The sequence below is a fragment of the Podarcis muralis genome, chromosome 12 (genome assembly GCF_964188315.1).
Source record: "Podarcis muralis chromosome 12, rPodMur119.hap1.1, whole genome shotgun sequence".
Classification (NCBI taxonomy): Eukaryota; Metazoa; Chordata; class Lepidosauria; order Squamata; family Lacertidae; genus Podarcis; species Podarcis muralis.
The window spans coordinates 23,283,353-23,423,883 of NC_135666.1; the positions used below are offsets into that span (position 1 = coordinate 23,283,353).

Consider the following 140,531-nt stretch of genomic DNA (forward strand, 5'->3'; position numbering starts at 1 on the left):
ACTTCAGATGTGCTCGGATTTATCTGTTGCAGGAGGCAAATGCCAGGCCAAGGAGAAGATAAATTTGATATGCTTGCAATGCAAAGGCCATTTTGTGAGTAGAATTATAAACGTCTTTTTAGAGGTATTAACTTCCCCCGTGCTTACAAAAGGAAACCAAATATTTTTGCAGTTGGTCTGAGAAATGTTTGATCCAAAACTTATTTTTCACACTGGAATGTTTGAAGCATCCAACATATTTGGCCCATGATGAAAATGTCTGTCTCTGTTGCTCGGCTGCTGTTGTTTTTCTTCCTTTCTACATCATCTGCGCTGTGCACAAACAAGCGAGAGCCGTTCCATTCCACTCATTTTTCTTATGTTCTGTGCTGAGCAAAGGGAGAGTGTTTTCCTTTACATTCCCATTAGCTGCTGCAGCTAAAGACAATTAGGGGGAGCAAACGGAATAGATTAAGAGAAAATTAGCTTGGTTGCAACACTGTTGGAGCCTGTTGGCATAAAACTACATTGTGTTTGACAGTGGGGATGGTGATATTTTTACTGCACTGACACTTTTTGGTCTAAGACTTAAAATTATAACAGAAACAGCTTCTTTGGATGAAATAATTATAGGTACTGTAGTTACTCAGCTGCAGGATTGCAGGAAGCAATGATCATACCTTTAAATCAGGCATAGGCAAACTTGGCCCTCCAGACGTTTGGGACTACAACTCCCATCATCCCTAGCTAACAGGACCAATGGTCAGGGTTGATGGGAGTTGTAGTCCCAAAACATCTGGAGGGCTGAGTTTGCCCATGCCTGCTCTAAATCCATTATGCTACATGGCAGGGTTGGCTAACCTGTGACCCCCCCCCCAGATGCTGCTATACTACAGCTCCCATCATCTCTGACTGTTGACCATGCTGGCTGGAGCTGATGGGATTTATAGTCCAACCACATCTGGAGGGACACTCCTACTCTTTTTGCAACATATGGTATACAAAGAATTGTAAGGCCAGATTTCATCTAATCTTCCCCATCCCTGGAATCCCTTACTTGTAAAATTAATCCTCATCATAACAAACATTGGAAACTTCCTTATCCCAGGTTAGACTGTTTCCTCATCTAGCCCAGTAGTGTCAACTCCGACAGGCAGCAGTTATCTACCTTCACTATGCATTTAAAGCAATGGCGTTTCGCATTAAACCGTCATGGCTTTTCCCAGAGGATCCTGGGAACTGCAGTCTATTTAAGGTGCTGTGAGGAAACCCCTGCTCCCCTCACAGAACTATAATTCCCAGAGTTCCCTGGGAAGAGACATTGATTGGTAAACCACTCTAGGAATTGTAGCTTTGAGAGTCAATAGTTTTGACAATATCTTTAAAGTTGATCAGGAACTCAACAAATGGGCTCATTCTGAACCATAGTTTTCAGCAGGTGGTGCCTCTTACTGAACACACACACATTGCATCTCTGTATTTATTTAAAGGTACATTCTTCCATCTTATCAAATGGCACCTTATCAGCTGTATTCCATGGAGGCAAATTTAAGACTGCTGTATGTATGTAAAATATTTGTATAGCCTTTTGCCTCTGTTGGCTCTGCAAAGATAATGCAGAATACTTCCTCCTTATACATGAGTAACGGAAGTGTTTACACAGGCCAGGCCAGATATATGCAAAAGGAAGACAGGTAAGTTGATAAATTGACTAGAGGGTTGCACAGATGCAATTTAAGCCTTTCTTGTCTTGCACCAATGCATATAATGAAATGAAAAGAGCATAAATAACCCTATCTCCATTGTGTAGATAGAAGGACAAATTTGTCTGAAGGGAGAAGAAGAAGAAAATGCAGAAGCCACTTTAATTAACAAAGGTGAAACATTTGTAATGTGTGTTTTGGCTTTATCTCAAAACGAGTATAGTTGTTTCTCAGAGTTTGCAAGAGGGTGTGAAACCAGCTGTTTCCTGTATGAGGCTTCCTCCAGTATAACTCATCCCTATGGAAGAGAAAAAGGAAGGATTCTCAGGGCTTTATCTTTATTTTACAAGGCAGCTATTTGCTTTAGGCTGTGCAGTAGGGGAACAGGGGCGAGCCTTAGACCAAATGGCGCTGCAGGCAAGGAGGCGTGGCTTCAATCCGCCTACTTTTCTAGTAAGAAAATGTACTTGCACCCCATTTCATGATTTTGATGCACAGTTTGCATGCATGATTTATCCCTGCCATATAAGATGATAAATTTGCATACCTGGATCTATAAATCTGTACTTATTCATGCTATACGAACTGTTTGTACCTGCTTGTTTCAGCTACTGAGTGGACAATTGAGGAGATTACCAGGATCTGTAACAGATGCACCTCCCTCCCTGGTCCAGAAGCCTCCAAGCTTGCAGCCCCAGGGAGTCAAATGGCACTTTGCCTGATTGCAGTGAATGAAGCATGGGCAAACTATTAAGATGTAGCCTGGCTGATTGCAGTATTTTTAGGCTGCTTTGCAGTGTTGCCCCTCCCAAAGCAACACACTGGAGTTTTAAAATGGCACTGGTGACAGAAAGCTGGGGGAGGGCTGATGTTCCCTGGCACTTAGCTGTGTTGCTTCTGCCTAACCTTTAGCTGTGATACTTATTTTAATTTCTCTGCGCAGTTCGTGTATGTATTTTTGTATTTATTAGCTGCCCTAAAATAATTCTAGTCACAATTTAACTAGTCACAATTTTAAAATCCAATAAAATGCAGCATATACAGGAACTATAGGATCAAAAAAAGAGAGACTAGTTTAAAAACAAAGAGCTGAGTGGCACAACTCTGCAGTCTTAAAATAAATTTAAAACAGGAACCAGTATTTTACTCATACCTTTTATGCATTATATTTGAAAGAGCGCCATTGAAAAGTGACAGAAACTACTGTATGGTGAAAAGGGGGAGGGGGGACAATGCACCAAGGCTGGAATAGAGAGGCAACATCTTGCTACTTTTTTGTACCTCACTGAAACTGTAGCACCCTGCTTGTGGTTAACGCTTAGCTGGAATGAAATATTCAACGCAGCAACAGAGAAATTAAAATAATTTATTTGTCAGACAAATAAATGTGAGGCACAGTGGTATATGGTTACCAAGCTCTGGCCTGGCCTCCTGCCATTATGGCCAGCACTTATATTTCCTTAATCCAGCCCCCTATGCTCCTCCTGTGGCTGCATCTGTCCCATCAGCCTGGTTGAAATTCCTATTGGCTGATTGGTATGACCAATCACAAAAATACACTCATTTCCTATTGCCTTTTATGGGAGACAAAGAGCTATATTTCCTTCCATTTATAATTGACAAACAAGTATTAATATATCTTTACATGTGTCTCAACAAGGAATCTTAATTACCAGCTCACCTCCTGCCCTCCTTGCCCTACTGCCTTCTAAAACAAATGGTTAATCTTAAATTTTTATCTTAAACATATGTCAAGGATCTTGAGTTTCACATCAACATTGAAAGATCTACTTCATATGAAGGTTTCTAAACAAATGTCTGACAACCATATATATCAGAACTGCTCGGATGGCGTCTCATTTCTGGCAGGGGGGCTAGGCTCATCTGCCCCCCTGGTCTCCTACAGCAATATGACTCTATGAAATAAGAATTTAACATTTCTTTCTTTCTAGATCCTTTGCATAATTACATTTAAGCCAGCATATTTCATACATTATCATAGATAGCTTTTTAGAAGGATAAACTTCCTAAAAGTAACAAGGAAGGAACAGTTTACAGCCTCAAAGTAAAATAGGAAATAAAAAGCCTCTTCCTCTGTTCATACTCCAGCTAGTTGTTTCGTTTTCCATTAGCTCTTCCTCAAACTCTCTCAGTTTAAGAAAGAAACAGTTTTAAAAGACTTCCCAAAAATGCTTTAAAAAGACTTCCCAAAAAGCCTCTCTTTCTGCCAGCTGGATGCTTCTCCATTTGGTCTTGGCCTTTTAACCTTAGAAAGAAGATCTGGCTCAAGTTTAAGGCACATGGTTTTATTTTACTGTTTACTAACTCTTAATTATGTTGGGTCCGTAACCTTGCTCTTTAACCTGTAATTCCAGCTTTTATGACTTTGAGAATTGTTTTCTGCTATAAATCAAAGGGGGGCCCCTTGTCTTAGGAGAATGGCCAAGGTTTTCTCTATAAACAGCTGGCCTTCTTGCCTGGCATGAAACATTTGAAAATCTAAGCCCATTTAATTTAGGAACCTGATCAAATATAAGCCAATATATGCCTTGATTAAAAATGCAGTCTATATTCAGATGCCACATTCCCCCCTTTCAAGCTCAAGGACCTTGCTACAAAGCGTCCTTGATAGCTTGATCTTAAAACATGAGATGATACATGGCATCATACATAAAACCATTACCACTACTGTCAAGAAAAACAAGCAAGACAATAGTATCCCTTTGAGTCCTGTGACATTAAGTAACCAATTGGTGAGCCATCCCATATCCCATCCTTCCCATGTTTATACTGGGACATGTGCTATATTCTCCATCTTTGTAGCCAACACACGGATTGCCTCACCATTATCAGAAATGTTAAAGCAACAGGCATTCCCTGTCAAGTTCAAGACTCCACATAGACCTCCCTGCTTGGCAAGTACATAATCCATTCCCATTTTCAGCTGCAAAATAGCGGCTCTACTTTCATCCAGCTGTTATGCAATAAGTCTCAAACTCTGGGCCGTTGCATTGGTTACAAGTTCCACTACTGCTTGTAATTGAATTATTCTGTTTAGATTATAAATAGGATCCCGTGCCCCTTGTATGAGCTCACCAGGATTCCAGGAGGCAGGATCATAATAGGCTATAATGCGCTCTGGTGGCCAATCATTAGTACCGCTCCAACTTTGGGTACTTCCTCCTGCTATACGAGAAATATCAGCATTCCTTCGTGTTCGCTTAGCTGAACTAGTGGGCATATCCACATTGGTGGTAATACCCATCCCAGGAAACAAGTCCCACTCCATTTGGAAGGGAGTTTCTTGTATGCCCATTCTCCACATATCCACCACAACCATCGGGTCTGAGGTTTTTGGTACGTGGAGTACAGAAGGCGAAATATCAAAAGAGGCAGAGAGTTCACAGTGCAGTATGTTAGATTGCCTTTCTCTGTCACAGTTATGTTCCATACCACTTTCCATGCATGAATAAAAGGAGGTGCACAGGGCAAGGCATTCCGAGTTCGATAGGTAGTACCGTGTGCCCAGGTATGACTATTCTTAATATAATCCCAAGTATAGTGACAATGAGAAGAGCCTATCATGGTAGAATCAGCTGCATCTGATGATTTATGTACACAGAATTCCCCTTGTACAGGTGTAACTGTAATGGTTTAGTTGAGTTCCATCCGGGGAAATTCTGTATTTCTGTTTGGTGTGGCATTTCGCTTACCATACCAATGGCATCTAATGGTATCGGTAATAAGGGCATACCTCCCTCTGAATCATCTGGCCCAAGAGAGCAAACAAGGCAATTGGTCCTATTTGCAACATTGGCTACCATTTCAGCTAAACCTACCCACATATTGTGGTCATAGCTGAATCCATATTTAGCAAATCTGGTCAGATTCAAGGACCCTTCCCCTTACCAAGGGATCAGGATTAATAATAAAATCATGTTGATGTCTAGCATATGCATTCCTTCCACAAAAGATTACCTTATTGTGATAGCATAAAACTATTAGTCCCAATATAATTCCCCCAGTGACAGAAATGGGGAACCACCAAGACCAAAACATATATCCCAAGGATCCCCAATGTGTAATATCTCTGATAATTGTTCCACAAGGGGGCAGTCAATCAATTGTATAAGAGAATCTTCCCTTTCACAATCGCTGGTTCAGATGCTCCTCAAGCTTCAGGCGTGCGCAGGTCAGCCAGCTTCCAGATTGTGGCTGCAGCAGGCCGGTCGTCTAATGTTGCCCGTGACCTAACCCGTTCCCCGTAGGGCTAGATACAGGGGTTTTTGGAGAGAGTCAGTTTTAAAGGATTAGAGGGGTCACCTTTGCACGTCCAACTGCCTTCGGACTTCTTCAAACGGGAGTGATGAATCCAGGGGGTCACCTCAGCTACCTTCACCGCTGTTGGAGTAGAGAGCAAGACGGTGTAAGGTCCACGCCACTTAGGTGCAAGTGGATCACGTTTTCCACTCTTTCACCCATATGCTATGCCAGCCTGGAGCTGATGAATCGGCTTGGCAATGCTGCACGGCGTGTGCTTGAGGGCCCACCTGTTAAGATAAAAAAAAAAAAAAAACAAACAAACACGGGAGAGAGACAAAAACACGGGAGAGAGATTGCACTTGTCCCTGTGTCACATGGTCTCCTATTTGTTTGAGGTCAGTTGGAATATCCTGAACAAAGGAGGGCGGCCTCCCATACAGGAGCTCAAAAGGTGACAACTTAAGTCTTTTTGTGGGTAACACCGAACACGAAACAGTGTTATGGGTAACACGTCTACCCTCCTGAGACTTTAGACATATTAGTGGGCTTCTGGCATGCCCTGCGGATACCTTGCACAAGCGTCTGGCGGTAGGTGGTAAGCCTGGCCAGGTGAATTGCATTGTTTGGATCCCAATTAGGATCTTCCAAGGGAAAGTTGTCTTGGAGATGACGGTCAATATTATAAATATTTCCCACTCTGGCCTGCTCACGCAAATATATCTGTACCTTTTTAATTACGTCTCTCCTTTCCTCAGTGGTGAAGAGAGTATTCAGGAGCTGGCGACAATCTGTCCAAGTAGGACTATGAGTATTTTACTATTGAAGTCACCAAGTCCATCATAGCCTGAGGTTTTTCTGCGAAAGATGGGGCGTTTTCCAATTCATCAGACTGTAGTTGTGAATGGAATACATTGCAGGGTCGAAGTTCGAGGTGGCCGTGGTCCAGGTTGCCCATTAACCAGCACAGGCTCCTCAAGTGCATCAAATACTCTTCTAAGAGGGGCTACTACGTGACCTTTTTCTTCACTTTGCTCTAGGGGCCTCAAATCATAGGGGATGGTATTTGTCCCAAGGCGTTCTTTTAGCAGCTTAATACGCCTGGCTGTATTGCTTGCTGACCGATTAAGGTCTCCCTGTAACTTCTGTAATAATTCTCTAGGACTTGGATGTACAGGGGTTTGGGGTAGGCAATCAGTTGTTCCACTAAAAGAGACTGTAGATGGAGTTCTACTGGGACTCACAGGTGGAATAACCACTTCTGCTTGGGCTTCATTATAGGACTCCAATGCCTCCTGAAGATATTTATCATAATCTATCAAGGAATCAAGTTCTATGACTCCACCCCCATTATTCATTCCACTTTCTTGCCTTGGGGTTACAACTGGTGGAGGGTTTGAATTTATTTGGCAAGATTCCTTTCCTAGCTTTGGCTTTTACAGCCAATAATTTACATCGTTGGACTTTGCATTCCCTTATCCATGGAGGATTTTTATTTAATGTGCTCAGCCAAGAATCTATATATGAAAATTGTTCTGGGCACCCTCCAGTTTCTTTGGTGATGTTAGACCAAAGTTAGCTTACTAAATTTATATCAAAGGTTCCTTGAGATGGCCATTCAGTATTTTGTTTTGGCCATTCTAGTTCACATAACGTTCTCAAGCGCTCTGGCGTCCTTTTGACTCCATATGCCCCTGAGAAGGCTTTCTTAAAATTATTTCACATACATTCAAGAGGTGTATTTCCCCCTTTGAACCCCCAACTCCCATTGTATGGCCCTGTGAAGTATCCACTCAGTCACTCACACACACACCTTACTGGGAAACGAAGTAGTACTCACTCCACACTTAGGTCAGTTACACATTGTACTTTCTCACACATGCAATGCGCTAGATACTTCAACCACACTCTACCTCCCAATCTTCCCTTTTGCCCTACACCAGATCACCATCTGATGTACCCAGCCACCTAGCGTACTCAGTTCCCCTTTACTGAGACGCAGAAGTTTGATCAGGACTTCTCTTCCTCCCAATTAATTGGAGGGCCAAAACCCTTTAGTGCACTTACCCTTAGCTGGTTCCGTTTCCCCCCGGTCCGTCGCCGCCAGTGAGCAGGGTATCAGACAGACGAGACTTCTGCGTTCCCCTGGAAAAATTTATCCAGTGCGCGCTGGAAAAGCAGTTTAGAGATCCTCTCTCTTGTACCCTGCTCAATAGGGCGAAGGGGCTGCGTTCCAGAAGACCACTTATCCGAGTCACAGGGCACCATAAAATGTAGCACCCTGCTTGTGGTTAACGCTTAGCTGGAATGAAATATTCAACGCAGCAACAGAGAAATTAAAATAATTTATTTGTCAGACAAATAAATGTGAGGCACAGTGGTATATGGTTACCAAGCTCTGGCCTGGCCTCCTGCCATTATGGCCAGCACTTATATTTCCTTAATCCAGCCCCCTATGCTCCTCCTGTGGCTGCATCTGTCCCATCAGCCTGGTTGAAATTCCTATTGGCTGATTGGTATGACCAATCACAAAAATACACTCATTTCCTATTGCCTTTTATGGGAGACAAAGAGCTATATTTCCTTCCATTTATAATTGACAAACAAGTATTAATATATCTTTACATGTGTCTCAACAAGGAATCTTAATTACCAGCTCACCTCCTGCCCTCCTTGCCCTACTGCCTTCTAAAACAAATGGTTAATCTTAAATTTTTATCTTAAACATATGTCAAGGATCTTGAGTTTCACATCAACATTGAAAGATCTACTTCATATGAAGGTTTCTAAACAAATGTCTGACAACCATATATATCAGAACTGCTCGGATGGCGTCTCATTTCTGGCAGGGGGGCTAGGCTCATCTGCCCCCCTGGTCTCCTACAGCAATATGACTCTATGAAATAAGAATTTAACATTTCTTTCTTTCTAGATCCTTTGCATAATTACATTTAAGCCAGCATATTTCATACATTATCATAGATAGCTTTTTAGAAGGATAAACTTCCTAAAAGTAACAAGGAAGGAACAGTTTACAGCCTCAAAGTAAAATAGGAAATAAAAAGCCTCTTCCTCTGTTCATACTCCAGCTAGTTGTTTCGTTTTCCATTAGCTCTTCCTCAAACTCTCTCAGTTTAAGAAAGAAACAGTTTTAAAAGACTTCCCAAAAATGCTTTAAAAAGACTTCCCAAAAAGCCTCTCTTTCTGCCAGCTGGATGCTTCTCCATTTGGTCTTGGCCTTTTAACCTTAGAAAGAAGATCTGGCTCAAGTTTAAGGCACATGGTTTTATTTTACTGTTTACTAACTCTTAATTATGTTGGGTCCGTAACCTTGCTCTTTAACCTGTAATTCCAGCTTTTATGACTTTGAGAATTGTTTTCTGCTATAAATCAAAGGGGGGCCCCTTGTCTTAGGAGAATGGCCAAGGTTTTCTCTATAAACAGCTGGCCTTCTTGCCTGGCATGAAACATTTGAAAATCTAAGCCCATTTAATTTAGGAACCTGATCAAATATAAGCCAATATATGCCTTGATTAAAAATGCAGTCTATATTCAGATGCCACAAAACCTTAAAGGTAAAGGGACCCCTGACCATTAGGTCCAGTTGTGACCGACTCTGGGGTTGCGCGCTCATCTCGCTCTATAGGCCGAGGGAGCTGGCGTTTGTCCTCAGACCGCTTCCGGGTCATGTGGCCAGCATGACTAAGCTGCTTCTGGCGAACCAGAGCAGCACATGGAAACACCGTTTACCTTCTCGCCGGAGCTGTATCTATTTATCTACTTGCACTTTGACGTGCTTTCGAACTGCTAGGTTGGCAGGAGCAAGGACCGAGCAACGGGAGCTCACCCCGTCATGGGGATTCGAACCGCTGACCTGATCGGCAAATCCTAGGCTCTGTGGTTTAACCCACAGCGCCACCCACGTCCCTTTACCTGAAACCTTAGGTGATGAGAAAATGCAGCCCTCCTAATAACACTGCTGAAAGCTTTTAACATGCAAGTTGTTATTCTGTTGGACTCTGTTTTGAACAACCGAAACGCTGCAAACACAGAATGATCCATAGCAGTAGAGAGAATCCCAACATAATGAATTGAAATTTGTAAAATGCTTTGATATTGGCACTGCAGGCATATTAAAAAAATTAAATATATGTTATCGTTTACTTCCTTGGGTGCATTCTTAGGATGGCATTATCAAATATCACACATCAGAATGGTTCTTTTTAACCACTGAGTCTAACTTTCCTACTTGTGTCTGAACAGCTGAACACAATGGAGATTCATGTGCCATAGCTAAGTGGATCTGTTCAAATAATTTGTAATGGATGCACAACAATAATTGGGCAACAAAGGATTTGTCTTTGTGGGTGTTTTTTGTCCATCTAATTCTACTGAATAAAAAGCCCTCTCTAAAATGTAACGGAATAACAAATTGACAGGCTGGAGCAGAATATTACACCACCATCTGTTGTTGGCATTGAGATTGTGGTAAACATCTCAAGTGCAATTCAGAGAGCTCAGCAACAACACACCTGGGATTAAAACTCAAGCTGTGTTTTCCGGCAGTTGGGTTTCATCCACAATCTATATATAGCCCACACTTTTCCTGCCTCCTTACAAAACTTAGTTGTAGTTATCTGCTGGCCAAATTAATTGCCAAATGATCACAAGCACTCCATGGCCACAGTTGGGTAATACATTCATTAAGACCAACCAAAAAGTTATTTAAAAATGGCAAACTTTCAAGTGTTCCAAAACTCTGCCAGGCAATTCCTCCCAGGTGCTGAGATATCAAGTTACACGCTTTGGATTCTGGGATGAAGTTGCAACAGCTGCCACCATATTGGGGTGTGTGTGTGTGAATGGTTGGCTTGCAACTCGGTTCTGTCCTGTCCCATACCTGAAACGAAACACTTTTGTTTAATGTGTGTGGGACAGAGAACAGAAGTAAAACAAACATGGTTCTCCACACACTCCATCCTACCCTCACAACAACCCTGTGAGGTAGGTTAGACTAAGAAATTGTGACCTGTCTGAGGTCACCACGTGAGCTTCCTAGCTGATGTGAGATTTGAACTCTGGTCTCTGGGGTCCGAGCCCGACATTTTGACCACTATGCCACAATGGCTCTTAATTTTAAATTGCTCAGCTGTAGACTTTGGAGGGCAGGAGGGGGTGTTGTGTTTTATATGACCTCCTATGGTTCTCTTGATTGCGCTTATTGGCTTATCTAAGCTGTGCATACACTCCTGTTTGCATCCTGCGTGCTCCCACTGCTGTTTTGGGTAGCAATGTACACATGATATTAGCCACAATCCATATCTATACTGTATCTATCCTGTTCTTTCTTATGAAATACTGTTTTTGATGCATTTCCCCATAAACCAGCTTCAATTCAACTTGAGAAAAAAGGACAACTGAGCTGCATTTTATGCTGGTAACAATGCAGGAGGCAGCAGTTATGAATTACAAGTCTCTGTAGCCACAGCAGGCGCTGTGATTCTCCAGAAGTTTGACTTCACCCCTGAAGGCGCACTCCATTACCTCTCCAGACAGATTGATGTCAACAAATACATTCTATAGGAATAGTTCTTTAACTTCCTGGGAGCTCTTTAAAACATAGATGGGGAACCTGTGTCCCTCCAGGTGTTGCTGGTCTCTATAATTCCCATCAGCTCCAGCCAGCATAGCCAATGGTCAGAGATGATGGAAGTTGTAGTCCAACAACATGGGGAGTGGGGCTCATATTCCCCTTCTCTAATTTAAGAACTTGTAGGTAAATGGATTTGGAATACAGCAGCTTGAACATTTTTCAATCTGACATTAAGTTATAAAACTTAATGCTTGGCCATGTCTATTTTACATTATTCTTCAGAATACCCAGGGGAAGTCTGGGAATCACTTTTTGATTCCCCAAAGGTGGGAATCAGGTGTAGGCTTTTATTTTATTTTTTTAGATTACAAATGTGTTTCTTTTTAAACTAAACAGCTTCATCTTATACCTGTTTACTCCAAAGCAAGTCCCACAGAGTTCCAACTAAATCCCTAGCCAAACTAACCAACACACAATGGGTGTTATTTTCCTCATAGGAGAATTAGTATTAAATTTTCCACATCCGAACAAACAGTGGTGATATTTTCACAGAAAATGGATTGTACACTGGAGACTACTGAGATCTTCCCAGTCTAATTAAGATATATCTGAAAATGAAAAGATAGGGCTTTTTGGACATAATTCTACAAACACTTACTCTCTAGTAAGTTCCTCCTTAGGAAATCTAACAGTCTTGAGACCAGGCTAAATAACAGTAAGCAAAGGGCAGGAATGATTCCAAGCTACTATGGGCCACTCCTTAATTTACACATAAACAAAAAGAAGCTAGCATTCAGCTTCCTATTCAGTTCTGGCACCTGAAGCTGATGTCTCTATGTCCATTGAGTGATATGGAACTGATTCGCTGTAACGATTCTTTGGTTTGCAGTAGCATTGCCTTTCTGTGAATCACCAGCAACACAGCAGTGACTCAGGCCCTGTGCTATTATTGTCAGATGCAGATTAATTAGCTGGAGAGGATCTGGGGTTGTCCCCAGTGCACAAGAAGGTTGGTGTGAAAATAGCAGCTATTATTTATTGGTGTGTGGAAAATCAAATGTCAATTCCCACATGAGGAGGAACATAAAGTATATCGGTGATAAAAATAAATCGAGTAGATGAATCTGACGGGGAGGTAGATTGGAAAGAATAGATTAAGAAACCTATAAGGGGGGAAAGAAGAAAAGGCAGAATGGAAGATGAATCTTAAAAGAAAAAGATAAGATATAAAATGGTAGGTGGAGAGAGAAAATAGAACAGTGATGATAGTGAGCCTTAATGAGGAAAAGTTCTCAATGCCAGTTCAAGACTTGGGATGAAAGGATTTGTCAATTTTGGCTCTCTCGGTTTCTCCTTTTTCCAGTTATAAATTCAGTTATCCACAGTTTGCAGCAATTTGCAATTAAAAAAACCCAAAAACCCTCATGAAAATCCATCACCATTTAGTGCCTATTTCCCTAATAAATACATTTTCAAATGCAGTTTTGACAAATGTACACATTCATGTAAGCAATTTCCTTAATATAATGCATTTGCATATGCTATTTTAACCAATACATTCGTTTTTATGCAAACTTTCCCCTACTATACACATTTTTTAAACATAGGTTGGTTGGTAAACTGCATAACAAATCACAAATCAGTGCAAATTGCATGTTTGATTTGCATACTGTTTCGGAAAGTGCAGAAGTGATAGATTTGGCTTCAAATTAGACCTGAATTGAATTTCTGTCCCATACCTAGTCTTGACCATAGTTGAGGGCTGGGGAATGTTTTGTGGCCCTCCTGATGTCTTTGTACTCAGCCTCCATCAACCCCAGACAGAATGGCCAATGGTCAGGGGATGATGGGAGGACCACAGGTCCCCCATCGTAGAAATGAATTGAGTAGAGTGTGTTTTTTTGTGTGTTGTGGAGGAACTTCAAAACATTTTCCAAACTATCAGAGACAGAAGGTCTTGGGTTGTATCAGGGCTTGCCTGGGAGCTAGCATAGGGGATGAGAGTGCTGAATATATATTGGAGTGGGGGGGGGGGATGGATGACAATCTGGGTCCCCACCCCATCTGCATAGAGCCACAGACAGGCAGGGAGAATTGTGCTGACTGCAATGAATTTATTCAAGTCTTACTTGTTTTCAAGTAATATGTTTAGGATCAGGATGATAGATCCTAAGATGAGGTCAAGTGCACATGAGGCTTTGTGAAATTTCTCCCATAAGTCCCAAGCAGCACATTGTAAAAGGGAGAAGGATGGAAACATGGGTAGCCTTGTGACAAGAAGAGTGTGTTCAAGACAAAAAAAAAAAGTTTTTCCACCCAGTCAGATGTGTACATTACTGAAGGAGCACATCACCTTCAAACTTTAAGTTTAGTTTAGTTTTTAAAATGAGAGATGGGCACAGGAGGCCCATGTTGTGGTTTGCATTGTGTATTTTTGTTTGTTTTAAAATAGGGCATGGCTGAGTGCTCTCATGCTGCGGTTGTACAGCAGAGGAGCACACAGCTTCTAAAAAAATCAAAACATGGAAATAATAACCTAAGATCTAGAAAATGGAGGAGGCACAGGTCCTATTCATCTGGTGCCTAAGGTGATAAATTCCGCAATGCGGCGATTTTATTTGCTTGTTTAAACAATTTGTTGCCACTTAGTTGCAAGTGTCTATTAAGTGGTGCACAAGAAATAAAATACCAAAAAGATAACAATCCCATTAGAATTATAACATAAGACTTCAGTTCAAATGCCTGTCAATCAATCAATCAATAATAAAAAGGAATAAAAATAAGTAATCTTGGGAATGAGGATAGGAGCATTACTCCCCCCCCCCAAAAAAATAAAAAAATAAAAAACACAGTACCAGAAGCACAGTCTTGTAGTAAGAAATTATGCATAACAGTTACCCATGCTGGTACCTATTTCAGATTTTAAATTGATTCTATATATATAATTGTTGGCGATTTTTAAATAGTTTTATATGTAGTTGGCTTTTGTTAAAAAATTGATTTTATATACGCAATTGTTTAACTGTTTTTATAAGAGTTTTTATACAAGTTTTTATTGCTCTTTAAATCACTTTGAGATGCCTCAGAGGATGTGATTAATTAATAACAAAAAATTAGAGACAACATAGCCATTCATCACACACACATGCATGCACCCCCTGTTTAACCACTCTTAACCAGATTAGCATTACAATGCTGAAAACCAGCTACCCTAGTCTTTTAATTTGGAATAAGGAAAGGGGTCCTTACCAAATCCTCTGATTTTTCCATCTGCCAAGGTGAGTTACTTGGATGCAGTAGTGTGGAGACACTTGACTATTTGATCAAGAGTTTGGGGACTGGCTTTACGAGATGATGCTAATGTGGGTATTTTTGTGAAGTGAGTCATTTGTTTTGGCTGATCCTTGCCTCTTTTGTGCTCACAGATTGTGTAACTCTGCATAGCAATTTCCTTGTCATACAGTAGGTGTGAAAGAAGGGAATGAAACACCCTCGGCCTTCCTCTTCTTCTTATTTTTTCCCATGCTGTGTATTCTGTCTCTCATTCCTTCCCATAGTTGCTGTGTCCTGTCAACTCTTATCTTGGCCTCGTTCCTCCGAGACATCACCAGCACCAGCATTATAAATTAAGATTATTATGTTGTTAGAATACTTACACTGCCTTTCATCTCAAAAAGAAATACCAAGCCGGTTCAGAAACAAATAAAAACCAACAGCAACATAGCAAGAATAGAGAGCCAACTGTGCATGGGTCTGTTTCTTCCATGTGTGTGTTTGTGTATTTCTGCAATGTATACTTTGCAGCTGCTAGGAGTGCATCATGCGCCTCACATAACTTCCAGCACTACAAATATGGCTTTCTAGCAATGGAGTAGTAGTAGTAGTAGTAGTAGTAGTAGTAGTAATAATAATAATAATAATAATAATAATAATAATAATAATAATAATTTATTTATACCCCACCCATCTAGCTGGGTTTCCCCAGCCACTCTGGGTGGCTTCCAACAAAACACTAAAATACAATAACCTATTAAACATTAAAAGCTTCCCTAAACAGGGCTGCCTTAAGATGTCTTCTAAAAGTTTGGTAGTTATTTTTTTCTTTGACATCTGATGGGAGGGTGTTCCACAGGGCGGGTGCCACTACCGAGAAGGCCCTCTGCTTGGTTCCCTGTAACTTGGCTTTTCGCAGCGAGGGAACTGCCAGAAGGCCCTCGGCGCTGGACCTCAGTGTCCGGGCAGAACGATGGAGGTGGAGACGCTCCTTCAGGTATACTGGAGTAATGGAGGAGGAACACCATTTGAATGGCAATGTCTATCACCTTGAGGGTGCTAGCCTCCTTAAATATTTGGGGGGGGGGGGAAGGACCTTGGCACCTAGAAGTTGGCTACTATGACAGCCAGCATCTATCAGAAACAGGAAGAATGTGATGCTTCCTGAGCTCAGTTCTCTGAGGCAGGTTGTACATCTTGAACAAAAAATGGTGAGTGGGCTTATTATGCAAATACATACTTCTCTATGCCACCATATAATTCACAAGCCCTTTTTTGCAAGCAATTTGCATGCTTTATTATCATGATATCACAGGTATCTTCAGACACAGATATTATGATTCACCAGTGCGAATTCTCACCTTTTTATTTAAAAAGTATTGTGAGAAACAACACTTAGCAAAGAGGAATGACTACTCCCACAAAGTAGAGAAATAAATATGCTTGATTCCTAAAACAAACAAAAAATATAGCTCCTTATTGTGGATCATTCACTACCAAAGGAAGGAGGGGACTGTCTAAATTACACGTGGAACAATCCTTCAAGAAATTTTCTACCTCTCACCCTCTTTCTTTCTTTCTTTCTTTCTTACTTACTACTGGACAAAGAAAAGCACCTGGAAAGAGTATTCTAGGGAAGTAAGCACTGAGTGTGGGCATTCTTTATGCATGTGCCCCATTTGCACTTCAAAGCAGACACCACCATCCATTTCTTAATGGATCAGGGTAGAACTGCCACCTTCACATCTAAGACCCACCCGCTGAATTCAGATACAACACTAAACTGTGGCTTAACCTTACAAGACCAAGCTTCAGTGAGTCTTGAATGTGCATGTGTTCTCCAGCATGGCTGCAAGGAGGAGATTGGAACCTTCTACTTCTGTTTTAGATAAACCACAGTTTTGAATGTTACCTTAAACTTATACTGTGGTTCCTCTTAACTATGGTTAGTGAAAACAAGCCAGATTCATTACTCATGTTTTGAAGCTGGTTTGTTCGAGCTCACTATAATTAAGATTAGCCACAGTTTGGGGTTAGAACAACATGCTAATCTGTGGTTAATCTAAAACAGGAGTGGAAGCTTGCAATCTCCTTATTGCAGCCCAAATGGAGACGGTGGTGGTGGAGGAGGTATGTGTGAGCCTGAGACTCACTGCAGCTTTCCCCCATAAAGATAAAACACAGCTCCCAGAGTTCACATGTGTATATGTGCGCATAGATGTGGGAGTAAGTCCTTTTTAACTTAATGGGACATGTTTCTTGGTATATACATATATAGGATAATGCCATCACTGTCACCTTCTCAGTGTCATAGGTAGTGTGCATTGCTGTAGGACAAAAGACATCACAGAACTGCCAGTTGCATTGACTCGGCAGTTTCTTCAGCAACAAAAATGTACTTCCTTTGCAGTTTGCAAACCCTGACAGCTGACCTATTACTAGCTTGCAGAGGAAGTGTTGGCAGCAACATCATCTGCAAATGTAGGAAGGGATGGGGTGGGGAAAACCACACAAGAAGTATGCACATGCAAAATAGCAGCAGGGGTTTCCAACACTGTACTTTTACTTGCTGCAGATGCAAGATCCTCATTTCAAAGAGAATTAGGCGCATACATAATATTCTGCTGAAGAATATTCTTGGACACTGACCCATGCAATCCTATGCACACTGATCAGGCCCAAATCTCCTAGTTAGCTTCACCGCCAAACAGGGTTTCAGGCAGGGTCTGTCACATTCAAACTCAAACTTCTGCAAAGGTAGCATAATACTTTCTGAGCCTAAGATGGCACTGTAGAGGTACTAGATTAAAAACAGCCATGTGCTGTCCTTATTTTCTGATTTGTAAACAAATTGGAGGAATTAAAAATGCTGCTCTAGTTTCCATAGACAGTAAAGCACACACATAGGGCTGTGCATGCTGTGCTGACTTAAAATGCGTCTTTTTCTCAATTTGGATTGAAGCTGGTTGAAGAGAAAAAATGCATCAAAATGCAGCATTTCATCAGAAACAGCAGGATAGACATTGATTGTGGCTAATGGAATGTGTACATCGCTTCCCAAACCAGTAGTGGGAATGCACTGGATGTAGCATAAATGGGAGTGTGTACAAAGCCACACACCCGCATCCTAACCATGTTTACTTGAAAGTATGTGCCACTGGTTTCAATGGCATTTACTTCCTAGTAACATGTAGGATATGCAGCCATAGCAGATTTCTAAAATAAGGGAATTTGTAACAAGAAACAATAGTAACTAAAAACAGGCATGGCCTGGAATGCATTAGGTGTGGGAAGAACATCTCTGATGAACAATATAAGGATTCCTCAGGATGAAAAATGCTTTTCTGGCACAAGCCCCAAACTGAGAAGCTGGCGCTGCATTCTCAAGACAAAGAGAAAGAAAACTAGCACCAGCATCAGAGGCCAAGCAAAATCTGAGGCCGGGATGTGGGAGCTCATTTTTAACATGGGAAAGTGCACTGACCTAGCCAAATAAGGAGTTCTTCAGGACGGAATGCAAAGGTGATGCAATGATGAAGACCCTAGCAAGTGTTACTAGTTTCTTATGCTTCTATCCAGTGGGAAGAGCCAAGCAGCATGCAGCCATAACTGTGAACAACCCAGTTAAACAAAGGGCAGCCTCGTTTTGGGGGTCCTTGAGTGCTCTTGTAGGTAACCAATGCACTGATTCAGCCTGCTAGATGTTCACAGACCAAATGTAGTGACTCAGACCATCATGTTGATTGGTATCTCTTCCCACAAGGATGTTGGCGTTGCTAAAAGCCAATCACAGTTGCTCCAAACCTGGGATAAAGTTTCTTCTTCTGTGAGGTGGTGCCTGTTTCAGTTCCTTATCTGGCACTACTGCTGCAGCGGGTGGAGCTTTCTCTATGCACGCTCATTTCCCCCCCCCCCCTTCAAATCTTGATCTAATGTTTCTGTTTGCTTCCTTATATGCTCTTATATGTTCAGTAACCTGAACGGGTGCAAAATGATCTGCACAATGGTTGAGGGCAAGTTTGGTTACATTATGTGCATTTACCTGCTGCTGTCATTGCTGAGCACTGCGGCCATCAGAGATGCAAGATACCCACACATTTCTCTCCATGCAAAGAAAAGTAGCTTGGGGCTGATCTCAGCAGTTCATCTTCCTTCTGCACCCCATTCCTTGTATCAGGTTATGAGATTCTCCATTAACTCCAGTGGGAGTGTCTTTACTTACAACACTGGTTTCACAGATGTAACAGATCACACCATCAACACAGGGTAAGGGTCAAACTACGGTAAATGTGATTTGCACATTTCTCTCCTTGCCAGTCACAAGAAAAATCTCCTTTCTGAAGCTGCTCTTTGCATTTCAAAGGAAGCTCCCACTGGCATGAATACAGTGGTACCTCGGGTTACATACGCTTCAGGTTACATATGCTTCAGGTTACAGACTCTGCTAACCCAGAAATAGTGCTTCAGGTTAAGAACTTTGCTTCAGGATGAGAACAGAAATCGTGCTCTGGCGGCGCGGCGGCAGCAGGAGGCCCCATTAGCTAAAGTGGTCTTCAGGTTAAGAACAGTTTCAGCTTAAGTACGGACCTCCGGAACGAATTAAGTACTGAACCCGAGGTACCACTGTAGAAGCTTCCCTTAAAGCGGGGATGGGGAACTTGTGATCCTCCAGATGTTGTTGGACTCCAACTCCCAAAGCCCCCAGCCAACATGGCTAGTAGTTGGGAATGGTGAGAGAGAGCTGTGGTCCCAACAACATCACAGGTTAGCCACCACTGCCCTAAAATGCAGGCAGCAGTTTCAGAGAGGTGAGATAAAGAGCTAATCTTCCTAGTGGTCTCTGGGCTCAAAAGACCTGTGTGTTAATTGCATCCACGTAATTAACCTCAGAAGGAGTTAGGCCCTGACTCAAGTCAGCATGAGACTTGAACTAAATAAATGTGGCCCTTTCCCCACTACACCCACCTTGCAAAATTTTCCCCTTGCATTGGCGGAATCCCACCAGTGCAGAGAGCATGCTAGCAGCATTTGTGTTGCAACTCTAATATAAATTCATTACAACAGTGTAGCATCTCATTCTGCTGGCGCGGTGAAATTTAGTATCAATGTTATCTTTGCTCTAGCCAACTCTTCTATTAGGCGTAGCAGCTGCCTCAGGGAACTGATTTTGAGTGTCACGAGAGGGCAGTAAAGTGATAGTTATATAATTTATTATTATTGTATTTTTCTTGTCAAGTATCTGTGAGATTTGTTGCATCAGATGCCAAAAAGAACTTGACTGGCCTTGGGTACATGGGAGGCAGGAGGCACCAGTTGCTTCTCTGCCTCTGGCAGCAAAGCCTCAAGGTCCAATTTTGTTCTACCCAGTGTGCAGAACAGGATAGGCTGTAATTCAAAAAGAAGATCCTCCATTTCCATGCAATAAAAACAACTGTTATATGTTAAGGTTTCTCCAGGATAGGGTTGGGTTGCAACTTAATATTTTAAAAGGCATTTTAAGGAGATTTGTTAATGTGTTCACTTACATTACTTACTTACTTATGTACGTACCCACTTGCCCTTCACCCTAAAGTCCCTAAAGTAACATAGGGTTACTAGATATCCCTGGTTCCCAGGGATAGCCCCCGGATTTGCAAATCTGTCACCAGACAAATTCTGTCCCCAGAATGTCCCAAGATTTGCAAATCTGTCCCCAGGAAATGTGGCAGTGGCAGCCTCAGCGGCCTGGCGCCAGCCTGGTAGCGCAGTTGGCTCTGGCTGATTTCAGGAGCTGCTCGCTGCCATGGCGCCCACCATTTTTCCTCACTGGAAGTCCCCATATGATGTCCCAGTGAGGAAAAATGGCGGGCACCATGGCGGTGAGCAGCTCCTGAAGCCAGCCAGAGCCAACTGCACTACCAGGCTGGCTCCAGGCTGCTGAGGCTGCTGCTACCGCCACCACTGTTGAAGGGGAACCGGGGTATAGATCTCCTGCCCCCTTCCCCCTTTGTTTTGACTGTTTGGGGGAGGCTCAGAAGTTGCAGGCGGGCGGACATTGCCCAGTTTTTTAAAAACTCTGCGCATTTATGTTTCACAGGGTGCAAAAGAAGGGCTTTGCACCTTTATGCAATATGCATGTGTGCTTGGGCCCAGGGTCTTTTGCCTCACCATCCCCACTACTGACTCCCTGTTGCTACTCAGCTTCAAAAAAAGAAAAAGAAAAAGAAAAGTGTCCCCGGATTCATTGAAAAAAATCTGGTAAACATATCATAACACAATATTGAAAACAGTTTTCAAACAACTTAAAATTACATTTGTCCAATCTACTTGATGTGATAATCGGGACGAGAAGCAGAAGACCATTTATTCGATCATTTCCCCGGACCCGGACCTATCTCCCATGAAAACAAAATCTCGAAAGCAGTTTACAACAGCAAAAGGTGTCGTCAGAACAATTTAAAAACCGGGAGAACCCACCAACCAACACCAGTTTTCCATTGCTCGTCAGGAGAGACTTTAACCAGTCCCGCCACCTACAATCCAACCAACTTGTCTGAAGTTAGCAGAAGAACGCTCGGAACGAGGCGTCGGGCAAAAGGGGGAAAGGGAGTTGGCGATTAAGGGGGAAAGGCGGCTTCACATTCGGCCGCCGCGCATGCCCAGAAGTGCCGCGCATGCTCCTTAGTAGGCAAGAAGCCTTGGCTCGGCCGCAACCTCGCCTCGCAACTCCGCCGCTGGGACGCGCTCCTCTGTGGGCGGGGCCAAAGGAGTGGGCTGGAGGCAGTGGCGGCGGCGGCCTCCCCCCTGTAGGAGGGTAGAGGGCGTGGCCTGAGGAGGCGGAGGCGGCGCGCGGGGCCATTTCAGCGAGCGGCGGCGGCGCAGGCGGCCCGGCCAGGATGCGCTTGGCAGCGTCTCGCGGCGGTAGCAGCAGCAGCAGCAGCAGCAGCTGCGGCACCACCAGCAGCAGCGCCAGGGACGAGCCCGCCGCTTCCCTCCTGCCGCAACCGCGCTAGCGCCCGCCGCGCAGCCACAGCCGCGCTCCGTCTCTCCTCCCGGCCCTGCCGGTCCCTGCTCCTCCTGTGTCGGCGGCGGGAGCATCGCCGTCCCTCCTTCTCTGCCCTGCTCCTCTCGCGTCTGCTTCCTCGGCGTCTCCCATGGCGGCCCCGGGCAACATCGTGTCCGTTATGGCCAGCAAGACCAAGACCAAGAAGAAGCATTTCGTGGCCCAGAAAGTCAAGCTCTTCCGGGCCAGCGACCCGCTGCTCAGCGTCCTCATGTGGGGGGTCAACCACTCGGTAAGAGCCGGCGCTTCCTGGGGCGGGGGGTGGTTGCTTTGCTGGCCCGGCGGAGGCCCCTTCGTCTCCGCCGCAACCTCCGCCTCCTCCCTCCACCCCTCTCCTCCTTCCTCCTCCTCCTCCTGTCAATGCGGGGCCTCTCTCTGTGCCCCCTCGCTTCCCATACTCCGGATCAGTACCTTCCCCATAGCTCTATCTACCTCCCCATTTAGCAGTTCTGAAAGGGAGCACGTACTTGCAACCCCCACACACACATATGCACACTTTCTCTTTTTAATCCACCTATCTCTCCCACCCGCTTTCTCTGTTTTATAGGGGATTCCTGCCAGTAGCTTCTAGTGAGGAAGGGGACTGGCTAGTGTAGTTAGAAAGGGGGAAAGATGAAATGTCTTCACCTGTGGGGTAGGCTGTGTGCTTCTCTGCCTGTGGGGTAGGAATGTGCCCTTGGGCACTTGAGTTCAGAGGCGTACTGCCCTTGGGGTGGCAAAAGCCATGGGTGTGCCGTACACCCTGCCCTATATTCTTTTCTCTTTGTGCACCTTTCTCTGTCGCATGCACACACAACCTTGTGTATAGGGCTATGGGCATCCCAGTACTTGGTAGCTGCTATCGCTATTTGCTGTGGCGACTAAATGGACCTCAAAGCAATACCGTTCTTATATTCACTGTGCTAGCTGATTGTACTTCTTGCCCTGAAATGGGCTTGGGGGTGGGAATCTGCTAAACAAACGCTACTCTTATTTAAGTGCGTCTTGGGGATGGTTGACAGTTGGGCAGCGTTAGATTAATGGTAGGAGCTGTGTGTGTTTTGCCACTGGGCTAATGGCTTTGCTGCTGTCCAGGTTGGATGCATTTTGCTGAGTAGTGGTAAAAAAATATGTCAGGCTGCAGAAGTGCTGGGATCTGTTATACATGCACAGCAAACCATCTCCCCCCCCCCCAACCCCCAACATAATCGGTATTGTGTAGCTGGGAGGCAGGACGATTAATGATGTCTGAGATAAAACACTCCTACGGTAAGGAAGCAAGAGGCATGCTGCTGCCTTGGAGTACTGCAGTGTTCTGCTTCTCTGTTGGTAGCGGCGCTTCTACCTGTGCCGTGTTGATCTGATCAGATCAAGGAGAACAGAAATGTGAGACTTGGCTACTGGCTTTTGGCAGAGTTGTAGCATATCAGCTTGAATATTGGCAATGATAGGACCTTGTGACTTCAGCCAAATATTATTTATGAGCAAGCTTTGAAAATAACTAGTTCTGATGGCTACGCATGTCTGGTTTCAATGTTGGCTGTTCTAGGATGTACTTTGTAGTAGGACTTAAGATGCTTGAAGCTTGGATTGCACTATGTATAAAAGCCTTTAAACAGGGAAAGGGGTGTTGACTTGTCAAGTAAAAAACATGTGTAATGTCTTACCTTGTTAGGGTTGTGTTCACCTGGTTAAAGTGGTGATACTTCAGTTAGGCAAGTGTGTTCAGAGGAGACCTGCAAGGTTTTCTGTTCAAGGTGCTGCTGCAAACTGCCCTTGAGCTTGGGGAGGGGTGGGGGGAGAGGAGCACAATCTGCACTACGTTCTGTGAACTTCTGATATTTGCCATTTGCTGACTCTCCCTACTTTGCTTGGACAGAAACCTTTGCTGTCTTGTTACTTTCAGTTACTGCAGTTACTTAAAACAAACTGGCCGTGAATTTCTCCCACTGAACTTGTGTGCCTATATTGGCAGCTTTTACCAGAAGCTAAATCAGGCTGCCTTTTGATCTTCAAACCTAGCTACTTCCAAATCCTCTCTGCTGCCTACACACTTCCCCTCTCTTTCTTGAAAAGTGCATTGTTTTGCAAAAGCACTTGTGTTGTTGAGAATTGTTTTGCAAATGCATTGTTGTACATATATGGGCAATATCCACCACTGCACAGGCATTGCCCTTTGCACAAGTGCAGGTTTGTATGCAACTTTAAGATGTTAATGATAACTTTCATAGCTATTCACTCTGTTCTCTTGCAGTGGTGCTATGCTGCTTCTTGAGGTAAGGTTTGTGGTTTGGTGACTAATCATCCTCTTTATCCAGAAACAGCATAATACTATCTTTCTTAGGAAACGTATCTGTGTTAGGGGGAAGTTGGCTAACAAGTATCCTGAGGCAGAGTTACTAGACTTCTCATTTCTCAGACTTATTCTTGGCATCTAGATATATTGGAAGTTGTGCTAAACTGTGTAATGGCTCTCCGTCTTCATATTTCCCCAACAGCAAGTGAAGATCGTTTTAACTAAAGCTTTTCATCCAAGGAAGAGTGATTCTATGTGGAAACTTTGTCTTAAAATATGAAAACCAAGCACAGCATCAGAGCATTGCATGTGGGTATATTTACACAAATGTGTCCATCTTCGGTCGCTGTCCTAGGACTCATCACCCAAGAACCTCTTTTGTATACAAGAAATAATTTCACACTTCTGAGCCACAGACCCTTGGTAGCAATCTAGGCTTGGGCTTGTGGAACTGTGAAAGCCATGCATCACCTGTGGCGACCGCCTTATGATAAATGAGAGAGATGGGTTGTTGACTCTTCAGTTCTCTTTTAACCTCTGATTTGTTTACATCTTCAAGAGATGAAGGCAAGTTCAGGGGTTATCTCAGAATAATTGATAATGTAATCAGACTTGTTTTCTATTGATTGAGGTAGTAAATGCCATGGGTTGATGACTTTGACATTAAAATAATTGTAACAGATTTGTCTTGTAGGATGAGAAGCTGCAGGATATGTTGAACTGTAACTTTTAGTGCAAGGTTTTCACCATGTTTTTTAACTTCAAGTCTTGCAGTGGCAAAATAATTTTTCTAGATGCAGTACTTCTAAATACATAACTTAATAGACTACTTGGAACATGTGTTAACTTAGAAGCAGCCTGATCTGCTAAGAATGGGGCCATAGGGCTAGACTTGTAAAAGATAAGGTAAATTAATTTGAAAAAGGAATTTAAAAGTCATTAATAAAGATTAGCAATCGTTAGGTTGTCTCCCTTATAGCTTTAACTTCTTTTTAAACTCTACCAGACTGAGCAGCTTTTGTAAGATACTAATGTTGAAGTCATACTGAATACATTGAAACCACAAGTGTAGAATTAAAGTGTGAAAAGTGTAAAATCTGAAGAAAAACCAGAGTATGTTTAGAATTAAAGAAATTGCAGAAACATGCTCTTAACTAAACTTGTAGAAGAAAAGAAAATACGGTTTTAAGTACTCTTATTTTGTAAGTGCGTGTCTTGGAATGACGGTTCTTTTTAAATGACCAAAGCATTATAGGCAATGCTGGAAAAATATATTTCAAATTCCTAAGCCAGTTTGAGCTTTTTATATTTTTAGATGCCAACCTTGGGCAAATATGTTATGGCTTGTCTCCCCACCCCTACAGATTCTATACCTTTTGTAGGTATTGTTAGATTCCTGCATCTTTGTCTAGTCTTGGGCATAAGGGAAAGTACTGTATTTTTCGCTCTATAGGACGCACCGGATGATAAAATGCACCTAGTTTGGGGGGAGGAAACAAGAAGAAAAAAATTCTGAACCCCAGAAGCCAGAACAGCAAGAGGAATCTGGCTTCTGGGATAGCCTCTTGCTGTTCTGGCTTCGGGGACAGCCTTTCTAGCCTCAGCCGGGCAGGGGGTGAAGGCACCCCACTGCCCAGCAGAGGCTTTGAGCAGCTAACCCCAAGCTAGAACAGCGAGACAGAGCGCTGCGCAGCGCTTTGTCCCCCTGTTCTGGCTTTGGGCGTAGCCGCGCAGCCTGCATTCGCTCCATAGGATGCACACACATTTTCCCTTACTTTTTAGAAGGGAAAAAGTGCGTCCTATAAAGTGAAAAATATGGTAAATACTAGGAGTTATAGGAATGCATTCGCCATTTGTGTGTGTAGGCTTTGAATAGTACATAACTGTGTTCTGTGTTTGTCTACAGCTTCCTTGGAACCTGTGCAGAGTATCTTGGGTGGAGAGGAGTCCTCTCACTCATCCCATTTGGCACAGAAAATTGCTACTTGGAAAGTGGGTAGAGCAGAGTCTCTTCTGCCTTTGCTAAGAACTGATTGCAACATTTTTATAATCCCCACGATCCTGTTTCATATCATAGTGAACATCTGTGGAATTTCTTGTCTGGGAATGAAAAAGCTTTCTTTGAACAGTGTTTCTAACAAGCAGCTTTCCCCATGAGTAAGGACCTAATAATAATAATAATAATAATAATAATAATAATAATAAACAAAACAGCAACTTCTTAAAAATCTAGTGCTATTGTTGCTAGTTAATGTGTTTTTGCCCTTTTTAATATATATATATTTTACTAGCACTGGTATGATCACATTTTCATGCTATAATCTCTTGGGGGTAGAGCTAACTTTTCTGCTTAGAAATGCTTGACCAAATGGCTTGGAGCAAAAGTAATTTGTAATTTACCCCCCCACACTCCAACACTTGAGCAGTGAGTGCTTAAAATAAGCTTCTGAGCTTTCACCAGCAGCTCCTACTAGCTCATGGAGCACCTAGCCTGATAGATATGCAGATCATGCAAGTGCAGATTGGCGCAAGGCCAAAACAATATTGACTTTCCATTTTGAGCAAGAAGAAGAATTTCAGGGTAAGGATGCTTTCCTCAGAATACAGCTGGGCATTACAAGATAGATAATCTTTTGTTCCAAGCCCATTAATTTCAGATGCTGACAGCATCACTAATAGACTTTTATTTTTAGGAGGCTATGAAAACAGCCTTGGCTTCAAACTTGAATATAAGAATGAAAAAGGTTAGAATTCATTTGTAACATAAGTGTAAGTAGACCTAACTTTTAGGTTGGCTCTTTGCTTTGGTTTGAGGGTTTTATGTGGCCCCAGGTTTGTAATACTGGAGAATGGGGTGGACCTCTCCCAGTAATGCTATGTCTTAAGCCCTTTTAAGGCCTCTTGCCAGCCCCATCTGGGGTTGGGATGGAGAATGGAGCCATCTATAGTGAAATGTTATGTATAATAATAATAATAATTTATTTATACCTCGTCCATCAGGCTGAGTTTCTGCAGCCACTCTGGGTGGCTTCCAACCGAATATTAAAAACAATACAGCATCAGACATTAAAACACAGGGCCGCCTTCAGTTGTCTTTTAAAAGTAAAATAGTTGTTTATTGCCTTGACATCTGCTGGGAGGCCGTTCCACAGGGCAGGCACCACTACCGAGAAGGCCCTCTGCCTGGTTCCCTGTAACTTCACTTCTCGCAGCGAGGGAACCGCCAGAAGGCCCTTGGAGCTGGACCTCAGTGGACTTTTGTGCTCGGAAACGTACTGGGAGCCAATGAAGATCTTTCAGGACCAGTGTTATATGGTCTCGGCGGCCACTCCCATTCACCAGTCTAGCTGCTGCATTCTGGATTAATTGCAGTTTCCAAGTCACCTTCAAAAGTAGCCCCACGTAGAGCGCATTGCAGTAGTCCAAGCGGGAGATAACCAGAGCATTCACCACTCTGGCGAGACAGTCCGCGGGCAGGTAGGGTCTTAGCCTGCGTACCAGATGGAGCTGGTAAACAGCTGCCCTGGACACAGAATTAACCTGCGCCTCCATGGACAGCTGTGAGTCCAAAATGACTCCCAGGCTGCGCACCTGGTCCTTCAGGGGCACAGTTACCCCATTCAGGACCAGGGAGTCCTGCATGTAAAGCATAGACTGTCCCTGCTATTCAAGACCAAGGCCTTAGAGTACTTAGTGCAACTCTGGCACAATGTGACTTACCCGCTGCTCTCCCAGAAAACCCCAGTCAGCCTACGTGTTGACTAACTTTGGGTTTAGCCCTGAAAATGTGAGGACATGCAAGCATCCGACAATCTTCAAAGTGCTCTGACTTAACCGAGTGAGAAAGCTGATCAAGGGTGTGGAACAGCTCCCCTATGAGGAGAGATGGCAGCATTTGGGCATTTTAGTTTAGAGGAAAGGCAATTAAGAAGTGATATGATAGAGGTATATAAAATTATGCCTGGTGTGGAGAAAGTAGATAGGGGAACAGACAAAAAAATAATAATGCAGCACATAGTTAAACTTTGGAATTTGCTCCCACAGGAGGCAGTGATGGCCACCAACTTGGATGGCTTTAAAAGACGATTAGACAAATCCATGAAGGATTAGGCTGTTGTTGGCTATTACCTACCCATAATGGCTATGCTCTGCCTCCATGGTTGAAAGTTATAAGCAAATTGCAGGAAACCACAGGAGGGAAGGCGGCTTTTGCACTCAGATCCTGCTTGCCAGCTTTGCACAGGCATCTGGTTGGCCACTGGGACAACATGATGCAGCTGGGTGAGATGAGCCCCTGGCCTGATCCAGAAGGCTCTTTTTACATTCTTAATGGGGAAAAATACGTCTTTCAGGCCAAACTGTAGGAAGATCTTCTCTCATGCTGTGCCATGTTGGCTAGATTACGGGGCTGTAGATCTGGTTTGCATTCTTCTCAATGGAAATCCAATGTGTAGAACTCCAGGACTGGCTTGTTCTGAATTTCTAAAAGCTATTGCAGTGACTGCCAATATCATAAAAGCTGGGCCATCCAAAACAGGATTGAAATCATTTGATGCATTATGTGGATACATTTAGTAATGCTAACTGTCAGTCATAATAGAACACTGAAGACACAGTTAAGATGTCAGGTATGATATAATAAGTCAATGCATTCTACAATACCTGCCAATTTATTGCCCAATTCACTCAGTTTGCCGAGAGCTCCGAAAGGAGCCCTTGAATCCCTTTCTGCTGCCACTCTGAATAATTTGGTGCTTGCAAACTTGAGTCACTTTGCTGCTAACCCTAACTTGAGATACGAGTTATCAATCCATAGGAGGACTTGTTCTCTTATCCTATGAATGCTAAGTTTTTTTCAGGAGCCTTTGAGAGCTTCTCTCAGAAGCTATTTGAACATTTAAGTATATGATGTCCACTGGCTCACACCTGTCCATATGCCTGACACACTCCCCACAAATGCTAAAATGTTCATAAGGCAGGACTTGCCTTTGGAGAAGCCATGTTGATTCTTTTTCGTTAAGACTAATTCTTGTGTAGGCTTGGCTATACCACAATTCATGTTATCTTTAACATAGTCCCCAATCTACCCGAAACAGATATTAAGCAAATTGACCTGCACCTTCCTGGATTCTGGCCCCCTAATCTTTAAAAACTAGTGTTACATTTGCTGTTTTCCAGCCCTCTGGTACAAAGGCCAATCTTTGGTGAGTGGTAACCACCTGCTTGATTAAGATGGCTTGGCATTACATAAGTGGTCTTCATGTTTGAGGGAAAGCTACAGCACTAAAGGTTACGCATTTTATACTTAGAGCAGATAACATGGTGGAAAAAGTTGAAAGATTGCACTTTAAACATTTAACGCAAACTATTCAAACCAGCAGTTGCTATAGTTACTGTGGTAGCATCTGCAAACCCATAGGACATCTTAAGTAGGCAGATCAGACTATCTCTCTCTTTCTAAAATGTGACTCATTTACAAGAACCAGATCCACTCTTCTTACTAAGTAAAGGAACTTGCAAGATGTGTGACCTTATAGGAGAATAACACAAATTCCCAAAATATTCATGCATGGCAGTGATTCTTTAAATATAGAATGAGTCCAAATGGATACAGGGCATCTTGGAGGGATGGGAGTGCAAAGATAAGATCATGAGCCCTGTGGTGCTTGCCTTCCTACGTTGTCCAACTCCCTAAAAGATAAGAGAGGGTTGTCTATATTGGATCTCTGGGACAACTTTCTTTCTATCTCTATCTTCCAACTTGATAGAGAAAAGGAGCTGTTTGTTCTCTTGTAATGATGCTGCTCTGTATGGCTTTAGATAGTCTTATGCCTTGCTCTTCCTTTAGCGCAGGTGATAATGCCTCATGCCATATATACTTGCAGCTTTAGGATGTACAGTGGTACCTTGGGTTACATACGCTTCAGGTTACATACGCTTCAGGTTACAGACTCCGCTAACCCAGAAATCTTACCTCGGGTTAAGAACTTTGCTTCAGGATGAGAACAGAAATCGTGCAGCGGTGGCGCGGTGGCAGCAGGAGGCCCCATTAGCTAAAGTGATGCTTCAGATTAAGAACAGTTTCAGGTTAAGAATGGACCTCCGGAACGAATTAAGTTCTTAACCCGAGGTAATTGCACCACTGTATTCAAGGTGTTCTGAACTTTCACCTGCAGAGCTGATGGTTAACTTGGCCCCCCTTCCATGTGTATCTTTACTTTTTGCCCTTCCCAACCCAGTATTAGCAGACTTTGAAAAAACACTGAGCTGTTACTGTTGGAGGATGTTTTGTGAGGAGTTTTCTTTGAATACTATATTTTTCCATGTATAAGACACCCCCGTGTATAAGATGACCCCCTTTTTTTAAACCCAAATTAAGAAATTAAGTTGTTTAGCTTTTTGGGGTGGGATGGGGAGGTCACTTCCGCCAATCACTCCCCCGCCTGCCCACCACTGCTGATCGCACACCTCGCTGCCGCCAATTGTCTGCCAGTTCACCGCCACCAGCAGCCCACCCACCCACTTGCCACAGCCGCCAATCACCTGCCCGCCTTGCCACAGCCACCAATCGCCAGCAGGCTATTAATCGCACATCCCTTCTCTGCATTCACTATCCGTGTATAACACGACACCCAATTTTCCCTATTATTTTTTTAGCAAAAAGCATCATCCTATACATGGGAAAATACAGTGGTACCTCAGGTTACATACGCTTCAGGTTACATACGCTTCAGGTTACACACTCCGCTAACCCAGAAATCTTACCTCGGGTTAAGAACTTTGCTTCAGGATGAGAACAGAAATTGGGCTGCGGCAGCAACGGGAGGCCCCATTAGCTAAAGTGGTGCTTCAGGTTAAGAACAGTTTCAGCTTAAGTACGGACCTCCAGAACGAATTAAGTACTTAACCTGAGGTACCACTGTATGGTACTTCTCTTGGGGAAGCCAGTGTGAGGAAATGAAACACTGTATTAGTTACACCAAAGCAGGAAGAGTTGTTTAAGTTGCAAAACCCCAGCTGGGCATAGGGTGAGACAGTAAATCCTAACATAGTTGAAGGCATTGGCAAAAGGGAAGAAGAATCTTGCTGAAGGCTTTTAGTTTGTAAAACTCTGAAATACTGGAAACCTAATATGTAATTTCCACTTCATTGTTCAAACTGTGAGTTCTAGTGCTCATGCAGTCAAAGTGGCACTGCCCAAGCAACAAGGGGAGGTATTAGCAGTCTCGGGAACTTCAAAGTTTACAGAAGTGCATCTTTAGAAAAGCCTTAAGGAGAATGTCCAGAAGAGCCCAGTGCGGACTGAGCATGCTCAGTGAGCATAGAATGTTGACAAACTCCAGTGGGGGTGGGAGAGGATGGAGTGCAGTGGTTGGAATTCTGAATGCCAGTGACGGACTGTGCAGAATTTGGTTGCAGATCTTACTTGCATCTGCTGAAATCCCATGATCTAGAGATTGAATTCATGTATGCAAACCTTATTTTCTATTAAGGTTAGAATAGAATAGCTCGCAGTACTGGAATTAAAAATCAATGGGCATATATGTGTCTGCTAGTTCCTGTAACTTCAGTTGTAAATAGAAATGTAATATTTTCCATGTCACCAACATAGTACATTTGCTAGACAACTGCTACTTCATTAATAGTATCAAGATTCCCATCCCTTTTCGTGGGGTAAAACAGTATCCACATCTGCTTCCTTTGGGGCAACATCAGGCTCGGTTAACACGATTTTCCCTAGTAGGCAGTCCTTTGTCTTTTTGGAATTGCTGTATCTTCTCTGAACCTGTTCAGGGTTTTGTGGCGTTTTCTGGAACTGCAAGTACAACCATCTCAGAAGCAGAGTCTGTATAATAAGCCTCAGGCTGGCTTGATCTGAGCATTCTCTTGGTGGCACTCTTGATACTGTGTGGATACTCCTAAAATCTGTTGATTACAAATAAGACTTTGACACTTGACTTGTATCGAGACGTAAGCTATAGATTTGCCAATATAACCATGTAATGCACCTTGTGATGGCCAAAGAAAATCCAAAGACCACCCCGTCACTGTCAGCGACAGTGGCACCATTGACACACCACAGTAAACCTTTTGTTAGCTGTTTACTATGTATGTGCCTAAAAGGGCTCTTTTCCTCCTCCCCACTCACATTGGGAAGGAAACAAAGCATGATCCCTGGCTTAGCATTTCCACCCGAAATGAGGATTGGGCATTGTTTTGTACCCAACAAACCATGAACTCTAGCCAATGTTTGCTCTTGGCTTACTGATCAGGGTTTGTTGGGTGCAAAACAATCCACTATCTCTGTTTGGGGTGTAAATGCTAAGTCCACGGATCATGTTTTGTTTCCTCCCAGCATAAGCTGAGAGGGGCAAAGATTTTGCCCATGCATTGTAAGACATTGGTTTTCGAGGTACCATGAAGTGCATATGCAACCATTAATTTGTGCATTTGTTATTGTTTAAGCTGAGCTGCAAGTTGTGTTTCTATGCTGATTTTAGTATTGTAAATCTTGTATCACCATTGTTGAGTGGTGATGCTGGAACTGGTGCCAAAGCACATATAAAAAGGTTGTCTTTGTGTTGCCATAGAGCACATCACTCTGGAGTAAGTTAGCTTGGTATTAAAGCATATGGCAAGCCCCCCAACTTAATTCATTTCTTTACAGTTAATACTTTTTTCACTTTATGATTTTCTTTCTGGTTAGAGGTACGCAGTCTTCCATTGCCCCCCACCCCTATTCTATCACTGAATCATCTGCTTTTTCTTGGCAAACTTTCTCAAGACTGTTTACAGTATCATCAGCAGCATAATTATTAGGACTGATGGGCTTGCTAGATAATATGCAATCACTTCCCCAAAATGCTTTTCAGTTGAGCAGATTGAATGCAGACAAGATGAAAGTACTCAATATGCCTTTAAGTTAATTGCACTCTTGAAGACATGGGACCCCTTGTATGCTGGTTTAGTGTTATAGCAATCAGCCCCCATGACTATGAAGCTGGTTCATATGTAAAGCTAAGCCAAACCATGGCTTAGCATGAATGGGCGAGTTCCTGAGGAAACCCCAGTTTATTTCACTTCAGTGCAGCAATGGCAACACAGGAGGAACAAAGCAGCTACAATCTTCTCTTTGCCATTGTCTGGTTTAGCATTACAGGTGCCTTCTAGAAGACAATCTCTTCCCCCAATTATAAGATGACATCACTTGGATTCCAAATCAGAGTGGTCAAAATATGCAAAAACTGCATACAAAATAGGTTCTTAACTTCAAAACTATTAGCGGAGATAGGATCTTACAGGTTGAAGAATCAAGCTTATTTTCCATCCCTTATATTCTACAACTTCGGCATTAAATTTATATTCCCAGAGTGGCTAAGTAGTAAGGCAGTAGGAATCTGAAATGAAAAATGGCTGTCATAATAGCTAATGCTGCTGATTTCTAGCACATGATTGAAGTAGATGCATTAGTATGTAAAATGCCATATGTACACATGCCCTAGCTATCATTAGCTATAGTTGGTGTATGTTGTTAGCCAGGAAATCTGTCTTTTGGCTGCGTTCTCTAATGCGCTGTAGAATGTACTTTTTGGTAATATCTCCCATTAATATGAAAAGTATGAATCTGGCGGTAGTGGTTCTGCAAGAGGGAAAATGTAATACCAAGTTGTGAGAGCAACTCAAGCAAGTCACTTCACTTAACCATTACTTCCTCTTATTATTGCTCTGTTTGTTCAGTCGTGAGTATTTTCACTTTTTAAATACAGTAGCACCTTCCCTCAGTTGCATGTGGCAGGTCTCTTTGCATTTCGCCATAACGGAAGGAACTTAGGAGCTTCTAGGTATTAGTCCACAGAGGCAAGTAATTTATCTTGAAGGAATTAGAAACCTGTGGCCTTCCAGGTGTTGTTGGACCCCAGCTCCACAGTCATCCACAGCCAGGAAGGCCAATGATCAGGGAGGGATAGCAGAAGAGCTGCAGCCTGCTATAAGGTGCTGAGAAGCACTTGAAATGGATATCTATAAAGGAGAACTTGAGTTCTCCTTTTTCCTCAGGAAAAACAAATTCAGTAGCGAGCTCATCTCTTATATGAAAAAGTCTCCATTTGCTGGTTTGGTATGAAAACACCCAGTACTATTTTCCTAGAAAAAGAGGTGCTGGAACTCACCATGAATGCCTCCCTTGTTTTCTTATAATGCCAATTGCACCCACCCGAGAGGGACCGGAACTGAGTTCCAGTGAGTTCCAGCTGAAAGAAAGACCTGAAAATACCTATGTCAAAGTTGGTCCATTAAACATTTAATCTATGTTAAATAGATTCATGAACTTGGTAGATGAATAGATGAATTGATGCTCTTCATGATTTATTTATTTTTAAACTTGGAATTAATTCCCAACTTGTATGCATGCTTTATCTTACGTGGAAGTGGTGGGGGGACGCAGGTGGTGCTGTGGTCTAAACCACTGAACCTCTTTGGTGTGCCAATCCAAAGGTCAGTGGTTCGAATCCGTGTGATGGGGTGAGCTCCTGTCGCTCTGTCCCAGCTTCTGCCAACCTAGAAGTTCGAAAGCATAATATTGTGAGTAGATAACTAGGTACCGCTGGGGCGGGAAGGTAAATGGTGTTTCCGTGTGCTCTGGTTTCTGTCACGGTGTTCCGTTGCGCCAGAAGGGGTTTTGACCATGCTGGCCACATGACGCGGAAAAGCTGTCTGTGGATGAACGCTGGCTCCCTCAGCCTGAAAAGAAAGATGAGCGCCGCACCCCATAGTTGCCTTTGGCTGGACTTAACTGTCCAGGCGTCCTTTACCTTTTACCTTTACCTATGTGGAAGTGATGGGACGCGGGTGGCGCTGTGGGTAAAAGCCTCAGCGCCTAGGGCTTGCCGATCGAAAGGTCGGCAGTTCGAATCCCCGCGGCGGGGTGCGCTCCCGTTGCTCGGTCCCAGCGCCTGCCAACCTAGCAGTTCGAAAGCACCCCCGGGTGCAAGTAGATAAATAGGGACCGCTTACTGGCGGGAAGGTAAACGGCGTTTCCGTGTGCTGCGTTGGCTCGCCAGATGCAGCTTTGTCACGCTGGCCACATGACCCAGAAGTGTCTCCGGACAGCGCTGGCCCCCGGCCTCTTAAGTGAGATGGGCGCACAACCCCAGAGTCTGTCAAGACTGGCCCGTACGGGCAGGGGTACCTTTACCTTTTTATGTGGAAGTGACAGAAAATGCATGATGATTGAAGTTGTCTTTACTAGTGGTTAGAGCTGACCAGCACTGAGAAATCTACTGAATATAAACTCACTCATTTTCATTTGGCAATGCTTTGTGCTCCAGTATACAGCAACAAGTTTAATATCTGAAGCACCGAGTCTTTTGATGAGAGCTATAGAGGAAAGCATACTGCTATTGGTGCTTTCATCTATTTTGTGAGGGGAGAGGGGGAAGCTCTTATTTTTATTGATCCAAGTTTGGTATGATTTCTTTACTTATTCTGCATGTTCTGTATATGTTTTCCTAAACACATGGATGTTTGTCGCAGTTGTTGCTACAAATCCTAAGCATATGCAAAGCTTTGGTTTCAGTTCAAATTCCAGTATTAGTAATTGTTCTGCCTCCTAAGCCATGTTTGAATCGGCCTCTCCAAGCAACATAATTGCCAGCAAACTACCTGTACTCAATTTATGCCTGTCTGATAACCTTATTATGCCATTCTATCTGTCTTGTTTTCTGAGGTGTAGGTTCTTGGAGAGGTTTGATCATGCTTGGCTCATTAGTTCACAGCCGTCAGCATTTGCTATTGCTATCATTTAATTCAAGTGTACTTCAGGGGTCAAGAATATATAAAGACTGTTGAGCCACTCTGCCACACTGAGTTTCTGAAATCATAGTTTTGAGAATCACCTTCACTTTTTCAATCTGAATGTTAAGTTAGGTGATGTACCGTATTTTTCGCCCCATAGGACGCACTTTTTCCCCTCCAAAAATGAAGGGGAAATGTGTGTGCGTCCTATGGGGCGAATGCAGGCTTTCGCTGAAGCCTGGAGAGCGAGAGGGGTCGGGCTCCCACGGCTTGCGGAGAGTTGCCTGTTCTGGGGGCTGGGGTCGGGGGAAGCTCGGGCTTCCCCCGCCCCAGCCCCGCCCCTGGGGGGGAAAAATAAATTTCCCCCCCAAAAAACTAGGTGCGCCTTATGGGACAGTGCGTCCTATAGGGCGAAAAATACGGTACTTAAATGTGGAGTTCTGCAAGTATCCGTTTGTATTTTAATGGTCTACAGATGGCAAACTTTCCAATGCTTATCTTAAAGAGGAAGATAAAATTAAGCAGTTTCCTTTGTGCACTGTTACGGAGATGACAACATTCTCCTCACTCAGTTGGATACTACATGTTTCACTTTTGGTGTTCTTCTCGTTATTCCAGCTTGTGTTGGAGAATTTGATTGTCTGTCTGATTCTTGCCAAAAGGATGTGTATTGATTGCCATCCTTTTTATATAACCCTAAGAACTGTGAGTTGTATGTTCTGCTGATTGCGAAAAATTTGTCACCACAACAGACACCATGGTGTTGGCATATTTACTTTGCAGTCTTCTTCAACAAGTTCTGCAGTGCTACAGCTACATGGGTTAAAGCCTAGTTGCACACAACTACACATTTGTTCTGTAGAGACTTTTATATGTTAAACAAGTCATGTGAACTGGCCTCTACCAAGGCACTGGAAGCACAAATTGCTGTGTGGATTGAATCTCTTTAGTGGAGGGTGTGTCGTTGACAAAAAATGATGTTGTGTGTGCAGTTATTAACCAGCTGTCTTCAACAACTATGAGTGACTGGATGGCTGGAGTACTGTCACAGTGCTAGCAAATGGAGCAGTGCACAAACGGATGCCATTCCTGCTATATATAGGTCTTCAGGGATTTCTCTGTGTACCCGCAAGAAATCTTTCTGGACTGATCTGTGCTCACAACTGAGAAATGGAGTATGGCTCCATAGTCAGTAATGTTGTTTAATGTAAGGGCATTGCGAGCATGAAAACACTGTATTCTCTACGATATATAATTGTTCTAAACTATTTTTGAATGTTCTGTGGATGACTACAGTTGGTATAGTTAGTGTCATCAGCACCAGATGAAGTTTCTGAACAGTCTTCAGAGGCAGCCTCACGTATAACATGTTGCAGTGATCTAACCTCGAGGTTGCCAGAACATAGGTGGCAGAAGTTAGGAAATCCCTGTCCAGTTGGGGTGTTGCTGGGCCCCCAGCCAAAGCTGGTAGAAGGCACTCAGTGCTACTGAGGCCACCTGAACCATAAGTAACATCAGTTGATTGAAAAGCATCCCCAAGCTGTGTATCCGCCCCTTCAGAGGGAGTGTAACCCCATGAAGAGCAGGCAACCTCCCATCCATCTGGTATAGGGAACCACCCACTAACAGTGACTCAGTCTTAACTGGATTGAGTTTCAGTTTATTGGCTCTTATCCAGTCAATTACCGCTGCAAGGCAACTCACTTTCCAGCACATCCTCTGCCACACCTGAGGGCCCTATCCTCAGGAAAGGCTGTGGGGGTTGGAGGCTTGTTTGGAAGAGAGTTGGAGCTGTTGACTCCAATCTTTGAGCTGACCAACTAAAAATTGTAGACCTTTGTTAGCTAGTATGAGCACTATAGGTGAGATCTAGCAATAGATAAGTCTTGAAAGAATATATATATATATTAAGGCTGAACTTCTAGACACATTTTTTGCTGGTTTAGTGGGATTTCCTGATTCCCTCCCCCATTTTTGCCAAGACTGGCAACCGTGGCTGTTCGTAATTAGCAATTTGTTGGGCCATTGATTACATAATACTATTCTACATAAAAGTATGGTACCTGGAATGCATAGAGTTATTTCTTTGATCTGGAAGACCTGGATTCATATCCCATGTCTACTGTGGACTTGGAGTGACCTTCCTGTGGTCAGTGAAGCAGGAATAAAACAAATGTATTGGAAGTAAAATAAGCTTCTTAAATATGAGTAGTCCAAACTTCAAAAGTTGCTTCTTCTAGCTATGTATACTTCAGATGGTATTTGGATCAGTTCCATGAACTCTGAGTAGTAATAGCCTAGTTCTTTGATCTTAACAGCTGTTTGACAAAGGCTTGTCTTGTCAGTGGTGCAGAGTGACCTGATACTCAAATTAGACATGTCGTGTAGGTCAAACAGGATTCATCATTACTTTGGCCTAACTGCATCATACTTCAGACTCAGCTTTGTGTTTATTTAGCTGACAAGAAGATCAAATATCAATCCAGAAAAACAATTTTGTTAACTTCTGTGCATGTTCTCTTTGCAGATTTTGTTTCTGCTGCTCTTTATGTCTTTTTCCCATTTCTGTTAAAGAAGAAGAAAAAAGCCAATAATATTGCAGCTGCCACATCCTCAAGGCACTTAATTCAGATTAGTTGCACTGTATATGTTGGATTGCTTCTGAAATAAGTGGTTTGAGGATTGTAGTCTCTGTTACATTCCCCATGGCACAGACACCATCTGTTCCATTTGCTTCTTGTGGCGGCTTGAGCATAATACATGGATTGCAGCCTTTTTTTCCTTATCTTGAGCTTCTAGTGAAGAATACATTTAGTTACTAGTCCTTGTTCATAGTATACTTTCTTCAACTTGTGAGTGAAAAATCATCTTGGTCTCCTAGCTAGAAAGAATGAAAGGTTTAAAAGGATGTTGACATTCGTGGTAGGAGATGGGACACCATGTAACCTCTTAGTTTCTAAGAGCACTTAAATAAACAACTTTTGTGTTTTTGCTCTTGCATGCTATGGCAGAACCCCAGTGGAACTGCTAATGTGATCCCTGGAGGACTAATAAACATCAAAGCAGGAAATGTTTACTAGATGCTTTAGAAGTATTGCATGTTGAAACTCTTGGTTAAAGGCACATTTGGTCAGTGACGAAGCCTTGGTTTACTGAATTGGAATGACTTAAAAAGTGGGATACTAATATACATACAGGGAATTTTTGAAAAGCCTTCTATCCACTGGAATGGTGGCAGCAGTGGTTACTTGAGCAATATCTTGTTATAAACTAAGGTTATTGTCCATAGAACGGGGGGAAGTCCCATAGTCATAAGAGCTTCTCTCTGCAGGAATGGAGTCTGTGGTTCAACGCCAACCGCTGTGTGCTTGACAACAATTTCTAACTAGGTCTAGTACAAAACCATTGTAATGGCTATTTAGGTTATTTTCACCCTGCCTTGCAACTTAAAAAGAAACCCTCAGGGTAGCTTATGAAACACAGTGTACACAACAGGGATCTGTGCTGCTTTCTTCTCCTGCAAACAGTGAGGGCAGGACCCAGGTGGGTAGTTTGTTCCAGGCAGGCTGACTGCCACTGTGGGAAGCTATAAACCATTGCTTTCCCTTAGCGCCATCACCAGAGGCTGCTTCCTTTCTTCTCCTCTTCACCTCCCCCCTCCCAGCATTCTAGTCCACAGAGACATTTCTGAAGGGGGTGTGTGTGTGTGTCTGAATGGAGATTGCACTGGATTGCTTCCAGTCTTGTAACTCTCTCTAACCATATTAACACAGCTTGGTTAATATAAAGCCAAAGATAGCTAACCTGTGGTCCTCTAGATGGTGTTAGACTATAACTAGACTATAACCCTGGCCCACTGACTGTGCTGGTTAAGGATGATGGGAGCTGGTGTCCCAATGGCATTCAGAGAGCCACAGGCTAACTGCTAATTTAGAATGACATTTACAAGCAAGAGTAAGCCACAGCAAGCATTGAACTTGTACACTTCCATTCTCCCTATCCTCCAGGAAGAGGCGTTTGGAAGCTTCCCTATTAACCATGATAACCATGGTTAACATGAACGTTTGTCTGGAGTGAGATACCACGGGGTCAGGTCTGGACACTAAAGCCAAGCCATGACTTAACTGCTGACCGCATGGCAACAGCAGCAGAAACGAAGCAGCTGTGATTTTTGCCCCAATCGTGTTTCACTCTTCCTCATTCACACTTCGCAGTGGTTTGAATTGTCCAGTGAAACTCAGCAGAATTCATTTCCAAGGTTTTGATCTTCACAAATCATCATCTGAACTGTCACTTATGTCAGTTTAAATTCTGTATTTTAGAGTTATACCCTACATTCACAATTGTATATGGGGTTGAAACACAGATAGCTAAGAGCGTATAAACGATAATAGTTAAAAAGTAATTAAACTACAATAGAAGTAAAACTATGTAAAAACAAATCTGTTGAAATGCAGGCAGTAAAAAAAACAGCACAGCACTATTAAAAGCCCTTTCCTTAAAAGCAGTCAATTCCCCAAAGCCTGCCAGAGCATGACAAATCTTCACTTGCTGGCAAAAGGACAACAAAAAGGAAGCCAGACTAGCCTCTCCATTAACGGAATTCCAAAGTCTGGGAGCAGCCACTGAGAAGGCCCTACCAAATGGGCCTAGAAGAGTGATGGGACTGAGAGAAGGGCCTCACCCAAAGATCTCAGACCCTGTGCAGTTCATAAGGGAGACTATGGCCTTTCAGATAGCCTGGGCCTAAGCCATGTGGAAATGGAATTGCTGACCACAGGATGTAGCAGTGGCCAAGCCATTAGATGGTGGATGGGAGAGACTGGTGGTAGAGGTGTGTGGAAACCTCTGGCTTGTAATGTCTACTGAATGCAGCCTACTGTACAAAGTTTAGAGTTGAATCTGTTGCTGTCCTCACTTTTGCCTCTGGGACACCCACCACTGTCATGTGAAACACACCCAACTGTTGCTTGTGCATGAATTCAACCCTTGGGCTGGAAAATGTTCCCAACCCCTTGTATTGAAAAGCAAAGGCAGTGTGTGTGTGTGTGTGTGCGCGTGTGCGTGTGCGCACGCGCGTGCGTGCGTGTGTGCGCACATGCGCTCTTTTTGGAACCAGACTGTGATTTGCTTGTTTTAAAAACGAGGAGTTACACTTCCCTATGAAGGACAGTCAGATATATAGCTATTATAGATCTGTTAGTTGTCTTGCAGAAACAGCTAGGCCTGCTCTGACTTACGACTTTGAAGTAGAAATAAGATTTCCCTTGCTCAGTGTGCATTCATTTAATACAAAGAGTTTAGGGCAACAATAGATGTTATAGTCTTCCCATCCTAGAAGCTATGTTCTGAATTTTACAAAATAAAAGTTTACTTAACATCTGGACATATGTTATCTAAACATGGAAAAACTTTCCAGACAGTATGCCCAAATTAGATCCTCGAACAGCTGGAGAGAGTGGTTGCATCTGGATGTCTCAAAAGATTTTAGATTGAAGTAAGAACACAGATTTAGCATTTTGGCACACTTCAGATAGCTTGGATTCTAAAAGGGATCCCAAAGCATGTGAACTGTAATTTTTTTGAATACAGTTCACAGAACTTACTTTGTACACTAATAGTTATTATGGTATGTTACAGTTCTTAATTTATCACACATGCAGACTACATTCACCCTTTCCTGACTAATCAAGGTGCTTTTGATGTATCACCCTCAGATGCCGCTGTGGTTCTTGTGGGCAATGGAGACCTGAAAATGTTTACCAGATTGGTTAGTCTGGCCAGGGCTTTTGCACAAATGAAGTTGTCTTAGGCAGAGTTGGGCCACTTGCAAAGCTATTTCTCAGTCCTGCTACCTTAAGATCCTTTTAATTAAAAGCACACAAAGCATTTGCTTTGCCTCTGAACAAAGCATTCTTCCCTAACGTACCGAAATTTACCATTATCATATTCAAGACCATTTCCTTAGGATTTAGGAGGGTCCTATCCCTTATAAAAGTACTCTTTCTGATTTGTGGCAACATAGTACACAGTAACCATTGTTTTTCATGCAAATTGCGCTTCACCAGATAAGACAAAACCATCGTTCTACACTATGGCACAGAATGGTTCAGCTTTGTCTGGCTCCTCCCAGTCTTCAAAGCCAGGCACCAAAAACCTTGAAACAATAGAGTCTTCTTCAGTTTCTGTTGACCATCTCTTTAATTGAAGATGTGATTTTGAGCAAGGCCTGAGAACAAAGGCTTCTCAAAGCTTGCCTCGCTGTGCCTGTCTCCATTGTGTTCAGTTCCAAGCTATCTGTATGCAGTTAGGCAAGCTTTTGTGGCATTCATACCTTCTGTGGCATTCGAGTGAGTCTGCTGGGGGGGAAATGTCAGTTGTGTATGTGATGTAAAATGTCACTTTAGTAGTAAGGAGGAAAAGTTGGAGGTATGCTGAACAGACATAAAGGGATATGAAAAAAGTTTATTCAGAAAAGGGAAATCATTTTTAAGTTTCTTGGGGGGAGGAGTGCTAGATCTCCAAATTGCATCTTGGAGTTACAGAGCTGCAGGAATAACTGTTGTTAACAGTACCTCATTCTGTTTTTAAGCACAACAATTGTAAATTGCCCTGCTTATAAAATTGGTTCTACTGCTATGGATTTGGGAATAAAGGATCTCCTGGGTTAGGAATGTCGACTGGTTTACCATTTTATTTTAAGCATTAATATGCTGCTCAATTATTTGCATTCTAAGCTACATGCATAAAAACAATCCATAAACAATTAACATAACACTACTTTAAAATGCCTGCTGCAAGCCTTAGTTACCTGCACTTGAGCAAGGAGGTTACCTGTCTAATCTCAGCTGGGAGGGAGCTTCATAGACTTGGTCCCACTACTGAAACTATTTTGTTATATCCTGCTCTATTATTGGTTTGCCTCAATGAATCTGCTAATTCAAATTTTCTCCTCCCCTCACATAGATCAATGAACTGAGCCATGTTCAGATCCCTGTTATGTTGATGCCAGATGACTTCAAAGCATATTCCAAGATAAAAGTGGACAATCACCTTTTCAACAAGTAAGTGAAGCTGTTAGTTGTTTTTAGTTTGGTTTATAATATGGATTATGTGATTCAGTCATTTGTAATAAGCTTAGACAGTATAGGCACGACCTACTGCATTTTTTGTCATATGGCATACAGTTTTCTGTAAGTATCTTATGTCGAACTGTGACTACAAACTTACTGGAACATCTGCATGTCAAAAAGTGGTATTTGTTAATGCAGGGGTGGCCAACATGGTGCCCTCCAGATGAAGTCGTCTTAACGCACTGCAGAGGGTGACGGGACTGAAGCGATGGCCCATGGGAACTGCAGCCTCCTTGGCAACAGCGAAGTCAGGAACATAATTACTCTTTCAGTCCTGACATTCTCTGCAGCGCATCAGGACAACAGAACGGAGGAGGGAGGAAAAGATCCTTTCTTGCTCCTTCACATCCTGCTTAAAGGAAGGGAATTCAAGAGCAGAGGAGGTTTAGGCCCGTTTGCCTCTAGAGTTTTATAATGCAAGGCTAGCATAGGTCTCTTCTGGAAGTAAATGGGCAACTGGAGCAGTAGCATAATGTGTGTCTGATGAAATGCCATCAGATGAGGAACTGCACCTTCTGTGAAGAGCAGCCCCCATTACAGTGCAGTACACTAGACTTGTCTCACCAGGCATGAAGGCATGAATGTCTCTTTGCTAGGTCTGAGTCCTGCAAATGAGGTTGGTGCTCTGTCTGAAGTTGCAGGCTCACCGATGGATCCAGGTTCTGCCCCCAGGCTGAGAACCTGCTTAACCAGGGGAAGCTGATGCGGTCAGTGGAAATCCTTTCCCTTCCTGCATATCAGGGCCTGCCAACAGCTACTAATGCAGGCTTGCCTGGATTAATCTTCAAGCAGTTTGCCTGTCACCAGCCATGGTGAGGCACTGGTAAGCACTGGCACCTTAGGACCTTGGTTTCATTAAAGGGGCATGCAAGTCTAGCTAGATGAGCTTAAAGCTATCATAACACTCTAGATTTCCATATGAGCTTACCTGCTGGCCCTGCATGATTCCCTGCAGAGGCTGGAATGGGTGTTTTTGAGAGACTAACAGCAAATATCTCTGGTCTTTTGTGCCCCCAAATAGCAGAAGAATGCACTTTAATTTTGCAGGCGTTCATTAGGTGCACCCTCCTCATTTCCCTCTTATAACCGACAGTACTAGAAGCTGCCAAAAGAGTTAGTGCAGTAAACAGCATCCTAATCACTTAGACTACGGGTAGCGAACTTGCAACCTTGGCATTATCAGCATCATGCAGTAACCAACTGAGCTATCCATGTTGTTAAGCTTCTCTAGCTCTGCACTGTCTGACAGCAGCTCTCCAGATTTTAAAGGAGTTTTTCCTTGTTCCACCAGGAGATACCAGTGATTGGATGTGGCACCACTTTTTTTGGGGGGGGGGGGTATGCAGAGCATGTGTTCTGCCACTGATCTATGAATTCCCACCCCCCACTGCCATTGCAAGTTCAGTTTTTGGCAGCCTTCCTGATGTTTCTGGAATACAACTTCCATGATCCCTGATTATTCGTCATGCTGGCTGGGGCTGATGGGAGTTGGGAGGGCACTGGATTAGTTGAGCTGGAAAAGGCCTTTTCCGGAGACTTTGGATTGCTTATCTCAATCTAAGTAGACAACATTAGGCTAGATGGACCAAATGTTGGGCACTGCTGTGCTAGGTTTTTTTAAAAAAAAAAATTGCACAGGCCTCACTTTATCTAGATAGTTGGACCTTCTAGGGAAATTCTTGGGCAAAAGGCAATGGCAGTGGGGGGTGGGAATTCATAGATCAGTGGCAGAACACATTAAGTTCTTGAGCAAAATATGATGTTCAGTTCAGAGGTTTGTTACAGTTCTGTTTAATGCATTTTTATGTAAATCTACAGTGTTCTGTATTATAGTAACTGTTGCTGTTTTGGAAGGTACTTGGTCTTGTAGGGGAGAAAGCTTACTTCTGCAGATTTATCTTTATAAATTCTTAGCAAGTTTTTCCCCCCTTTCAAATCTTCTGTTTCAGAGAAAATATGCCAAGCCATTTCAAATTCAAAGAATATTGTCCAATGGTTTTTCGTAATCTGCGAGAGAGATTTGCAATTGATGATCAGGATTTTCAGGTAGGCTTTCTACCTTGATAAACAATATTGATGATTTCCAGCTTTACAGGCTGTAAGCAGGAGGGGGAAAGTCTAGACGAAGACCTGATTTGGGATCATTATTTGGTGGTAATTAAGTGCCCCTATTTAATGAACGTGCTCTATTATTGCCTGTGGTTGGGACTGCCTGATCCACACTTGATACTTCTACATTTAAATTGTGTTGCAGCTGCTGTTCCTCCATCAGACCTCTTGCTCATCTTCCCTCCATGCCTGTGGTGATCAGCAGGCCTGACTTTGCCCCACGGCAGGAGGGATAACCTTAGGCAACAGCTGATGGAGGAATGAGGATGAAGACCTGAAGAGCAATATCTACAGTTTCTGTGCCTTGGTGTGTAACCTTAGCAAAACTTTATTAGAGAGATATAAGGAAAGTCCTAACAACACAGTTTTATCATCGGAAGTAGGTACACGGTGTTCATATCATCAGAATTTTTTGTTCCACAAGCTTGTTTAGTGTGGGCTTCCTCAGAAGTATTCTAAAATCCTAAGTGGGTAACAAATGCTCCTTGCCTCATTGTGGAAATGATCTACCTTGCTGACATATTTTACACTTTCAATTTGTTTAACTTTCCTTCCATTTGTTTCCTCTCTGTCATTTAATATGGTCCGTGAACAAATACCTGCAGTGATAAAGACACTGAGAGCTAGTAAAATAAAAATGTATTTAGCTAAATTACAAGGTTAAGCTAAAAAAAACCCAAAACACTAATGTTTAATAAGTGTGATGAAGCAATAAGCTCCTATATGGATACAATAAGCTCCTATATGGATCTGCTTGATTGCCAAGGTCATCTTCAGAGAACCCTCTCAGGGTGCCCACTTTCTGGGGTGAAGGGGGTAGCAACAAGATGAAGGAAGGAGCCACTTCTGACGTCTTGCCCCTGGAACCTCCCTCCCTCCCTCGGAACATCTGCCAGGCTCCCTCTTTATTTTTAGAGGACCATGGAAAACACTTTCCCCCTTAACATTCAAGAGGGTGTGGTCCTTACTGCTGTTTATGCTACTGTGTCATATCCGTTGGTTACTTGTGGGTGGTTGTTTTTTTACTGATAAGTCTTATGCTGTTAGATTGAGAAATCCTTGTGGCTGAGAGGCAGGATACAAATGTGTGGAGAAGGGGTGGCCATTTTGTGAGCTTTTGCCTGGGAGAGTTCCAAATCATATATCAGCAGCAAAACTTGTCAAGGTATTGGTAGAATGACTCCCAAAGGCAGTGTGTCTAGACTCAGCAACACATTATGAGAGAAGGCAGTAGCTGAGGAGTCTTTTCTCATGGTGGCAAGCAGGTGATTTTGGGGAGCATAAGTGGGGGATCACTGGGTTACTTGAATCCTTTAACACTGACCAACTGCTGATATTACGGTAAGGAACTTAACTATCACGTCCGCCATCAGTGATCCTGATGAGTCATCCTTGAAATAACGAAGGGGGTTGATATTTGATGTTTCTCCAATTGCCTGAGAGGTTGGGGTTTTAATTTAAAGTATTGCAAAAAGGGCCTTCAAGCTAAATTTGCCCCGAGGCAACTTGCAAGTGACGTAGACCGAAGGGGGTGGGAATCATGTTTTTAAATATTCTAAATAATCAATGTACATTTTGTCTTAAGAGCTAAGCAATAAGATGTTCCTACACCTTTTCCAACCAGTAGTTCATTACTAGCCCCTCCTGGTTCTATGCAATTGGCATTGCTTTTACAGTGGTACCTCTGGTTACGAACTTAATTCGTTCCAGAGGTCCATTCTTAACCTGAAACTGTTTTTAACCTGAGGTACCACTTTAGCTAATGAGGCCTCCCGCTGCCGCTGCTCCGCCACTGCACGATTTCTGTTCTCATCCTGAGGTAAAGTTCTTAACCCGAGGTACTACTTCCAGGTTGGTGGAGTCTGTAACCTGAAGTGTTTGTAACCCGAGGTACCACTGTATTAATAAGTAATGGCTGTTCCCCTCCTTTGTTGCAAGTTTGCAGTATTAGGAATTTCTGGTTCCAAGTAACATTCAGAGAGGCATTCTCCTCAATAGGGGAAATAACGTTTCATCTGAAAACACCAAGCTAAAATTTTAACAGCTGTAACTTAAATAGAAGCCTTTTCGTCTTGAGAAATGTGTTATTCAGCCAGAAGGGAAACACAAGCACATGCTTGCAACTTCTGCTTTGCACCTCCCCCCCCCCCTCGCCGCTTCTGAAATTACCACTTCCTTCTGTTTCACATTCAGCTGAAGTGCTCTGATAACCACTGCCATTCTGACACACAATATAGTATGGCTATGGTAGCATTGGAGATTGAAAAAGGGAGTGCTTGCAAAGGCGCATGCAAGTCAACTTGCTCCATTCTTCCTTTTTGAAGCACTGAATGTTAACTTTTTCTACATATTAAAATATTTTGAGGTGGGGGGGAGAAGCTGGATTTGTTTCTAGCCCAACAATGTGCACAGATGGCTTCTGTTAAAGCAGCAGAGATGGTTTACAGAGATAGGAAGTAAGATTGTCTGTCTAACCAGGATATAGGCAGCTTCTTTTAACCAGAGCCAGGCTATTTGTCCAGCATTGGCCACTCTAACTGGTCCATAGAAAGCCAGACCATTGGTCCATCTTGGTTAGTGTTTCCTTCAACCTTTTCTGACTCTGGCCCAACTTCTAACCCAAACATGCAATTGGTGACCCATTTCTCAATCTTTTACCATATATTTGCATGGTGTGGTGCTCGTGTTGCATTGCAACCCACCTCAGATTCAGGCCGTAACCCACTTGTGGGTCCTAACCCACTAGCTGAAACTAGTGGTCCATGTTGACTAGCAGTGACTCTCCAGTGTTTAAGCCACAAGGGACATTTCCAGCCCCATACAAAGATAAGTGTTTAAACCTATATATCACTTCTCGGCCTTTAAGCTAAGATCAAGTGTAGCGTGTAGTTTAACCTGTGACCTCCTTCTACATGTAAGGCTGATGGTCATACAACAGAGCTTTGGTGGCAAATGGATTCTCTCTAGACCCATTATTTTATAGTACAGTAACTCTAATTTCAATTACTTGAAAAATATGGCTTGCAAATGCCAACCAGAATTCATTCTCAGCTATTATCGCTGTTATCGCTGAGCAGTGTGCAAGATGAACATGGGTAAAATGGCACACTTCCTGGTTTGTTTAATAGGGCATGTCGGTGTAATTAAAACAACTGTTCTCCCCAAATGTCTTTGCTTGGAATCTGCAGTAGATGTCCTTGATAAATTGTTCCAGAGGCTAGACATAATGTGTTTGTAACATGAACTTTTCAGAATTAGGACTGCGTGTAAGTCTATTGCACTCAGATCTGAAATCCATTTTATAGAATGCTTGCAAGCACTGAAGTTTCGGAATCGCCTCCTGCACTTAAAGAAATGAATTGGTGTCTTATTTCCTAACCAGCAGTTCAAATTGTGTGAATTGTTGTGCTTAATCTCTGTATAAGAACAGGGGCATCTGGCTCCAGTTACTCTAAATAGTTTAAGCCCAAATTCACAAATGTCCCAAACTCACTCTCTCGTTTGAAATCAAGACGTTCTGGTCTCAGTGGTGTTTCTTCCAAGTCAGCATGCTTAGAATTGCTTCCTGAATAGTTTTTGAAGGTGCTGCAAAATGTTTGTTTATTGAAAAGTTTATATAACTGGAGAGGGCTAAATGGTCTTGATTTTTAGAATGTGCTTGTTAATGTTCTTCACTCCAGTGAGAGACCTAATCAATAGCTGTCAGACCACTGCCATAAAAGTAGGACAGTCATTAGCAGATGACTTTGACCTTTATCAGGCAAAAGGCTTACTGGGTTTAATCAGTTTGCTCACAAAGAAATAGCAAAACATCTGTTTGTTTTTTAAAAATCAGCTGCTTCACAAACCATATTGTGAGTTTCCTGTCTCAATTAAGATACCAGCAAAGGTTTCTCAGGGTATAAGAGGGTGAACGGCGGTTCTATTATTTTCATCTAGGGACCATATTTTTATCTCTTAAAATCAAGAGTTCACTTATATACTTGAAATAGTTTTGCACTCTCAGTGAACTTGTTCAGGGAGCAGAAATCTAAGATGGCCGCCTTCTCCCCACATACTTGTAAGAGAAATGGAACAAACTGCTGATCTCTACCTTAATACTACCTTTGTGAAATCAGATACTCATATGATGTCCAGCATTTTTCATATTCCAAATACAGTGGTACCTCGCATTACAAACACCTCAGGTTACAAACACTTCGGGTTATAGACTCCACTAACCCAGAAGTAGTACCTCGAGTTAAGAACTTTACCTCAGGATGTGAACAGAAATCGTGAGCTGGCAGCAGCAGTGGCCCCATTAGCTAAAGTGGTACCTCAGATTAAGAACGGTTTCTGGTTAAGAACAGACCTCTGGAACGAATTAAGTTCATAACCAGAGGTACCACTGTATGCAAGGCCATTTCTTCAGAGTTGTTGATTTTCTATTTGAGAGTAGAGATCTCCCATTTTAGTAGCAAACTTCCTGAGATGTTGTCCATTGGGCTCTTAGTGTCTTTGATTAGAAAAGGCACTATGTGGGCTTTTAACAATTTTATTACAAAATTCCCATTGATGCCTTGCCATCCATGACATCTTCCATCCATTGTGTAGACTGGGATAGTACTCACCAGCATCTCTGCTCTAGAGAACACCAAGCTCTGGTCTCCCTTCTGATGATAAACCCACAGTTCTATGATTCATGTTTTGTGCTCGTAGTTTTCCTTGATAATCATATTTTCAGAGAGAAAGGTAGCAGCCCTTTGCGTTATGGAAAACTTGTTTTAAGATTCCCTTTTGAGGACTTTTGTGCACTGAAGTTATTTAAAAGGGCCATTGTAAAGATGGCAATGTAAGATCAGAGCATCTACCAATAATATTATCCCAGATTTTACCCTGATGCGTCTCACCTCTTGTCAGATACAAGTCAAACCAGCAGTTATTTGTAATTTAAAGACAGAATGATGCATCTGTCATTTCTACTTAATCCTAACCTTTCTAAAAAGTTTCTTTTTAAAAAAATATATCCAGTTTTATCATCCATTTCTTCACCTCTGAAGAAAAAGATTTCCTCTACTACATTTTTGTCTAACTCCCTTTTTTAGGATCACTTTTGACATACTCTGTATGTAGATTAAATATATTGCGCGATTGCATAAATAATCTTTAGTCTTGTGAAAAGAGCAATTATAATTTAATGATATTAATATGCCAACGAGAGTATAAAATATTGGAGATTAGAGTGGGCTAATTAAATTGACCTTTAAATCCTTCCTACCCTCTTGGAGTCCATTGCTAATCCCTAAACTCCCATAGTGCAGATAAACTTCAAAGGGAAATGAGGTGGCTTTTCCTCTGTCCCGACAGCTGCTCTGCTGCTTGAAATTTTCATTGAGAAATGTTAAGATAGCACATGTCACAGGACGGAAGGCATCTTATAATGCCTCTCTGAGTAACCAGCTTGTGCAGGGAAACGCTAAGACTTTCTACCAGCTGTGGGGCTTACGTAGTAAAGGATTCTCCCTGCTCCCCCCGCCGCTCCCTCCCCACACTATAGGAAAATCACTAATGTCAGAACTTCAGTTTTTGCTCAGCTCCCAAGCTATAATTCCATCCTGCTTCTTGAGTTTGCTCTTTGCTAGAAATGTGGTTGCTTTCTTCATACGCTTTTCTTCTCTTTTGCATAAAGGTAAAGGGACCCCTGACTATTGGGTCCAGTCGTGGCCAACTCTGGGGTTGCGGCGCTCTTCTCGCTTTATTGGCCGAGGGAGCTGGTGTACAGCTTTCGGGTCATGTGGCCAGCATGACTAAGCCGCTTCTGGCGAACCAGAGCAGCGCACGGAAACGCCGTTTACCTTCCCGCCGGAGCGGTACCTATTTATCTACTTGCACTTTGACGTGCTTTCAAACTGCTAGGTTGGCAGGAGCAGGGACCGAGCAGCGGGAGCTCACCCCGCCGCGGGGATTCGAACCGCCGACTTTCTGATTGGCAAGTCCTAGGCTCTGTGGTTTAACCCACAGCGCCACCTGCGTCCCTTTCTCTTTTGCATACCTCATGCCAAATCTTAACTCACCCAGCTTGCCTTCTCTGCCTCTGTTACTGTTGTTTCACTGCCCTCCTACCCTGGTGGTGATGATTGGCTAGCTGAATTATCTAGAGCAGTTGGTGGGAACATTTTCCAGGTTGAGCTCCACATTCCCTTCTGGATAACCTTCTGAGAGCCAGCCGCATGCCAATAGCAGCCAGAGCCAAAAGTAGGCTGTGTGGCAAATCTGAATTTTACCTTTATACAATAGGCTAGTTTCTGCACAGGTTCACACACCTCTCTATCCTCCGAACAAACGAGGCATTATCAGAGTTCAAAAGCTCTCTTCAGCCTGGCAAGAATCTTAGGGTGCAGATTAGGGCCATTGAGGGATGTGGAGGGCCGTTGAAGGACTGTATGTGGCCTCCGGGCCTCAGTTTCACCATCCCTAATCTAGACCCATTTTAATCTGGCTTCAGGCCTGGGTATGGCACTGAAACAGCCTTGGTTGTCCTGATTGATCACCTGTATTGGGAGAGAGATGTAGGGAATGCTTTCCCATTGATTATTCGTAAGTAGCATTGCAGGGCTTCTGCATGGCCTCATGGCAGTTCTTTAGGGCCCTGCTAGGTTCCACCTTGTCTCTAAATCACTGCTGAGGAGTCATCTGGGAATTCAGACTGCAGTGCCACCCATATGCAGGTGGTTCCAAGTGCACACTTTACTCAGTCTGAATCATGGGAAATTGTGCAATGGAATGGATGAGGGCTGAATCCGAATCTTGATAAGGCAGGTGTTGCAGGTAAGTAGTTCCTGAGTGCGCGAATTGAGTAGACAATATGTTCTGGATGGGGTAGGACTCCACATGAAGGAACAGGAGACATTCCTCTATTTCAAATGGTTGCCTGAAATCCAAGTAGCCTCAGTAACTGCATTCTCATGCCCACCTCTACCTGGTTTGCCAACTATTGATGTTCCTGGTCTGGGATTACCTGACATCAGTGATTCATGATCCGATAATTTCCTGGAGGACTATGTCACTCTACTACATCTTGCATCATCATCATTGTTGTTGTTATATTGAATTTGTTAGTCACTTTATCTTGCTTGGGGCAACCCACAGTGCCATACAACCAACCAAACTGTCATTATATATGGGATGAAATGGGGTTTTATGTCATCAATCCTTAAAGCACTACACTGCTGATAAGTGATATTGAGCCCAATTCAAGGTGTTGGTATTAGCTTGCAAAGCCCTAAGTGTCTTCGGATCCAGTATCTAAAAGAGCACCTTGCAATTTTTACTGGCCTTGCAATTGGCATGGGAAAACCTGCTCCTGGTCACCCTGTAAGACATGGCCCATGGGATGGTGGCCCGGAGCTGGGCCTTTTCTGTGGCAGTGCCCCAGTTCTTCGTTTTCCCCTCCGTTGTTTGGGCCTTTAACACTAAGGACATAGAATTGAACAGAACAATTGCCATCGCCTGCCGCACTAACCTTTCTGCTATATTGATTTTAAGACCATAATTTGGCCTGGACTCTTAAGAGAGGAAGAGCCAGATACATGAATATTACTAAATAATAATAATGATGAAAAACAAATAAAGATTGTTGTGGGTTTGTTTGTTTTTTTTAAAAAACAACCAGTTGGAAAGAAGCTGTAAATTTCTTTGGGAAAAAATAAGCTGGGCCTTTTTGGCTTCATCAGGCATATAATGCATTGGATCTAACAAGTGCCTGTACAGCCTCTGGCATGGGACATCTGTTTTGGTTTGTTTGAAGTTGTAAGTGTTAAAGGTCAGTTTAAATTTCATGACCTTCAGCAAATGCTTTTGCTCGACTGTTCTCAGTGCACATGGAAAATCTTTTTATTGACTTCTGCAAATACATCGTGACATTTTCAAGCAAAGGTTGCTAAGAAGGTTGCAGCCATTGGATAGATATAGTCGTGGGTTTGAAATAAGCTGGCATGTCTCTCAGCTACATTCAATATCTGCAAATAGTCCCTATTACGAGGGGGCAGGGTAGGTCTTGTCCCCTTACCTTTTATGATGGCCCCACTACTTAATGAGTTAGTGCTAGAGATGGGTGCCAGGAGAAGGTGAGGAATACTCACATGGCTTCAGCGAAATTAACTCTTTATTCAAAAAGGCCAGGCAACTCTTCCCAGTAGAACTTGCCCTTGTGAGGCAGTTGTGGAGGACTGAAGGTCCTCGTCTTCCCATAGCTCCCTATGTCTCCTCCCCTGGTTCCTTCTTAAGCAATCTGAAGCTCTGTCATCTTGCCTGCCTTTGCTCCACCCTTTTCAAACCTCTTTGGGCCCTGGGAGACCAGGTGGGAGGGGAGCTGGTTGCAGCAGGAGGGGGAGACTCCCTGGTTTCTTCAGCAGTGTGCTTCATCCCTGTCTCGTGCCCCCCTCCTCTCTAGCTTCTGCTTCTGCCCCTGATTCTGCACTGCTCACTGCCACAGTCTCTTCCTACTCACTAAATTACCTCTTCTGCTTCTGACACACACACACACACACACACACACACACACACACACACACACAGAAATTAGTAGTGAAAACCTGCAAAAGAGGATAGCCAGGTCTGAACTTTTAGTGTGGGTTGAACTTGGGCTGGTATTGCATTTGCAGGTAGGTGGTGATGGTGATGTTCTCTTAGGAATCATAGAATTGTTGAGTTGGAAGGTATCCTGGGGCTCATCTAGTCCATCCCCCTACGATGCAGAAATCTCAACACTTGTTGTTGTTTAGTCGTGTCCGACTCTTCGTGACCCCATGGACCAGAGCCCGCCAGGCACTCCTGTCTTTCACTGCCTCCCGCAGTTTGGTCAAACTCATGTTCGTAGCTTCAAGAACACTGTCCAACCATCTCGTCCTCTGTCGTCCCCTTCTCCTTGTGCCCTCCATCTTTCCCAACATCAGGGTCTTTTCCAGGGAGTCTTCTCTTCTCATGAGGTGGCCAAAGTATTGGAGCCTCAGCTTCACGATCTGTCCTTCCAGTGAGCACTCAGGGCTGATTTCCTTCAGAATGGATAGGTTTGATCTTCTTGCAGTCCATGGGACTCTCAAGAGTCTCCTCCAACATCATAGTCCCACTATTCTAAGTCCCCCAACAAAGCTTGCCAGCAGTACCTTACATACTGTTTTTCGTAACCAGTTTAGGCCATTGTTCTTTTTCCCTGTCGTTCCCCCCCCCCCCCCCAATCTGGCATCGTATCTAAGACCGGTGACCTGTTCTGGAAACTACCCTCTCCCTTCTCTCCCCACCCCTTTAAAAGTTAATCCTGAGAAGAAATTCCCCTGTTCTAGACAATCTCTCGATTGCTCTGCCCAGCCTGGCCTTAGACCAGATGTGTCAGAATACGGTTGCTTGTAGGCCCAACAGTCTTGGCAGATAGCGAAGGCCTTTCCTTTGAAAAGCCGAGACTCCAGAATTTTCAGAGCATGGCTTCCAATTTGACTTCAGATGGAACTTCCTGCAATGGAACAAAATGCCCACCTATGGTTTCTTTGTTCTGGCTAAGATGTGCTTGGGCAGCAGGGGAAGGCATTTTCTACCTTAGAACTTGTGGAAATGGACTCTGAGATACTAGGAAATGCAAAGTCAGGATAAATGTTGGCCTTATAGATCTCATGTGGCAGAAGATCTGTCCCCCTCCCCCCAGATTTTGAAATGCTTTGTTTTTCTAGTGAAAATGCCTAGTGACCAATTTCTTTTAAAACTGCATTACTGTACCTTTATAGGTTGTGAAGAATTGCTGTCTTGTGGTCTACTTTGCGGCTAACGAACCAACTTATTGAGACTTTTATAAGAAAAGTTAAGTGGTCGTAACTGCCTGGAAAAGTTGAAGTGTTAACTCGGGTTTTTTTGGGCGGGGGGTTCAGGTTGTTTAAGTGAAACTGATGGATAAAGCAAGGTATCTAGTTCTTTCTTTTTTTAAAAGGTGTTTGGCCACCAGGTTGCTGCCACAATATGCTGTATCTTGTCTAGATGCTTTTTCCTGTGCCTGTTTCAAGCCATCAATTGGATATACCTAAGCCTTTAAATTTTTGGAATATTTTTTGTTTCCAAGGTGGTGTTGTGAAAGATGACATTTTGACCTGGATGTCAAAACCTTCATATATAGAAGACACAAATGGATTTTTGTAGTGGTTTGATGGACACCAGAATATTAGTTCCAACATGAATTAGGAGAAAGAACTTATTAGATGTGTTGGTCAAAGTTGGTAAGATAGGAAGTATATTTTATAGAAAACTCTTGGGAATATTCTCAGGATATGACAGTTCACATCCCAAGTATGTTTAACTGAATGCACCATATGGTCAGTTTAAGACATGGGTAAGCAAACTAAGGCCCACGGACTGTCTGCAAATCTGTGTGTTTTTACATGAGTAGAATGTGTCCTTTTATTTAAAATGCATCTCTGGGTGATTTGTGGGGCCTGCCTGGTGTTTTAACATGAGTAGTATGTGTGCTTTTATTTAAAATGCATCTCCAGGTTATTTGTGGGGCATAGGAATTTGTTCATTCCCCCCCCCCCCAAATATAGTCCGGCCTCCCACAAGGTCTGAGGGGCAGTGGACCGGCTCCCTGCTGGAAAAGTTTTCTGACCCCTGGTTTAAGAGTTTCAATGAGACACTTCATCTTCTTTTGATTTTTCTGTAGGGAATAATTTCAGTTAGCCACAATTTGAGGACTAAAGCAATCCCAAATGACATATTGAAATCAGCATGGGGGAAAACATCATAATACAGGTTTTGTTGTTGTTGTTTTTAAAAAAAGAACTGGATTTCCAGGATTCCTGTGGTTAATACATCATGACTATTTGTGGAATTGCTAACGTTATATACTCTCGTGATTGACTGTTCTGTGCTTTTTGGAATATGTTATTAAATGGTTCTGTATTATAGGCATTGATCTTCAGGCAAAAGATTGATTCCTAGTTTATTGATAGATCTAGAAAAATAGAGATTTGTGAGGGATGATAGGTATCTATGCCTAATTGGAAAGTGCTTCCATGGGGCCTGCATGTCTTTAATAATCAGCTGTCATCACCACTTCTGATCTCCCTGACTTTGAAACCAAAGAGCTGCAGGATTTCCTGAAAGAAAGGAAGTGGAGCTTCTCAAACCCCACAGGTCTCAGTTGTTCAGTTCTTGTTCTCGCCTTCCAAACCTGTAACATGGACCCAGGCTGGCTAGGCACATGGGTGAGACAGATCCTGATCTGGATCCAAGTTAATCAACCAGAATCTTTCAATCCAGGATATTTTATTATTTGTCGTCCAAGGGTAAAGCAAGTTGAGAAATAATAGGTCACCCCTGAAATAAATTAAACCGTATATTGTAACTCAATCCTACACTTGCTGTAGATCCTAGAATTAGTTGTACTAATTGGCAGATGAAAGCATAATAATACTAATTTATTATTTATACCCCGCCCATCTGGCCGGGTCTTCCCAGCCACTCTGGGCGGCTCCCAGCAGAATATTAAAAACAGAATAAAATATCAAACATTAAAAACTTCCCTAAACAGGACTGCCTACAGATGCCTTCTGAAAGTCAGATAGTTCTTTATTTCTTTGACATCTGATGGGAGGGCGTTCCACCAGGCGGGTGCCACTACCAGGAAGGCCCTCTGCCTAGTTCCCTGTAACTTCGCTTCTCGCAGTGAGGGAACCGCCAGAAGGCCCTTGGAGCTGGACCTCAGTGTCTGGACTGAACAAAGTGGGTGGAGACGCTCCTTCAGGTATACTGAGTCGAGGCCGTTTAGGGCTTGAAAGGTGAGCAACAACACTTTGAATTGTGCTTGGAAATGTACTAAGTATCAGTGGTATAGTGGGTATTTTCCCTGGAGCTTCCCCAGGCAAAAGCTAAGGCAAAAGCATGTTCATAATGAACCATTTCTGTACTGTCTTCAGGGGAGTGGGGGTGGGGACAGCAAGTGTCCTAGGGTGTAGTGGGTCCTAAGAGTGGTGGACTTGTAATCTGGTGAACCGGGTTAGATTCCCCGCTCCTCCACCTGCAGCTGCTGGGTGACCTTGGGCCAGTCACACTTCTCTGAAGTCTCTCAGCCCCACTCACCTCACAGTGTTTGTTGTGGGGGAGGAAAGGAAAGGAGATTGTTAGCCGCTTTGAGACTCCTTAGGGTAGTGATAAAGCGGGATATCAAATCCAAACACCTCTTCTTCTTCTTCTTCTCTTTCTTCTTCTTCTTCTTCTTCTTCTTCTTCTTCTTCTTCTTCTTCTTCTTCTTCTTCTTCTTCCTAGGCTTCCTCAGGTGTCATATGTACACAGGATGGTGATACTGAATATAAATAGTAGATAATTTTGCCAGCTAGCCACGTTGATCTTAGATCACTGCTATCCTTGAATATATATACATGTGGTTCTTGTTGTGATTGTTGGTGGTGGTGATTGTTTTTGGGGTGGGGACCAGAACAATTTTCAGGCTTGTGGCTCTTGCTACTTATAAAATCTATAAGAGTGTTTGTTAGTGGCTTCTATAGTAAATTATTAGTTGATACTGATAGCCTTTTTGCTGTGCCTATCAATTATTTTTTATTGTTTCATGTTGCTTACTTAAGCCATTCCGACTCCTTCCTGGAATGCAGATTATTGCATATTTAATGATAACAGCACCACTGAAGGGATCTACATGTAAATAAAGATCCGGTTTTTAAAAAACTGAGCCTACACTCTTGGCACCATGTTGTGATGGAATAAACCTCCTTTTTCAACACGTCCTCATTCTTTCAGAATGACGCTGCTTTGGACAAAGTGATGTATCGAGAAAATAAAATGCATTGCGCTGTGCTGCTGTTGTAATTCTTGCTCTTAAAATATACCAAGATGAGATACTTGCTGAGACTAGCACCATTTGACTAGCACAGTATTAAATTGCAAAGCTCGAACCTGTATTGTATTGTATTGAAAATGACTGTCTTGCAGAAAAACCAGCGCATTTGTTTATCCAATCCTTGCTTTTGTGCTTTTTAAAAAGCATATATTAAATTTCAGCTTGCATTATATATGACGAGAGGGGTAGATATCTGTTCATTGCCAGTAATGTAGCAGGCAGGTGGCAGTGGGTAAATTTCAGAAACGCTTAAACTTTTTTCATTCTAGCAACCGCAGGGATTGATTAAATAGTGTTGTCTTGGAAGAAAATTCGAGAAACAAATCTTGTTTGGATGCGGCAATGCAGAACAAAAGGCACTTCAGTTCACTTAACTCTTGGCATGTAGGTCATGACATTAACTAGTGAATTTAAGCTGGAGTTGAGGCAAAAGTGCATTTTGTCAAGACTTTCTGCACTGCAAAACAAAGCCCCCTTTGGCAACTTTTCTGGAGAGGCACAAAAACCGAGAAAGTGTTTGTGTAGCTGGTATCTACCCTTAGAGCATTCTTCCCCTCTCCACCATCCCAGTATCATTCTGGAGCACCAGTTTGCTTCTTTTTTGCTGACAAACTGGCACAAAAGTAAACTTCTGGAGATCTTTTATGGAAACATTTCTCTCCCCCATCCCCTGCCAGCAAAGTCCTTTCTGAACATTCAGTGCAGCCCTGATTTAAATCTGCTGTAAGTAAACCACCTTCCCAAGGGTTATTTGTACCATAATAGTTCTGCTTTAAGGATATTACAGTACTGCTAAATTGATTCCCCACCTTAGCCTTTTCCCCAGGTGCCCATGTTTTGACAATGGTATGATCCAGCTAGACATCTTATGTTTTAATTAACGTCTTGTTCTGATGCTCCCCCCCCCCTCCTTTTTTAACGTGACAGAATTCTCTGACAAGAAGTTGTCCCCTTGCTAATGATTCGCAAGCTCGGAGTGGCGCCCGATTTCACACCTCTTACGACAAAAGATACGTCATCAAAACCATAACAAGTGAAGATGTAGCAGAAATGCACAATATACTGAAGAAATATCACCAGGTAATTAATTTCTTGTTTTAAAGGGGGGTGGGCTTGTGAGGAGAAACACATTGATTGAAGTTTATATAATGCAGGAAACAGAAGTTTTAAACTAGAGTTGGTTTGCCGCTGTATTTTCAGTTGAATCAACACTTTGGTGCATAAATTTTAAACATTATTAGTGGCAGGGACTAGCAGTTCGAAAGCACGTCAAAGTGAGAATAGGTACCGCTCCGGCGGGAAGGTAAACGGCATTTCCGTGCGCTGCTCTGGTTCGCCAGAAGCGGCTTAGTCATGCTGGCCACATGACCAGGAAAAACTGTGTGCAGAAGCGGACAAACACCGGCTCCCTCGGCCAGTAAAGTGAGATGAGCGCCGCAACCCCAGAGTCATTCGCGACTGGACTTAACTCTCAGGGGTCCTTTACCTTTACCTTTGTTACATTAAAACAGACAACTCTAGAGATTTTTGAAGTCTGCATCCCATACTGAAATATCAGCCTGCTCAGGTCCTCAGAAAGAGTCCCATCTAGTTTTTCACCACCAGAGGAAAACTTTAAGATTTTGGTGGCGATGCCTCAGTTATGGAATTCTCCCCCCTGGAAGTACAGCTGGCACCAACACTGATAGCATTCTGGTGCCAGATTAACACTTGTCTGTTTACCCAGTCATTTATGGGATGTTAACCAGCTGCTGCAATTGGTGTGTTGGAGTATTTCATTTATATTACAATCTGCTCTTATTTTGTTTGGGTTGTTTTAAATGTTAATTTAACCTACCTAGGAACCAAGTGATGGGGCTGGGTATAAAATATTCTTAATAAAATCAGTAATGGTAGCTGGCTTGCTATAGTTGGGAAGATTCCCCTCATAATAGCATCAACATTTATTTGCTTGAGTGTTTTGTCTTTCAACCTCTCTGTCCAATTTTTTTCTGTGCCTACATGATACACTTTAGCTTTCACCCTAATACCATGAGTGGCAGTCAATACGGCTGATGTCAACTCCTTACCCATATAAATTTGATTAAGCAGTGCAGGCTAATGTTAGACCTAGCACTTACCCTAGAAGTTTTTAGGTGCCTGACTTTAACAAATGAAAACATCAAATTCCACATTGTTGTTGTTGTTTAGTCGTTTAGTCGTGTCCGACTCTTCGTGACCCCATGGACCAGAGCATGCCAGGCAGAGCACGCCACATGACTATTATACAATTCCAACTATTATACAATTACTATTATAGAGCAATTCCACATTACCATTTTAGTTAAAATGAATATATGTGTATCACATTACAATCGGAACAATTAAAAGTTGACAATTACAGAAATAGTGTCTGATATTAACTTGAAACAACTATTTGTGACCCAGTTGTTGATGTGTGAAATATACCTATTTTTTCTATAGTGGAGGCAAAATAATAGGAATCACTGACCATTTTGTATATTTATCTATGGCATACCAATTTAGCAACATATCTTGCAGAAACACATGTCAGGCAGCTAGACGTGTGGCTGGTTCTCTGGAATGTGTACATAGGATAAAGCAGACACATATTTGACTTTGCAGTTCCATGTAAATTAGTCCTTAGTGATCACAGCTACATCTGGGATTAAACATCATGGCTTTAGATAAGAGAGCATGACTTCAACCATTGTATTCCAAAAAGCAACTATATGTCAATCATTAGGGTCACATACAATGTATTAGCCATACAGGAAGCAGTCATTTTATTGCAATCTGAAATATATATAGAATGTGGTACACATAAGGAATGCCTGTTTTTGAAGCACTTTTTGGCTTTATCTATGTAAGGCATTTTTAACCCTCTTCTGAAGAAAAGACTCCTAGAGCAGCTTACAGATCAATAAAAAGCACACTTGCAATCTAAAATAAAGGTAAAGGTAAAGGTACCCCTGCCCGTACGGGCCAGTCTTGACAGACGCTAGGGTTGTGTGCTCATCTCGCTCTAGAGGCCGGGAGCCGGCGCCGTCCGCAGACAGTTCCGGGTCACGTGGCCAGTGTGACATCGCTGCTCTGGCGAGCCTGCACCAGCGCAGTACACGGAACGCCGTTTACCTTCCCGCTATAAAGCGGCACCTATTTATCTACTTGCACTTTAAGGGTGCTTTCGAACTGCTAGGTGGGCAGGAGCTGGGACCGAAAGACGGGAGCTCACCCCGCCGCGGGGATTCGAACTGCCGACCATACGATCGGCAAGTCCTAGGCACTGTGGTTTTACCCACAGCGCCACCCGCGTCCCTGCAATCTAAAATACACGACACAAAAGAAGATAGGAATAGTGAAGGAGGAGAAAAAGCAAAAGTGCCAGTTCTTAAGGTTACTTTTCTTATCAGTTCGTGTAGCCAATTCAAGGGAGCCTGAGGACAGATACCAGTCCATAACTGAGATGCAGTTGATTTATCCCAAACACATCATCCTGACCTGGACTTGTTCTCCTAAAAACAAGTAAACCACCACCTTCTGAAAGGCAAGACAGAGCAAGTGTCAATCTCTTCATCAATGGCTAAGAAATAAGGTCAGAAAGTGTCTTAGTCATGTTTGGAAAGATGCTCCCCTCAGTTTCATTTTTTTGAATTGCCTCTAAAGGTGGCAATTGTCCCTTCTTTTGGGGGGGTGTTTTGGGGAGGGCAAAGCATAAACAGTGTTTATCATGTCTTTCTTCTTTCCATCCCTCAAATCTCTGCTTCAGTAAGCATTGCCCAACTGAGGAATAGGAAACACTTGAACATATTGAATGCATTCTGTTTTTAGTTCCGTTTCAGGCACACACAAGTTTACTAATAAATATGCTAAAGGGCACTATGCTTGCCTCGTAGATTTAATAGTCCCAGGAGTCCTGATAGCTGCATTAAAAGCCTATTTATGTTAAACAATCCACATTTTAAACTTAATTGCAGTGTATTTTTTATTTAAAAATACCTGTGGTTTATATCTGCACACTAAAAATAAAATATAGTTCTAATCCATCTGCTGCTGCAGCCAACTTCAGCTGACTCTCTTCTCTTTTTCTTCTACCATGTCCCCCCCCCCACATCTGTTAATAACTTTGCAGCCTTTTATTTCCATTGTATCCTTTTTTTCTGTAGGACAGCTTCCTTTTTAGCTTGTTATACTTCATTCCTGACTACATGTAAGTGGTGCTGATTTCAGTTGAATTTTAAGGTGGAGTTGCCCCACATTCCTTTTTCAGCTTCATGCTAGTTTCCCTTCCACCACTTTCCCCTGCCCCAAAGTCAGCATGCATAGGAAACATGGCAGGACTTGGGGGGGGGGTATCTAAATTTACCGTTATTGTGTGACTATTCTTGATTCATTGGCTACTGGAATGCCAGAGGAGGGGCTTGCAACTATTTTTCTACGAACAGGTTTTGCTGGTTTATCTTGCTTACAAGTGACCCAGTTCATTTCTCACGGAGCAAACTGCTACTCACTGTATGTTTTAACGTGGGTGGGCTGCATTCTTATCATGTACGTCTCCTTTAAAAATATAGGGGAGTCTGTTTTTGTCTTGTTTCTTCCTGGTAAGATTTGGTTAGTTTTGTCTTTTGACCTGGGTGTTGTTAAAACCCTTTTCTGCTGTTGGACTTAAATTGTAGTTGCTAAAAAGGAGAATTTGAATCTTCATTTTTAATGTACATATATGCCTTCCTTACATATCAAGCTTTTAAACCGATGAATTAGGGGTCGTGAAATGTTTTACGGTGGTCTATGGTCTATGTCACCATTGTAGGGACGCGGGTGGCACTGTAGGTTAAACCACAGAGCCTAGGACTTACCAATCAGAAGGTTGGCGGTTCGAATCCCCGTGACGGGGTGAGCTCCCATTGCTCGGTCCCTGCTCCTGCCAACCTAGCAGTTCGAAAGCATGTCAAAGTGCAAGTAGATAAATAGGTACTGCTCCAGCGGGAAGGTAAACAGCATTTCCGTGTGCTGCTCTGGTTCGCCTGAAGCAGCTTAGTCATGACATGAACCGGAAGCTGTACACCGGCTCCCTCGGCCAATAAAGCGAGATTAGCACCGCAACCCCAGAGTCGGCCACGACTGGACCTAATGGTCAGGGGTCCCTTTACCTTTGCCTTATGTCACCATTGTAGCTACAGTAAAAGTACCGTAGTAATAATCTAGCATGTATATATAGAAACAGCTTTGTAGATGCAGTCAGGAAACATAAGACTGTATGGCCTCTGCTTGCACATGTTTACTTGAAGGTAAGTTCAGTGAGGAGCATTACCTAGTAAGCGCGCATAACATTTTAGTCTTGACACCTTTAGCAGTTTCTGCGACTAAATAACATTGACACAGCAGTGAAGTCCCAGAAAAAGATGTATGAAAATGGCTAAAAGTAATGGGGAAGTGGCATTAAATGCCACAGTTTCTTATTTGTTACCTGGGAAGAGATCAACACTCAGCCATGTAGCTCACCTGGTGACTGGGGGCCAGTCACAGGACTGCTCATTTTTATTTATTACATTTATAAACTACCTTTATCTTCCAAGGATCTCAAGGCGGTATAAATGGTTCTAATTTCCCCCCATTTCATCCCCACAACATCCCTGTGAGGTGGGGTAGGCAGAGTGGTAGTAGTGACTGGGCCAAGGTCACCCAGTGAGATTTCATGGCTGAGTTGGGATTTGAACCCTGTTCTCCAAAATCCTAGTCCAACATTCTAACCATCTAAAGACGCTATTCCCTCTTAACTCCTCACAAAACTCCTTCTAGCCTATAGGGTTGAGTGGTGTGCATTTTAGCAACTGCTTTAAAGTAATGTACAAATGGACTTTAATCTTCTTTAAGGCAGGGTTAGGAAACCTGGGGCTCAGGTACCAAATGCAACCCTCCAGGCTGTGGTCAGAGGCAGCAATCCTCCTGAATACCAGTTGCAGGAAAGGGCTCTTGTGCTCAGTGTTATGTATTGAAGTGCTCACCCGGGCCACCAGGGGTATTGCGTATACAGTGGTACCTCGGGTTACATATGCTTCAGGTTACATACACTTCAGGTTACAGACTCCGCTAACCTAGAAATAGTGCTTCAGGTTAAGAACTTTGCTTCAGGATAAGAACAGAAATTGGGCTCCGGCGGTGCAGCAGCAGCAGCAGGAGGCCCCATTAGCTAAAGTGGTGCTTCAGGTTAAGAACAGTTTCAGGTTAAGTACGGACCTCCGGAACAAATTAAGTACTTAACCCAAGGTACCACTGTATAGTTTTCACTCAGGTCCACGTCAGTTAATTTAGGCGGGAAACCCGGGGGGGGGGGGGGTGTTACAATGCTGACAACCGGCTGCCTATAAAAGCAGGCCGGCTGAGCTGTTCAGTTCAGTTCAGTTCCAGCTTACTATAAAGAACCACTTGGAGAAATCTCTGTGTCATCTGCTTTGTCAACCCACTACTTAATACTCAGGTCCTCCTTGAGGTTTTCCCCATAGGCACCTGGTGAGCTAGTGTGAGATCAGGATGCTGGACGAGATGAGACCTTGGCCTGATCCAGAAGGGATCTTTTGATGTTCTTATGTTTCATTCTCTGCCTTTGGATTTCTCCCCAGGCCTTCCCTTATACCCTGAGGTTTTCTGTTTGTTTGACTAGAATGTGTCCTTGAACTCTGCTAATGCCTCTTGTTTGGCTGGATGGAGACAGGGTGTGTGTAGAAACAGGCCTATTTGTATAGAGGTGAAATATTTGTAACTCTGGTCTGTGGCCAGTATTTCCATGTGGCCCTTGGGAGGTTGCTCAGAATGTAATGTGGACCTTGGGTTGAAAAGAGTTCCTCCACCTCTGGTTTAAGGTATTGACACTCTACCCTTCAACAGGGGTTGCAGTGGTGACTAGGATTGAGTGTTAAGCAACTCCCCACTCAAGCCTTACTTGTGCAGGGGCGTGGTTGGGGTTGTTGCTTAGTTCCTGCTCATCCCATCAGCCAAGTTGGCTTCCAGAATTGCTGGGTTACAGCTTCTGATCTTGCTCTGTGTGCAATGGCTGAGCTGTGGGCAGCAGAACAGCTAGCAGACTTTTGCAATTAGTGTTGTGGTATAGCCAAGATTATTGAGATTTCTGTACCCCCTGGCTACAACCTGTAACATCGCAAAATTATTTGCTTCTTCACACCTGACAGATCACTGTCTTGCCAAACGTATGTTCTCGGGGCTGATCTAGAAATAATTTAATGAGGCCCTCTATACGCCAAGCTCAAACTGAGTAGGAGATAACTCTCTGAATTGGCTTCACAGCACAGAAACTCTCTTTTTACCAGACATTTGGCATAAGCTGACCACCCTTTAAAACAACGCAAAACCATTCTGTTCAGGCTAGCTGGGATTAGAGAAGAATTTTTGTCTAGCACATCTGTATTTGAACTTTTACTTGCCAAAGCCTTGTCGTTAAATGCATAGTTCTCACCTTGAACATTTTTAGGGCAGGGTATTAATGAAGACTCATTCAGACTTGCATCTCTTTTTGTAAAATAGCTTTTATTTACACTGTGTGAAGGAGTGCAACTTTAAAAATATATAGGCCCTTTAATCTCAAAGGAAAACGCATGTCTTTTTGTCAAAATGTATGCTGAAATGCTCTGGAGGAATTATCCTGGAATATACTGAAATGATCAAAGCACCGGCAAACCAAAGAACAAAGTCGGAAACGATTGCTGTTGCCAAGTAAGAGTTTCAGCAGCAGTGACAACTGCAGAACTCTTGATAGACATCTCTGTGCAAAGGAGATCAATGTAAAAATATGAAGGTTTAAATTATAAATACCTGATACAGTTGGCTTCTTTTTATTTCAAGAAGGTTCCCAGGGGCTACTCATACAGCAGATGATAATGATGGATTTCACTGCTGTGGAATGGGTTGTGGTTACTGATGATTTTTCATGGGGGGGAAAACCTGTCGTCTTAGTTAGCTCCAGTTCCTTTAGAACCACCCACCAAACTGGCACTACTGATATCATGAAATGCCTCTCTTTTTTTTTAATTCTTTCCACAATACACAGTAACAGGGTTGTACTTGTCAGGGCATCCCCAGTATGGAGCCTGCTGCCATCTCTGAAGTTTGCAGACCTTTCTCAAGCTCCGCAGCATTAAGTTATTGTGCTCCAGACCACAGAACCTCACTCCAAGTGCAAGGGATGTTTTGTCACACTCCTGGTAATAATGTTCACTTTCTTCATAAACAGTCTGCTAGAAACTGTAGAATAAACCATTGCTCATAGATCACATATGGACATCTGCATTGTCACAGTGAGATATATTCTGAAGAAGGTCCCTTAGGGTGCCAGAATTGTGCCCTATATATGAGAGGAAGGAAGAAACTGATGGTGAAATGTTCTTCATTTCACTATGGAGAGTCAGGGATTTTATTTTTTCTTGTCGGCTTGGAACTTTGCATTCTGTTCATGCTCTGGAGCTTGAACATAATGAGCCACTGCCTCTGGAATTTTACAGGGATAGGGCCTCCTGGATAAGTGAAATCAACATAATTGATTTGTAGGAAGGATAAATCTTTTTGTGGGGGACATACACACAAAGATGGGGACAACACACACCCATAGTTTCCTAAGACATGGAAACACCCCTTCAAACATACGTTCCTGAAGATACGCTGGAACAGCCAAGTTGTGCTGAGGGAGGAGTCCATAGCTCAGAAAACAGTCTGGTCACTATTAAGTCAAAGATATGGAGTCCATGGCTCTCCATTTGTTGGACTACAGTTCCCATCACCCACGCCATTGCTTGCTGGGACTGATGGGAGTTAGAGTCCAATAACACCTGGATAGTCCTAGGTTCCCCATCCCTACTCTGAAAATGCAGTGCCAGTAAGTTAAAGGAAGTGCCCAGTCTTTGAAATTATGTCTTTGGAGGATGTACAAGGACAGGGAGAAAGGATAAATAACTTTTTCCTCCCTCCCCAACCCCAAACTTCGTCAGCAAGCTTGTATAACATGCTGCTTTTTCCTGGTCAACTTGTAGATTTATAGGAGCGTATACCATACTTCATATAGTAGGAACACGCACTAGATAAACAAAACTTTTTATTTTAAAGGAAACCCTACTTGGTGTGTTTTGTGTCTGGTTTTCTATTTTGGGGCCATAGTAAGTAAGCTAAAAAGTTCCAAGTAAGCTAAAAAGTGCCAAGGATGCGAACTAGAAGAAGCACCACACAGCATATATCTCAATTTATATTAAATGACCCCATGGCTTGGACTTCTGATGGTGGCAATAACCTGTCTGAAATCGCCCTCCCTGAGCAAATCTGAGTGTTAACAGTTGTTTTAGCAATGAGTTATTTCATGTAATTGTATATGCAATCATGCAGGTTCATGTTTAAATTTGGAAGGTGTATACTCCTTAAACGCTTAGTCGTTTACAGTGCTGAGCACCTTCAGAAAGTATAATTAGCTCAACACTGTGCATGTCTTACAAACCATGAATTTAAAAGCCTTCTACTTAGTATATGCCTAGCATGTAGTGGATACCTAACTACACAATTGGGGCAACTGATAATTTATGCTATATCCCCCGTTTCACTTAGCATAGATGTCTTCTTTGAAAAGGCATTTTCTCCAAATCACATTGTGTTTATTAGCAATTTGAGTGGAAAGAGTGCAATTGCATTTTTGTCCGTGTGTGTGTGTGTGTGTGTGTGTGTGTGTGAGAGAGAGAGAGAGAGAGAGAGAGAGAGAGAGAGAGAGAGAGAGAGAGAGACTGGAGCTCCTCTTTCAAGATTTATTGTAAATGCAACACAAGAGTGCAGATAATTGCTGCCTTGATAATCCATTGCTTTTTGTGTCTGTAACACAGCTATATTAATATTTTCATCAGGGTAGTGGCATGACTGGCAAAACAGTTTGGGGATCAAATAGTTGGTGAGGGGACTTACACTGTGCAGAAGCCTGATAAAACAATAGTACCAAAAGACTGTGCAAAATGGAATTAGGCAAAGACTACACACAATGGAATTAATTTGGTGAATGTAGAGAGAAGTGGCTCAGGTTTGTAATGCTAACTTTCAAAGGACAAGTGGCACATCTTATGAGGACACACAGAGAGAGAGAGAGAGAGAAGAATAGTGACTAATAAGAGCTGTTGGATTTAGTTTTAATACTCAAGATAAATTTTAGTATACGAATTCTGGAATTTACTGTGTTAAACAGAGATGGAATTGCACATTGTCAGTACACTATGCAGGAGTCTTTGTCTGCTGGCATCTAAGAATGAGCAGTATGTGAGGCCTTTGTTTAAAATGCTACAGTACACTCGCTGAATGTGTTTAGGAAAATTAGTGTTTTTTCTTTTCCTTTCTTTCTTCCCATAGGGCTCAATTTGTCTTTTATTTATAGATTTGTTTTTAAGTAGTGAAAGCTTTAGACAGTTCAGTTTTTTTTTAAAAAAAAAAAGAAGGCTGAATTCTTGGAATGTATCAAACGAAGACTTGTTTGTGACTAGATTTCCAATTAATGTGTAGGCAAAACTGAAACTGCCAGTTAATGGGCACCAACGAAAATCCTGTAGCCCTCTTTCCGAACAATTAATTTTGTTTGCCTACTTTCCAACAGAAATAGCAGGAATAAATAGGTTTTAAAGGGGGGGGGAGGTAGGAAGCTTTAGATTAATTTATTAGGCTTTTGGATGGAAAACTTATTTGCCCCTCACCACACCTTTTTTGTGTGTTTACAGTAAGTTTTATTAACAGCCACAGACAATTCCGATTTCTCTGCATAACGTATCAGGAAAAAAGGCAAGAGCTCTAACTAGTATATATGAAAAATCCTGATACAGTAAAACCAAACACCTCCGTTTTGGAACGTTTCGGCTCCCGAACGGCAAAAACTCGGAAGTAAGTGTTCTGGTTTTCGAACGTTTTTTGGAAGCTGAACGTCCCATGCGGCTTCCATTTGAGTGCAGGAAGTTCCTGCAGCCAACTGGAAGCCACGCCCCAGTTGTCAAATATTTTGGAAGCCAAATGAGCTTCTGGAATGGATTATGTTTGACAACCAAGGTTTGACCCCACTGGAGTGTGGGACACGGGTGGCGCTGTGGGTTAAACCACAGAGCCTAGGACTTGCCGATCAGAAGGTCTGCAGTTCGAATCCCCGCGACAGAGTGAGCTCCCATTGCTTGGTCCCTGCTCCTGCCAACCTAGCAGTTCAAAAGCACGTCAAAGTGCAAGTAGATAAATAGGTACCGCTCCGGCGGGAAGGTAAACGGCGTTTCCGTGCGCTGCTCTGATTCGCCAGAAGCGGCTTAGTCATGCTGGCCACATGATCCGGAAGCTGTACGCCGGCTCCCTCAGCCAATAAAGCGAGATGAGCGCCGCAACCCCAGAGTTGATCATGACTGGACCTAATGGTCAGGGGTCCCTTTACCTTACTAAAACCCTGGAGAGCTGCTGCCAGTCAGTGTAGACAGTACTGAGCTAGGTGGACCAGTGGTCTGACTTGGTATAAGGCAGCTTCCTTGAGGTATGTGAGTTGTGAAGAGCACACAATGTGTCATTTATCACTTCTCTCCCTGAGGGAGCAGGGTGCCTGTCAAGGATTAGATGTGCCAACAGGGTTTCCTTCCTCCTTATCTCCTCCAGCTGTGCGCCTGCTGTTTTCTTATCCTGCCAGCTGCCAGCGTATTTAAACCTTAAATTAGAATACCTGTTTTATTCACCACTTTCCAGTCCAATGCCATCATTTATTTTAATATATTTACCTTCTAGCCTTTGCATGTTTGGTAGTTGGGTATTATCACTGGTCCAAGGAGACTAGGGGTACTTACTTTAAAAAATTGAACAAATATACTTATGATTTATGAAATATTAATATAACGGTATGTTTACTTTCAGGTAAGTTCCATAATAAAGCTGGGTTTAATATCTGACACAAAATATTACTGTTATGAGTCTTACAGCTATTTTAAATCGATGGTACTTGAACATTAGTGTTACTTGTGGTTTAAAAAGACAGCAAAGTGTTTGCTCATGTTCTTTTCCCTGTACGGTGACCAGAGACAAGTTATACTCCCTAAGCCCTACTCTGTTTAATTCTCAAACCTATTAAGAGAACATTCCTTGTGTGAACTTAATTTGATAAATAGAAACTATAATCATAGTTTAATGGAAAGCCATCTCTTTCATCAGTCTGGGAATATAGAATATATAGTCCTGCGAGGTAGCATAGTACAGCAAATATGGTTTGAAAAAGAAACACCTATATTGTAGAACATTCCTGTTTTTAAAAGAGAGCATTAAAATGTGTTTGTTTCATTTGCCCTATGTTTTTTCACCTGGAAGAAAAGTCAAGTTGAGTGAAATTCAAAATAGTTGCTATCTTTGGATATGAAGAAAAGGCTTATTTCACTCCATATTTATGTAACAAATGTAGTGTTTTATATGTCCCATGAGATTAACCCCCAGTCTGTTTCTATACTATTATAGATGTTGCTAGCAACCTGAAAAGCTGTTTGATTACAGCTAAGAAGTGTCTCCAGATATGGTTAACTTTGTTCATTGTATTCTTCTAAATACATTTCCATTTAATGTTGAAGTCACTAAACTAGGTATTTGCAGAACTCCAAAAAATAATAATAATTGTATAAATTGTTAACTTTTGCACTTAAGAATTTGACTTATTCTGCTGTAAAAAAAAGAGTACTTTTTATTTTTTTTTAAATCCTTTATGGCATTGTACCATGCAAGTAAAGTCAATACCATCCCTCCTCCAATACCTATATTCATGTCATTGTATTCTCAATAGTAATACAAGTCTAGGTGTCTTCTGCTTGGGAGAGTTCGGACTTTGCACTAAACCATAGTTTAGTGTGATGAGAATTATTCTCAGGGAGCTCCCAGCTCATGAGCTTCCCTGTTAGAAGCTTTTGCTTCTGTTTTCCATTAACTACAGTCTAGCATTCCATTTGCATCTAAACTATGGTTGATGTTAACAGTGGGTCTCTGGAAACAACAGGGGAAGAAGAAGCTCCAAGGTTTAGCACGGTTTCTAAATGTAAGCACTGAAATAAAGCAGAGAAAAATTTTGCAGAGTTAGGTAGGTAACTTCTATTTGGTAGAAATGGAAGTAACTGCTGGGTCATAGGCATGGACTGAAATCCAGAGAGGAATGCATACAGAAAAAGGATCTATCACTTGGGGTGCTGCTCCCTGACTTTCAGGAAGGTTGGGGAGATACTACTAGGAGGAGTTGATAAGCCCCTATGAACCTGCTGAATATGGTGTTGTGGATCTAGGTCCTTTTCTGGTTCCTCATAAATGGTTGGGTGTAATTCTTCCTTCCATTAAATGAAATAACAGAAGTTTTAAACACATCCTCCCCCCCCCAAAAAAGAACACAACCCAAAAAGTATTTTTGATGCATACTGTTTTTATATCTGCTAGCTGAACGGGGCATGATATCTATTTTGATAGCTCCCATATATCTGCAGGTGGCAGGCTCCAAGGCGGACATCCTTTTTTGTGAGGGAATGCTGAGATCTTAGAAGTGAAAGTACATAGTTTCTACCTGCTGGAAGTGAACTGTGTAATCATGAGGTGCAGATTTGAGGTGAGAACTAGTAGAGAAGGGAATTGCTAGGTTATGTGAATTCTGACTGTTTGTGAGAGACGAGGATTAGTGAAACACTTTGAAGAGATTCCTAACTAAATGGGGGGGAAAATGTGTGATCACCTTTCATATCTGTGTGGAAGAGCCTTTTCAAATTCTGCAGTTACCCTATAGCATGGCCCACCAACAGTTAAGGAATGTGGGCGTTCTAGAATTATTATTTCTAATTGTTTGCATTGTGGTATAACTTTTCTCATTAAATCCATATGTCTGGATCTTTGTTACTTCTGTGTATCTCTGCAACAAATAACCAGTATGTGTCAAGTTCTAATATTATTTTTTTTCCCCTAGTTTATAGTGGAGTGTCATGGCAACACACTACTTCCTCAGTTTTTGGGAATGTACCGGCTTACTGTTGACGGAGTTGAAGTATATATGATTGTTACAAGGAATGTATTCAGCCACCGTTTATCTGTTTATAGAAAATATGATTTAAAGGTGAGCACTGAGCGGCTTCTGTTATGAATATTGCAGTAGCTGCCTTGATAGTCCCCTCCCCCCTAAATGGTACAAAATTCTGTGGGTTCTTAGAGGCTATCAGTAGCAGTACACCAGAAAGTGTCTAGGAAACTCTTTCGTTAAGCTATTATTATTGAAATAGTTTGCGGCTTATCTAACGCCCAAACCTTTTATGGAAGTAAGAGAACGTTGAGTTGTATTGTGTGCTGTAAAGGAAGTGGCTTAGCAGAAGTATGCTCGCTAAAAGTGGATAAGTGCTAATGGTTGCAGTGAAAACCATTTGAGGGGTAAAAAAATAAAAATAGCTGAAGCAGCTCTCATGTCCTTAATGGATTCTGTAGACTGTTACAAATCAGTCTGCATGCAGATTTTTTTAAAAATAAATAAATTAATAGAACCATTTTAATGGAGTTAGGAAGAATGTGTTAAAAGTTGAGCCAATATTTGTAGATTCAAAAACCCTAGTAAGCAACTTCTATTTTCTGTTACCATGACCAAATATATTAGGCTGCAGTCCCACTTAGCAAGGGAGTAAGCCCCAATGTACTTAATGGGGTTTCTGAGTAGACAAATATAGGATTGCACTGTTGGTTTGTTTAAAGCTGTCAAACTGGCTCAGATTAGCTTATTCATATCCTGTCTTGTTTCCTTAGCAAGGAACGTGGCGAGCTGAAAAAAAATATGTTTCAATTGGAAACTGGCCTCTCAGGAAGACTGACTGACCTCCAGTGCACTTTATTTTAACCAGCTGATACATGCTGTTTTAGCAAAAGAAACTGGTGTATACCTTCCCATATGATTTGCACCTTTGCATTTGCTTACATACTGAAATGTAACTATAGGGTGGCCTTGAGAGCTCAAAATCCAGAATGCAAACAATCTACGTTCTCTTGGCTTAAATAGACGTGTTTTCTGGCCTAGCTTATTTTGAATGACAACATAATTCTTTCACCCCCTTTTGGCTGTAGCATACCCAATGCCTTCTCCCTTACGTTAGTATAAATGGTTTTCTGGAGACAACAAAATTACGGCCTGTCAGTTCTGCTACCTGCCAAGAGTGGCATGCAGCTAACATTAATACTCCCAAACATCAGGCCTCCTCGGTTCCTACAAATTCAATTATATGTACATTGTACACCAATTCAAAATTTTAAACTTGTCTCACTAGCTGCAAAAGTTGGTATTTGGCAGGGCTGATATGCTCATCAATTGACAAGTCCAATCATAGATTCATAAAATTGCAGAGTTGGAAGGGACTTCAAGGGGTCATCTGTTGCAACAACCTGCAATGCAGGAATCTCAACTACAGCATCCGTGACAGATGGCCATCCAAACTCTGCTTAAAAACCTCCAGTGAATGAGAGTCCACAACCTCCCAAGGGAGACCATTCCCCTGTCAAACAGCTCAAATTAAAGATGGTCAGCTTCCTGTTACCTTTTTTTCATGGTGTCATCTGGCAAGAGCTCTATGTTGCAATTGGGCGTTCTGTCCTCAAAGCTTTGGTCACTATATCCCTGTTTTTAAAATTGCAGACCTTTCCAAATGGAAACACATCAGGGATCGAGGCCTCTGCTTAGCCTACTGCTATGCCAGAATGTTTTAATTGCTTTTGAATGCCTTATGAGGAACGGCTAAGGGAGCTGGGCATGTTTAGCCTGGAGAAGAGGAGGTTAAGGGGTGATATGATAGCCATGTTCAAATATATAAAAGGATGTCATATAGAGGAGGGAGAAAGGTTGTTTTCTGCTGCTCCAGAGAAGCGGACACGGAGCAATGGATCCAAACTACAAGAAAGAAGATTCCACCTAAACATTAGGAAGAACTCCCTGACAGTAAGAGCTGTTCGACAGTGGAATTTGCTGCCAAGGAGTGTGGTGGAGTCTCCTTCTTTGGAGGTCTTTAAGCAGAGGCTTGACAACCATATGTCAGGAGTGCTCTGATGGTGTTTCCTGCCTGGCAGGGGGTTGAACTCGATGGCCCTTGTGGTCTCTTCCAACTCTATGATTCTATGATTCTATGAATGTTGCATATACTGTAATCTGGGTGTGTGTAACTTTGCATCAGGGCTATGGTGAAAAACCTTACTGTGAATCTACTGGAGGAATTCTGCATAAAAGAACACCTATGCCCTTCAGTTTTACCCCAGTAGCAACTTAAATACAGTATTTCTGTTTCAGGGGTCTACAGTTGCAAGAGAAGCCAGCGACAAGGAAAAGGTATGGCAAAGGTTATGTTTCCTTAAGTTGCCTAACTTCAGCTTTTAAGAAAGGGGGAAAGAGTGATAACCATGCACCATGATTCTGCCATCACTCTGCCTGTAAATAACAGATGCTGGTTTCAAAATAATTACAAACGTTTATTTATACAAGAAGAAGCATAGGAAATCAGACAGCATACACACATTCTGAATTTCAAGCATTAAAAAAACACCAACCATACAGTACTATTAAAATACATACAGTATTGTTGAGTTAAAATGATCTTAGTAGTCATTTCTAGGCTACTGCTTGGAGAAGCAGATCTGATTGGTTACCAATTTGCTTCTGGGCATAATTCAGAGTTTGGCCTCAAAGAAAAGTGGTGGTTGGGTATTTGCATGCCATCCCCCTCTGCCACTGGTGTATTTTCTGCAGCAGTGCATAGGTGCTAATGGGGAATTTTATGTCTCGAGTCAGTTGGTGCCCCAAAATCTGGATTAGGGTTTCTGGCAGTGTGTGTAGACTCACATCACCAGGCCTGAAATGCTCATCTTACCTTGCTGTGCTGCCTTTTTCTCTTCTCCTTTGCCAATGCATCTTCACCTTCCTTTACTGCTTCCTCTGCCTTTGTGTAAAGGACCAATTTACACATATCCCTGTATAGAAGTGTGAAGAAATAAGCATGTGCTGCCCTCTACCCAGTTCACCCTTCCAGAAGTTTTAGCTAAAAATACCTTGCACAAAAATGCTTTGTCTTTGTTACAGTGACCTGGTTCACATAAACATTGGCTACAGCTTGTGGTTCAGTGAGGAGAGCTTCACCACAAAGCCATTTTTGGCTGAAACACTAAGCCAAATCTGGGCTTAGCTCAGCACAGTATGGGAATAAAAAAAGGGCTTAGGAGGAGCAAAGCAGTGAACCAGGCCACTGAAGCTTCACATTAACTTGTATGTATGTCTTACATTGGCATACCTAGAGAACAAGTTGGAAAGCTACGTAGCATGCCCTTAACTTTTTGAATAACCTTGGGCATAGCACAGCTATTCAATCCAACATGCTTTAGCCAGATATCTCTTAGGGCAGGGGTCAGCAAACTTTTTCCACTGTCCATCAGACCTTGTGGGGGGTTGGACTATATTTTGAGAGAGAAAAAGAATGGATTCCTATGCCCCACAAATAACCCAGAGATGCATTTTAAATAAAAGGACACATTCTACTCATGTAAAAACATGCTGATTCCTGAACCGCCTGCAGGCCAGATTTAGAAGGCGACTGGGCCGGATCCGGCCCCCAGGCCTTAGTTTGCCTACCCATGTCTTAGGGCAGCGGTTCTCAACCTGTGGGTCCCCAGATGTTGTTGGACTACAACTCCCATCATCCCTGAGCTCTGGCCTTGCTAGCTAGGGGTGATGGGGGTTGTAGTTCAGCAACATCTGGGGACCCACAAGCTTCTGAGATCAGGGGTGGAAATGTGGCTTCTCCCAGTGATGTGTGTGGTGGCAGTGGTGAGGAAGCACATGATTCATGGCCAGATTTAGGCTTGATGAGGCCTTAAGTTACTGAAGGTAATGGGGCTCTTTATATAGCAGGCGGGGCCCATTACTTACGTCATAGGAGCCTACACAACACAAAACGCTATTGCTGTATGTAGGTTTTATTTTATTTCTTTTTTATCTTTTGGAAATCCAGGTTTTTTCCTTTAAATTTTTTGTGGGCCCCCAAAAGAGTGGGGCCCTAAGCTATAGCTTGTTTAGCTTATACGCAAATCTGGCACTGCCATATACCATAGTTAATTGGGGAGCAGAGTATCAGAATTAGGCCCTTTGGATGTGCAGCATTTGTGGGGCGTTTTGATGGGGAGTGCAGCTGAGGCCCGCACCTATTTCTTGTGCTAGACTTCTGACAAAACAGATGTGTGTGCAACGACTCTTGACAAGGTGAAGGCTGGTCTTGCAGATGAGCAACACGTTTCCTTTTTTACTGTAAATACTCTAAAACGGCTTAACTTAATCAAATCGGTCATAAAAGCAAACAAGGTCTCAATTAAATGGGAACAATGCTCTGTTCCTTACATTACTTGTGTGCACTGGAGCCGTAGCTCATTTGTGCCCCCTTGTGGCTATTCACATTTTGAATAGCTCTGAAATACTCCCCTGCGCTTTTGATCAGGAAATTCCTTGTTTTCATTGCTTGTTTCACTGGGCTCATTGTTTTGAAACGGTTTTTATGTGCCAGCTTTCTCTTGTCCGTTTCAGGCCAAAGAACTGCCGACATTCAAAGACAACGACTTCATCAACGATGGCCAGAAGATTTATATTGATGAAACGAACAAAAAGATGTTCCTTGAAAAGCTTAAAAAGGATGTTGAGGTAAGGGGTTGCTTGCCTGGTCAGCTCTGAAGCTCACCACACTTAGCAAAAGCCATAGTGACTATTGTACTGAGACCTCCTAAGCAGCTTTATCCCACCAATTCAATATTGCAAAATGCTGCAAATAAATGTTATAGTGACCTGTAAATTATTTGTCCTCCCGATTGTAACTGTGATTTTGCTGGTGTTTTTTCATGAGAGCAATATGTTACGGAGGGCACCCAGTGCACCTGCCAGTACTTGTCATGGTACCCACAAAAGCTATCAATGGAAATTCCTGATACAGGTGCCTCCCCCCCCCCTTGATGGGGGGGCATGCCTGCACCATTTTGTGATTCTGTCTCTCTTTCTGCTCTCTTAGATGTGGCAGCCATTGCAAGAAAGCCCCACAGCAGTCATTTTATGGTGTGCCATGACACTGCAGCGCCATTTCATGACTGGTGCTCATGGCACTTTCTCAAAGTTCAAAATGCATCCACTGGGTCAAAAAGGTTGGAAACCCCTGAAACGAGGAGATAAAGGGGGATTAGAGCCATGGTCTATTTACAGGAGGAATGCTGAGGCTGGGGCAGGCTACTACTTCCCTTAAGCTGGTGGTGTAAACCAGCATCGGGGGGGAAAGCACAATGTTGCTTCTGTTGCTTTTAATATTCATGGCACTGCATCTTGAACTGTTAAAATGCTCCGTAAACACTTGATGTGCCTCTGAAATATGAGCAAAATTGCATTTTCTGCTATTTTAAGTATGACAGATTCTTGGAAGGTCAGTCATGTAATTGTGTTTGGAGTGGCTTCTATGGCATTGATTAGAATTCATATTGAAGGATCATTAAATTGTGTATGTAGGCAATTATTGTGTAGTGGTTTGGCATGCCACGGTGATAATGGAAAACTAGAATTGAATCTTGGTTTTTATCTTTCACATTCCTATTTTTTGGGGGTGAGGGCATGCTAAGAGCAGTAGCTGTGCTCACAAAATACTTAAATTTACCCCAATATATTTAGCTGAATGTAATTAAGTTTCAAATCAGTTTTAATCTTTGATTTATGTTTATAGCAGGGACTCTCTGGATCATAGCTTTGCTTCCTTAGAGTCCAGTTCTTCTGGAAACGCTGCACTCAGCTTCTGAGTTTGCTTGATTATTCAGTGTGGCTTTTCAGTCGCATGCAGCTGGGATGGGGCTAAGATGCTCAACAAGCCTTCATGGCAGCCATCTAATGTATATCAAATTATTGCACTGCTGCAGTCTTGTCTTTAAGACCAATCTTCAGGATCAAACTAGTTGCAACATGGCAAACTGAAAGGGAGGGTTGATTCAAATCAGGACAGTGGCAGGAGCAAAGGGTTAAAAGCCCCCTTCTGCATCCCCTCATCTTACCTATTAGTTTTGGGGTTTTTTTAAGTAAATCAAGCAATGCACATTACATAGACTGAGGATGTACTCGCTACACTGACCGGCCAAATATGTTTTCCTTGCAGCTAGCATTCTTTTATTGAAAGTTGTCATGTAACAAAGCATTTCTTAAAGCAACATAAATTTGGGTCTTCTGCCTTGCTTCACCAGTTCAATTTTGCCCCCACCCAGTCACTGTTCATGCACATGGTCCAGGTGGAATGTACTCTTGGAGCGGGATATACAGTGGTACCTCGGGTTAAGTACTTAATTCGTTCCAGAGGTCCATTCTTAACCTGCAACTGTTCTTAACCTGAAGCACCACTTTAGCTAATGGGGCCTCCTGCTGCTGCCGCGCCGCCAGAGCATGATTTCTGTTCTCATCCTGAAGCAAAGTTCTTAACCTGAGGTACTATTTCTGGGTTAGCGGAAACCCGTATGTAACCCGAGGTACCACTGTATAGGCTTTGAGTGCATGATCTAGTTGCAGGGTACAGATCATGTGTTCAGAGCCTTAGGCACACTAGGATGCAGTTTTGCAGACTCCTGTATAGAAGCTGTGGTCACTGTATGGCATTCCTCTCCCTTGTGTACATACGCAAACAGCGGGATCATTGGAGCTGGTGGGAAATGAAGCCATGTGTCTCACTGACATTTAGGTACAAATACATTAGTTCCATACTATTTTGCTTTTAAACAATGGTTAGTGAATTCTGCAAGTTTCAGACATGGTGATTACAAGAAGTTTCCTACCAGATAATATCCAAGTCCTGTCAGCCAGAGGATTCAGTATCCCACAGAGACAAACCAATAGCCTGCTGAAAAGCCTACAAAAGGCATGGAGGAAAGTCTTCCCCACTGCTCTGACCCATCATACTGCTTCTGGATAGGAAGGTTCCATTTAGCCATGAACTGATGGATGGATTTTACCTGAGCTAGTGCCCATCCATACACTCATTCTGTCACTAAATTGTGAGTTGTGTGAAGAATTCATTTCCTTTCGTCTGTCAGTCAATCTGCTGCCAGTCAATTTCATTGGCTGGTTTCCTAGTTCTAGCAATATGTAAGAGGTAGAAAGTTCTCTTAAGCAACGTTCTGCTCAACTTCACAAAGCAAACAATAAATCCTCAAATCCAAATTATAGCTAGGGAAACTGTCGTGTTTCTCCTTTCGTGCCATGCATAAAATGTAGCAGACTTGAAGAATCCCGCTTGTTTTCCATTGAAGCTTCCTATTTTGGCTTTCACTCAAGTAAGCCTGTTGCAGTAGAAAATAACATTTTCTGCAGAAAAGTTACCTTTCCCCACCCCCACCCAACTGGATCTTGGGATTTTCTACCCCTTGGTAACTGACCTTCTTTTATTGTTGCCTTCAAAGTTCCTTGCTCAGTTGAAACTCATGGACTACAGCTTGCTGGTTGGAATTCATGATGTTGAGAGAGCAGAACAGGAGGAGGTTGAATACGAAGAGAACGATGAAGAGGAAGGAGAAAGCGATGGGGCTCATCCTGTTGGAACGCCTCCAGATAGCCCAGGAAATACACTCAACAGCTTGCAGCCTTTAGCTCCAGGAGAATTCGATCCAACCATTGATGTCTATGGAATAAAATGCCATGAAAGTAAGTATATTTAGACATGGGGGATATTTCAATTCTTGCATCAGTCTCCGAGTCTCTAGAAGGAAAGAAAACTCCACCAAGGCCAAAAAGCATGATACCCAATTATCAATTGCTCATCTATAGTAGGATTTTAAAAACTTTTTGGAGGGGGGTAAGGAATCTTCAATGCATGGCTCTGATTTTAACATGTCATTATTGTCTGTATTATTCAGTATTTTCTGAATACAGTAAAAGCCAGTTCACTTATAAATGACTACAATACTGCATTAGCCAGCTATATTGCTAAATGCTACAGAAAGATAGAGATTCTGAGCTGATGTCTTGAATAACTTCTTTTTGCTTTCATTTGAAAGTCTACTGACTGCACAGACATTGGACAGTTATTTACAATGGCAAATACACCTTGCTTGACAAAAGAAACAGGTGATTGTTTTGGCATGTTCCAAAGGTTCTCTGTTTAGATTTTTACATTGTGCTGTGGGCAATATAACTACCAAAGCTGATTCAGAACAACAATTAAAACATTTTAAACAAGTTGAAATCTTACTACACACTTAAAATCCCCATCAAACAACCTGCAGCACTTAACTACAAATAAAATTGCAAAGTGTGGGAGTGAGAATTCAGCCAAAGGACTGGGTGAAAAGATGAGGTTTTAAGTGGTGGCAAAAACTCATCATGGTACTACAGATTTTTTCTTCTGGTCTAAATAATAATAATAATAATAATAATAATAATAATAATAATAATAATAATTAATTATTACCACGCCCTCCCCAGCCAGAGCTGGGCTCAGGGTGGCTAACACCAGTAAAATTACAGTAAAAACATAATAGGAAAAAACCCCAATTTAAAATACAGGTTAAAATGCAATTTAAAATGCAGCCTTGTTTTAAAAGGAGCCCAAAGATCAAAAACATAAGGGGAGGGAAACATAAGGGTCAGACTGAGTCCAAACCAAAGGCCAGGCAGAATAGCTCTGTCTTGCAGGCTCTGCGGAAAGATGTCAAGTTCCACAGGAACTCTTGTGACAGAGCATTCCACCAAGTCGGGGCCAGTACTGAAAAGGCCCTGGCCCTAGTTGAGACCAATCTAACCACCTTGCGACTTGGGACCTCCAAGTTGTAATTTGTGGATCTTAAGGTCCTCCGCGGGGCATACCAGGAGAGGCGGTCCCGTAGGTACGCGGGTCCTACTTGGAAGATTTAAAAATGAGCACTTTATCTCATTTATAAAATATTATTGTAGGTCACTTTGATGACCTCAGGCTATGAAGCAGTTTATAAATGTTTTTAAAAATCTTCAAAAGCAAATCTAAAATATTTAAGCAAAGTGTTAAGGTCCTTACAAATTCACTCAGTCATCAAAAAACTTGTAAACTTTAAGTTATAGTGTGGAAGTTTTAATTCTGTAGTCACTTTAATTGTGCTTGCTCGCAATTGCAGCAAAGCGCACCCACACTTTCCCCTCTCTCTCCACTGATAAGTGTTATCTATCTTTCTTATCCCTTAATCAATTATCAAAGAGTGAAAAGATTTCTAGGACTCACATACATCCTTTGACATATGGTTTTTAAGACACTATTAAAGGGGCAAAGGTCTACCACCAGAATAACTTCCAACTTGCTTCTGCAGAGTTGTTTAATCTCTTGGCTACAAATATGTGTATTATTTTTAGTACTGTGAATTTCTTTCACAGATGCACCCAGGAAGGAGGTATACTTTATGGCAATCATTGATATTCTTACTCATTACGATGCAAAAAAGAAAGCTGCCCATGCTGCAAAAACCGTCAAACACGGCGTAAGTTTCATTGATGTATATATTCCAACTTAGTCAGTTATGTTCATGTAAGGGCTGGGCAATACCTGGTTTTCAAGTTCGCAATATATCACCAGCTAAACACCGTGTTATACTGAGATATCACAATGTCTGACATAAGGATGGAGCTATACAGAGGCTGGCTTCACGGTTTTTCCCACATTGTGATTTTTGCATAGTGTGCTCTCACACGCACACACACATCAAGATTTGTGATATACTGCCAGGTCAAAAATTATAAAACCAATATCATGATATGGACTTCAAAACCAGTTTTGGATCATATACCAAGATATCGCCCAGCCCTAGTTCAACATTAGAGATGAGCAGCGTTTTTAGACAAGTGGCCGCATTTTGAATTTTGAGTTCATGCTGGAGGAGCCAGTCACACCTTCGGCATTTCTCAGATAACACGAAATTAGAGATACAACCGCCTGCTACCATCACCGCCCCTCAACAGCCTTATGCTTACCATGGGAAGTCAGTCATGACTTGCTGGTACTGATTGGGGAGATCACACAATATTGAGTTCACACAAACATAAACTGCTGCTCAGGGGCGCCACTTTGAAGAAAATATTAAGGGGGGAGGGCAGACAAGGATGGTGATGCAGAAGGGAGGGTGGGAGGAAGAAGGGATGGTAGAAAAGAAACCTGAAAGTAAAAGGCGGAGCTCTGGACCAAGATAACTATGAATCAAGCTGGAAAGAGTCGGAGAGGTAGGAGGGGCTTGAATGACTGGGTAGCACAACTTCAAGAGTCATCACTTGCAAGGCCCTGGCACTCCCCCAGTGTGCTTTGTTTTAGGGCAATGTCTGGATTTTTACTTTTGCTGTCCTCCTCCTAAATACCATGGTTACCATAGTGTGTGTTTTGTGACATGGACATCATGAACGCATCTCCTGCCACAACAAGCCAATTGTTCTCTTAAACTACGTCTTGCTTTTTCAGGCTGGTGCAGAGATTTCAACAGTGAATCCCGAACAGTATTCAAAGCGGTTCTTGGACTTTATTGCCAACATCTTGACGTAACCTAATGTTCCATTGGACAGATTACAAGGTCTGGGAACAGCAGCAATGGCTACAAGTGTGTAAGGGATAAAAAGCTTCTTTTAAAAGGAACTCTCAAAGTGCTATCTTGCAGAAGGCAGCCCCCTTGTTTACATCTGCTGGCAAAGATGACTGACTGGGGTGAAATACTCGCTTTAACAGCTGCCTGATTTATGCCCAGCATAGTTCTAGCTATTTCTGATGCGTGTGTGCGTGCGTGTGAGTGTGTGTGTGCAGAAACAAATATAAATTAACTAATAATAACTAAAATAGATCAGCTTCTTACTCGGTGTGCATTGCAACAACACTCCGTGAATACTAGCTGAGCTGGGATGAATGGTTAGAGGTGGGTGGGGAGGAAGGCATTATATGCATGTTAAGTTCTACAATATTGGTGTCGAAACTAAACTGTGGATCAGTTTACGTTTTGAGCTGAGAGGTGCAAGACAGTATTTGGTGGCGATGATGACTATGACCTTACTGCAAATGTTACACTTAACTACCCTGCATGTTGGCACTCTTTGAAAATAGAAACATCATAAGCTCCTTATGCCGGAAGCTTTCCTGTTGGCACCTTTTTCATTTAATTAAATTGGCCCATTGCAACAGGAAATAAGTCTTCCAGCAATTCAGAGGTCTGGCTCTTGTTTTACCAAAATCTAATGTCATAATCATGCTGTGTGTTCTTTGCCAAGGGTAGACATATTTTGAGGGAGGTGGAGCAGGAACATTAAGACTGTTTAATTGTCATGTTACATGAAGATTTTACACTGTATGTTTATCGTATAGGAGCTGAGTGTACTACAAAGGAAATCAATGATGCTTTTTTGGAAGATATTAATCATTTTGGGCAATAATAGCATTTTCCACCACATGAACAAAGGAATAGGAAAGTCTGTTCACCTGTAACTGATCAAAACCGAGACATTTAAATGCTTACATTGTGCTGTTTTTAATATTTTATTAAAATATTCTTTTTTTAAGCCCTAAATTTTACTGTTTACATTAATAGGAAAACAGGGATGCTTTGAGTATGTCACAGTATGTGAATCTGAAGTTTACATGTAAAGTTATTTTGCAGTACAGATGAAGTAATTTCTTGAAGTATAATATGCAGTAATGTACCCAAGTGGATATTCAGTTCACCTCCATGATAGAAAATATTTTTGCAGTCCATGGTGACAGGTTGTCTTGAGGTTATTTTATATGGCATTTTTATTACCTAATTAGCTCTGTTGCTCCAAACGATGCTGTGTTAACTGATTTGCCTAAAATTATGTTGTCGCCTATAACCTGTTTTGAAAAACCTCAGATCACTGGGGGGGGGGGGGGGGGGGGGAGGTTCCAAACTTTGAGGACGACAGAATTAGATATGCTTAAAACTACTATTCTCTACTTAATACACTGTGCTAAATTGTGCCTTTAAAAAAATTATATGTTGAAACAGACATTCATGGGCAACTCAAAAAATAAACCACTCTCTCTCTCTCTCCCACTCTGCAACGTAAAGCTTGTTCCACAAATTCCACGTTGCCTTTTCCACTTACCTAATGCCAGTTCTGTTAAGCTTGCAGCTGAGCATAAATATGTATAGTTGGCTTCAGAGAACTCTGATAAAACATAAGCGGATCTTGCTCTCATGCAGCCAAAGGCAATATATCCTATTACACTGCACAATATTTCAACAGGGCTGTGATCATAGAATTAGAAGGGACTGCAAGTCCAACCCCCTGAAATGCAGGAATCTTTTGCCCAACATAGGGTTCGGCCCCCCCAAACCCTGAGATTAAGAGTCTCATTGCTCTACCAGCTGAGCTGTGTTACCTTTTTAAAAAACGTATCTAATTCGGTTTTATTTTCCCACCGAAGATAATGAATCTTAAAGAGTGATGGGATTCTCAGTTATTAAAAGCAATCACCTTCCCCCTTGCTTTTAACCCACAACATTCTTGGACGCTTTAAAAGGCCCTGTTTCTATGCGAAAACAGATGGATGTTGAGATTTACACTGACCTTTTAAGACCCTCCATCCACAATACGTTAACCCAAATTGCTGATCCTTTTTGGCAGTGGGTCTCTTGCAACTCTCCCTTTGTGTGGGCAGGGGAGCTCCATAGCTAAGTGTTGGAACACCCACTCTGCCCGCAAAAGGTCCTCAGTCCAATCCCTGCCATCTCTGGGAAAGATGTCTGAAACCCTGGAGAGCGTCTGCCAGTCAGTGTAGACAGTACTGAGCTAAATGGACCAGTGGCCTGGCTCAAAATAAGGCAGCTTCCTATGTTGCATCTCATTAGTGCTGTTGTCTCCTTTCCCTCCTCCTGTTTGGACATACTTCCCAGCCAAGCTATTAGTGACTGCGAGGCAAAAGACACAGCCCCACATGGGTTTCTCACCACCTGAGTTCTCCTTCCCCTTTGATATATTTATAATAATGACCAACTCGTTACTATAGTGGGGTAGGAGAGCTGAAAATAATGCCCATAAGCCTCCTAGAGCAAAATATATACATCAGGAGGCGTAGTTTGACCATAGCAGCTAGAGGAATGGGAAAATTTGTGTCCTTGGCTTTTTAGACTTGTCTACCCCACGTACTGTCTGATACCAAAGGGGCACATTGGTTGCCAGATGTGACCTACGTTGGCATTATTTTCAGCTCTCCTGCCCCACGACTGTGTTGCTCAATGCAGATGGCGGTACCCCCTTTTTAAAAGTCAGCTGTTGCAAATCTGGATGGCAAATTTCTTTAGTAGTTTGTCCATTATCTTGGAATAGCTGTAGCTTCTGTCTTACGGAGGCGCATGATACTCATAACTGCATTCTCTCCAGTTTGGGATAGATTACAAAAACACTTTTCAGGTTGATGCAAGGAATGGTTGTCAAGTCGTTGACAAGGCGTAGGTCATGCACTTTCCACACACGTCCTACTGCCCTTGAGAGACATTACTTTGAACAAATATTTTTTTGGGTTCCATTTTCTGTTTTGTGACGTAATAGTCTCTGAAATTCCCAGTCATTGCAAACGTACCCCCCTAATGGACGGCGCACCACTGTAAGTTTATAGAGCTCCACCTAGCTGAAAAGTCTAGGGAAAATGCTTCACCAAATAAATGGCCATCTCTTTTCTCACCTGAATCTCTATTGGTACGATTGGATGTATTATATATACTGTATACTTGGGTGGACTGTCACAACAAATGCTACCACCAGTGACTTTTCAGGATTATAAATAAACTTAACTAATTTCTACTGTGCCGCTAGATGTGTCTCTTCACTTGTTGTGCTATATTATACACAATTCTCACCACCCCAACCCTGTACTAGCAGGTTTCCCAGCAGATCTTCCCTGATGACCTGCATTGTAATTTGCTGTCTTGTATCCTGTGCCTGAGTGTGCAGCTAGGGCAATAGAGGTACCCCAATAGTCCTAACAGCATGTTGCTTTTCTCCCTTTTCTCTCAGGTGCCACAAGCAACACAAGTGTTACTTGGTTGCTTCCGAACGTGATAAACATTGTGTAGCATCCTTGTTTGCACGCCACACTAAACCAAACTATGATTTGCCAGGCCTGTGCAAATATGGTGGCTTCCGGAGGGGACCTTGCACCGCTTTTGCTGGTTCCCCTTTCCGTTTTGCTTGGGGTAACAACTAAACTAAGATTTGGCTTAGGCCCCATCCTCACTATGCATTTAAATTCTGAGTTTCCTGGGAAGGGGGGATTGATTGTTAAATGACTGAGAATTGCAGCTTGATGAGCGGACCAAGGGGTCTCCTAACAACTCTCTGCACCCACAACAAACTACACTTCCTAGGATTCTTTGGGGGGAGCCACAGTTGTTTAAAGTGGTATCATACTGTCTTAAGGATATAGTAGAGATGGGATCTTAGTTTGTTGTTTGAACCTAGAATCATTGTCAAGATAACTCTTCCTTAACCATGGCCTATAGTCACAGGTTGTCTATGGTTAGAGATCATCCAATGTGGTCTGGAGTCTCTGAACGTCACACTAAGCCAAAAGTATCTGTTTGCTTCTGTGCCACACTGTGCTGAAAGGACAGAGAAAGGAGCAAAGTGGGTGTGAGCTCCTCTCTGAGGCCCAGCTACTTTGTGTGCTCCCAGTTAGTCATAGTTTGGCTTACCATCATGTGTGAACCAGGCCAATGTATTTCCTTTTTTAAAAAAAACTGATTCATATTCACAAAGCTTCGTATCTTTTTGTTTCTTTTTCCCCTGCTGGCCCAAACATGAGCATATTGGTCTCATCTCTTGCCACTTCCTTGCTATGTTTTTCTGTCATTTTCTACAACTTATCCATTTCTCCCTCTTGCTTAATTTTCTCCAATTTTAAATACAGATCAAGTTTGGAGCCGTTCCTCTGGAGCCATTCATTTGCCAACTATTCTGTAAATGAATATTTTGTACCTTCCATCTAACTGAAAAATCAGTTCTAGGTCAGTGTCTGTTTATGGGTATAGGTTGTATCTGGGACTGACTCTACCATTTCTATAGCTATACACTGGTTTCTTTAGACATTGTTACCCTGACACTCTCAAAGCATGTTCTTGATCTACAAAGTGCCTCTTTCTGTAATAATTGTTCCTAGTCTCATTGATAGGTTGCACCAGTATTTCTTGCTTAACTTCATCTGTGGCACAGCTGGATTCTCCATAGACTAGCCTTCTCCATCCAGATGTTCTCCAGATGTTTTGGGTTATAACCAGTGCTTTTTCTGGGGGTACTTAAGGGTACACGGTACAGTTGTACCTTGGTTTTCGAACAGAATGCATTCCAGAAGTCCGTTCCGAAACATTCGGAAACCAAGGCACAGCTTCCGATTGCGCAGGCGCGCCGGAAACAACAGCGGAAGCTGCATTGGACGTTGGACTTCCAAAAAAAGTTCGAAAACTGGAACACTTACTTGATCATTCGGAAGCCAAAACGTATAAGTACCAAGGCGTTCGACAACCAAGGTACGACTGTACCAGCACCTTTTTCCCCCAAATGTTAAAAGTGTGGCACTTACTTTAACAATTACATGGTGAGTATCAGCATCTTTTTTCGGGGGGGGGGGGAGCACTGGTTTTAATTCCCATTATCCCTGACCATTGGACCTACTTGAGTGGGTTTGATGGCAGTTATAGCCCAAAATGCACTCCTTTATTTCCAACCCAAGTTCCTCTTCTCCTTCTTCAGTCTCTACTTGGGCAAGATGTTATCTGCTCCCATGCTCAAAGATAAATATTTTGCCCTTATGGCATCTGGGCATAAGATGGAGGAAAATGCTAAGAAGAGTGAAAGTTGAATACAAAACCTCTCTTCCACCACCACACCCCAAGCTCTCTCTGCATACTTCTTTGTGCAAACACAGCACATAAATTGACTTTGGTCTCTACAGCTTCAGCTCGTCTGTTTTTTGCCTTATGGGGCCTATAGTTGGGAGTCCTGCATTTACACTGGTTCCCATGTTTCTGTCTCTGCTCACACAGTATTTTTGCAAATACTGTACTTTGCTATTCTATCTCTTGGTAGTCTTAAAGATGCAGACTAGTATTTGCTGCAGTAGCACACTCTATCCTCCAGACCTATCTTAACACACCATTATAGACAGACATAAAAAGCTTATTGCAAGACTTACCAATCCTAGAGTTCTTCCTGCGGCAAAGGCGTTCAGGATCACTTGAGAAGATACACAGGGCTGCATGCAACTCCTAAGGATGGCCCAGTCCTTTTTATGCCTGTTTTGGACAGAAATCCAAATGCAAGGGTTATACTCCGTATGTGATTAGTTACATCCAAACGGTAGAATGCCATGTTATCAAATATGTTGACCTGTCTGCAAGTTTTATTCAAAATGCTGGTAAGGGACTGAGGAGCCTAAATAAAGCTTAGGGTTGATCTACCCTGGCACTTGAGGCCTTCATGGGCAATGGGAGCTTAACTCCCTTCCTAAGGGAATGCGGTGGTCCACAATTCTGCCACCTTAGTTATCTGACAAGGTAACAGGCTTATTAGAAGTCAGAGCAGACCCAAGTCGCACTCCTAGCAGGCAGAAGCATGTCTATGACAAGTATAGGTCAGGTTTTTCTCATACCCACCCCACCATGACGGCCCAGTTCCTGTAGCCCATCTCCAGGATACAAGGCTATCCTGAATGCTTTTGCCTTGCCCCTTCCGGTGATGCTAAAAGTCTTGTGCTAGTATGCATACAATCCTGCATTTTATGTATTTAAATTGATAACTGTGGCTTGGCTTGATTTATTTCTTCATACATCCACACTTTCTCTGGCACAACATGAATGTTTTATTTCATACGATAAACAGTGGTTTCTAAGGTACGGTGAGAATGTAAAGGAACTAATAGGAGGGCACTAATAGGAGGTACATGCTACAATAAAAGAGTATATATTCCATTGTGGCCAAGTAACATATGCTCTTTTTTTTTTAGAGTTAATTACATCTCCCCCCCCCCCCCCCCCGTAACAGTCTTTGTCACTCATTACTGTTAAACTGCTCAGAGAGGGTGAGGACAACTCACTTTGTACCTCCTAGTTCTAAAAGCACATTCCAGACATGAGTAAGTCTTTATAAAATAAAACACTTTGATTTGCTAGGAAAACCCCTTGTCCTCTTTTCTTTCGTCTCTACCATGTGTTCAGTCATTTCTACTGTTTTATTTTGGGTGGTTTTAATTGGCAAACATGTTAATCTCAAAACCAGAAGGCTGCTTTTTATTAAATTTGATCTTGACATCTAGATTTGTTTCGTAACACTTCTGTGGAATGACATAAGGCGGGAGACAAACTTGATCCCCACTGCAAGTGCCTAAAGAGAAGCTTAAGAGAAGACCTTCAACTGTAATATGGAGTCCTCCACCCATTAGGCCAGCTAAAGAAGAGCTTTGTGTTCATAGTAGCTGGGTGCATTGTATTGCTGCTTTGCAGAGAAGGGAGTCGGGGCATAACTTTCTGGCTACGCTGACATTAAACCTGTAAAGATGGTGGTGGTGCTGTGTTGATGCCATTCTGCTTCTGGAGCTAAGTAGGCCCAGCCCCTGTATGTATGTTTGCCTGGGTGGGAAACCCAGTGGGAATCACACAGAAGCTGCCAAGTATAACAAACATAAAAGGCTAAAACTGCAGAGACATGCTTCTTCAGTATCCGACAGATGGAGCACGACACTCGAGAGAAGGAAATCTTATTTTAAAACTCACAACTTTAAAAAGTTTGCAAAGTAGTGGGAAGCTGTGGCAAGAAGTCATGGCAATTCATGCAATGATCTAAATGAGCAGCTGGCACTTGAGCGCCACAGCCTGTAAATGTTTACATGTTTAGAAGAGTTAAGCACAATGCCTTACTGCACACATTTCCCCATACAGTGGTACCTCTGGTTATGTACTTAATTCATTCCGGAGGTCCGTTCTTAACCTGAAACTGTTCTTAACCTGAAGCGCCACTTTAGCTAATGGGGCCTCCCACACTGCCACCACACGATTTCTGTTCTCAACCTGAAGCAAAGTTCTTAACCCAAGGTACTATTTCTGGGTTAGCGGAGTCTGTAACCTGAAGCGTATGTAACCCGAGGTACCACTGTACTAGCCTGCCCATAAGAACGTAAGAGGAGGCTATGCGGTCGGGCCAGTGGCCCAGCCAGTCCGTCATCCTGTTGTTAACTGTGGCCAACCAGGTGCCTGTGTGAAGCCTGCAAGCTGGACATGAGCACAACAGCACTCGGTCCACCTGTGATTCCCTGCATGATGCCACTGTGGCTAGCAGCTGTTGATAGGCTCATCCTCCATGAATTTGTCTAATTCTCTTTTAAAGCTCCTGAAGTTGGTGGCCATCACTGTCTCTTGTGGAAGTGAGTTCCATACTTTAACTACACACTTCGTAGACTTACAGAACTGTAGATTTGGAAAGGACCATCTAATCCAACCCCCCCTGCAATGTGGGGATCTTTTGCCCAACGTGGGACTTGAACCCATGACCCTGAGGTTAAGAGTCTCATGCTCTACTGACTGAGCTATCCCAGATGCATAAGTACCTTTATTTTATCTGTTGTGAATCTTCAACATTCAGCTTCACTGGATTGTCCACAACTTCTAGTGTTACGGGGGGGGGGGGGACGGACTTACCTCTATCCACTTTCTCTACGCCATGCATAACTTTATAACTGTATCATGCCATCTTTTACTTGCCTTATCTCTAAACTAAAAAGTCCCAAACACAGCAGCCTTTCCTTAAGAGAGGAACCTTTCCTTGAGAGACAGTGTGGTGTAATGGTTAAGAGCGGTAGTCTCGTAATCTGGTGAACCGGGTTCACTTCCCCGCTCCTCCACACGCAGCTGCTGAGTGACCTTGGGCTAGTCACACTTCTCTCACAAGTCTCTCAGCCTCACTCACCTCACAGAGTGTTTGTTGTGGGGGAGGAAGGGAAAGGAGATTGTTAGCTGCTTTGAGACTCCTTAGGGTAGTGATAAAGCGGAATATCAAATCCAAACTCTTCTTAAGGGGAGTTGCTCTGTCCCCAGCTCTACAGAACCCTTTTGAGTTGCGACAGCCAGAACCACAGGCAATTACGTTCCAAGTGTGGTCAAAGCTTAGATTAGCATAGAAGCACTACTACGAGTATTTCCCCCACCCTTGTAAAGTAAAAGATCTGGAGGAGTACACTGGATCTTGTCACCTGGACTTCAACAGTGCTGTGAAATAAAGGTTTGTTTTGGTTTCATGCACGTAGATACTGCACCTTTCAATCAAATAGTTTCCAAAGAAGCTCTCATCAGAAAGAAACACTAATCAAAATTAGCCCAGATCCTTACAAAATCAGACATAACTCAAAACAAGTAGGATCAGCAGTTAAAAGCAGTAGGTTAAAGCATTTTAAAAACTTTAAAAAAAAAAAAAAGCCTTGGAGAATTAAAAAAGGGTTAGACATCAGCTTCTTGGGGGTAAGCTACCGTTGTCAGAAACAGGATACTGAAGTTGATGAAATGCAGAGTTGGTTTGGTAACACATTTACTTCTGCCACCCAAATGATAAGACATAAAACAGACCCTGTCAGGACTGCAACAAATTGCAGACAGACAGCTACTCAGGCCTGCCTATGTATTCCTAGGAGATGCCTCTTTCCCGTTTGCAGGCAATGCTTATGTCTCTCTTATGCCACAGATACCGGGCCAAAATTACTCCATGAATAGATATTCTCACCGTGCATTGTCCTGACAGACAAATTTAGGTCACAGCCACTTTAGGGGAAAGGTCGTGGCCCAAGGGCACAATGCCTTCTGTACACGTAGAAGGGTCCCGTGTTCAATCCTTTACAGTTCCAGCTTCAAGGGGCCCTGGTCATGGCAGGGCTGGGAAATAGATTTTGCCCTGCCAGCCAAGGATGACATTTTGTTGGCTAGAGGGAGCAGTGGTTTGATAAGCCATGGTAGCTTCATAGGAGCATCTCTGTCCTGCCAAAAAAAAAAAGGGGGGGGGGACTGAGGACCACAAATTGGGGAAAGGCTCCAGGCTAGATCCTTTGGCATAACCAGACATAGCTAGGAAAGAGCTGTGGAACCCTGGACAGCAGCTGCCAGTCTGTGATGACAATACCGAACTAAATGTCCCAAATTGACTCGGTGATTTGATTGCAGCTCTTAAGGAAAGGGAATATACTGCTGTATTTTATTTTACTTCATTTTTTGCTTTTTTACTACTTTACTTTAGTTTTAATGCATTATTTTTCCTCAAAGTCCTTTTGAGTCCCCTCTTCACCACTCCACAAATCCCATTAGTGTATTTTTTTACAGTGATGGGAAGATACCCCACTGAGAACAAACATTTAATCTCTTCTACTGTTCCATTACTTGCTTATTCACCCACCCACTTCTGAAAGAGATTTACGGAGCACTTTTAAAGTAAACCTTAGCATGTTACAACCCTGAGTACTGTGGTAACTTGCTAAACTTGACTGCCATAGCCACAGATGCTCTAGGAAAGACGAAAGAGATCTAGGCGGGGGGGGGGGGGACGCGAAACGGAGCTCTGATGCTGGACTCCAGTTGAAGAGCAAAACCTCAAGACTGCACTTCCTCCCCAAACAATGCTGACACCGAGCTGCAAAGGAAGCGATTTCGACTGACTTAATGTTCTTGTGCTTCTTACCCAAATGAGGCCTGACGAATGGACTATGTATGACTCAGTGGTAGAACGCATGCCTTATAAACCGATGGTCCTGGAGTTCAATCCCTGGCACCTCCCCTTATAAGGGTCAATTAGTAGGTGATGAGGAAAACCTCTGCTTTAGAAGCTGAAAAGTAACCCAGCATGGCTGGTGGGAGTTGTACTCCAGCACCTGGTGAAGGGCACAGGAAAGCCTACAGTAAATAATACTGATCTAGGTAAGCTATGGTGCTGGAGGAGACTCTTGAGAGTCCCATGGACTGCAAGAAGATCAAACCTCTCCATTCTTAAGGAAACCAGCCCTGAGTGCTCACTGGAAGGACAGATCCTGAAGCTGAGGCTCCAATACTTTGGCCACCTCCTGAGAAGAGAAGACTCCCTGGAAAAGACCCTGATGTTGGGAAAGATGGAGGGCACAAGGAGAAGGGGACGACAGAGGACGAGATGGCTGGACAGTGTTCTCGAAGCTACCAGCATGAGTTTGACCAAACTGCGGGAGGCAGTGGAAGACAGGAGTGCCTGGCGTGCTCTGGTCCATGGGGTCATGAAGAGTCGAACACGACTAAACAACAACAAAGGTAAACTAATACTGAGCCAGGCTGCCAGCCACAATGGCTATGCTCAGCCTACACAATTGGAGGCAGTAATGCTTCTGAATACCAGTTGCTGGAAGCCACAGGAGTGGAGAGTGTGATTGTGCTTTAATCCTGCTTCCCCATTGAGGCATCTGGTTGGCCACTGCGAGAAGAGGATGCTGGGCCATTGCTCCTGGTCCAGCAGGCTATTCCTGCGCTCTTGTGAGCAATGGCCTGGCTGAGTAGGAGACAGCATCTTTTTGTTGCTCCTGCTTTGTAATCTGTACATCCTCTGCACAAGTTTACTCTGATACGAATCTTTAACCTTCACTTTTATTGTGGCAATTTAGGGTGGAGCACCTAAGGGGAGCTTGCATAACTTGACAAGAAAGATTTGCTTTTGCTGCGAAAGCTCACTAAAGTGAAACATCCTATCCCGTTGGTCCGTCTGGGCTTGAAAACTTGGATCACTCTCTTTTGTGCAGTCCAAGCCTTTGATCCATTGTTCGCTCGAGCCATATATCTGAACTGGTGGACGCAGAGCCAGAGAGGCCTGGAGGCTTTTCCAGCCATTGATATGCTTTAAAAGGAGAGCAGTCAGGATGCTTAGCTTCGCTCCTTTCCAAAACAACAGCTATCACAACAAATGGCTGGCCTGCTCCAAGAGCTGTTAAGTCAGTTAAAAGGGTTCTGTTAATAACTCTTTCTTTTCCCACCGTACAAACTGAAGCACACAGCAAGGCCAGGTATTTTGACAGGTCAACTTCACCTGCTGCAATTAACGCAAAACAATTCAGTACAGTGGAACCTTGGTTGTCAAACTTAATCCGTTCCGGAAGTCCGTTCCAAAACCAAAGCGTTCCAAAACCAAGGCACGCTTTCCCATCAAGAGTAATGCAAAATGGATTAATCCATTCCCGACTTTTAAAAACAACCCCTAAAACAGCCATTTAACATGAATTTTACTAGCAAGACCATTGATCCATAAAATGAAAGCAATAAACAAAGTACTGCGGTCACATAGTCAATCAGTAGCTGAACTAGGTTCCACACAGTAACACACACAAAAGAGCCGCAAAAACAAACAGAGCTTAGTGTAACACTCAAAATGGAAGCATGGAACCCAAAAGGGAAGTGTGGCACTCAAAATGGAAGCATGGAACCCAAAACAAAAGTTTTGGCACTCAAATCGGAAGCGGCGCACGTTTGGCTTCCAAAAAAAGGTTGCAAACTGGAACACTTTGCAGTGCTTGGGTTGCAAGTTGTTTGAGTACCAAGGCGTTGGAGAACCAGGGTACCACTGTATAGAGGGAATGTACATCTGGAGTGGTTTGGGCCTTACCATCAGCTTGACAAAGACCAACATCCTGGGTCAGAACATCCCCAGCACTCTACACATCAACATTGGCAACCACATGCTTGAGGTGGTAGATGATTTTGTCTGCCTGGATTCCAGCATAACCAACAACCTTTCCATTGATGCTGAGCTAGACCAAGCATATTGGCAAGGCAGCTACAGCAATGGCTCACCTCTCCGAAAGAGTATGGGAGAATGTGATTCTAATGTCCAATACCAAGATGAAGGTCTACCAGGTTTGTGTGTTGAGCATGCTTGCTTTATGAAAGTGAGTCGTGGGCAACTTAAACCTGCCAGGAGCGATGCTTGAATGTGTCAGGACTATTTTGGGCATCACATAGCAGGACAGGGTCTCAAACAAAGATGTGTTCTCCCAAGTCCACATTCCCAGCATGTTTGCACTTCTGTGATGCTTATGCTGGCTTGATCATGTACACAAAATGGAAGGTGGCAGGATCTGCAAGGATGTGCTCTATGGGGAGATGGCTTCAGACACTAGGTCTGTTGGCAAACTAATTCTGTTACAGAGATGTCTGGAAACAGGACATGAAGGCTGCCAACATCAACCCCGCTGTGTGGGAATCCCTTTCAGATGACCTCAAAGCCTGGAGACAATCACTCAGGTGATGTATCCACAGCAGTGCCCAAAGGAGGAATGACTGCTGGGAGGAGTGCAGAAGGAAGAAACACATGGTACACCTGCATCAGCACAACTGCACCCCTTCATCTGCCCTGGCTGCAACAAAACATGTCTCTCCATATCAGTCTATACAGCCACAGCAGGTGCTGCAACCTTCCAACAGTTGGACTCTCATCTCCAAAGGCACACTCTTCCATTGTCTCCTGAGACAGATGGATGCCAATGACAAATTGCAGGGGGACCCAGTCATTAACTATGTAACAAAGTTGAGGAAAGCAATAGAGATGGTTTTCTTGCTCTAAACAAGCTGGTAGCTTAGAAAACAACAACTGAGAGAGAGAGAGAGAGAGAGAGAGAGAGAGAGAGAGAGAGAGAGAACACACACACACCCCAAACATACCCTTTCATTAGAGATCCTCCCAAAAAGCAATCTTTGCCGACACTTTCTTGCAATAGATAAAAAGAATCTACTCAGCAGTTAAGAGAGAGGCAGTTAATAGGTGTAATCTTCTGAGTGAGTCTCAAACTCAGATTTAAAACTGGTTCATTTTACAGCAGGAAACCAATCAGGAAGGAAATAGCTGGCTCCTTGCAATGGCGGCAGTGCCACTACCCAACAGTGAGGTGTCCCCAGTATGACAGCACAGATTGAGCTTTGGTAGGAGATGGCTACCAGCTATTGTGTTGCAGTCAGCGCTAGCAGCAGTGTCAAGACTGTCAGTGCTTGTTCTGCCACATGGGGCCATCTTTCTGCTCCCTTGCATTCCGTCTGCACTTCAAACCAGTAATTAGTGCCAATCTTCTATGGTACGTTGCTCAGAATCCCTCTTCCCATCTCATCTCCTTGGCAGGCAGTATGGCTCCTATGACCTTCAGCCCGTGTTGGGAGATGGTACACTAATGTGTGACGTGGTGTATGTATTCAAAAGCCTTGCCCCCGCCACGCAGCCCACGCCTCTTGTTTCAGCGTCTTTGTAAGCCAAACATGAGAGAGGAGTTCAGAGACATCAACAATTCAAACTGTAAGAGGCACCCTGGGAAGCGCTTCTTCAATCAATATGCATGGTAGCTTCTTTATTTGGGAGGGTTGTTATACTGCCAGTCCGGCGACTCAACACTGCCACTAAACTTGTAATAAATTATCCATCAACCCAGTGCTTTCGAAAGACATTTTAGAATTGTTCCCACCATTTTCTGCATAGGCCCATAGCCAGAATGCTTGTGATGAGCAGTCAAAGGGTGGGAAGGAATCCTTGCAGAACAGCCAAAACATAAAAACAGAAGGCCTCAATTATTGCATTAAATATTAATACAGTAACATTTAATTTTATAATACGTTTTAAACCCCAACAACAACAAGGGCCTGTTGCTTGTCAGTCAGGAGAGATGAGCATCCCTTTGCTCACCCTGGGAAGTTCCGAGTGAACACGCACAAATGCTTGAGGGATTTGCACACTTTCCGTATGAATGCACACGAAACACTCGCCTTTGCCCCTGCCCTTTCCCTTGCTGCCACCCACTCCAAACAAACAAAAATCATCTAGAGGCTCATCTGAGGCAGGTGAAAGTAGAGGTTAAGAGTGCCAAATCCCGGTGGAGCATCTTTCGCCAAGTAGTGGTATCATGGTACTTTAAATGTATAGTGTGAATGCAGTGGCGTAGCGTGGGGGGTGCAGGGGGGGCCGGCCGCACCGGGCACAACATCTGGGGGGGGCACGCTCGCACTCGCAGCTCTCTGCCCCTACCTGGCTCACTCAGGGTTAGGGGGCGCAAATTACTTGCCTTGCCCCGGGTGCTGACAACCCACGCTATGCCACTGTGTGAATGTGGCCTTGGACTGGCACTGTTTAACCCACCTTCACTTAACTACCTTGATTGATCCAGGCATTAAATTCTGCACAGGAGCTTTCTGATGACCACGTGACTGCTTGGGATACTAGGGACCGCGATCAGGATTTCGCACGCCTCACCAACTTGCTGCAAATCCTTAGACCCTTATACTTCCATCTGAGAAATGATTTGAGACTAATTTTAAATGCAAGTGGTTTGGGCTTGTGGCTTCTGGTTTGCAGCCATGATTTTCAGACTTCACGCCACAAATTTGAGAGATCTGGCAGTAATCCAACTGAATCAATTAAACGTTCCAGAAGGATGCCTGGGGGGAGCTCCGTGTCAAGCAAATTTCACCGCATTCAATACAAATTAATTCTGGAGTAAGTGTCTTGAGTATATTCAGAAACCTAGTACAAAAACACACGTTAAGAAAACCCGAGGTTAGGACCCCTTTGTACTGAAAAGTCCTTCCTGACTCTCTTGGTATAACAGAGCTGACAGTCCTGCACAATACTCTCTGCACAGTTTCAGTGTGTGTGGTTTATTTTAAAGTCCTTATTTTGTCTCCCAACAAAGAGAGAGGGCTCAATACTGATCAGCCTTTAGGGAGAAATGTTGAATGCAACCTTTTTAATAGAAGGATCATCAGTGTGGATCACACAGCTTTTCAGCTTACTTTTCTGTGAGATTCCATATTGCTGATGGAGTTTATCCCGGTGTCATCAAAACAGCATCCAGGTTTATCTCCTCATATCTTGCTTCTAAAGCACTATATTTGTATTGATTTTTTCAAGGAGTTCCATATAGCATTTCATCTTACAAGTTCTTGTAAGCATGTATGTAACCCTCCCTTCTTTCTTCCCCTAGTTTTTTTGTGGGGGTAGCCAGTCCACAAGATTTGCCAGCTAAAAGGGTGAGGTGAGCTCTGAATTAAGGACACTGTCTCCTCTCCTGTCAGGACTCACAGTAACACAGCCTTCAGCAGCCTGGTGCCCTCCAGATGTTTGGGACTACAACTCCCATCAGCCCTTGCTAGTATAGGATTGCACCAGGCTGGGGAAGGCTGCAGCAGCATAGGTAAGCTGCAAGACATCACAAGCCAAAGAGAAGGGGTGTGTGTTTTTCTATCCCCCACTTTTCTATCCAGGTCCTCAGCGTGGCATGCACCCTAAGTCTTGGAGGGGTTGATGGGACACTATCCACAAGGGGACTGCTGGATAGGGAGACAGGTAACCTCAAGCTCAAGGGACACGGGTGGCACTGTGGGTAAAGGCCTCAGCGCCTAGGGCTTGCCGATCGAAAGGTCGGCGGTTCGAATCCCCGCGGCGGGGTGCGCTCCCGTTGCTCGGTCCCAGCGCCTGCCAACCTAGCAGTTCGAAAGCACCCCCGGGTGCAAGTAGATAAATAGGGACCGCTTTCTAGCGGGAAGGTAAACGGCGTTTCCGTGTGCGGCTCTGGCTCGCCAGAGCAGCGATGTGACGCTGGCCACGTGACCCGGAAGTGTCTGAGGACAGCGCTGGCCCCTGGCCTCTTGAGTGAGATGGGCGCACAACCCCAGAGTCTGTCAAGACTGGCCCGTACGGGCAGGGGTACCTTTACCTTTACCTTTTAACCTCAAGCTCAAGGGCTGAATGTGTTGTCTCTCACTCTTTGGCCCTCAGGACACTGGCCTTCCTCTGCGCACTCCTCAAATGATTTTACCTGGCAGGGCTATTATCTTTGAACTGTTATAATATGGAGAAATGTATGTTTATAGAAACCTCTGGCTTCTGCTTGGCTGCAGTGTTTACCATGGTAAAATGGTCACATCCATTGTTCTACTCATTTTTGCCTCTGGCTCTGCCTGTCGCTCACATGCAGCCACTGGACAGTTCCCCACAAAGAAGTGTGGCCCTCAAGCGGGAAAAAATTCCTCACCCCTGCTTTGCAGTGAGAATCTATTACTGCTGGTTGCCCAGGGCAGGAATGAATCAAACAAATATTGTCCTCCATAGCAACTTCCTTTCATCAACACTGATGATGCCAAGACTGCCTACATCCTTTCTTCTCTCTGTCTCTCTCATACACATGCCTAATGACATTGCTCTGCTCTTCTGTTGCCCTGTAGGTCCTCAAATGCACCACAATATTATCTTCCCAGTCTCCACCAATTTTGTAACATATTATAACTTCCTTTTTGTATTCCCCACCCACCTCAGGTCCTGTAAACCAGCAAAGCTCCAATGTCTACAAAGACGTCAGTCAGTTAGCATGCAGGAAAGATACTGCTATGCTCTTCTCGACCTGGGCTACAAAGGGCTTTTATGGGGATGAGACTGAAAACCGCAAACCATCTACAAGGGCCTAATTACAAAACTGCAATTGACATACAACAATTTTCTAAAACAAACTTTAAATACAGCGGTTTCCCACATGCTGATCTATGTCCTTTTGCAGACAAGTGAAACCTACAATTAATGATCTTTTGTTCTTCCTTTACTGCTAAAGCACTTGGAACAAATTACTTGATCTCTAAGGTATCCTGTAAATGACTGTTAAATCAGTTGCTTTTTCTGCTGTTGCCATCTGGTTTTCTTTATAAAAACTGGAACACAAAGGAGCTATGTGGTCCACTGCATACCTGTACATCTCAGGACATTTTTGGCTCCAGTTTTATCAAACTTGCTTCAGGTTTTGCTGCAATTGTTAGCAGCAAAATTATTCCAACATACCACATCTAACAGTATATACTGCAAAGTTTAAGCAAAATCCCTGCAACACACAAATAACCTCACTGCTTGTGGAATTGCACTGTGGATGAAGCTTGGTATGGATTTCAGTCTAGGCATTTATTTGCTGGTGCCCTGATTTGGCGGTTCGAATCCCCGTGACTGGGTGAGCTCCCGTTGTTCGGTCCCTGCTCCTGCCCACCTAGCTGTTCGAAATCACGTCAAAGTACAAGTAGATAAATAGGTACCACTCTGGCGGGAAGGTAAACGGCGTTTCCATGCGCTGCGCTGCTTTCGCCAGAAGTGGCTTAGTCATGCTGGCCACATGACCTGGAAGCTGTCTGCAGACAAACGCCGGCTCCCTTGGCCTATAGAGCGAGATGAGCGCTGCAACCCCAGAGTCGTCCACAACTAGACCTAATGGTCAGGGGTACCTTTACCTTTTTACCCTGATTTGTAGACCATGTCTGCACTGCAGGTCATTCTTGGCCCCCAGAATCTGTACCACTTCAGAAGGCAGGTTGGGAGTTCATTACCCAATACTTCCCTGTGTTGTAAGTTAGCTTGGCAGGCAATCCTTGTCTGGTCTTCTTCCATCTAGTTTTCTATCTTTTTATTTTTTACACTGGGAACCATTCAATCATGCATGCTTCATCTGAAGTGGTGCAGTCCCAACACAGCTACACCATGCAACTTTCCTAAATACATGTTAGGAATCAGAATTCTGTTTCAGGGCTCACTTTCCCATTATAATATCCAATGAAGGTTGTCCACACAGACCTGAGGGATAGAACTAGACCACTGTAAACTATGATAAAAAGGTAAAGGGTAAAGGGACCCCTGACCATTAGGTCCAGTCGTGACCAACTCTGGGGTTGTGCGCTCATCTTGCTCTATAGGCCGAGGGAGCCAGTGTTTGTCTGCAGACAGCTTCCGGGTCATGTGGCCAGCATGACTAAGCCGCTTCTGGTGAACCAGAGCAGCACATGGAAATGCCGTTTACCTTCCCGCCGGAGCGGTTCCTATTTATCTACTTGCACTTTGATGTGCTTTCGAACTGCTAGTCCCTGCCACTAATGTTTAAAATTTATGCACCAAAGTGTTGATTCAACTGAAAATACAGCTGTTTCTATATATACATGCTAGATCATTACTACAGTACTTCTACTGTAGCTACAATGGTGATATAAAGGTAAAGGGACCCCTGAGCATTAGGTCCAGTCGTGGCTGACTCTGGGGTTGGGGCACTCATCTCGCTTTATTGGCTGAGGAAGCCACGATTTGTCCGCAGTCAGCTTCCAGGTCATGTGGCCAGCATGACTAAGCCGCTTCTGGCGAACCAGAGCAGCGCACGGAAACACCGTTTACCTTCCCACCGAAGCGGTACCTATTTATCTACTTGCACTTCATGCTTTCGAACTGCTAGGTTGGCAGGAGTAAATTATGGTATACAGATATTACAGGTTACTGCTTTTTAAAGGACATATTCTGGGCTCCCTGCACAGAGCCAGGAGGGCAGATAGCAAAGACAAATCTTCTGGTGTCGCCCAAATCTCATTGAAATCAATGGCTAATTTACTGTGGGCTTCGCTTTTTTCTGGAATGTACCCTTTTACTTTCCTGTTTTATAAAATACTTAAGAATAATTAGACCAGTAAACACTGTGTTATGCTGCTGACGCTAGCTTTTCTTTACTAACTTTAATTGGGGAAACGCACATCTTGTGTGAGGTATATTTGTGAATATGGCATTCCTCCATTTCTTTGTCATGGGACCTAAAATATGCAACTGAGCATGCAACAAATGGCATCAGGGAAACGAGCGCTTCTCTTCCTCTGGTCCGATAAAGATCACTTCCCATCCCAGGGAGAAAGGACACATTTGCATTTATCACTTACAGTTCATTGTCCAGGAAAATGCTGTCACAAACGAAACAAAAGCCAGCTCACCCAGTCCAAATGTGCCTGGCTTTAGATTTGCCTTATCTAATTGCATATAGCGAGATCTCTAGCCTGTGTCATGGCAAAAGACACGACTGTCAGTTGAGGCAGGTTTGGGGAACCATAAATGTCAATGCCTAGCTTCTCTTCTTTTTGCTGTTTTAAAGGAATCTCATTCTACTGCTCCAAACAAAAAGGCAACAATCCACCCACCCACGCAGATCCACTGAGTTGAATGGGGCTGGAGGTTCCTCTTTGCCCAGCCCAAAACAGCTCCACTCAGACCCACCCAAAAAGTAGCCCTGGCTTCACTCCTCTAAGGTGGAGCTCCCTGTTCTGCTGACCAACAGGATTCTCACCACAGCCTGCAGAAAGTGTGGAAATTGGGTCTTCAGGGGGCTGAGCCAGGCTAGGATCCACTGGATCCCAAGCCACCACCACCCCAGTGCCACCAACTGATGGCATTGTGCGCCATTACTATGCTAGGTCCAGGCTGACATAATGCAGATCAGGGTTTTGCCAGTCTTCTAGCTTGGCTGGCATGAGCGGAAGAGCTGCAAATGAGGCAGCAGCTGGGCCCTGCCTGTCAAGAAATGCACACCAGAGCAAAAAATAAAATAAAAAATAGCAGGAACTTCTGCCTCTTTGCAAATGAGTGTCTTGGCTAGAGGCCAAATATAGGTAAAGGTAAAGGTACCCCTGCCCGTACGGGCCAGTCTTGCCAGACTCTAGGGTTGTGCGCCCATCTCACTCTATAGGCCGGGGGCCAGCGCTGTCCGCAGACACTTCCGGGTCACGTGGCCAGCATGACATCGCTGCTCTGGCAAGCCAGAGCCGCACACGGAAACGCCGTTTACCTTCCCGCTAGAAAGCGGTCCCTATTTATCTACTTGCACCCGGGGGTGCTTTCGAACTGCTAGGTTGGCAGGCGCTGGGACCGAGCAACGGGAGCGCACCCCGCCGCGGGGATTCGAACCGCTGACCTTTCGATCGGCAAGTCCTAGGTGCTGAGGCTTTAACCCACAGCGCCACCCGCGTCCCGCAAGAGGCCAAATATGCTTAGGGCCTATTAAGAGTGCTCAGATTTAATACACCCCAGAAGTACAGGTGCCTGATCTTCCTTTCTTATTTCTGTATAGTTATTTGTTTTAATGTTCTGTGCTTTTTTACATATAAACTTTTTTTTTATTTAAATGCTCATGCTTCCCTCTGGAGAAAATAAGCAGTATATGTGCAGCTGGAAAATAAACTCGGGACTGGGAACATTCTCACAATTTCCGTTCCTCTCAGTTTCTCATTTTTCCAATCTATAAAGTTCAGTTATCCCCATTTCCACATCAGTTTGGCAATTAAAAAACAATAAGTTCTCTGGGAAATTCATCGGCATTTTAGTATGAATTTCTCCTAATATACATATTTTTATATGCCTGTTGTCTTTGTCCATGGAGTTTTCTTGGCAGGGATACTGGAGTGGCTTGCCAGTTCCTGCACACTGGAAGGACAGATCCTGAAGCTGAGGCTCCAATACTTTGGCCACCTCATGAGAAGAGAAGACTCCCTGGAAAAGACCCTGATGTTGGGAAAGATGGAGGGCACAAGCAGAAGGGGACGACAGAGGATGAGATGGTTGGATAGTGTTCTCGAAGCTACAAACATGAGCCTGACCAAACTGCGGGAGGCAGTGGAAGACAGGAGTGCCTGGCGTGCTCTGGTCCATGGGGTCACGAAGAGTCGGACATGACTAAACGACTAAACAACAACAACAACAACATATTTTTACAAAGCAATTTTCCCAAATCGAATGCATTTTTGTATGCTGTTTTCACTAAGGGCTCGTCCACACTTCTGCTTGTCCTATGCCTGGGATCCAAGCAGTTTTGCCTTTGCCCCCCCCCCCCCACTGGAAACCCCACTCTTTAGTGCTAAATCAGAACAAATAGCAATCCAAGGAAAACCCATTGCCATTTGTTCCGATTCAGCGCTAAACCATGGGTTCTCCTGGGGGAAAGCGGCACGGCAAAAGGAAATGTTGATAAGCCCCAATGCATACACATTACATGTACAGTTTAACCCTAGTATTAGAATTTTTGTAAACATGACTTGGCCGGAGAACTGCATTGCAAAATTCAAGCACAAATTTCAAAGGATGGCTGTGTTTTTGCATTGTATATTGTTTTGGAAGGTGCAAATTAAGTAGGTTTGATTTTAAAGGCAAACAGAATCAAATTTATTCCCCATCCCTCATGAATGCTGGACCCAGCTCCTTATAAAACCTTGGTCAGCATTCTGCTCTGCTGATTATGTGACACTGCAGAGAGAAAATGTAAGCCTTTTGGGAACTTGGCCTCTTCTCTATTGCTGTAGGTGCCAAAATGAAAGTGGCACCTGAAAGAGCCTCTGGGATTGGTTCAGGCAAACAGAAATGCAGGTTATCATCACTTGGTAATACAGATACTGCAAATAATACAAGTTATCTTTACTTAGTACTGCAAGTGGAAGACTGCACGTTTAAATAAGTCCCCAACCTTGAAAGGAAGAGTCCTATACATAGAAGATCAATATGTCATGCCTTCTCCCTGGCATTTAGTTTTCGATGTGGGGGGAGATTTTATTTTCATTTTTTAAAAAGTATGGGGCGTGTTCAATCAGACAACATTCCCTCTACTATCTCAAATGGTATGGCCCACAGACAGTCACCGAGACATACAATTTGACATTAGATGGGGTGGAGTTGCCATAGTGGCGGGGGGGGGGGGGAAATTAAGTGCACATAGGAAACTAGACTCCAGGGAGAAGAATTCTCTATCCAAGGGAATATAAAACATGATGAGCTGTTTGCCAGGACTTCAATAGTCCTTCAATAGGCTAAACACCGGAAGTTGTGGGAATTCAATCACAGTTCTCCATCAAGATACGCTTTGTTTATAGCTGCTGCTTCTTTTTTGTTCAACACTTCATCCACAGATTTGGGCAAACAGCAACAACCTTCCCCCAAACACTCAAGCCAATGAAATATCATCAACAGAAATGCTTAACAACAGGGAAGCTGGACAAAAGCCTACGCCTTCAGATCTACATCCGGATAAACACTCCCGCTGCAAAACTCTGCAGCTGACAAATCCAATCCCCGATTTAAAATATGTTGTACGAAGGACACAAATATATCCTGCATTTTATCAGCTTCATGCCTTTTCAGCTATATTAAATATATGAAACACAGATTAATCTGGCATTTAATCAACATGATGCAATCATTTGTACATCCTCTATGAAACAGAAAATCAAGGAACAGATTTGGATATGGCAGGCCACAGGGACAAACAATAACTCATCATCCTGATGGCAGCACTGTACTTTCAAAGTGATCAAATAATATCCCATTGTAATTGCATTGATTTTCATGAGAATTTAGAGGCTACTTCTGGTCCCAAAATATCTCCTGATGCTGATGCTTCTTTGCTGCTCCAGTCTTTACAAACTGAGATTATGCAAATAATATTTTGAATTAAAACAATAGAACATTGTGTGCATGAAAGAGAGTTCTATCGAAATAGAAAATTGTGGAACTTCATTTCAGTTGAATTTTCAGTGCCATTTTTGTTATTAAATTAAAACCACACAAGATCATGTAATTCCCCTCTAATATGTGGTTGAGTGCCTATCAGATTGGAACAAAATTGGAAACACCCCAAAACAAGGTAGTGACTTCTGCATACTCACAGTTTGTGAATAAGATGGAAAACAAAATTGCCTAAAAGGAACCTGCAAACTTGTTTAGGGAAGCTTTTAATGTTTGAGGTATTACTGTATTTTAATATTGTGTTGGAAGCCCCCCGGAGTGGCTGGGGAAACCCAGCCAGATGGGTGGGGTATAAATAAATTCTTGTTGCTGTTGTTGTTGTTGTATAATATGAACATAACTAGTCCTGCATCCTGTTCTCACAGTAGTCACCAGATGCCTCTGGGAAGCCTGCAAGCCACCAGAAGAGCTCTCTCCCCTCCATAGATTCCCAGCAACTGCTGTTCAGAAGTATTACTGTCTGCAGCTGCAAAGGCAGAGCATAGCCATCATAACTAGCAGGCACTGACAGCCTCCATGAATCTGTCCAATCATCTTTTAAAGCCAGCTGGTGACAATATGTTAATGGCAGATGAGCCTGCAGAGTGCAGTAGGGAGGGGCAAGGTCTAAGGAACCAAAGGTCAGGCAGAGTGTGAATTTACTAATCCAACTTTGTGCCTATTTGAGACACTGACTGTTTGGGTATCAAAGGCTGAAAAGAAAAGTGGAGGGCAGAGAAAGAGAGGGAACTAACCTACTTAAGACCCTGATGTCTTATAATAAATATCCTAGAGCAAGAGAGAAATTAGGAGGAGGATATGCTTTTATAATTTCCAGAACTGCATGCCCCCATTCTCTATTTAATTATAATATACTCAAGCACATGGGCGGGGCCAGAGGGGACAATAACATCAATAAAAATCAAGACAAATCTGAGGTTCTGCCCCTCCCCAACAAAAGCTTACCCCCTTAAAAAAGCCTTCCCCCCCCCCCCAACAAAAATCCTGCTCAGACAGCCTTCCATTCAAAAGATAACAATTCTAAACATGCTTATTGGGCAATAAGCTCCAGCGAACACAATGGGACGTGAGTAAAAATTCATAGGATAGTACTGTAAATATGTATTATACAGCCAGAGGAGACAACTATTGGACAAGCAACCCCCTTTTTTCTTCTCCTCACTCCTGAAACACACACTCTCACACTTACCTCCCCAAGGACCTGAGCACTACTACAAGGTAGGTTGACCAGATGCACAGGAAGGCAGGGCTCTGCATCTTAGCAGTTGTGTATACGAGGGATTTTCCACAGGTGCAAAACAAGGCACATGGGAGGGAACTATCCAACTATTAAAGATACAGGAACCTTCTCTTCCCTTCCCCCCTGGGGCCCACACACCTTTTTTAAAAAATAAGTTTTGCATATAAAAACATAGATTCATAAAGGACCAGCAGTTTGTCACCAATACAGTCAACCTTGTGCAAGTACCATAAGGAAGTATATGAAATCAATGGCTGATGTCTGGTTGATCCATTGTGATGAATGGAAACTCTGTATCCAGGAAACTGTCTCTGTTTCAGCTACTACAATCTGCCAAATATTGCTGATTCAATCACTAACTCCGCAGTCAGATACCAACATCCAATTTTGTGCTGCTGCAAGAATGAAGATTACTAAATGTTTTAAGCAAAAGTTTGGTTTTGATTATCTGGAAATAAAGACAATGAACGAATTGAAATTCTGGAGGGATGGGTTATGTATGATATTAGGCCAAACAACCGGAACCCAAAGGTTTTCACAGAGAGAAATTTCTACCACATATACTAGTATCTGGCAACATAAGATGAGCCTGATGGATCAGGTCAGTTGTCCGTCCAGTCCAGCATCCTATTCTTACAGTGGCCAACCAGATTCCTACAGGAACTAAGCACAACAACCCTCAAGAACCTTCAGCCCATGGCTTAATTAAATCCACCGGGCCTCTATTTGTCCAAAGAGGCTGTTTTGGCCAAACCACACACACTGGCCCTAAACTTGATGTAATAATATGACATCAGGCAAGAGGCAATTACAAGTCACAGCCACACCAAAAAGGCATTTGCAGGAGTCACCAGTCATATACAAGTGCATTCTTTTTTCAGAATTTGCTTTTAACAATGCTGTCTTCATCATCCTACTGCTATGAGTTTGAGTGTGGGGGCAGACTCCCCATAATGCTGAAAACCCCTGGATTTAGATTGTGCTAATGACCCAGACCAGCTTGGCATGGTCATTAACAGGGGACAAAGAAGGCCAGTGAAACCATCGGAGGGCCAGTGAAACCACCAGAGGACAAGACTGCCAGACAGGGAGGATGTCATGAACTAGCTCTCTGACAGAGGGGCTCCTACTCCAGCTGCGTGTGTTAGTGGGTGGCGAAAAGAAAGGGTTTAGGGTTTCAGTTTGGACTACAGAAGATGAAGGGAAATTGTGGTGTTTTGCAAGTAGATTGAAAGGTGAGGGAGAAGTGGGGCCGACAGAACTCTTGGCAGGCTGGCAAGAGCAAGCTGTAACAAAGGGACAGGAGGTATGGTTGGTTCTTCTGTCTGTAGACCTAATCCTACTGCTCCGAAGAGAGGAGCAAAGAATCGTCTTGAGAAGTGAATGCTAGAAATCCTTCCACTGCAGACTCAGGTTGTATATATGTGTAAATAAATGATATTCCATAAAGACACTACAGTCTCCGCTGCACCTAACATCTGAAGGAAACACAAACCCTGGGTAAGCGCTGCCAACTCCCCGGGACACTCGATCAGAGACTGGAGTGGCGTGTAACAACACCTTGTGGATTTGGTTTACCAAGCCATAAAGTTTTCTAGCGCTTTTATGGCAAATCTGGAGGGGAGGAAATTAAAATAGTCTAGCATATGATCAGTGCTTCAAGTAAAACAGTATATTATGGGATATGCACACTAATGGTGCTGTGTTTTTATTTTAACGGTTTATTCTTTCAGCTGCTAGTATTATTTCCTCCATGGAGGAAAATCACACGTGACAGCGTTAAAACAATTTATTCATTGCCAATTTCCTTCTGAAAGTGAACAATTATACTAGCATTTAGAAGAACTGGACACTTCCCCTAAAGTTCCTTGCGTGTAATCCATAAAGAAACAGAAACTCAGCAGCTTTCTTTATGTACAGCTAATTTCATCAACGTATTTTGCCTTTCATAGAATTGTTTAAGACAAGGTAAGCATTTAATCTCTTGAACAAATGTTTCAGTGCCACGGTCAAATTTACACTAGATTGCGAGCAAATTGGCAATTTTAATGGTCAACATAACTAAGCTAAATGTGAATGGTAAATACAATTTTATCTGATTGTGTATTTTTAGCCAACAGAATCTGATTCTGCAAACAATTGTGCAGAGCTTTGCATTATGATTTTTATTGCAATTAGGTCAATTCCTTGAATAAGCTCCTTTTGGTGGTTTCTGTTCTAAGAGCTTGTGCCTCTTTTCACAAGCTACTCAAAAGGGATTGTGACTGACAACAGGATCAAAATGTCCCAAGGCACTTCCAGCCACTCTTTTAATTATGATTTACATAGAATAATGAGCTATTATGTAATTTATGGACAAAATTTTACCAGTGCTTTAAAGCAATGCTAGAGCAGCACAGCAACTAATAAAAGTCATAGAATCATAGAATTGTAGGGATGGAAGGGCCTCCAAGGGTCATCTAGTCCAACCCCCAGCAATGCAGGAATCTCAGCTAAAGCATCCATGACAGATGGCAATCCAAGCTATGCTTAAAAACCTCCATGGAAGGAGAGTCCACCACCTCCCGAGGGAGACTGTTCTCCTGCTGAACAGAGTCATTTTAAAGACTAACACATTTATAGTGTGTCTAATTTATTTATGACCCAAACTGATTACAGCTCTTACAGCAAACTCATAGGATCACCACTTATGCATCGCTTTAAAAAAAGAGGAAATGCATAATCAAAAGAGAACGAAAGAGGAAGTAATTTGCATAGAATGTGCATGTGCGTCACACACAGAGACACAGAAACTTAGAAAGAACTGCTATGATTTCAAAAGAAACAGCTCTTACCTACAGTGAGGACACCTGTGAATCTGTGCGCCTGCTCAGTCTGTCTAGGTGGTGTTGATAGGAAACTTCAAGGCCACACTTGGTCTCCCTTCTTAGGACTCCTCCTATTTACTGAGGATTCCTCCTGACTTTCTTGCAGGACATTTACGCAGTTAAGATTGTATCTAGCCTTTATTGAGCGTTTGTTCTGATCTGTTTGCAGGGAGGTCCTATGACAAGGAGCCAATTCGTTCCTAGGAAATATAGCAAACAGGACATAAAAAAAATATTAAAATAACAAGAAGCACGATTAATATTTTTATTTAAAACATTACAGCCAGGAGGAATAAATTCCGAATTTGATCTTTCAGTTTTCATTTAATTACAGCAATGGGTATTGAAATGTGTGTCTGGATGTGAAATGTATGAGATGTAAGTACTAATAGTATCATGTCCATCCTCTACTCCACCTCCTCACCTCTCTACTAATGTAAAACACCTGTTGAAAAACCTATAATGAGATATATCTGTAATCAAACAGATTACAGCTATTCAGTCTTGTATGCTTAAGCCAAGAAATTGTCTCTTCAAAGATATGTAAGTACATAATTATTAACTTTTGCATGAAAATTGATTCTTTGTATATACAGTGGTACCTCGGGTTAAGTACTTAATTTGTTCCGGAGGTCCGTTCTTAACCTGAAATTGTTCTTAACCTGAAGCACCACTTTAGCTAATGGGGTCTCCTGCTGCCGCCGAACCGCCGGAGCCTGATTTCTGTTCTCATCCTGAAGCAAAGTTCTTAACCTGAAGCACTATTTCTGGGTTAACGGAGTGTGTAACCTGAAGCGTATGTAACCTGAACTGTATGTAACCCGAGGTACCACTGTAGTGGGAGAATTTATATTTACTTTGTATTCAATTGAACACCTAGAAGTGTATTATGTTGATTCTGATAAGATTCTGTTTAGATTATTATCAGTTAGCGCTAGTAGACGCATCAACGGCACGAGACAACTGAAGAAGTAATATCTGGGAGATCCTGGATTTGTCCCTCAGAGAGACCTTAAACTCTACCTCCAAATACAGTTTGTGAAATAAGGTAGCAACTTATACTGCAGTATCCTAGAAGGGAGTTTGGCTGTAGGCCAGCTTCTTAAATTATGTGTGTACCTATGAGAAAGAGAGGATGGGGTCACAGCCAAAAGCAAGATTACAAAAGCAGATTTGTAATTCTTCCCGGCATTTCCATTTAAAAAGGAGGGGGGAGTGGGGCACCTGTGGCCCTCCAGAAGCTATTGGATTCCAGCTCCCATCAGCCACAGTTAGTATAGCTAATAGTCAAGGATGATGGGAATTGTAGTTCAACAACATCTAGACATTTGGTCTTCAACCCTGGGCTGTTGTTGATGGGACTACAATTCTCACCATCCCCAGCCAGTCGGCACAATGATCGGGGTGATGGGAGTTGTAGTCTAATAATACCTGGAAGGCACCATGTTGGCTACCTCAACATATCCTGGTGCCCTCCACATGATCTGCACTACAGCTCCTATCCTTGGCCTTGCTGAATGGGGGCTGATGGGAATTGTAGTCCAAAACCTCTGGAGAGCACCAGGCTGAGGAAGGTTGACCTAAGGGTACAACCAGGTGGAATCTTTTTAAAAAACCACCTAATATGTTAAAAGTCATATAACTGAATTAAATATGAATACTATATTTATTTATTTAAAAAAAATAAGTGTTTGGGGTTTGTTAGATATACTAGTGCAAAGTTGGTTCACACCTGTGTGTTCATTACTTGATAACCGCAGCATCAAGTGACAAGCTGCGTCTATTAATGAGCCACAAATCGCACACAGTCAGCTGCAAGTTCTCAAGTCCTGAGTAATCAAGTTGATTACTTGCATATGTGAAAAGGTGGAATCACAGAGGGAATCAGTATGGGATGTACTGTTAGATTGGCATATGCAGGAGAACAAGTGAAATAAGAGCAAGAGAAAGGCTTCTCTTCCTACAGTACATTTTGCACTCTTATTTTCTGGCTAGGCGGCTTATGAGATGCATCAGCGCAAGCCATCCTGACTCAAGGTAAGCTCAGTTTCTACACTGCACATCTGTTTCTTCTAAAGCTTTTCAAAGAAAGGGGCATCTTGCCAGCTGGTCATCATTTAAATTGGGGACGGGGAGCCTGATGTTGTTGGACTGTGGCCTCCACCACAGTGACAGATTTAGTGCGGTGCAGGCAATTCCCTGGCACAATGTGCCAAGCTGAGGGGGTGCAAAATAATAACACCTATATTTATACAGGTACCTACTGAGGGGACGCAGGTGGCGCTGTGGGTTAAACCACAGAGCCTAGGACTTGCCGATCAGAAGGTCGGCAGTTCGAATCCCTGCGACGGGGTGAGCTCCCGTTGCTCGGTCCCTACTCTTGTGGGACACGGGTGGCGCTGTGGGTAAAACCTCAGCGCCTAGGACTTGCCGGTCGCATGGTCGGCGGTTCGAATCCCCGCGGCGGGGTGCGCTCCCGTCGTTCGGTCCCAGCGCCTGCCAACCTAGCAGTTCAAAAGCACCCTTGGGTGCAAGTAGATAAATAGGGACCGCTTACCAGCAGGAAGGTAGACGGCGTTCCGTGTGCTGCGCTGGCTCACCAGATGCAGCTTGTCACGCTGGCCACGTGACCCGGAAGTGTCTGCGGACAGCGCTGGCCCCCGGCCTATAGAGTGAGATGAGCGCACAACCCTAGAGTCTGGCAAGACTGGCTCGTACGGGCAGGGGTACCTTTACCTTTTACCTACTGAGAAGATCCATTTAAAAAACTGTAATTCCCAAAGGAATTAATGTGAAAATAAGTTTTACAAATTTGTTACAGTAGCACCTTAGGTGCCACTGGAAGGATTTTTTTTTATTTTGTTTCGACTACGGCAGACCAACACGGCTACCTACCTGTAACTGTGAAAATAAGAGGTATTGCAAGGGCAAACTTTGTCCTCGCTCAGGCACCATATTACCAAAGTCTGCCCCTCCCTGTCCATCAGCCCCAGCCAGCATGGCCAATGGTCTGGGCCACAGGTTCCCCTTCATTGATTTGAATCTTAGAAACAAAACGTGTGAAGTTTCTCTCCCCCACCTACCCTTTGTGTATAACTTAAGCTACATAGCCACAGGATAATTCCTGATTGTTGAAAGGTATTCCCAGCAAACCATGCAAGGTTTAGGAGGGGGAAAGGCCAAGGTGAATAATGCCAGAGCTTCCTTTTAGGCCCAAACACCATGTTGTGTTCAAACAAGCACCTGCCCCTTGGCCCAAGAGTGTGTGTTCTAGAGAGCAGCTTCTGAGCAGCCACCCACTCATCCCGAATCAGAGGAGCTTCTCCAAGGAGATCAGAGTGGTGCATGTTGTTCTCCTCGCCCTCATTTAATCCTCACAACAACCCTGAGAGGTAGGCTAGGCTGAGAGACAGTGATGGTGAGCTCCATGGCCTAGTGGGGATTCAAACCCTGGTCACCCAGGTCCTAGTCCAACACTCTAACCCCGTAGTTCCCAAGGTGAGGCACGTGCCCTACAGGGGGGCAATTTGAGAAAGAGTTAGACCAAGTTAATGGCCTTTTAGGCTTCCTCCACGTGAATAGAAGTTCACTTTTTGAATATTAATTATATGTCACGGGGGGGGGGGCATCAGGATTTTAGAGAGGCTTAAGTGGGGCATAGGGACCCAGGTGGCGCTGTGGGTTAAACCACAGAGCCTAGGACTTGCCGATCAGCAGGTCGGCGGTTCGAATCCCCGCGACGGGGTGAGCTCCCGTTGCTCGGTCCCTGCTCCTGCCAACCTAGCAGTTCAAAAGCACGTCAAAGTGCAAGTAGATAAATATGTACCGCTCCGGCGGGAAGGTAAACGGCGTTTCCGTGCGCTGCTCTGGTTCGCCAGAAGCGGCTTAGTCCTGCTGGCCACATGACCCAGAAGCTTTACGCCGGCTCCCTCGGCCAATAAAGCGAGATGAGCACCACAACCCCAGAGTCAGCCACGACTGGACCTAATGGTCAGGGGTCCCTTTACCTTTTTAAGTGGGGCATGGCCAAAAAAAGGTTGGAAACCACTGCTCTAATCACTATGGCACACTGGTATTTGAGATTAATTTTAAAAAGCACAGGTGACCTTTTATCAATGCAAGCGGGTTCCAAAGAGGTCGGCCATTTTAGAAGAAGCAAGACGCCACCCGCCACCTCAGAAGTGGGGTCTCGGGCAGCCCAAGAAAGCTCTCCGGCCCCATAAAACTGTTAGGCCTTCGAGGTACCCCCAGACTCCTCCTCCTTCTTCAGGCAAGGACAGATGGACGCAGCGCTCACCGCTGTGGGATTTCGCCCAACGTTGCAGGTAGCTGCTCCTTCGCCTGCTCTGGCGCGAAGCTATGCAGCTCCTCCCCCCCCCCCCCGGCGCCGGTCAATGCTGAGGCAGGAAAGCGGGGCTCTCCAGGGACTCCCGCCGCGCGGCTCCCATGGCAACGGGAGCTGGCGGGCTCGCGCTTGCCTGCTATTGCTATTTTGCAGCCGAGGACGCACGGGGAGAACCATTTTGCTCCGCAGACCCGGGCGGGGTGTCTGACTTGTCGAGGGTTAATTCGTCTGCGGCTGGTGGAAGAGACCCGCTGACCGGAGGAGGTGGTCGCCGCGGTGCAACCAGCAGGCAGGGCTCTTGCAATCCCATGCAGCGCTTGCTGCTCTGTGCGTGGTTTTTTTTAAATTAAAAAATAAATAGATACTAAGCGCCGTTGCACTTCAGCTCCGCTCAGCCTCTGCCAGTTGGGGAGGATAAGACTTGCAAGCCCCGGTCACATCTGAAGGGCCACCGAATCTCTTATGGCCCCCCCCCCCCCGTGGGAAATTGTTGCATTTTATTACTGTATTAATATTTTATTGGAATAATTTCATTTATATAAAAGAGAGTGACAAAAGAAAAAGTGAGAATGAAAAAGAAAAAGACCCTCAATTACTTTTCCATACATTGTATACAGATGTGTATAATCTTATTATCCTAATACATACATCATACACGTGGTTTCATAACTATAATGCAATAAAAATTCTCTTCTTCCCAAGAAGAAAATCCAACTGAATTGGTTGGTCATTTGTGCACTGACTTGGGACAAAGTTGTTTCTATTTTTAAAAAAATTCAAGCTACATATATTAATTAGCTTATCAAACAATTACTGGTTTGGGTTCTTAGAATAGCTGTGCCAACCAACCAGTGGAACTTGCTCTGTTTAATTTCCTCCTGGTTTCATTTTCTTCAAACAAATAAACAAACAAACCCATATTCTTGTAATACTGAATAACATTGCAAGCAACTGGTGATATCAAACTACTAGCTCACATTTCCCCCATTTTAATCTGGTTTTACTCTTTCCGGGAGAAATCAGTTATACAGTATTTGATTTTTTAAAAATGTTACCAACAACCTTTTCAAACAACCTGCTTGCAGTATTAAGCCTCCACCTGGAAGCACCCTGGGTCCCCATTAGCTTGACTCCTCCATCATCATTTCCAACCATAACCAACTCCCAGACATCTGGTTTATTGAGCATTATCCTGATTTTGTTTGCACAGAGTTTGCAAGGATGTTAGATAATGCTGATTGTTTATTGAGTATTCCTTCTGATTTGTTTTACTGGAGGTTGTACAACATGACAATTATTATCCAGCATTGTCCAGTACATTTCCCCTACCATTTTTGTTAACACAAGAACTCTGATTTGGGGCAGGAAGGAGGTTTGTTGCACAAGGGTACCAAACCCATTTTAATTACACAACTTGAATTTGCCAGTATAAGACTGAATTCTACTTGCAACTGATGGAGTTGGTCAGAAGTACAGGGAGCAGCTTAGAGAATAAACTGATTTTGCTGAAAGATGGAACTGCTTGGTTGAGTTCAGGAATCTTGTGTTATGGAAATGTAAGATTAGGAATATTTTTGTTTATTAAACTGCTGCAGCAGCGTTGCCGAAGGATGTAACTGTTTTGCTGATTTTTGGAAGATGTGTTTTTGAGATAGAAGCATGCAAGGTTTGCTCTTGCTATTAATCACAATAAGAATTCAATTTAACCAAAAAAATTAGAATGTGAATTTTGAAAAATACAATGAACTGATCATACTGAGCTCAGAGTTGCTTACATTTAATGTTAGGATGCTTATAAAATTGGGATCAATAATCAGTAGCTATATTGCACTTTACCGTTTAGTCTGAACAACTGCTGTTAAGACTGTGCTTTTAGCAGATTCTGTATTTAATCCTACCATAAACTGGATCATTTATTGTTATTTGTTTTTTGAGGGTGAATAAAGCACAATATGCTTTTTGCAACTGATAGCTTTATGACAAAGGGAGAGACAGACCTTGGCAAAATAAGAGTACTGTAGAAGGCTCTCAGGAACACTTTTTAAAAATTTAACATATTGTCCTTATTTATTTGCTTATTTTTGATTTTGTGTGGTTTGTGGAGTTTGAACTATGCATATGACACTTATTTATTTATTTATAATGTTTTTTTCGCTCCCACCATCCTTGCCTCTTTCCTGATTAACATTGAAATGAGTTTTGTCTAACTCATTTCCTCCTTCTTTGTGCCGTTTCTAATGATTTTGGGCCAATCCTAATTTCCATTAAAGTAATCGATGGACAGACTCCCATTGATTTCGGAGGAAGCTAGTTTGGGGCTTTGATGTTTCCTTTTCTTGCAGCTCAATATTATTTTCCCATTCAAAAATGTAAGAAATTGACTTGTTTAATATTTTTCTTTTTATCCTTGCCCTTTACACTTTTCACCCAAAGTGCTGAATAAAGGAACACTTATTGGCATGACCCTGCTCCATTAAGAGCCCAGATGTAAGATTTTTGCTGGCAAGTAAGTGCTTAGGAATGGGGTGTTCCAGGTCGCCATGTTCTTATTAGGTCTGTCAGTGGCTATTAGTCATGAAACCTTAATGGACCCTCCATATTCTGAGTCAATAAATTGTTGATTATCCACTGCTGGAACCAAACAATAGGATATGGAAATTTCCATTGTTCCTATACATGAGAGGCAATGGCTGATCAAAATGAACTTTGCTCGGCACCATCAAGACCATTTCTCACATGCTTATATACTGGTAAAATGTCACAAAACTTTACTGTATCAAGTTGAGATTCTCCCACTAATTTTCAGAGACTGTATGACCTAATGAACAGAAAGATAGGCAGGTATGAGGTCTGGTGCCTGCTAAACTTTGGTTTTAGTAGATGGTCTTGCTTTGGGCAAGTCATTGGCCAGGTTTTTGGTGTAAGGCTAAACCATTGTTTGTTTAGCTTAGCTCTGGTTTGTTTGAACATCAGAACCTGCCCGAAGCAACTAACTATGGTTTCTTCGGGGCCAACAACCACAACCTGAAATTATAAATTGCCTCCTTGGTGTTGGCATTTTTCAGGAAGGATTCAAGGGTATACGAGAAATTTAAGTTCGTGCAATTAAAGTGGATTGAAGCATTCTGCTGCCTTGGTGCAACAAATGACAAGAGAGCAACCAAGCAGCAATTTCCTGTCTTCTACAAAGCACTTTTGTATAAGAGCCAGGTATACACAGAATGGGCAAGGAACAACAAACCAATGTTAGTAAAACAAATGTGGTTTGCTTGAACATCCATGAACCTGGATTTTTTTACAAACCACAGATGTTTAAAGCAAATAACAGTGGGTTTAGCATTATGCTCACATGCAGTCATTGTCTCAGTCTTGGTTTTCTTGTCTGTGAAAATTAGACTGCTACTTATCTACTTCTGTGTGTGTTATAACAGATGTGATAAGGATTGTGAAGCAGTACGCAGTAAAAGTTGTGTTTTGCAACTCCTGTAATTGCTATTTTAATATTAAACTTACATGGGCCACATCTATTGTAAGAAAATGGCTCTTCTAGCTCACATTAACTTAGTGTTCACATGAGTGCAGTGTGAGAGGAGGCCCAAAGTGCTGCTTATGTAATGTGTATTTCATTGTTCATATGCTTTTTTAAAGTGTTGGTTCCATAGTTTGTTTACCATTCTAACAATATGAAAATTTTACATAATCTTACAAAAGAAAGAAAGGTGAAAAAGAAGAAAACACATATTTTACCTATAGATGGCTACTTTGTATATTTTAAGAAGACAATTCAGTGTGCTGAATTTATCTAATAAATGCTGTCACTTAAAAGTCGTTATCAATTATACAGAAGTTAAGATAAAGATTTATTGGTCTGGAAGGTAAATAGTGACCAAAGATGAACCCAAAATCAATATTGACTTTGAAGGATAATCAGACCTGAGAACTGTCTCAGTATTAAGTCTGTGGTACAAAAAAAGGAAGTCTTCGCATTTCTAAAACCCACCCCATACAAACCCCACTGCTAAGGTAAAGGTAAAGGTACCCCTGCCCGTACGGGCCAGTCTTGCCAGACTCTAGGGTTGTGCGCTCATCTCACTCTATAGGCCGGGAGCCAGCGCTGTCCGCAGACACTTCCGGGTCACGTGGCCAGCGTGACAAGCTGCATCTGGCGAGCCAGCGCAGCACACGGAACGCCGTTTACCTTCCCGCTGGTAAGCGGTCCCTATTTATCTACTTGCACCCGAAGGTGCTTTCGAACTGCTAGGTTGGCAGGCGCTGGGACCGAACGACGGGAGCGCACCCCGAACGACGGGAGCGCGGGGATTCGAACCGCCGACCTTTCGATCGGCAAGTCCTAGGCGCTGAGGCTTTAACCCACAGCGCCACCCGTGTCCCCAATAGAAAAGCAAATGAATTATAAGCGAAAAGCAATTAAGACAATGTGCTTTACATGCATATATGTATGCAGTGTGTGATGTTTGCCCAAAAAGAGCTAGTTTAGGAAATCCTCAAAGGCTTGTGTATCCCAAATAGGAATCTTTCCCTTTTCTATTTGAACAATAAGCTTTTAAAGGAAAAATGCCTTCATTGCAAAAACCTACTTGCCATGTAGCATGTCAGTACATTGTCCTGGCCATGATACTGCCTTGCATATGTAAACTTTAGGGCTTCTCAGTTTTAACTGGTAGATTAATTGACTGACAGTGCAATCCTATGCGTCTTTACTTAGAATTCAGTCCCAAATTGAAACTGAATCCAGAAATGATTGAAGTGCTGTAGGTGGGCATGCCTTAGGTTCTGGAGCTGGCAGAGTTGTTTGTTCTTAGTGGGGTTGCACTCCCCCTTAAGGAGACAGTGGGTTGTTTGAGGGTGCTCCCAGAACCACCTTTGGCTCTCAAGCTATAGGTGGCCTCTGTGGCTAAAAGCACCTATGCCTGCCTGTAAAGCTAAAGGGACCCCTGACCACTAGGTCCACTTGTGACCGACTCTGGGGTTGCGGCGCTCATCTCGCTTTATTGGCCAAGGGAGCTGGCGTACAGCTTCCGGGTCATGTGGCCAGCATGACTAAGCCGCTTCTGGCGAACCAGAGCAGCGCACGGAAACGCCGTTTACCTTCCCGCTGGAGCGGTACCTATTTATCTACTTGCACTTTGACGTGCTTTCAAACTGCTAGGTTGGCAGGAGCAGGGACCGAGCAACGGGAGCTCACCCTGTCGAGGGGATTCGAACCGCCGACCTTCTAATCGGCAAGTCCTAGGCTCTGTGGTTTAACCCACAGCACCACCCGCGTCCCTTTCATGCCTGCCTGATGCACCCACTAAAGCCATTTCTGCATAAGGATATCCTGGCTAGGGTTACGCATGGTCTGGCAACCTCCGAGCCCAAAATGTGTTCTAGGAGCCTTTGAAAATGCTCCAGAAATAGCAGCTGATGTAAAATGCCGAGGCAAGAACGCTGTTCGGAGAAGTAGGCCACGAACATATCTACACAGGTTGCCAGTTGTTTTCCAGCTCCAATTCAAGGTGCTTGCTTTGACATTTAAATCTCTCAAGGGCTTGGGACTGCAAGAGCAACTCCTCACGTTCCATGCTCAAGAATCAGCAGATGGGGCCTTCCTGGTGGTCTCTCCCACGATGTAGTAGGTGGGGTGGGGACCCAGAGACAGGCTGACTCGCTTTTTCAGAACTCCCTACCTACTGAGGTGCACCCAATATACCCTCCAACATTTCTCCAATGAAAATAGGGACATCCTAAGGAAAAGTGCAACATTCCAGGATGAAATCAGAAATCGGGGACATCCCTGGAAAATAGGGACACTTTGAGTTTTCCTTGTAATAATGTGCGATAGCTTTTTGATAACTAAATTGTAAAGCAATTTACAGTTCCTTCAGCATCTTAGAAAACATAATAGACATATTTATTTTAATTTAGTGCATTTGTTTGGTTGGCAGCTCTAATTATATTCATCAATTTGTCTGGTTTTGCTCTTTTTTATTAAAAAACAACAACAACCAATGGGACTAACATAGTTTGCCTAGTAGATTTCACTTCTGAGAGGCTATTAAAACCCAACTGGGGCACGGAAAATACCTATGCAATTATAAACACCCTTTCCAAATAATTTATAATTCCAAAATAGTCCCCCGCCAGTGCTCCAGAGCAGGCTGTTGAAGAACTTTGCTTTTTGACCACAGTTCTAAAGAATGGTCAGCTTTTAATTGGTCCTGGTAAATTTAACTCCAGGCTCTGCTTTTCCAGAATGGCTAAGACGTTTAACTTTATCATATGCAACATCCTGAAATCACTTCTTTTGGATTGCCCTGAATCGTTCCATGGCATTTCTGGCTCCCTTATGCATCAGAGAAGAATGTAGCTTTTATATACCTCCCAAGATTCATTCTGAATTTTGACAGATTACTTTAAGTGCCTTCTTCCTTTGTCATCCCTTTTAATAGATTCCCTGCCCCCCAGGTCTGTCAGTTTTCTGGGCCAAGAAGCTGCTTTCGTTCACCTCGAGAACAAAGAAACTGCTCCTGTTTAACTTAATCAAATACTCTCTTCTTTCTCGTAGAAAGGGAAGCAGCCAATTTACGTCCCAGCTCTATTAAGCCTGAAAACAAATTTCCTGCATTCCACTAATATGAAGTCTTCCCTCCCCTTGTCTACCTTTTTCTTCAGCTTTGTACAATGGTGAACATTTTAAAAGGACTTCGCGCAAACATGTTCTATATTAGTTGCAAACCCCATTCGTGTCTTCATTAAAGCATTATAACTGAAATATTTCCCCTCCAAGTCACTTCACTGTTTTGTTTTTTTCCAATGTAAAAATTGCTGTTTGAAAATCTGAAAGCTTTATTTTTAATTGTGTTTGTTTGTTTGCTCTGTTTCTAAGCCACTGTAGAACATTCTTTCTCTGGGTGACTTTGTGGCAAGAATCAAGTTACATCAAATGCAATTATAATGTAACTGTGATTGTTGTTGTCGTCATGTAAGGATGGGGAAGAAAGTAATTTCAAATTTAAAGGTAAAACCACCTAATTCACACTTTCCAAAAATATACCAAAAAATCTGAAACGGCCATATTTTAAAATTTGCAATTCCTTGAAGTTTGCAATGCAGTTCTCCAGTCAAGTAATAAGTGCAAAAAAATCATATACTATGTTAAACTCAGCATGACAAAGCATGGATTAGTTTTAATGACATACAAAACTGCATTATATTAGGGGGCAATGCATTGCATATTAGACAAAACAGCATACAAAAATGTGTATATTGGCAAAAATTATCATTCAAATGCTGGTGGGGAAATGTGAAAAACTGAATTTAAGATTGGAGAAATGAGAAACTCAGAGCGACTGAAATTGACAGATTCATTCATCCCTAGCGCCACACAGAGAAATACACTGGAAAAACAATGAATGGTGTGGCTAAGTAGCACATAATTTAGACTTTACTTCAGTTGGGATGAGGATTTTGAAGGATTTTTTCCCATGCAAAAATAAACATGAAAAACCATGACATGTGTCCATTGCATGCGCCCATTTCCCTGCAAGAAAGCAGCAATAGATATGAGCTTCCCGGTACACACATGAACAGCAAATTAGATGTGTGTGTGTGGTTGCCACACATGATGAGGCTCATATGGATGAAACCAGCTTCTGCATGCACTTCTGCTGCAGATTTGTATCACTCTGTAAATCTACATCACAATACTCGGCTTCACTCATTGATGGGGCTGAATTATTTTTGGGGGAAGCAGAGGGGAATATGCACTGCAACACAGAACTGTTGTGCATGATTAGAGCTGAATCAGGAAGCCTGACAGTGCAAACATAGGGAGGTTTCCTCAGAATTAAGAAGTGTGTATAGGATTGCAGCCCAAATATCAAATGAGTAAGCAATGTTTTATTGGCTATTTCGGTTCATTTAGGGGGAATCTCTGTTTTTGCATTTGTTTCGTCTCTCTGAGTTCTCTTTTTTTAATAAATAGATTTATTTATTTTTAGCAACACATTCTTTTGAGGGTATTTGGCAGCATAGCAGAATTCCATTCCTGTGCTGAAAGTTAAGGAAAGTGATTACTCATACATATTTTACTTGGATGAATAAGTACTAAAATGCTGAGCTGTAGAGAAATGAATATAAAAAATATATGAAAATGCTCTGTATATAATACAATAAGAGAGATGTTTCAAATAGAAAACCAAATAAAACTGGCTTGAGAAAATAGAATTACTTTGTCTTTAGAGCTGCAACCGTTTACTCACTTCCCTGGGAGTAAATCCCAGTAAACTCGGGGTGGCTGACCTCTGACTAGATGTAGATAGGCACTTATTATTTTCTGTTGATCTGTTTGCACATTGGATTAAAAATTATATATCACACACTGTTTTTCTCTCCATGATCTATTATGCAATGTGTGTGAATAATACTTTATGTTGTTAGAATTGTGTATATATATATATATATATATATATATGCTTTCGTAGATTTTCACGGGTACAGGAATGCAGGTTTTGGTGTCCTCGGGTGTCTTCCCGTGTAAAAGTTGGGGTGTCTAGGCGACGTTTCGACGAGGTCTCACTCGTCATCTTCAGGCTGGTGCTTTCGGCTTCTTGTTACTGGAACAGAGCAGGATCTCAGTGTTTGAGTTCCTATAAATACTATACTATAAATACTATAAATAAATACACACCTCCTCAACAGTAAAATCTACGAAAGCATATATATATTTGTATATACATTTCATTTATAATAAGTAAGCACATACTAGGTTTAAAAGCAAACCTAAGAAATCCTCTAGGATTTTAACTGTATATATATTTGAAAGGTAGCAATTTTTTGGAGATCTCATCTTTTTGAGGGAATTTTAAGCAATGACTACTACTGAAGTATAATTGTAAATATTGGAAGAGGCAATTCTTAGTATGTAGGCTTACTTCTGTATTATTTATTTCCTAGAGTAGTTTTAGAATAGATTTCCAAGGAATTTGGGGCATGCCTTTAGAATGGTTTGCTGAAGATTTAAGCACATGTCAAAGTGACTGGTGTGACTTTAGCAATGTCAAAAGATCCTTGGAAGAAGCAGGTCAAGTCTAGATCTATCCCAGCCCATGATCCCCCCCAACAAATGTCAGTACCCAATAGAGACTGGTGGAATGCAGTTGCATCACCTGACCTCCCAGCACCAAAGTTACTGCTGCTACTGGGAGAGGCAGGGTGGCCCACGCCTTGCAAATGCACCAGCAGTCAATACAATGCCTCTGCTGGTGTATCTCCTTGGCACCAACCTCCCTGCCGTCCTTCCACTCCCACTCTAAGCAACAGTGACACTGCTGGTGGGAGGTCAGGTAAGTGTCGCCTCTCTGCCCATCATCTGCTACTGGCAGTAGCTCTCCAGAGTCAGGCAGACTTTCCCCGAAGTCCTTTGCAACTGAGCATAGCAGTGGTTGAATCCAGACCCTTTCCCTTCTATATCCAAAGTGTATTATTGTTATCGGTGCAATCCTGTCACAATTATTCAGCTTCAATCAATCCAGTGGGCAGTGGCACAGTTAGGTCATGTGAGACTCTGGACTCAATGGTCATAGGAGGGGCTTTCTTAGATGGTAATACAGTGGTACCTCGGGTTACATATGCTTCAGGTTACATACGCTTCAGGTTACAGACTCTGCTAACCCAGAAATAGTGCTTCAGGTTAAGAACTTTGCTTCAGGATAAGAACAGAAATTGTGCTCCGGCGGCGCGGCAGCAGCAGGAGGCCCCATTAGCTAAAGTGGTGCTTCAGGTTAAGAATGGACCTCCAGAACGAATTAGGTACTTAACCCGAGGTACCACTGTACTTATTATTTCACTGTACAAGGTGAGCGCAGTATGAACCTGTTACTTCTGCCTGACAATTCAACAGCTTTTGTTATCATCAACCAGTATATCCTACTGGATCCATTCTGTGGTTGGCGCTTGGAGCACTGTTTTCTATATGAAGTCACGGGAAGTGGTCACTAGGATCTTTGGTGCATGATATCGTCAGTATGCTGGTGGCACTCAGCTCTATTTCTCCGTAACGTCTGAATCAGGAGTAGAATCCAGATGCAGTGGTAGCCTGGATGTGGGGACCAATAAATGGAGACTGAATCCTGGCAAGACAAAGGCCCTGTGGGTAGGTGGCTTCTGGGGCTGAGAAACTGGTCGTTTCTCCTTTTGTGGATGGAGTTGCGGTCCCGTTGAATGTGAACAGTTTATAAAGCTTTCACAATTAAAAAAAAAAGATGATTTGATCTCAAAATGAAGGGAGAGGGTGAGAAAAATGTAAATAATAACACACCCACACACGCCCTCCAATTTGTTGACTGCCAAACTTAATTCCTGCAGTGATCCCCATACTTGGCTGTTTCATTAATGTTACCTATATCAGGCAGAATGCAAACTGCCACACATCAAGATGAAAGGTATTAGTGGGTGGGTGTTTTTTTGCCATGTCGGTGACATCCTGCTTTGGGTTTTTAATATGGCTGCTTGAGCCCTACTTAATTGTGTGATGTGAGCATAGCTCCCTCTGTTGGTTTCTGTCCAGAGTTGCATCTAGTTGATGGTATTCTGAGTGTACCGATGAGGATCTGTAGACCCTATTGCAGCGCTGTGGAGAAGGTGCCAGGGGTTTCGGAATGCCTGGGTGGCTTGTACTGCTGATATTCAGAATCATTATAATATCAGGCGTGCATATATTATACTGGGCCATTTACTAGCAGGCATTTAAAGGGAGTAACAGCTACCTGTATGCTGTGGGAAAGCTTCCTTGTATTTTACAAGAAAGATTTAATGACATACCGGAAATTTAGGTTTCCACAATTAAAGTGGATTGGAGCGCTCTGGTGCTATTATACCACTTTAATAGCATCTGCCAAAGAATCTGGTGTAGTTTGCTTAGCCCGGCGTTAGAAGATCCCTGTTCCCCTTGCAGAGTTCCCTGGGAAGAGGGACTGATTGTGAAACCACTCTGGAAATTATATCTCTGAGGATTCCCCCCCCCCCTTCTCATCAGTTGGTGGTTTTTATTGGATTCACTGCTGATTTTTGCCTCGGTATGGTAATTGTTCCATGCTTGCTCTTTAACAAAATAAAATAAAATAAAATAATGATGTTGCTGGTCTTTGAATTTGTTTTAGTTTTGTGGTTTCTATTGTGTTGTGCCACCCTGGGAGAACTTGGGGGGGGGGGGGGCTAACAATGCTTTAAATAAATAAATAAATAAATAAAGTAACAAACAAACCCTGGTGTGACTGTTAGCAGCCAAGACTGATTAAAAAAAAAAGTTTAACTAAACAAAACTAATTCCTTTCTTTATTTGGGGGAATTGATTTGGTCTGTGAGGGCCGCACTGCAAAACTATATGGTTAGATCCTTCGCTGTGGGCAGTGCCTGCTCTCTGCAGCAACCTGCCTATGAATAGTAGGCAAACACATTTTGCTGTGTAGTTTTTGGTGCCTGCTAACCAGTGGCGTAGCGTGGGTTGTCAGCACCCGGGGCAAGGCAAGTAATTTGCGCCCCCTAACCCATGGATTTGCGCCCCCTAACCCGTGGATTTGCGCCCCCTAACCCGTGGATTTGCCCTAACCCCAGATGTTGCGCCCGGTGCGGCCGGCCCCCCCCTGCACCCCCCACGCTACGCCACTGCTGCTAACAGCATTTTGGTTGAGTCACACCTACTCAGATGCCTAATTTTTACATGCAGTTTTGTTATGTGTATCTGTTTTAAAACTTCTAGTTTCATTTATATTTTGAAGGGGGTATTACTTCAATTTGCTTTTAGCGTTTTATCACATTTTAATGAAAATAATAATAATAATAATAATAATAATAATAATAATAATAATAATAATTTATTTATACCCCGCCCATCTGGCTGGGCTTCCCCAGCCACTCTGGGCGGCTTCCAAAAAAATATTAAAATACTGTAATACATCAAACATTAAAAGCTTCCCTAAACAGGGCTGCCTTCAGATGTCTTCTAAAAGTCTGGTAGTTATTGTTCTCTTTGACATCTGGTGGGAGGGCATTCCACAGGGAGGGCGCCACTACCGAGAAGGCCCTCTGCCTGGTTCCCTGTAACTTGGCTTCTCGCAGTGAGGGAACCGCCAGAAGGCCCTCGGTGCTGGACCTCAGTGTCTGGGTAGAACAATGGGGGTGGAGATGCTCCTTCAGATATACTGGACCGAGGCCGTTTAGGGCTTTAAAGGTCAGCACCAACACTTTGAATTGTGCTCGGAAACGTATATTGTCTTATGCAAACAGCTTAGAGGTTCCTTTCAATTAAGGTATGCACAAATCTTGTCAAAGAAAATTCAGAGGTGCCCTTCTGCTAGCATAAGGCCTCTTGCACTCATGAAAGGGCCTGTTTCCAGCTTAGCTGAAAGATGTTTCGTGGGGGGAAATGGGATCCTACCTCCCAAGGAAGTTCTTCTGTCCATACGAGTCTTTGTACAATGCCAGTTTACACTAGCGGTTGTATATAAATTATAGTGATGTAACCTTTCCAGCAGTTAATACAATTAGGAAGGGATAGGGTTAGAAATCTGATTTACTTTGCAAATTCACACTTTCTGAAAAGGTATCGGAACCACATTCACACTTCAAGCCAACTTTACAAGTTAATTTGTACAGATATGCATTTACTAAGGTGGAGTGTGCATATAAACACATATATTAGTGAAAATAACATACAAAAAGTATTACATTAGAAAATGTAAATTGGGCAATATTGCATATGAAACAGGAGAAAGTCATATTGAAATGAGGACTTTTCATGAGGACTTGTGTTTCTCTCTCTCTCTCTCTCTCTGTGTGTGTGTGTGTGTGTGTGAAAGCTGGAGCACTGAATCTAAGATTGGAAAACAGAGAACTGAGATGAACTGAAATGGGCAGATTTGCTCATCCCTAGCCATAGTTCAGTGGCAGAACTTACCCTTTTGCATGCAGAGGTTCTAATTGCAATCCATGGCATTTCCAGGCAGGACTGGGAATGATTACCCTCTGAAACTTTGGGGAGCTACTGCCAGAACTAGATGGACCAATGGTTTGGGTCTATAAGGCAACTTCCTATATCAGGGGTCTGCTACCCGCGGCTCCGGAGCCGCATGTGGCTCTTTTACACCTTTGCCGCGGCTCCGGGGCGGATACTAGCGAGGGGAGGAGGCGCATTGTGCGCCCCGACACTCCCCACTGTGGCGGGCACTGTACTGGCTGTGACGTTGCATGGGGGCGGTGCGTGCGTTAGCCACGCACCGTCCCGACGTCACCTTCCCGCCCGCTGTCAGATCACGGCTCCGGAGATATATTTGTTTTAAATGTTGCAATGGTTTTGCGGCTCCCAGGTTTTTTTCCCTTTGGAAACGGGTCCAAGTGGCTCTTTTTGTCTTAAAGGTTGCAGACCCCTGTCCTATATCCTTAAATTAAACACTTCAGCCTAGCCAGTGTTCACAATGTGGCATACGAGCTTCTAAATTAAAATGAGTGAGTTTCTGAGTGAGGACTGCTTTGTTAGTAGTGTACAGTATTTCAATCTTACACAGTGATTATGGGAAAAAGCTCCTGGATATTTAATAAAATTAGAAGTGTGCCTTGTCTTGATCCCTTGAGTTACACAGAGACATGCTGGGGGGAAATAACCTGCAAAAGCTTTCCCCTTTTAAAAATACAAAAAAAAAAAAAAGAGTAGTAAATTGTCACTGTCTCAAGCATTGATTGGAACTTGCAGGTTATAGCTGAGGCAAAGCAGAGGACATGAATGAAGTAGCCATACTTTAACACAGATGGCAGATCTCTGGATGCCTTGCAGTAAATCAGCATGGTCTTCTGACTCCCAGTAGCTTAACAAAAGTATTTTTTTAAATATTTGTTTATTAGCTTTCTCACTCATAAAATATGAATACAAATTTGCTGCCTTTGAGATGGCCCCACTGTGTCTCTGCTGGCCAGATTCCAGAATCCCTAGCCTGTGATAATTCAGAGTACTTGTACGCAGTGCTATTTTTCTAGAAAAAGAGGTGCCAGAACTCACCATGAACCACGGGCGGAGGAAGGAGGGTATGGTGGGTGTGGTGCGCCCCAGGTGTTACCACTGAGGGGGGGGGTGACAAAATGCTGGGCAGCACTCACCGCGGGGCCTGCAATGTGCCCAAGTCACACATCTCTCCTGGCCTGGGAGAGACACGGTGGCTTGGGCGCACGCAAGCTCCGCATTGCCCAAACGGTCTACCCACTGCCCCCCCCCCGCCAGCTGTAGGGTGGTTGAGTGGGAGGAGGCAGGCAGACTCTGGAGGCCCCGCAGTGCACCCCACCGCTATGGACGACTCACCCTGCCCCTGGCCGCACCACCCCAGGCACCCAAGCGGCTTCCTCTGCCGCTGCCATGATCATCTCCCATTTTCTCTTATAATGGCAATGGGGCTTATCACACACAGAGTCCAACAAGACAATTACAAAAATCCACCATCAGCATACAAATCAATATGGCTAACCTGACCCACCCACCCCACTCACACATGAAAACAAAGACCACCACAGCCAACCACAAATGAACAGCCACACCCTAGGCCAACCCCAACCTCTCTCACCACCAAAGGAACACAAGTGAACAGCAAAGAACCTGCACAAGCAACGCTGACACCAAACCCCACATATATTAAGTAAAATAGAAGCATCGTCACCCATCCTTCCCCCCCCACCTCTTTCCCCCTTTTCTTCCTAATGTCTCAACAAATGAAACTGATTTGTAAAAATGTTACATGGGGGGGGGGGGCGAGAGAGAGAGAGGCATTGCACATACTTTTGTAAATCAAGAAAATCTTTAATAAAAATACATTTTAAAAAATAAGAATAATGGCAATGGTGCCCAGCTGAGAGGTGCTGGAACTGAGTTCCAGTGAGTTCTGGCTGAAAAAAGCCCTGCTTGTATGTGCAGGTTATCCCAGCGTATTTTCCTAAATGAAAAGGACAAAAGGGGGCACAGATCTGCATTTATATGTATAGCTGTAAATTTAGAAACAACTATAGTGGGGAGGAAGATTGTGACTGGTGCTCACAGCTGATGGGCAACCTCAGGGCCTTCAGTCTCCCTTCTTAGGGCTCTTTAACAGGAAACATTCAGCCAGACAGCCTTCCAAATGAAGGACACATTCAGGCAGAGGTCTGTCTTCTGGCAGCCCTTCAGCTAGACGTCTGTCGTCCGTAAAGCAGGACACCTGGGCACCCTAGTCAGCTTAAACATAAGTACTACTTCACCAAACCATACTGTGGATAAAGCTGTCAGAATGTTTTAAGTTTACACAGTGAGATGGCGGCTTTCCTTATGCATGTGGGGCTGGAGAATGATGTTCCTTTACCCAGAAGCTCAGATGGAAGAGACACTTTCCATGCACAGCAGCTACTACTGCTAATAACTCCTGCTCCTGTAAACACGCCTGACCTCTTTCTGACAGTCACTAATAACACTGGTGGAGCATCGACAGTGCTATAATTACTCTCAAAAATATGGCCATGTATATGTGACCTTGCCTTAAGACCCAGGCTGAATTTAAAGCAGTGACCTCAAAGGGAAGGGCTCTGAGGCTTTTAACGAAACCCCTGCGCAATACATTTTCCCCTGTCAGGATGTTGTAATCTAAACAAACTCCTGGAAGGTTTCGAGGCTTCTGAGCTTATAGGGTGGTAGCCATCAACCTCCGGTGAAGATTGTGGGCCCATTCATGCATTGCGCTCCTCAGATTTCAAGAAGGATCTTGTCTCTTCTTTTCTATCCCAGTTGGGATTTTAGAAAGCAGCGTCCGGCAGGCTGGGTTTTAATTACTGTTTCCCGTTCACTTGTTTCACGGAGAGTCCATCTTTGCTCAGATACTTCTGTGTGACAGACTGTGCGTAAGACTGAAAGACACTTCAGTCTCCAAGGGAACTGCCTGAACTATGATAAGCTGCTTTTGCCCTCATTGGGGACACTCTTTTCCTATTACTGTTTTCACAACCTTAGACTTGATCTGCACCTCGGGTGACAGCTGCTTGTTTAATTGGCTGTCGCTGACATTCCTTCAGGGTTGTCACAAGTGTGGAGAGGCAATGCCCAGAGAGAGAGAAAATATTGCATGTATGTGCTGCGTCTCTGTGTGGGGGCCTGACAGGCGCTTTCTCATATTCTTTCTGGTATACTATTATTTTTCGTACCACTGCAAATGCATGAGGAGTGAGGAGCAGGCTATATATGTGTGTGTGTGTGTGTGTGTGTGTGTGTGTGTGTGTGTGTGTGGTGTGATCACACACAGGCCATGATACGGGATGACAGGGATCATGTGTGTGTGTTTTGTAGCAGAAGCACCAAACCGCGCCAGCATTTTCATTATGATTCCAATATTCCCGTTATCACAAAAGCTGGCAGTTTTAATGACAAACGGCTGTCATCGCATAAAGCATTTTAAGAACTAATAAACCTCTCCTGAATACCAGGGTGAATCATATTAGGGCTGAATTCCTGAATTCATTAGTAAAATCAAATAGTGTGTGGTAGGAATATATATTCTGAAATTTATTCAACGTAACTTGATTCTACGCTGTCGGGAATAACGTGGCCAGCAACTCTCTGTCTCCTGCCGTAGCTTTTCAGCCATCACGCAGCCTCCTCTGCCCTTTTGTGTTCCTAAGCCTGTAGATTTGCATATCATTTTAGATTTGCATATTTTAATTTTCAGGCTTGCTTGTATTTCACAGTTGACAGGTTGGTATTGCTTTTTCACATTAATCCCAGCCAGATGCAGAAGTTAGCGAAAAGGCAGGGTGTTTGTGGGTGGGGAAGCCCCAGAAACCAAACATTTGAGTGGTGATCACTTTATATTTGTCAGCAGTTAGTGGTTCCTCATGTCTGATCCCTCATGCCATGCCGGCAATCAAACACTGAAGGATGATGCCCACATTGTGTGGCTACATTGAAATACTTTATTGTCACTTGTACAACTTGTATACAGTGAGATTACACATATGTCTTTCCACCCTCACCCCATTGGGAATATAGTTTGCTTGCCCATGGGCAAATGTGAGGCTGTTAGCATGTGTGCAGAAACAGAGTTTTGAGGCATCCCAAAATGAATGAGAAGGCTCTTGTCTGGTCCATGGTGAAGCCCTTGCATGACCTGTTCACTGTGAGCAAACTACAATTCAGTCATGGTTTCAAAAACACAAACAGATGTTTTCACTTTTCCTCTTTGATTTGCCCCTCTGGAACAGGCCCGGGCCCAGTTTGTTCCATGTTTAAAAACCCAGTACATTTTTTAAAAAATGGTTTGGCAACTACTCGTGATAGTAACAACTTCCATAAGGGTAGTTATAATAGTGTGTTGCAGCAAACACAGCCAGGAGCTTTGTGACTCCTCTGCTGGTATAAGATTTTGTGGGGTACAGTGGACATTCCCACACTTTTTGCAGTAAGGAAAGTGAGGGATAAATGTACTAGAAAGCATGGTAAAACATTCCATTGATGGGAAGCTGTATAATCTCTGGACAGACAAATCAGGATAAATGCTCAATAATCAAGGTATTTGGAAGTGAGACTAGCGCTATGAAAACTCCGTTGACTTCTCTAGGAAGAGGGAATTAATTTTTAAAAATCAGGTTTGCTGTGTAGATTTGCTTCTAGAGTGGCTGACTATCCAAGTTCCCCCTGCTGATTGCAGTAGATGACATCAGAGGAACAGAGATCAAAGCTGCATTAAAGTAAGCAGTGAGCCAGGCACCATTGGAAGCCTGCCTTCTCGCCTTTAAAAAATGAAGAGTGTGCTTGGCTGCCTTTGCAAATATCTATTTCTATACGGCTTGGAGCTCGAAGGAACAATGTTCCTCAGTCCTATTCTGCAAAACCATCCAGTAACATGATTCAGCGGCCTTTCGCGTTTCTTTTCTGCGGTGGCTTTGGGAGAAAGAAGTGTGCAGCTTATCGGCTCCCACTGCTCTGCCACACTGTGAAACCAGACACCCCTTGAAGGGGCCCACGGCAAAGCATGAAAAGATTAATAAGAATATTGCTCAGCGTTTGGCGGGTAGCTATGGGTTACCTTGCTGCCGGCTCGCATTACTTCTGAGTTTTCGCTGCATATCCAGCAATACTAGCTGTGTGTCCTCCTTATTGCTAGGACCCCAGAGCAACATACCCAAGGTAGCTCATGTTTTTGTATAAATAAAAGTCGTCCCTGGCAAAAACTTTGCAAGTGCTGTTCTTTTAGTCATGCAGAGGCATAATAATGGAGTGAACCAATCGACTACACAATTGTTACAGATACGAGTCCATTCTTCATTGGATTGCATATTGGGCAGTTTTAAATGAGACTGTTTTTAATACCTCATAATAACTGGAGATATCGGTGGTTGTCATCTGGAGAAGCAATCTTGTGTTCAGGAAAAGCGAGGGGCACTGATTACGCCCGGCTCTTTTTATATGGCACCCCTGGCATGGCATTCACCTTTGGGGGAACTTAAACTGGAACTTAATCCTGGCAAGAGAGAAGTATAGCTAGGCACAAATACAGCTGATTTGGAAGAGGTGGGTTAGCCTGTATACAGTGGTACCTTGGTTCTCAGACTGAATCCGTTCCGGAAGTCCGTTCCAAAACCAAAGCATTCCAAAACCAAGGCATGCTTTCCCATAGAAAGCAATGCAAAACGGATTAATCCGTTCCAGACTTTTAAAAACAACACCTAAAACAGCAATTTAACATGAATTTTACTATCTAATGAGGCCATTGATCCACAAAATGAAAGCAATAATCAATGTACTGTACTATATAAAATAATACAGTATTGTAGATGATAAAAAAAATTCTTACCTGCTCTGATGATAGCCATTGTTTGGATGGAGGGCTTCTATCCATTTCTGCAGTCACACAATCAGTCAGTAGCTGAACTAGGTTCCACACAATCCCAAAAACAAATTAACCAAAAAAGCCTCAAAAACAAAAACGCAAAATGGCAAAAACAAAAGCGCCAAACTTAATCTGTTCTGGAAGTCCATTTGACTTCCAAAATGTTCGAAAACCAAGGCGCAGCTTTTGATTGGTGCAGGTGCCCCGGGAAAAGTAGCCGACAGCTGCATCGGACATTCGGCTTCCGAAAAACATTCGGAAACCGGAGCACTTTCGGATTTTTGCCGTTTGAGTACCAAGGTGTCTGAGAACCAATCTACCACTGTATCTCTAAAGCAGGGCCAGGGAACCTTTTCTCACCTGAGCTCTACAGTCCTCCCCAGGTAACCTTCCAGTTCTGCGTGCTAATAGCAGGACCCAAGCAACATCCCCCCCCCCCTCAGGCCCAGTGCAAACATGTAACATAAGCTTCCACCTGCTCAGTCTCATCGCATCCGTACAAACACGTGAGCCATGATAAAAAGCTTTTCTTTTAATTATGTTTTCTACCTGTCTGAAGTTGTACTAGGCCAAACGGCTGCTAATCTACCATACCTTGCCCCCTTTATGTGTGCCTGTTTTAATATAACACCCAGTCTGAATAAGAGCCCCTCCAGAGATTATATTTATTGCTCATTTATGATGATTTATGCTCACGATTCTATAATGGTGGCTATACACAATGGCACTCTCAGTGCCATTTGCACTTGCCGTTATACTTCTTTGGCTATGATCAGTGCATGCCCCGTAGTTTAAGGATAAAAAGCCATTACTTTTTTAAACTACAAATGTTCTGGTTCTCTTTTTTCCCAAGAGCAGCTTTTAATGGCTGGCAATGGGCTGTGGGGGTGGGCAGGAGATATGTCAAAGTTGTCTTTTCTCCACACACATCCTTTCTAGTGCAGAAGCATCCCATGAGCGGAGTTCTGTTCACAGGAACGTTAAATCCAATCCTTTATACATAGCAGTAATTAATAATATACAACAAGCTGGTCTCTGTTTTGTAGGCTTGATGTGTGGGTTTTTTAAATTGACGTGTTGTCTATTTTATATTGTATTTTAATTTCCTGTAGGTTTTTGAACCAAAAGCCATACATTGGCCATTAATAAGTCATTGACTTAATCAAGTAAAACTCCACAATTGTGTCAGCTGAAGGAGTTGAAACAAAACCTGGATTTGAAATATTTCAGCCAATTATTTAACTGAAGGAATATTACAAGCTGTCCTTGTTTTAAAATAGTAGTTGCCAAGTATACAGAATGCGGCAGTAAGACTGGTGGCTAAGTTTTGCAAATAAGTTTTTTTCCTATTGTAAACATAATTATTTAAATGTTATTTTTCTTTAAAAGACTAAGCTTCTTGACCTCAGTACTACACTGATTATTTTGAAAACAGAAGCCCTTCAATCCTCCAGAAAACAAAAGCCAAGTTTTATCATAGTAACTTAGTTACTATTGAACGTTTTCAAAATATTTTTGCAACTTCCTTCATTATCTCCAAAAGAGAATAGTACTCACAGCCTGTCACTTTGTGGTGCTAACAAGGTTCTAAAAATATAAATGCTTTTGAAAAGGAGGTTTAATGCCATATTGTGGAGTACGTTAATAGGCAAGCATGTTAATGAAGCAATGCAAACACTCATAAACCAATTCCATTTTGTGTTCCAAAACACAATTGTGTGCCATATCTTATGTTGCTTTATCAAACTCAGTAGAATTTCTTGCTCAAATTACTCCCATTATGGTATAAGAACTTACTTGCCTTGGGAACTACTCTGCAAATCTCTTTTCCTTTGGGTAGCAGTTATAAGGAATCTTTAGTGGCCCTTGTTTGTTCATACTGTGTACTTAATTACAGGTGTTCCCACAACATTTGAAGCTACTAGTATTCTTGTATTAATGAAGTTTTAACTGTTGAATTGCCTCACCCTTTTATGAGAGATCCCTGGGATTAACTGACCCAAGAACATGAGTTTGCTTAATACCTATAGGTCTGAAATTGACACGGGGACAAACAGAAGAAGAAGCCTTTACCCCGGTATGGCTTCCCTTTATCACGTACACAGCCCAACAAGACAATGACAATAATCCACCAACAGCATATAAATCAATATGGGTAACCTGATCCAAAACACCCACTCACACACAAAAACAAAGATCACCACAGCCAATCACAAACAAACAACCACAGCCTAGGCCAACCCCAACCTTTCTCGCCACCAAAGAAACACAAATGAACAGCAGATAACCTGCACGAGCAACGCTGACACCAAACCCTACATACATTAAGCAAAATAGAAATATCGCCACCCGACCCCACCCATATTCCCCCCCTCCACCCCTTTTCTTCCTAATGTCTCAACAAATGAAACTGATTTGTAAAAATGTTACATGGAAAAAATACAAGAGACATTACACATACTTCTGTAAAACAAGAAAATCTTAATACCTATAGGTATAGACTATAGAGGGGTGGCGCTGTGGGTAAAACCTCAGTGCCTAGGACTTGCTGATCGTAAGGTCAGCGGTTCGAATCCCCGCGGCGGGGTGAGCTCCTGTCATTCGGTCCCAGCTCCTGCCCACCTAGCAGTTCGAAAGCACCCCTAAGTGCAAGTAGATAAATAGGTACCGCTCCGGCAGGAAGGTAAACGGCGTTTCTGTGTGCGGCGCTGGTGCTGGCTCGCCAGTTGCAGCTTCGTCACGCTGGCCACGTGACCCGGAAGTGTCTGCGGACGGCGCGGCTCCCGGCCTCTTGAGCAAGATGAGCGCGCAACCCTAGAGTCGGTCACGACTGGCCCGTACGGGCAGGGGTACCTTTACCTTTACCTATAGACTATAGAGAACTTCATACTAAGGACTCTCCCCCCTTAAAGTAGGGCATATGGCTACCCTGCTATCCAGTAAAAAAGTGAGATATATCTATAGATATATATTCCTAGAATCTGAGTATTAAATGAAAAAGGCAACAACAACAAAAAAGATAATCCTTAATTAGCATAATTTCTCATCTGTAGCAGGTTGTCTAGGAATTAGTGAACATTAGCATATTATCTGCTACACTGGTTCAGGAGTGAACATTTCAAATACTCAGGGCAGTTCCTAGCATTGGGTAGAAGCCTGTTTGTGCACCACACTGCTGGGAAATGGGGGAGCCAGCCAGACTCCTGACAATAACATACCTGCGTCTGGACTGCCTTGTTGTTGTTGGGCAGACTAGGCTAGGTGTAATGTTTATACAACCTAGCTTGGGTGGCAGCATCACGCTGCACTGTTGGGGCAGGGAGAACCAGAGGGAAGACTTCTCCTACTTTGTCCACTTTGGGCCTACGTAATGAGCTGAGGCCTGCAACTCGACTTCAGCCCTTTTCAAGCTGCTGGGAATGAAACAGTAGTGATACAAGTGGAGGATGCTGCTGTAGTGAGAGCAGTGGGAGAGGGAAGTGCCTGAGACTGGATAGAGAGAGGGTAGCATAGATGGGGCAGGTGGGAATTGCTGGAATCGCTGGTGGTTTTTTCCTCCCTCTTCCCAACACACTCCCCACAGCTGGTGCATACTATCCTGAACTTCTTGAGAACTTATGGAGCGAACGCCTGAACAGGGCTGCTGCCTGGGACATTTGTGTTTCCCCAGCATTCCTTTAGCCAAACACCCTCTCTTGGGTTTCAAATCAGTGGAGGGCAGGCTGTTAGTAGCCAGTGAAGGCTGCTTCATTAGGGCAAATGGGGCACACACGCCCAACCTCATTCTGCCTTCAGGCAGTCCACACCTTCCTGCCTTCTTACCTCCAACCAGTCCAGGGGGTGGCACTGGCTGTCAGCATCATCTTCCTTAGCCCCTATACAACTCAACCAAAGTGGTTGTGGAGGACAAAAGTGTAAGTAGTTGTCTGCACCTGTCATTGGCTCTGGCACCACCCTCCTTGCCTTCTGCCCTACTGCTCCCACCAGCCACCACTGGAAGTGACAGAACGGAGCCTTTGGCAATGGTGTGGTGGTGTTTGGGGTCCCTTGGCAGTATGAGGATAAGCATGTTACAATGTTGGGGGTTGTGGAAGCATAGTTAATCAGGTTGTGAGCTATTGTTCATCCAGGCCGGTGCCTTGCCTCCTTCCTGGCTCCTTCCACTTCTCTCAGTGCAGGCGAACAAACAAGCAAGGGCCAAGCAGCTTGTGTTTTTCTTGATTCGTTTAAAAGTGAGTTTCAGTTTGAAACGCAATCTCTCTGCAGGCTCGCCTTGCTTTGAAAAGTGAGAACAGTACAGTGGGAGATATTTATAATTTCCTTGGCCTTTCCCAAGATGGTCATACAGATGAGAAGCACATGTTCTGCTCTTTGTGTACAGCAAACATCAAGCAATCTGGTGGCCAGAATAGAGTTGCAAGGAAAATAAATATGCAGACTTTCACTCTGCCATGCAACACAGCAGAGCATATCTCTTCCCCCTTTTGTTCTGGCATCTTTTGCAAACAAGCAAAAAAAAAAAAAAGTCTTTTACATTTAAATATACAGTGGTACCTCGGGTTACGGGGACGTGGGTGGCGCTGTGAGTAAAACCTCAGCGCCTAGGACTTGCCGATCGCATGGTCGGCGGTTCGAATCCCCGTGGCGGGGTGCGCTCCCGTTGCTCGGTCCCAGCGCCTGCCAACCTAGCAGTTCGAAAGCACCCCCGGGTGCAAGTAGATAAATAGGGACCGCTTACTAGCGGGAAGGTAAACGGTGTTTCCATGTGCTGCGCTGGCTTGCCAGAGCAGCTTCGTCACGCTGGCCACGTGACCCAGAAGTGTCTGCGGACAGCGCTGGCTCCCGAGTGAGATGAGCGCACAACCCTAGAGTCTGTCAAGACTGGCCTGTACGGGCAGGGGTACCTTTACCTTTACCTCGGGTTAAGTACTTAATTCGTTCCGGAGGTCCGTTCTTAACCTGAAACTGTTCTTAACCTGAAGCACCACTTTAGCTAATGGGGCCTCCTGCTGCCGCGCCGCCAGAGCACGATTTCTGTTCTCATCCTGAAGCAAAGTTCTTAACCTGAGGTAATATTTCTGGGTTAGCGGAGTCTGTAACCTGAAGCATATGTAACCCGAGGTACCACTGTATAGTGAATACAGTGGGGGAAATTCTAATCTGCACTTCTCAAAGCAAACATGTGAACTGAAAAGCAGCTGTCCTCTGAAACTCACACTTCTCTGAATCTTGTAATGCAGTTATTCAACCCAAAACTTGTATACAAGCATGTACATATTAGGGGAATGCATATATTGGCAAAACTTAAACATTGCCTAATATGTTTTTAAAATTCATCTTAGGTAAAATTATGTATAAGTCTACATAAATACAAGAAGAAATTGTGATTATTTTTTTTAACTGCAAAACATGTGCCAATTGAACTTAAGGATGGAAAGAATGAGTAGCAGAAATAAGCCAAAATTGGCAGATTCAGCCATCCATCTAGAGCAGTATCATACCACAGTCATGGCTTTCCCCCAAAGAAGTGTGCTGAGAGTTGTTAGGAAATTCCTGTTCCCCTCACAGAACTACAATACCCAGAATTCCTTGGGAAGAGGGATAAATTGTTAAACCACTCTGAGAATTGTAACTCTGTGGAGGAATTAAAAGTAAAAGGTAAAGGACCCCTGACAGTTAAGTGCCGTCGCAGACGATTCTGCGGTTGCAGTGCTCATCTCGCTTTACAGGCCGAGGGAGCCAGCGTTTGTCTGCAGTTTTTCCGGGTCATGTGGCCAGCATGACTAAGCCGCTTCTGGCGCAATGGAACACCAAACACCTCGAGTTACAAAAGCCTCAGGTTACAAACGCTTCAGGTTTACAAACTCTGCTAACCTGGAAGAGTTACCTCAAGTTGAGAACCAGGATGAGAACGGAAATCGCGTGCTGGCGGCACAGCATCAGCAAGAGGCCCCATGAGCAAAAGCACGCCTCTAGTTAAGAACAGTTTCAGGTTAAGAACAGATCTCCAGAACGAATTAAGTTCATAACTAGAGGTACCACTGTACTTCTCTTAGTTCAATATGTGCTATGCATTTGTAGACACTCCTGCTCCTTTGGCTGAGTGGGACTCTAGACCTCAAAGTCCTATCCTAACAGCACTACGATTTACAATAGTACAGTCACCACCTATCCACCTTTACTTAACCTTTGCCTAATGCGAATCTTACAGCAATTCTTCTATCTAAACCAAAATCAGGAGCAAAGTATGATATAGCAAAATGATAAATAAAGGGAGAAATGAAGCCAGAATAACTACTAACGGCAGGGGACAGAAAACAGGGTCAACGTGAGGGAAGATAAATTCTGTGATGGTAGCAGCTGGGGGCTTCCACAATTTGGGCCATTCTCAAAGAGTCCAAAATATTTTATGTGGGGAGAAGCAACAACTTTGCCACTGAGCTGACTTTTATATTCTGTTCTGTTTCAGCTTAGAAATCTTGTCCTTTTTAAAAATAGCATGTCCAAACCATGTTTAAACAGTCAGGTTGCCAACTTTTACTGTAAAATAGTCAGGGATGCATTGTCCATTTTATATATTAGTTGCTGCTGTTGAAGAAACAAAGATGTGCTGCTAACAATGGTTGTTTTTGTTCCTCATGAGCAATTTAACCACTGCATTGCATATACTTTACTCAAAAGTTGTGCAAAGAGCTCATACTGTTAATCTGAAATATATTCCTCTTCAGTAGATCTGCATACTTTTGTCGGTTTGCTTCACCTTTTGTCTTCATAGACCTTGCTGGATTGGGTGCCTCTGCAGATGCATTTTATAAAATTAAGTTGTCTACATATACTTTAAAGTATGTGTTTAACTTAATGTGTAGCTGGCCCCAAGTCAAATGGAAAGGATCATCAAACAAAAAGGAAGGAAATATACTTATTGACATCCAGTAATGGTGTACTAAGTGGTTGTGCTGAAGTAGCAAACATAGGACTATATAATAAAAGCAGTATGTTGTGACATTCGTTGCAATCTGCATTTTACTTGTCCATGAATAATACAGGTGATTGCAGTGTAAGTATTCCAGAATGTTGACATTCCTGTTGACAACTCAGTTGTATTTGTACAGCTAAAGAGATGTGGAAGGGGAATTTGAGGTCTCCGTAGTTTTCTCTTGTATGGTTAGCGTAAACATCACTGTGCAAACCAATAATGGATTCATGTTTTGCAGTACATTTTTTTAAGGTTTAAAGAAAAATACAACGCAGGTGCTGTGAGGATAGGAACATCCTTAGCTTTTCCATCTTTCAAAATTACAAAAGACTCAACACTATCAAGTCCACAGGAATTTAAATTTGTTAGGATGTGGCTTTGGGGAGAGCGCAATCCAGCAAACAATTATGCAGCATTATGTTATTACATACAAAAGTGGCCTTACCAATGAACCTGCCTTTTAAACACCTGTAAACTAATTAGAAGTGTCTGGTCGTAGGTACTATTTAGCAGAGCAATTCACCAGATTGCTTTCTGTCCAGCAGTCTTTGGCCTCACTGACGAGACAATGTCCAACTTACATATTTATCCCCCACATTCCTAATTATTTCACAGCTTTTCTGACATCCATAGGGTGAAAACAGGCCACCCCCATGCAGAAATTCCCCACTCTTGAAATATATTTACTGAAACAGCAACAACCGCAGTTCCATGGAGTTTTAAACAAAGGTTGCTTCCAGTTTGTTCAGAATTCATCCTGATTTGTTTGCACAAAGTTTGTGAGACGTTAGATGGCATT

At 43.1% G+C, this 140,531-nt stretch overlaps 1 protein-coding gene across 2 annotated transcripts; it reads left to right on the forward strand.

Annotated features, from left to right (window-relative positions):
* The first annotated feature begins 21,624 nt into the window (after window positions 1-21,624).
* On the forward strand, window positions 21,625-85,865 carry PIP4K2A (phosphatidylinositol-5-phosphate 4-kinase type 2 alpha). Of its 2 annotated transcripts, XM_028749776.2 has the most exons (10): window positions 21,627-22,082; window positions 42,885-42,982; window positions 45,001-45,097; window positions 58,959-59,111; window positions 71,998-72,144; window positions 74,344-74,382; window positions 76,621-76,734; window positions 79,506-79,746; window positions 81,445-81,548; window positions 82,517-85,865. In XM_028749776.2, the coding sequence occupies exons 1-10, from the start codon at window positions 21,942-21,944 to the stop codon at window positions 82,595-82,597; spliced, it is 1,215 nt and encodes a 404-aa protein (XP_028605609.1). In that variant the 5' UTR covers window positions 21,627-21,941; the 3' UTR covers window positions 82,598-85,865. The 2 variants fall into 2 exon arrangements, with proteins under 2 accessions (XP_028605610.1, XP_028605609.1); XM_028749777.2 differs by lacking the exon at window positions 58,959-59,111 and having other exon boundaries at window positions 21,625-22,082.
* The last annotated feature ends 54,666 nt before the right edge of the window (window positions 85,866-140,531 follow it).

What these genes read in the sequence shown, in the direction of transcription:
- PIP4K2A (XM_028749776.2), top strand. Translation starts at nt 21,942, where the DNA reads ATGGCGGCCCCGGGCAACATCGTGTCCGTTATGGCCAGCAAGACCAAG. An exon ending in GACAATCACCTTTTCAACAA is followed by an intron (nt 42,983 to 45,000) that starts GTAAGTGAAGCT and finishes CTTCTGTTTCAG; the next exon opens with AGAAAATATGCCAAGCCATT. An exon ending in TGGAATAAAATGCCATGAAA is followed by an intron (nt 79,747 to 81,444) that starts GTAAGTATATTT and finishes TTTCTTTCACAG; the next exon opens with ATGCACCCAGGAAGGAGGTA.